General features: G+C 63.8%; 9 protein-coding genes across 16 annotated transcripts; 6 read left to right on the top strand and 3 right to left on the bottom strand.

Annotated features, from left to right (window-relative positions):
• Positions 1-2,388: 2,388 nt before the first annotated feature.
• Positions 2,389-12,033, bottom strand: FKBP8 (FKBP prolyl isomerase 8). 3 transcript variants are annotated; one of them, XM_004595539.2, is made up of 9 exons: positions 12,019-12,033; positions 8,203-8,566; positions 6,398-6,567; positions 6,209-6,297; positions 5,685-5,905; positions 5,094-5,266; positions 3,380-3,457; positions 3,017-3,148; positions 2,389-2,909 (listed from the first exon to the last, which is right to left on the bottom strand). In XM_004595539.2, exons 2-9 carry the CDS (start codon positions 8,504-8,506, stop codon positions 2,823-2,825), a joined length of 1,254 nt encoding a protein of 417 aa, XP_004595596.2. In that variant the 5' UTR covers positions 8,507-8,566; positions 12,019-12,033; the 3' UTR covers positions 2,389-2,822. The 3 variants fall into 3 exon arrangements, with proteins under 3 accessions (XP_004595596.2, XP_058513870.1, XP_004595597.2); XM_058657887.1 differs by lacking the exon at positions 12,019-12,033 and adding an exon at positions 9,319-9,452; XM_004595540.2 differs by lacking the exon at positions 12,019-12,033 and having other exon boundaries at positions 5,685-5,902; positions 8,203-8,560.
• Positions 12,034-15,496: 3,463 nt separating this feature from the next.
• Positions 15,497-17,780, top strand: KXD1 (KxDL motif containing 1). The gene is made up of 4 exons (XM_004595780.2): positions 15,497-15,603; positions 16,798-16,950; positions 17,101-17,147; positions 17,466-17,780. Exons 1-4 carry the CDS (start codon positions 15,503-15,505, stop codon positions 17,699-17,701), a joined length of 537 nt encoding a protein of 178 aa, XP_004595837.2. The 5' UTR covers positions 15,497-15,502; the 3' UTR covers positions 17,702-17,780.
• Positions 17,781-19,375: 1,595 nt separating this feature from the next.
• On the top strand, positions 19,376-21,256 carry UBA52 (ubiquitin A-52 residue ribosomal protein fusion product 1). The gene is made up of 5 exons (XM_058657892.1): positions 19,376-19,521; positions 19,858-19,976; positions 20,354-20,440; positions 20,993-21,095; positions 21,162-21,256. The coding sequence occupies exons 2-5, from the start codon at positions 19,874-19,876 to the stop codon at positions 21,253-21,255; spliced, it is 387 nt and encodes a 128-aa protein (XP_058513875.1). The 5' UTR covers positions 19,376-19,521; positions 19,858-19,873; the 3' UTR covers position 21,256.
• Positions 21,257-22,800: 1,544 nt separating this feature from the next.
• REX1BD (required for excision 1-B domain containing) lies at positions 22,801-24,484 on the top strand. Its single transcript, XM_004595778.2, has 5 exons — positions 22,801-22,883; positions 22,978-23,060; positions 23,170-23,374; positions 23,652-23,731; positions 24,264-24,484. The coding sequence occupies exons 1-5, from the start codon at positions 22,824-22,826 to the stop codon at positions 24,334-24,336; spliced, it is 501 nt and encodes a 166-aa protein (XP_004595835.2). The 5' UTR covers positions 22,801-22,823; the 3' UTR covers positions 24,337-24,484.
• A 292-nt stretch (positions 24,485-24,776) lies between these two features.
• Positions 24,777-34,022, bottom strand: CRLF1 (cytokine receptor like factor 1). 2 transcript variants are annotated; one of them, XM_058657888.1, is made up of 9 exons: positions 33,688-34,022; positions 28,907-29,188; positions 28,619-28,748; positions 28,338-28,507; positions 27,117-27,274; positions 26,859-27,027; positions 25,437-25,624; positions 25,298-25,345; positions 24,777-25,076 (listed from the first exon to the last, which is right to left on the bottom strand). In XM_058657888.1, the coding sequence occupies exons 1-9, from the start codon at positions 33,806-33,808 to the stop codon at positions 25,056-25,058; spliced, it is 1,287 nt and encodes a 428-aa protein (XP_058513871.1). In that variant the 5' UTR covers positions 33,809-34,022; the 3' UTR covers positions 24,777-25,055. The 2 variants fall into 2 exon arrangements, with proteins under 2 accessions (XP_058513871.1, XP_058513872.1); XM_058657889.1 differs by having other exon boundaries at positions 25,298-25,340; positions 33,688-34,020.
• A 4,641-nt stretch (positions 34,023-38,663) lies between these two features.
• On the top strand, positions 38,664-43,243 carry TMEM59L (transmembrane protein 59 like). Of its 2 annotated transcripts, none has more exons than XM_004595776.2 (9): positions 38,664-38,770; positions 39,320-39,579; positions 40,138-40,276; positions 40,385-40,488; positions 41,365-41,517; positions 41,888-41,990; positions 42,365-42,482; positions 42,576-42,693; positions 42,871-43,243. In XM_004595776.2, exons 2-9 carry the CDS (start codon positions 39,436-39,438, stop codon positions 42,997-42,999), a joined length of 1,008 nt encoding a protein of 335 aa, XP_004595833.2. In that variant the 5' UTR covers positions 38,664-38,770; positions 39,320-39,435; the 3' UTR covers positions 43,000-43,243. The 2 variants fall into 2 exon arrangements, with proteins under 2 accessions (XP_004595833.2, XP_058513874.1); XM_058657891.1 differs by having other exon boundaries at positions 39,183-39,579.
• Positions 43,244-49,718: 6,475 nt separating this feature from the next.
• Positions 49,719-65,076, top strand: KLHL26 (kelch like family member 26). Of its 2 annotated transcripts, none has more exons than XM_058657886.1 (3): positions 49,719-49,808; positions 61,896-62,078; positions 63,484-65,076. In XM_058657886.1, the coding sequence occupies exons 1-3, from the start codon at positions 49,765-49,767 to the stop codon at positions 65,063-65,065; spliced, it is 1,809 nt and encodes a 602-aa protein (XP_058513869.1). In that variant the 5' UTR covers positions 49,719-49,764; the 3' UTR covers positions 65,066-65,076. The 2 variants fall into 2 exon arrangements, with proteins under 2 accessions (XP_058513869.1, XP_058513868.1); XM_058657885.1 differs by lacking the exon at positions 49,719-49,808 and adding an exon at positions 53,378-53,473.
• Positions 65,077-71,516: 6,440 nt separating this feature from the next.
• Positions 71,517-109,122, top strand: CRTC1 (CREB regulated transcription coactivator 1). 3 transcript variants are annotated; one of them, XM_058658066.1, is made up of 15 exons: positions 71,517-71,672; positions 93,666-93,782; positions 96,180-96,317; positions 97,233-97,294; positions 99,152-99,246; positions 100,234-100,319; positions 101,635-101,675; positions 101,808-102,028; positions 104,226-104,335; positions 105,148-105,300; positions 105,409-105,459; positions 106,715-106,819; positions 107,871-107,957; positions 108,193-108,364; positions 108,750-109,122. In XM_058658066.1, the coding sequence occupies exons 1-15, from the start codon at positions 71,547-71,549 to the stop codon at positions 108,959-108,961; spliced, it is 1,776 nt and encodes a 591-aa protein (XP_058514049.1). In that variant the 5' UTR covers positions 71,517-71,546; the 3' UTR covers positions 108,962-109,122. The 3 variants fall into 3 exon arrangements, with proteins under 3 accessions (XP_058514049.1, XP_004595594.2, XP_004595595.2); XM_004595537.2 differs by adding an exon at positions 94,692-94,739 and having other exon boundaries at positions 105,148-105,459; XM_004595538.2 differs by having other exon boundaries at positions 105,148-105,459.
• Positions 109,123-111,996: 2,874 nt separating this feature from the next.
• Positions 111,997-118,163, bottom strand: COMP (cartilage oligomeric matrix protein). The gene is made up of 19 exons (XM_004595774.2): positions 118,064-118,163; positions 117,792-117,877; positions 117,616-117,667; positions 117,190-117,359; positions 116,592-116,729; positions 116,382-116,456; positions 116,120-116,278; positions 115,866-115,970; positions 115,678-115,785; positions 115,374-115,533; positions 115,026-115,144; positions 114,854-114,906; positions 114,573-114,754; positions 114,200-114,378; positions 114,054-114,102; positions 113,490-113,686; positions 112,819-112,991; positions 112,392-112,531; positions 111,997-112,152 (listed from the first exon to the last, which is right to left on the bottom strand). Exons 1-19 carry the CDS (start codon positions 118,143-118,145, stop codon positions 112,100-112,102), a joined length of 2,280 nt encoding a protein of 759 aa, XP_004595831.2. The 5' UTR covers positions 118,146-118,163; the 3' UTR covers positions 111,997-112,099.
• Positions 118,164-130,033: the final 11,870 nt, after the last annotated feature.

Here is a 130,033-nt window from a genome sequence, read left to right as displayed (position 1 = left end):
GCCCCGCGGCCGGTGGGCGTGGTTATGTAAACGAGACGCGCGTTGGGCGCTGGGGCGGTGGGATTCCCTGGCCCCCTGGCCGCTGCTGCAGCAGGAAGTGTCCCGGGTGCGGGCTGTGCCGAATTCCTAGAAGCCGGATCCGGCGGCTCCACGCGACCCGGGGCCGTGCTGCATTCTGGCTGGGCTTCAGAGCCCACTGCATGCCAACATTGACCCCTGGCAGGTGCCAACCCAGGCGCGCAGCATTGCACCACCAGTTGCTTCCATCGGGTTCCAGAATATTTGCAACTTCCTCCCCCCCCACACACACACATCCTCCCATCAGCAACCACGCCCTCCGCAAGCCACCCACCCCACTCCCCAAGGCCCTGGCACCCACGCTGCTGCCCGCCAGCTCTGGAAATTTCCCGTCCAGGGGTCTGAGCCCTGTCTTGCAGTACCCCGCTTTCGGGGTCCCTCCGTATCCGGGCAGCCTTGCTCCTTAGCACGGCTGCATACCAGCTCACTGCACGCAGTCTGTGAGACCCTCGAGTGGTTCTGATGGCTGTGGGGGCATCGCGGGCCACTGACGTCAGCCCGCTGTGCCATGCAGCCTGGCCCCTCATCCCTTTCCAAAACATGGATTCTCTTTGATCCACATTGCGGTTCAGGGGGCCAGCCTGACCCAGTCTGACGTCCTGGCTCAGCTGTTCTGTCTCCACGGCCAGCAGCTCGACATGGCGGTGGTGAACCTGCCCATTTGGGTCGCCAGTGGGTGCGTCTGAGTCCACACTCGCAGCTCCCGGCTCGTGTGGACACGCTGGGGAGGAGCAGCAGGGCACGGCCAAGCGCTTGGGAGACGCGGACAGGGGCCCGGCTGCAGTCTGGCCCGGCCTGTTGGGGGCCGGGGATGGATCAGGCCATGGATCGGGGGCAACGACAGGGATTTTGAGCTGAAAGAAACCCATCCCCGCCTTTTCTCAGAACAGCTCCAGAGGCTCATTTTGGTCAGGGCTGTGCTGCAGGTCCCCTCCCACCACTCCAGGGGGCTTCTGTAACTCCCCACCCTGGCCCTGGCCAGCCCAGGGTGCTGCCCCCGGCCCACTCCACAGCTACACAGGGACAGGCATTGGGCGCACCATGCGGGGTGCCAGCGCACATCCCAGCGTCTCCCCACTTCCCATCAGCTCCCTGCCTGTGGCCTGGGACAACAGTGGAGGACGGCCCAAATTTGGCCTTGGGACCCTGCACCCGCGTGGGAGACCCGGAAGAGGCTCCTGGTTTCTGGCTTCAGATTGGCTTAGCTCTGGCCATTGAGGCTGCTTGGGGAGTGAATCAGAGGAAGATTTTCTTCTCTGTCTCTCCTCCTCTCTGTATAGCTGACTTCGCAATAAAAAAAAATAAATAAATCTTAAAAAAAGAATGAAGTTGTACTATTTGCAACTAGATGGTCCCAAATGGAGACCACTCTACTCAGTGAAATAACTCAGTCCCCAAAACACCAATGTCACAGGCTCTCTCTGATGTAAGGCACCCATCATGCAGATGGCCATGTGCAGCGTGGAGTGCCGGCGACCACCACACCCCGAGGACACACTGCAGCAGGCGTCCCTGCTTCCAAACAGAAGCTCGGCTCCCAGGGAGCGTGTTGGACAGATCCAGACGACGGGCTGCTGGGCCGGCTGACCTCGTCTGTACCAGCAATGTCGGGGCACACTTAAACAACAGACTGACGGCATGGTAACTTCTGATGGAGGGTTGGGACAGGATGGGAAACATCAGTAGGGGGTCGGAATCGGGGGGAGGGGTCCCAGACTATACAGAATTTTACCATAAATTTCAGATAAAAAAAACACACACACCCCCCACCCGGTGTGAGCAGCACGGAAGGGCTTGGCCTGCCACACAGCCGTGGCATGGGCTGTGGTCCGTGTGCCTCCGCACCCCTCCGCGGGTGTCCAGAAGTCTCCTGAGGCCAAGCCTCCCCCAGCCCCCGCCCCACAGCTGTGCCAGGTCTGAGGAGGGCAGAGACCCCTCGGAGCCCCCGCCCCACGGCTGTGCCAGGTCTGAGGAGGGCAGAGACCCCACGGAGCCCCCGCCCCACAGCTGTGCCAGGTCTGAGGAGGGCAGAGACCCCACAGAGCCCCCGCCCCAGGGCTGTGCCAGGTCTGAGGAGGGCAGAGACCCCACGGAGCCCCCGCCCCACAGCTGTGCCAGGTCTGAGGAGGGCAGAGACCCCACGGAGCCCCCGCCCCAGGGCTGTGCCAGGTCTGAGGAGGGCAGAGACCCCACGGAGCCCCCGCCCCACGGCTGTGCCAGGTCTGAGGAAGGCAGAGACCCCACGAAGCCCCCCACCTCTGCAGCGGAGGTCACAGGTGCATGAGGCGGGTTCAGCCCGGGACGAGCCAAGAAGTTTCTGGAGCCAGTCAAGTGCAGGACTGGCGGTTTTATTTCACGGTGTTGGGGTGGGAGGGGCAGCTGGCAGGGCTGGCGGGGCTGGTAGGGCCCAGGAAGGGAAAGGCCACCTCCCCACACCAGGCCCAGGCCTCAAGGCTGGAGGGAGACCCCCGTAACCCAGGGGTCCGAGCGGTTGGTGCAGGGAGGGGACTGGAGGGACAAGGGCCCCTCCCTCCGAGTGCCCTCCCGTGGGGCCTCAGCGTGACCCCACCGCCACCTGCAACCCTTGCCGTGCCCCCCCACCCGGAAGAGAGGGACGGGGCCGGGAGGAGCCACGGAGAGATGGGAGGCCTGGGCAGAGGGGGCGTGAAGGAGCGTGGGCTGCGGGGCGGGCGTTGGGGTGTGTCCACGGTGCGCGGAGAGCTGGCAGCCCACAGCCCTGATGTTCAGTTTCTGGCAGCGATGACCACGGAGAGAGCCACGCCGCCCAGAGCCACTGCTGTCGCCCCAAAGAGCCACTTCCACGGGATGGACTGCGAGGGAGGCATGGGAGCAGGAGTTGGGGAGAGGCGGCTGCAGGCGCAGCGGCTGTGGGGCTCCTACACAAGTGACGACGCCCGCCCCGCCGCGCCCAGCTCACCCAGGCCCCCTTGCCAGGGCACTTGGCGGGCAGCCGGCTGGGGTTGCCCAGCATCTTCCGGTAGAGCGCGGTCTCCGTGCTTCGCTGAGCTGCATGCTTCTTCACCAGCTTCGAGAGCTCCGCGTGGATCGTCTGTGGGTGCGGGCGGCGGGTGTGAGCAGGGCGCGGGAGGGGCCCCACTCCCTGCCCGCGTGGGGGCAGTCACTGGGGGTCTCAACCTACCCGCTTGCCACCACAAAGGCTATGACCACCACAGAAAGACCTGAGACCAACCACAGGGGGGACTTCCCAAGGGAGCCAGAGGGCAAGCCCCACCCACACCTGCCCCCGCCCCAGCTACCCAGGGTGCGTCCCGCAGCGCACCTTGTTGGAAGGTTCCAGCTTCAGGGCCGCCCTTAGAATCGGGATCGCCTCACTGTACTCGCCTTGCTGGGCCAGGACCTGCGGGAAGCGGTGGGGAGGACGCTGGACCCATCGGGGGTCTCACTTGCCTTCCGGAGCCCAGTCCACCCTCTGAGTCCGGGTTCTAGGGCCGCACCCGCTCGGGCAGCAAACCTCCCTGCCACCGACCACAGTAGACGCTTTTCTGTCTCTCACAGGACACAGGCGAGTGACAAAGCCACGCCACACTCCCCAGGAAGCCACGGGGGCCTGGATCCACAGAGAGATTTATCCTCCATCTGCTGGCTCAGTTCCCCAAATGACCACAAAAGCCAGAGCTGGGCAAGCTGCAGCCAGGAGCCGGGAGCTCCGTTTGGGTCACCCACATAGGTGGCAGGGTCCCAAGAACCTGGACCAACCCTCTGCTGCATGAGCAGGGAGCTGGATGGGAGTCGGAGCCGGGACTCGAACCAGCGCCATAAGGAATGCTGGCGCTGCGGGCAGAAGCCTCAAGCAGCAGACACACATGTGCGGGTGGCCACACGGAGGCCATCCCCACTGTCTCTAGAAACATCAGCTCAGGAGACAGGAAGGGCTGCTGTCATGGCGCAGCACACTAGGCTGTCTGTTGTGACATCAGCTTCTCCCACCGGTTCGAGTCCTGGCAGCTCCACTTCCCACCCAGCTCCCCGCCTGTGGCCTGGGAAAGCAGTGGAGGACGGCCCAAAGTCTTGGCACCCTGCACCCGCGTGGGAGACCCGGAGGAGGCTCCTGGCTCCTGGCTTCAGATCGGCTCAGCTCCGACTGTTGCGGTCATTTGGAGAGAGAACCAGTGGATGCAAATCTTTGTCTCTCCTCCTCTCTACGGCTCTGACTGCCCAGTAAAAATAGATAAATACTAAAAATAAGATAGAAATCGCTTAGAAACCAAAGAAGGAAAGTGCAGCGGCCCCCCTCCCCCACCTTCAGGGCCCACATGGCATGCGTGGGACAGACGCCAACCTCAGGCAAGCCCTGTTCGGGCCTCTCACCAACAGGCCGAGCGACCAGGGTGCTGCCTCAGTTTCCCCGCTTTACCGCTGCTACAGGGTGCCAAGGGCCTTACCATCGGCCCTGGGGGGGTCCCCGAGACACCAGAGGTGGGGGACACAGCAAAACCATGCCTAACCTAGCGACGATGGCCCTGCCCCAGGCACCCTCTGGCCACACGGGAGCCCCCACCCTGACTGTACCTTCCTGCCAACGCAGACCCCGCGGGGAGCGGGCATGAGAGGGCCTGGACCCACATGGGAGACAGGCCCGGGGCTCCCAGCCCTGCCTTCGAGCCTGTCCCCCTCTCAGCCTAGGGCCTGCAGTGCAGCAGACTAAGCCAGCAGTGTAAACACCAAGTGGGTACGGGCCGGGCTCGGCCCTGCGTATCCACCAGGATCTGAACACCACCCACGTGCCTGCCCCCCTCCCCGAGGGCAGGGCTGCATTGGGGAGCAAGGAGCGGGACGGGCTGAACCCCCCCAGCACCCAGCAGGTCACCTCCAGGTGCTACCCGCCAGGACGTGACACCGGGGCCACGAAGATGGGGCGGGAGATGTGGCACAGGCAGTGATGCAGACAGTGCCCTGCGCCCAGGCCAGCGGGCTGCCGCGGGGCGTGTGGCTGGAGGGCACGGCCTGCCCGCCCGCCCGCGGGCCCCGCCCACCTTGCCCTTGCGGAAGAGCGCCTTGATGTTGTCGGGCTGGTGCTCCAGGACCAGGCTGCAGGAGCGCAGCGCCGCGCCGTAGTGGTCCAACTTCAGCTGCGAGGCTGCCAGGTTGTTCAGACACTTGACCTTCAGCTGCAGCAGCTGCTCCTCCTCCTCGAACGTCATGTCCACTGCGGGAGGCGGGGGCAGCCACGGCGCCGCGCCTCAGTTTCCCCATCTGTAACCCCCCCCCCCCGGTTTCCCAGCATTCTCCTCCCCCACCCTGCCTCTCAGCCTGTGGTGCACCCCCCCACACCCGGACAGAGCCCAGAGGGTGCAGGTAGGTGCAGGTGGGGGCAGCTGGCCGCACTGCAGATTGTTCTAGAACGTGGACATACGGAATGTCTGACTGGTGTGCACACGGAGGGCCCTGGCACTGTCTGTAACCACCTGTCCCAGGCTCAGGGTATGGGGCCTATGGCTGACATCATCAATAACCCAAAGGGACCCTGGATGCCCCTGTTCTGGAACATTCTGAGTCTGAGGCCCTCCCACGCCCACCACGAGGGAGGTGGCAAGGCCCAGCTGCCTCCCTGCCCCCACGGTCACCTTTGGCGCTGGAGGTGATGGCCTTGATGGCCAGGTCGTAAGAGTTGGCGGCCAGCACAAAGTCCGCCCGCTGGTAGTGGGCGTTGCCACACTCGCGCTTCCGGTTGGCCAGGGCCACGCGCTCCTGGCCGGTGAGCGTCTCCAGGTCGGGCCCGTCCACGGCCGTCTTCAGGGTCACCTCCAGGCACAGGGCCGCGTGCGGGGGGATGTACGGGCTCCTGCTGGGGTGGGGGGTGAGGAGGGGGCAGGCAGGGGTGACACTCAGACCTGGGAGGATGTGGAGGGATTGGGGCATGGAGGGAGAGCCCCTGACCCAGGCCCCCTGGCATGCTGGGCTGGTTCAGGAGCAGGCAGCCGGGGGGCTGGCTTTTGGCTAAGAAGCCCGGGGTCCCCACTGGGGTGGCTTCTGCCTGCCAGCAAGCAAGCAAGCAAGCAGGAGGTAGGAAAATTCTCCTTCTCTCCCAGCAGGCCAGGAGCAGGCGGCATCCTTGCCACTCCTCAGCCCACACCCCGTGGGCACTAACCTGCCCTGGGGGCCGTAGCAGTACTTGGAGTCAGCAGTGACCATGGCCGTCTCGCCCACGTCCATGAGTGGGACGCTGAGGTCCAGCGCCTGCGGGGGGCGGGGGCAGGTGGGGTCAGGCCCGGGGAGGCCTCCCCCGGCCCCCACATCCTCCATCACCACCGGGCCTTGCGCGCAGTGGCGCCCACACCTGGATGACATCACAGTCTCCCAGCGTGAACACCAGCTCCGGGTCCTCCTGCACGCGCGTGCCGTTTTCCAGTGACGTGTGCAGGTGCACCGTGACCACCTGGCCCTTGGAAGGCCGGCTGGAGCCGGGCGGCCCCGGGACCAGCGTCTTCTTCCTCAGCAGACCGTTGCCTGCCAGCGGGTGGGGACACAGGGGCACACACACAGCCTGTCACCAGCACTGAGGGCTGGGAGCAGGGTTCACTCCCTGTCCACTTCCTGTCCCGGGGACACAGGAGCTCCTTCAGAGGAGGAAGCTGGCCCCTGGGGACAGGTTTAGTGTATGTCAACCATGGGAAGCACCATATCACAAGATGGCAGCTCAGGGCCAGCACGGTGGCGCAACAGGCTAATCCTTGCCTTAAAACACGGCACCCCAAGCCTGGCGTGGTGGCCTAGCGGCTAAAGTCCTTGCCTTGCATGCGCCAGCATCCCATATGGGCGCCGATTCTAATTCCATCCAGCTCCCTGCCTGTGGCCTGGGAAAGCAGTGGAGGACGGCCCAAAGCCTTGGGACCCTGTACCCATGTGGGAGACCCAGAAGAGACTCCTGGCTCCAGATAGCTTGCATCAAAGGATGGAAGATTTTTCTGTCTCTTTTTCTCTCTGTAAATCTGATGTACCTTTCCAATAAATTTTTAAATCTTAAAAAAGATAGATAAATAAACACAGAGACGCCCACGCAGTCAGTAGCAGTGGTTCCTAGCAAGGGGTGGACTCACAGGTGACCTTGAACCTGGCCCCGGCTGGTACCTCCCTGTTCAAGCGTCCCAAGGCGGACGGGCCTGGCACCCACGCCGCGCTCCCAGCCCCACCGCTGCGGGCATTCAGGGGAGGAAACCCTCACTCTAGACACTCTCTCTCGCAGTCTCTCAAACGAGTTGATCCCACTGCCAAGAGGGTTTGAAACGCACGCATCGCGTCCTCGTGGCTTTTTGTAGGCATCACACCATTTTCCACAAACTGTAGCTCCTGGTAGCCCTAGATTTCCAAATTCCGTGGTTTCCAAAATAAGACTGTCTTTTATATCTATTTTTACAATTTTTAAAAAATTATCTACATGAAGGGCAAAGTTAGAGAGAGAGATGCCGCATCGGCTGGCTCGCTCCCCAGGCAGCCGAAATGGACAACACTGGATCAGGCCAAAGCCAGGAGCCAGGAGCCTCTTCCAGGTCTCCCACGCAGGTGCAGGGTCCCAAGGCTTTGGGCCATCCTCCACTGCTTTCCCAGGCCACAGGCAGGGAGCTGGATGGGAAGTGGAGGAGCCAGGATTAGAACCGGCGTCCCTATGGGATGCCAATGCTCTCAAGGTGGAGGATTAGCTAACTAAGCCATTGTGTTGACGTGCTCAGATGCAAAACCTTTAAGACTTAAAGGAGGAAAGGGGTGTCGGGGTCAGCGCTAGCTGACGCCACGAGTGACGTGAGCCAGGGCAGTTACTGACAGGGTGTGTGGGCACGAGCACTGGGGAGCCAGGGTGTGCATACTAATGAGCCAGTGGGGGCAGGGTGGGTGCAGGGGCGTAGCAGGGCTGAGCCTCCTGGCCAGACGCTGGACGCAAACATGACCTCCAGTAAGCCCAGAGGGTGCTGGGGCGGCAGAGACGGGAGCTGCAGACAGACGCTGGGCTGTGGCCAGGTGACCAAGCCTGCTGCTCCTGCCACCGGCTTGGGCACAGGGCCAGCGTGCAGCGCGTGTGTGTCCCCTCTGGACCCCTCACCTCCCACCCCAGTCACCCATGGCCAGCTCGGCTCCCTGGCTGCTTACCTAAAATGTCCAGCCACTCCTCGGGGGCCGGGGCCGGCGCGGGTGCAGGCTCCATGGCGGCCAGGAACTCTCGGGCCAGGGCCCCGGGCTGCTGCTGCTGCTGCTGCCCCTCGGCCTCCTCCGGAGGGGCCTGGGTCATGTCCTCGAGGGGCGGCAGCTCGCTCAGGTCTTCGTCCTCCCCCTCCTCCTCCTCCTCCTCGGCCTCAGCGTCCTCCACTCCGTCCAGCACCTCGAAGTCCTCCAGCCGGGGGACCCCGGCAGGGGGCGGGGCCCTGGGCTGGGCAGGTTCAGCGCAGGAGGCCATGCCCGCCGTGGCCGTGGCCACCACCACCGCTGCTGCTGCTGGGGGGAACGGCAACTGGCCCTGGGGAGTCGGGGAGGACACGGGGAAACAGATGAGCCCCCCTGGCCGCTCAGGAGTGACCAGCAAGTGGGATGCAAACTCAGGATGAATTCAACACCCCAAACAGAAACCCATGGCCACTGGCACCCCTCCACCCCACAAACACACACACAACACCCCAAGATTCTAGAAGAAAGAAAACACTCCCCGAGTCACGGCCCTGGGGTGGGGGACCCCAGGCCTACAGAGAGAGAATCCCTTGGTTCCTGCCAAGGGGCATCCCTGCCCCGTCCTCACCAAGGACCCCAGTACTGGGACCCTCTCCTCACAGGGACCCCCTTGCGTACTTTCACCCCCACACCGGGTCTGTTGGGGACACTCTGTGCCCCCCCACATGCACACACCACCATCTTTCCCATCAACGGACCCCCACCCCATCCACACACAGCCTCATGCAGGCCTCGGCCCCCTACAACTGCAACAGGGCCTTGCTAACCTTCACCTGCCCGCAGCTCTCCGGGGCGTGGGGGGCACGGGGCCCCCCGACTTCCCGAGCCCGTCTCCCAGGCCCCCACGCCCCCGGTGGGGCTCCCCCCCATACACACACCACACCCCGGTGTCCCCAAACGGTTCCCCCTCAACCCCCAAGCCTGACGCCGACCCCGTCGCCCCGGGGCCCGACCTCCCCCACCCCCGACAACGCCGACACCGACCACCCCAGCCACCCCGCGCCGCCCGGCCCCCGAGACGGCGCCCACCCCGGGGACACGTGCCTCGGCCGCCCGGAGACCCCCTGCCTGGGGTCGAGAGCCCCCCTCCCCGCCCCCCAGCCGCCGCCGCCGCGCTCGGGGAAACCAAGGTCCGGGCGGGCGCGGCCCCACCCCCGCGCCGCTCATTGGCCGACGCCGCTGCTGCGCGCGCGCGCATTGGCTGGGGACGCGCGTCCGTCACGCTCCCGCGAGGAACCGCCCCCTTCCTGCTTGGGCTCGGCGGGGCGTTCTTAAAGGGGCCGCTTTGGGGGTGGCGGGAGTTGTTTGGGGTCGGGGTCGGGTTCCCTGAGCTAGAACTGCCCCACGCGGGTCGGTAGAGCCGGATCTGGGGGTGACTCTCTAGGCTTGGAGTCGCGAGTTTTTCTGCAAGGTTCAGCCGCACCCCGCAGCTGCTCCACCGCACCCTGAGGATTTTGGGGGTCGGTGGGTGGATGGGTGGAGAGGGGTCCGGGTGCTGGGAAGGGTCGTGGTGTTCAGTGGTGTTTCCCTGAGGCTCCACGCCTCTGCTCGCTGGGACTGCGGCCCCAGCTCTGAGGGTGCACCGGAGGCGGCCTCGGGGATGGGGTGCGGATGGGGTGCCGGTGGGGAGCAGTGACCCCCGGGCCACAGCCTACTCCCCACCCTGGGGTCTCTTCTCCTCCTTCCCCAGTGCCTTGCTGGTGCTTGCACTAGGGGCCGACGGGGGACGCGGGCCGGGGGTGAAGGGGATGCCCCTCCTCAGGCAAGCCATGGTGATAAAATGCCCCGTGGCCCCTGCAGAAGGGGGGGGGCACCCGCCATCACATGGGGTTTTGTTTTGAAACCAAGGGACCACTGCTTGTTTGACATCCATCTCAGCTTGAGGTCCCCTTTCTGGAAAGTTCTCAGTGTTGCTTGTGGGCTTTGAGGGGGAGAACTCGCACACTCCCCCCCACCCACACACACACCCTCCGTCTCCCATAGCCTGGGGACTCCTGGCACCTACAGGAATAGGAGTAATTCATAGACGAGCAAAAATAAATGAAGTCAAGGCCCGGCGGCGTGGCCTAGTGGCTAAAGTCCTCTCCTTGAACGTGGCGGATCCCATATGGGCGCCGGTTCTAACCCAGCTCCCTGCCTGTGGCCTGAAAAAGCAGTGGAGGACGGCCCAAAGCCTTGGGACCCTGCACCCGCGTGGGAGACCTGGAGGAAGCTCCTGGCTCCTGGCTTCAGATCTGCTCAGCTCTGGCTGTTGCAGCCACTTGGGGAGTGAACCAGCGGACAGAAGATCTTTCTGTCTGTCTCCTCTGTAGATATGCCTTTCCAAGGAAAATAATCTTTTTAAGAATCCCACCATCAACTGGAATCAACACCCTGCCATCCCATTGGGGGTCCTCCTAAGTGTCTCCCATGGGCACAGGGAGAAGGCGGAGGTGCGTTCACAGCCCCGTCCTAGGCCATGCACTCCAGGCCAGCGGTCAGCCCTGCCCGCGGCACGGAACCGTCCCAAGGGATCCCATGGCCCTCCAGCTCCCTGAACTTGTGGCCTTGGCATGGACTTGAAACAGGATATCACATACCTGCTCCGGTTTGACTTAATGAACAGGAACTCTATCATCTGCTGGTTCACTCCCCACACGCCAGGCCAGCCTGAAGCCAGAAGCCAGGGGCTCCGTCCAGGTGTCCCCCCGCCCGTTGGTGACAGGAGCTATGGTCCTCAGGGCCATTGGCTGCTGCCTTTGCAGGTGCTGTTAGCAGGAAGCTGTGTCCCCTGCCCCTGGGGACAGCCGCCCCTTCCTGTGAGGACAACGCTAGGTCTCCGATCCCCCAGCCACACGCCCCTGGCGCCTTGATCCACAGCCCGCACCCCTTCACGGACCTTCCAGAAATACATCCTGGCTTTCGGCAGACCCTCCCCAGGGCCTGGTTCCCACAGCTTGCACACAGCCATCAGGGACCCACAGGCTGTTCCGAGATTTCCCCGTCCCAGCCCCCATGCTAGCTCTCTTTCCAACGCCGACCCTCTTCACACCTGGAAAACTCCCAAACCCCATCCATGCACACCTGCCTTCTAGCTGTCCCCCCATGAACCCCTTATTCCTCAGGTTCCTCTATACACTCTGCAAACGTGGGAACCCCACACGGCAGGGGGTGTGCACGTTTTTACAGGGCAATTTTTAAATCTGGGACCGGCACCACGGAGTAGCAGGCTAAGCCCCCGCCTGTGGCACCTGCATCCCCCAGGGGCACAGGTTCGGGTCCTGGCTGCTGCTGCTGCTTCAACGTCTCATCCAGCTCCCTGCTGCCGGTGGTCTGGGTAAGTTAATGGGTCACTCCCCAAAATGGCCACAGTGGCCAGGGCTGGGCTGGGCTAGCCTGGGCAGAAGCCAGGAGCCAGGAATTCCATTCTGCAGCGCCGACACACACACGCCCAGCGTGTTAACTGTTTCCATTCTGGGTTTGTTGTTGTTTGGCTCCGTTCTGGAGCTGGGCCAGGCCAGAGGCAGGAGCCTCCCTGTGGAGGTGGCTGGCACCCTGGCACCCGTGCAATGGGGTGTGCATTGTTGCAGCTCTGGTTGTATATGCGGGTCCAGGGAGCAGGGACACCCCTGGAGCAGGAACACCCACCCCACCCACCCAGCCCCGGAACCAAAAATCCCATGACCCAGGCAGCACAGGGTTCTGGCGGGTGGGCTCCAGGGAGTGTCCCCAGGGAGACCCTCCTAAATGGACCCGGAAACTGACTAAAGAAATTCTAGTTGGCGTGCCGTTTGCGACGCCCGCATCCCACAGGGAGGCCGCCCCGGGTTCGAGTCCCGGCTGCTCCACTTCCCATCCAACTCCCTATTGAAGGCGCCCGGGGAGGCAGCAGGGAGCTGGTGGACAGACCTCAGTCTTACGGGCTATGAAATGGGACATACCTTGCGGCCCTAACCCCCTTCCGGGCTGCCTTAGATGCGCACGGACCTGGCCGGCTGCGCAGGCGCGGGCGCGCGAGGGGCTCTTGGATTGGACGCCCGTGCTGCCACACACGCGGACAGTCCCTTCCCCGGCTGCCACGTCCCGCCTCTTCCGGTCCGGTCGCCCCGAGGGCGCCGTAGGGGTCGCGCGCGACTGACGCCACGGCGTGCGCGGTGACGTCGCGGCGGCGCGGGCGCCATCCCGGAAGCGCGAGCCAGGCTGGCCGAGGTGTAGGTGCAGCCGCCGCCGCGGGGCGTTCAATGTCGGGGTGCGGGTGTTGTGGGGGGACGACGTCGGGGCCGGGGAAGCCGGACCGGGCCGGGCCGGGCGCTGGCATGGCGGTGTGGGATGGGCGCGCCGCTGGCTGCACCTGGGGGTGCACCTTCCGGGGTGCACGCACGGGGGTGCGGGATGTGGGGGACCCCCCTGGGACCCGAGGGAGCCGAGTCACCCTCCGTGCTTCAGGACTGCACCGCCCCAACCCGACCGGGGTGCTGCCCTCCCCCTAAGGCGTCACACTCCTTTAGGGGGGTGCACGTGCTGGGTGCACACATGGGGATGCGGGGCGCGGGATGTGGGGGACCCCCTGCCATCCGGGAGCCGAGTCACCCAGCTGGGGTGCTCCCTCCCCTTAAGGTGTCACTGCTTTAGGGGGACGAACCTGCTGCCCCCTTCATGCTCGCTGTCAGCCCCCCGTTCTGCACTGTGACGTTTTTTTTTTAAAGATGTATTTATTTTTAGTGGAAAGGCAAATATACAGAGAGGAAGATCTTCCTTCTGATGGTTCACACCCCAAATGATCACAGAACGGATGGAGCTGAGCCCATCCGAAGCCAGGAGCCTGGAGCTTCTTCCGGGTCTCCCACCTCCACTGCTTTCTCAGGCCACAAGCAGGGAGCTGGATGGGACGTGGGGCTGCCGGGATTAGAACTAATGCTCCTATGAGATCCCAGTGGTTGCAAGGCGAGGCCTTTAGTAGCTATGCTGTTGCACCAGTCCGTGCACTGTGACATCTTGAGTCTTCCTTATGCCCATTTCCTGGATGAGAAAACTGAGGCAAGGGTGCCATTACCTTCTGCGGGTCCCCCAGCCTCCCTGTTCCTCTAATGGGACCCTTGGGCAGGCAAGGCAGGCTAGCAGTCAGCAGGCAGGCCGTGCAAGCCCCGGGCGCAGTTGGCACATTCCCTGGGGATTTTTGTTGTTTTCTTTCTTTTTTTTTAACGGAAAGCCTGAACGGCGTCATGTTTTGCAGTTCCTGACTTCCCTTCTGTCCGGGGGCAGCGCACGCCACACTCATGCAGTCAGGACACAGCACGTCATCCTGGCTCCTCTGTTTTTGGTTTTGTTTTGTTTTGGAAAACACGAAGAATTGCTTGGTAACATTTGCCAAGAAGGCAATTTCACGGATGGAGCAGCAAAACAAAACAAATCTCTTACCATGACCTTTTTCTTTTTAAGCCCCTCTGCCAAACACTTGGGAATCAGCTGTGGGAAGCGAGGCAGCTGGTCGTCACGGTGGGCCACAACGCCAGCTGAGAGCAACCCCTTTATGCCCAGCCGTGGGGCGTGGGCATTGGAACCAGGGACTCTGGGCTCGCCGGCCTGTGTGCGTCTGTCCCCCATTCCTCGGTCAAGGTTTATTTTTATTGGAAAGAAAGATTTACAAAGAAAAGGACAGACAGAAAGATCTTCCATCTGCTGGTTCACTCCTCAAGCGGCCGCAATGGCCAGCATGCACCGATCAGGAGCCAGGAGCCTCTTCCAGGTCTCCCATGCGGGTGCAGGGTCCCAAGGCTTTGGGCCGTCCTCCAGTGCTTTTCCAGGCCACAAGCAGGGAGCTGGATGGGAAGTGGAGCAGCCGGGATACGAACCGGTGCCCCTATAGGATCCCAGTGCTTGGAGGTGGAGGATTAACCCGCTGAGCCATTGTGCTGGGCCTCCTTCGTGTTACGTCCTAACCAGTTGCACAAGGGCCTTTCTGGTTGTCAAGAACCAAGCCAGATCAACCATGCAGATTTTGTCCTGAATGCCCCCCCACACACTCTGGTCTGTCTCCTCCCCCAGCCACCAGGGTGGTCCTCTGATGCCTGCCTTGCATGCCAGGAGCCTGAGGGCACACAGCCTGGGATTCTCGCTAGCCAAAGTCCTACCATGTCAGAGGCGCGTTTGTAAAGCTCTGCCGCCTGGCAGTGCCTGGATGCTTGCTGGGAGCCGCAGGCTGCGTCAGGCGGAGTGGGCACGGGAGGCCAGGGGCAGGCGCAGTCCCTGGGACTGCGAGCTCCTGAGAGTCAGTTTTGTGTTTAGGCTGCTCGTCTCTTTGTTTGTTTGTTTGTTTGAGTAAGAACAAGTGGTTACTGTCAAAGACTGAAGGACATGTTCCATCTGCTGCCCCCCCAGATGCCCACAGCAGCCAGGGCTGGGCCAGGCTGAAACCTGGTGGCCAGGAGCTCGGTCCAGGTCTCCCACGGGGGGTGCAGGGACCCCAAGGCCGTGGGCCATTTTCCACTGCTTTCCCAGGCAACAAGCTAGGAGCTGGTTGGGAAGCTGCGCTGCCACAGGGGCTCAAACGGGCACTGATGTGGGATGCCACGGGCCCAGGCAGTGGCTTAAGATGCTGAGCTGTTGGAACCGGCGCAGTTGCCTGGCGGCTAAAGTCCTCACCTTGAACACGCCAGGATCCCATGTGGGCGCCGGTTCTAATCCCAGCAGCCCCGCTTCCCATCCAGCTCCCTGCCTGTGGCCTGGGAAAGCAGTGGAGGACGGCCCAAAGCCTTGGGACCCTGCACCTGCGTTGGGAGACCCGAGGAAGCTCCTAGCTTCAGACTGGCTCAGCTCCAGCCGTTGTGGTCACTTGGGGAGTGAATCAGAGGACGGAAGCTCTTCCTCTGTCTCTCCTCCTCTCTGTATATCTGACTTTGCAATAAAAATAAATCTTTAAAAAAAAAAAGAAGCTGAGCTGCAATGCAGGCCCCATGACCATGCCTTGAGAAGACAATTGCGCATGCTCTGTTGTGGGGCGCAGAATGAAGGCAACAGGTGGCGAAGCGGGGAAGGGTGGTGTCGAGGGAGCTATCCGGAACACCCACAGACCCCGTGCAGATGCCCTGGGCTGGTGTCGCCCCCCCCACACACACACCACAGCCCCAGAGCATTCTGGGCCAGGGGGCAGCAGGGTGGGCCTGGGAAAATATGGGGGAAGTCCCATTGCAAAGCCCAAGCCCATTTACAGTCCTCTCCGTGCGTGCCTCAGGCCGTGGGGGACGAGGACATGGAGCAGCCCGACTTGGCCTCGAGGCTCTTCTGCGGCCGCATCCTGAGCATGGTCAACGCGGAGGACGTGAGCGCCATCATCCTTGCCCAGAAGAACATGTGAGCAGGGCGTGGGAAGGAAGCCTGGTGCTGCTGGGGCCGGAGCCAAGTCGGAAGGCGAGGCCGAGGGAGGGTTTGCAGCTGTGCCCGGCTCTGCAGGGGCTCCTGTCGCCAGGCCTGGAGTGCTTCTCCCAGCCCAGGCTGTGTCCCCGTGGCACCTGGCAGGGGTGGGTGGCCAGGCCACCAGGGGCAGACACATCTTCATGTATTTAAAATCCAGCCAGGAGGGGAGGGAGTTTGTCTTCCATCGGCCGGTGGGCCTATCCACATGGCCACAGCAGCCAGGAGCTCCATCCGGGTCTCCCACGCAGGTGGCAATGCCCCCCACAGCACTTGGGCCGTCTTCTGCTGCTTTCCCAGGTGTATGAGCAGGGAGCTAGATGGGAGCTGCAGCAGCCGGCTCTCGAACCCGTGGTCGATGATGGGAAGCCGGCATTACGGGGGGCAGCCACGCAGCAAGGCCCCTGGAGATACGAAGCTCCTCTCATGTTCCGTTGGCCATGCAGTGGGGCCCACACCGCCCGCGCTCCCTTCCCTCGGCCCCAGCCAAGGGGTCCGGGGTCTCTGCCTCGCATCCTGGCCCCTAGGTCTTTTTTTCCCCCCAAAACTCTTCAATGCCTCTAGAAGGCAAAGAGAAAGCTCCTGCTTGGTCACCATCCCCCTAGCCCCAGAAGCATGCCAAAAAGAAAAACCGTCCAGCTGTCCCATAGGGGCGGCTAGGACCCAGCCCTCGGGCCCGCTCCCGCCGTCTCCCCTGGGCGCCTTAGCAGAGAGTCAGGGCTCAGGGAACCCAGGGCAGGAACTAACCCGCAAGGCTTCCCACCAGCCACCACCGCCCGGTGCCCCCTGTGGTTCTGGAGTTCACACTAAGCCTGCAGACCAGCCTGCCCCCGCCCCCCAAGTCGGGGTGGGTACATGAAGCCAGACACAGAACAACCCCCCCAACCAGCATGGCGTGATGGTGCCAGCTTGGGGCTGAGAACAGGCTGCCAGAGCCCAGGGCGATGGGCTGGGGAGATAAGTCAGGCAGCGTGAGGGGCGCTGGAGGCTGAATGAACAGCACCTGGTCGGGCCAGGCGCCCGCAGGCTGCAAAGGCAGGAAGCCGCGTTGGCAGGGCCCTGCAGGCCAGGCTCGGGGCACCTCTCTCTCTCTTCCTCTCCCGACCTCTCTCTGTCTCTCTCTCCCGGCCCCAGGCTGGACCGCTTTGAGAAGACCAACGAGATGCTGCTCAACTTCAACCAGCTGTCGAGCGCTCGGCTGCAGCACATGAACGAGCGCTTCCTGCACCACACGCGCACGCTGCTGGAGATGAAACGCGACCTGGACAGCGTCTTCCGGCGCATCAGGTGGGGGTGACCCCGCCGGCCCCCGCGTCCTGGCTGGCTCTTCCCCAGGGGGCCGGCTGGCGGGCACCCTCCCTGCTGTGCCAGGGAGCAACACCAGCACCCCATACGGGGTGGATGGTCCCAGCTTCTCTCTCCCTCCCTCCCCGGCAGGACCCTGAAGGGGAAGCTGGCCCGGCAGCATCCGGAAGCCTTCAGCTGTAAGTGGCACCCCCTTGGGGTTGGGGGCTGGCTGACCCTGTCGGTGGGGGGGACACACGGTGTCCCCAGGACCAACAGGGAGGGGAAGGGGCGTCTGTGAGTCTCCCCATGGGGAGAGCCATTGTGTCAGGAGCAGCAGAAGTGGGAGTCGCCCCAAAGCTGAGACACCCCACCAGGGCCTGCCTCCTTCCCCACCTTACCAGTCCAAGGTCGCTGCCTCAGGCATCACTCCCTGCTGGCATCCACCCCATGCCAGCCCCAGGGCCCCGGGGACGGGCAGGCTGCTGAGCCCACCGGCCCGGCCTCCCTGACCCCAGACATCCCGGAGGCATCGCTGCTGGAGGACGAGGAGGACGACCCCATCCCACCCAGCACCACCACCACCATCGCCACCTCGGAGCAGAGCACCGGGTCCTACGGGGACAACAGCAGCCCGGACACCGCGTCGCCCTCCCTCAGCCCGGGCTTCGAGGACCTGTCCCCTGCCGCCCTCAACGGCCGCCGCAGCCCCACGGAGGACGGGGAGACGCCCCCGCCGCGGCCGGGCCAGTAGCCCCACCCTTACCCCACCGACTGGGCTCCCCCAGAGCTGGGGGCACGGGGCGGCCCGGGCACAGCAGAGCGACCGGAATATTTTTGTAACCCATTGTTGACGGGACGCTGTTGGGGAGTTCCCAATAAAAGAGGGCAGGAACGGAAGGGGAATGCCTGTGTCCGGCTGCGTGTGTGTGCGCGTGCGGGGCCCCTGCAGGTGGACCAGCTGGCTGCCCCGGGGGCTGGGAGAAAGTGGGGAGGTTCTGCTGGCACCTCATCCGGGCGGCACCTCAGAGCCACATCACAGGAGGCCCTGGGAAACACGCAGGCAAATGGGCCGGGCTGCTCCTGCCACGTGCCCAGTGGACGGGGAGCACTGGCAAACCAGCCACAAGTCCAGGTCACGTGCAAGGCGGACCAGCATCCCCCACCAACCCTTCCTGGGCGGACGCACCAGTCCCACCTGCCCTCCTGTTGTGCCCGGGGCTGCTGCGAGAGCCACAGCTCAGGCCGAATGAATCACCAGGAATCCCACGTCAATGCAAACACACAAGGGCGGTTGTTGGAGCTGGAGCCTGGGTCCCAACCAGCACTGTCACAGCGGCCCCGGATTCAGGCCCCGAGGCTGCACGGCACAGGGTTTTTATTCATTCATTTTTTAAAGATTTATTTATTTTTATTGGCGGATATACAGAGAGGAGGAGAGACAGAGAGGAAGATCTTCCGTCCACTGGTTCACTCCCCAAGCGGCCGCAACGGCCGGTGCTGAGCCGATCTGAAGCCGGGAGCCAGGAGCTCTCCTGGGTCTCCCACGCGGGCGCAGGGTCCCAAGGCTTTGGGCCGTCCTCCACTGCTTTCCCAGGCCACAGGCAGGGAGCTGGATGGGAAGCAGGACCGCCGGCACGCATATGGGATCTTGGTGCATCCAAGGTGAGGACTTTAGCTGCTAGGCTACCACACCAGGCCCCCATTTCTTTTATCACATTAGGGCACAAAGGTTCAAGGGCTACAGGAAGGGTAACGCTATTATTTCCACATTTTTTTTTCCTGTATCTGGGGGAGGGGGAGATAAAGGGAGAAGCCCACCCAGCCTCCGCCCACCCCAGGTCCCCGACGTGGGCCATGCTCCGCGGGCACCGCCCAAGTGGTTTCCATACAACTGTCCTGAAACGCTGCCAACCTGGCCATGCCACGCACGATGAAGTCTGTCCCTCATCCCCTGGCTGGCACAGTCCACCTTGGCGTCTCAGCTTGCCAACACACGGCTGGGGCAGATGATGGGTTTGTTCTGCCCTCTGTGGGGGCACCAGGTGTCCCCCGCAGGCTGCGACGGGCCGCCGCCTCCTCCGGTGCACCGGGACATGCTGGCCACTGCTCGGGCCGAGCCCCTGGGGAGGCCCAGCTCACACGTGCACGCCGCGGTCAGACCCTGGCACCTGCACTCCCCGCCACGGTTGGGGTTCTGAGGTCAGCAGCTCAGCTGGAGGGGCCTCATGGACTCTAAGCGCATCCCCCGCCGGCCAGGGAACATTCCACAGCACGTACCAAGCGCGGGTTTGGGTCCAGGCCCCCCGAGCCCCCTACCTGCCCCCGATCCCACAGCCAAGAGCCAAGACGCCAGGGAGCCGGAAAAGCCGGCCACGCCCCCGGAAGCGAGGGGGGTGGGCGGGCGCTCGCCCATCCGCGCCCATCCGCGCCGCGGCTTCGTTTGCCAGCACGGGACATGGTGGAGGAGGGGCGGGGCCGCGGATTGTGACGCAGCGCGCAGGTGCGGCGGGCGGCGACGCGGCCTTTTCCGCTTCCGTCGTCCTCTTTCTCTCCAGCCGGGCGGCCGAGCGGGTCGGTGGCGGCGGGCGCGGGTGGGAAGGCCGTGCGGGCCGGGCAGGCGGGGCAGGCGGGGCAGGCCGGGCTGGCGGGCACCGTGCGGGCTCGTGCGGGGCTGGCGGGGCTGGCGGGGCGGCTCCCCGCGCGCCCCTAAGGCGCAGGCTCCGCTTTGGGGGTTCGGCAGCCACGAGGCGGCGGGCGGGCGGGCGGCCTGGGCAGGGGGCTGGGGAAGGGGCCGCGGGCACCGGCCACGTGCTGGGCCGCCATGGCCTCCCGGTGCGGCGTGGGAGCGAGGATCGGGGTGCGGGAGCCTCACCCGCCCGTGTCCCCCTCGCCCACGGACACCCCTAGTCCCTCAGACGCCACCATGCAGATCTTCGTGAAGACCCTGACGGGCAAGACCATCACCCTCGAGGTGGAGCCCAGCGACACCATCGAAAACGTCAAGGCCAAGATTCAGGACAAGGAGGGTGAGTTTGGGGACCCCGAGCCGGGCGATGTGGGAATACGGGGGACCCCGAGCCGAGGGCTCTGGGAATATGGGGGACCCCGAGTTTAGGACCTTTGGAATATGGGGGACCCTGAGTCGGGGGGTTGTGAGGCTATGGGGGGACCCCGAGCCGAGAGCCATGGGAATATGGGGGACCTCGAGCTGAGGGCTCTGGGGAGGGACCCTGAGCCCGGGGCTTTGGGTTTTGGGGGTGACCCCAAGCTTGGTGCCATTGGGTAGACATTTGGGGGCCTTAGCCTGGTGTGGGAGCTGCGCTGGGAGACGATTCCCCTTGGCACCCACTGTTGGCAGTAGGAGCTCATGGGCTTTTCTGGGGAACGCCCCCCCACCTTGCAGGCATCCCCCCGGACCAGCAGCGTCTCATCTTTGCCGGCAAGCAGCTGGAGGATGGCCGCACTCTGTCCGACTACAACATCCAGAAAGGTGCCCGGGCTGGGTGATCGGGGCCTGGGAGGGGGCAGCCCTGGTCCGGCGGGTTCACGGACCTGGTTGGGAAGATCAGCGCCCACCATCCCTGCAGGCAGTTGGGGACCTGCACTTGTTAAAGAGGCAGAGAGGTCTTCTGTCCGCTGGTTCACTTTCCAAGTGGCCACAATGGCCAGAGCTGCGCCAAACAGGAGCCAGGAGCCTCCCCCGGGTCTCCCACTCAGGTGCAGGGTCCCAAGGCTTTGGGCCGTCCTCCACTGCTTTCCCAGGCCCCAGGCAGGGAGCTGGATGGGAAGTGGGGCAGCCGAGACACAAACTGGCACTCCTGTGGGATGCCAGTGCTGGTAGTGGGAGGATAGCCACACAGCCACCACAGTACTTACTCTGGCTTGTCTGGAGGGCACACGAGCTCGGGGGCTGCCAGCTGTCGGCTCACTCGTGAGGAGCTGCAGGTAGAAGGGTAGCTGGCATGCACGCTGCAGGGCTGGAACTGCCCACCCTGCTCCTTTGAGGGGTCAGGGTGCTGACGGGCGCCCCCTTGCCCTGCAGAGTCCACGCTGCACCTGGTGCTCCGCCTGCGGGGTGGCATCATAGAGCCGTCCCTGCGCCAGCTGGCCCAGAAGTACAACTGTGACAAGATGATCTGCCGCAAGTAGGTGCGGGCTTCGGGGGAGGGCGGGTCGCCCCTGCGCTCCCCACTGACCGCCTTCCCGCACAGGTGCTACGCCCGCCTGCACCCCCGCGCGGTCAACTGCCGCAAAAAGAAGTGCGGCCACACCAACAACCTGCGCCCCAAGAAGAAGGTGAAATAAGGCCCACCTCCCGGGGTGCCCACCCACACCACGGCCACCTCCCGGGGTGCCTGCCCACACCACGGCCACCTCCCGGGGTGCCCGCCCACACCATGGCCTCAATAAAGTTTCCTTTGGTTGACTTGAGCAGCAACAAGCGTGTCCCCTCGGCTGGTCTGTCCAGGAGCACGGCTCGTGTGGCGTAGTGTGTCCTTGAGGGTCCCTCCCTTCCGCACAGAGCACTGGGTGGGCTGGGCGGGAAGGCAGACACACATCCAGGTTGCCACCAGCTGGTTCAGGACCCTCCTTGGGGGTCTCCACGGGGCCGCAGGGTCCTGAGACTTGGGGCAGCCTGGACAGGAACATGGGGTGCTGGTGGTTGCAATGGGAGGATTAGCCAGTTGAGCCATCACATGGGGCCCCCGACCCCAAGTCTTTAGAGAGCTTGGGGTTCAGGGTGGCTGTCATAGGGCACTTGCTGAGCTGACGGCCTCACGCAGCTTGCTCCTACAGGGACTTAGGGGTGCCTGTGTTGGCGTCAGAACTGCAGATGGTAGCTTCACCCACCACGCCACAGCACAGGCCCTTGGCACTGGCAGTTGGGGTGAAGCCGCCACAGGACCCAGGTGGGGTTCCGGGCTTGTTTACACACACGCTGGCAGGTGGGAGCTCTCGTTCTAACTGGATATGCTATCTCACCAAGTGCTTCCAGAAATGCCCTCAATGGGAGTCCATGAACAGGCCAGGCGGCCTTCTGGCTGGGGCCCCTAGACAAATTCCAGTTCAGCTTGGTTGAAATTAGTATTGGAAAGTCGGAGAGGAACATCTTCCGTCCACTGATTGACTCCCCGTGTGGCCACAACAGCTGGGGCTGAGCAGATCAGGAGCTTCTTCAGGTCTCCCATGCTGGTGCAGGATCCCAAGTACTGGCCCCAAGCAGGAGCTGGACGGGAAGTGGAGCAGTCAGGACATGAACTGGTGTCCATGTGGGATTCTAGTGCGTGCAAGGTGAGGACTTTCGCCACTAGGCATCTGGCCCAGTGACCTAGTAGCTAATGTCCTTGTCTTAAAGGTGCTGGGATCCTATGGGACTCTGGTTCTAATCCCAGCAGCTCCACTTCCCATCCAGCTCCCTGCCTATGGCCTGGGAAAGCAGTGGAGGACGGCCTAAAGCCTGGGGACCCTGCACCTGTGTGGGAGACCCGAGGGAAGCTCCTGGTTCCAGATGTGCTCAGCTCTGGCCATTGTGATCACTTGGGGACTGAATCATCGGATGGAAGATTTTCTGTGTATCTAACTTTGAGACAAAAGTAAATAGTTTTTTTTTTAATTATTTTTATTGGGACATGAGATTTGGGAGAAGGGGAGCTTGTGGGCTGTGAGATAAGAGCCAGTGCGTGCAAGGGAGTGCTTTAACCAATAGACCCGTTGAGTAAAGACAGCATGTGAGAATGAGATGAAGTCGGTGTCGCGGCGGGGCGTCTCCCCTCCAGGCCCCGCGCGTCCCGGCCGGTGTGCGCAGGCCTCCGCGCCTGCAGAGGGCGCCGCACGCGGCCTGCTCCCCGAGCCGCGCGCCGGGCTGCGCAGTCATGATCACCGCCGGGGCCGGAGCCGGAGCCCCGGAGCGCCAGGACCCCGCGTGGCCTTGGGTGAGCGCGGGCCCCGAGCTGGGGGTGCGGGGCGCCCCGGACCCGAGGCTGCGGCCCTGGCCTCCCCTTACCACCGCCTACGCCCGCCCCGCAGAAGGAAGCCCCGATCAGCACGCTGGTGCAGCGCATCCACCAGCTGCAGGCTGAGCGCGCACAGGCCTTCCGCCGCCTGGAGGAGTGAGTGGGGTCGGGGGCCGGGGGGCGCGCCCCAGCTGGCCGGCTAGAGCCTGGAGGTGGGCAGGCCGGGGACGTGCGGCCTCAGGCTCCCTCCCCCTCGCCGCCGCAGAGCCCACCGCCAGTACCTGCGCAGCGGGCCGCCCCCCGACTTCGCCAGCTACCGGAGCGCAGTGCACGAGGTGACCCAGGCCTTCGCCGCCGCCTCCAGGGAGGTGCTGGCCGTGGAAGCAGAGCTGGCGGGGCCCCGCGCGCAGCCGCTGCTCGCCGGCCACGTGCGCAGCCTGCAGCAGCTGGAGCAGACGCGCCTGACCTCGGTGAGGCCGCGACCAGACAGGGGGGTGGGGTGGGGGTCCCCACTGCGCGGCGGCCTGGGGGGGGGGATCGTGGTCGACGCCCACCCCATTCTAGCCCACAGTGCGCCATCCGCCTCCCCCTAGCACCCTCCATCTGCGGCATGTCACTGCCCCCGCATACCCACCTGAGGTCGGACACTCAGACCACGTCCACGCAAAGCACCGGCCCCCCGTAGCTGCACCCCCTCAGGGTCACCTCTATCCCCCTCCCTCTCCCGCTCGCCCTTGACCCCACCAGGTGGCCTTGCTGCAGCTGATGGGGACACCCGAGCTGTCCGGGCCAGACGACGCAGGCCAGATGGAGCAGCTGAAAATGAAGTGAGCCTTTTGTGATTCACACCTGCAACTCACTCCCCACCCCCACCTCAGGCACCTGCCCCAGCCCTGTGCACCCCAGGAATGGGAGGCGGGGCGAGCTGGCATCCCCGGGGATGCACTGGTCAGCGGTGCGCCCGCCAGGTGGCCCCAGCGCGCCTGCTGGGGGACCCCTTGGACAAGCGCTAATTGTACCCAAGTGAAGACAAGTTCCCCCAGGCTCCCACACACACGCCTGCTACTTCCTGTCCTCAAACCCAGCCACCCCTCCCACACACACTCAGCATTTTCCAGTCGCATTTGCTTCCTTCGCCCCCCTACACCAGCCACCTACCACACCCCACCCAGCAACCTGAGGAGGAGGGGGAGCCGCCTGCTGCCCGCCCAGGGGCACCCCTCTTTGCAACACCCAGTTACAGCTCCTCAGCACCGGGCAGGAAAGGCCCTGGGGCCCGGCACAGCCCCCCTCCTCGGCTGCTGCGCAGCTAATTCGCCCCATCTGGCTTGCATTTATAGCTCCCATCCGCTCTTGTAGGGTAATTAAAACCATGGAAGCCATCAGCGAGGTCCTCCAAGACCTCAGGTTTGATGCCGAAGCAGCCGAGTGAAGGTGGCTCCCCGGGGACGCGCCGAGGGACAGCTGGGAAATGAGGAGGCCCTTGACCGCCAGCCAGCTGGCTGGGGTCATGTCCGGCTGGACGGCTGACCTTGCTCCAGCCCCGTCCACCTCCGTTAGTAAAGGACTCTGCAGCCGTGGTACCCTGTCTGTCTGCCAGTGCTGGGGCAAGAGGGAGGGGTCCTGTGTGCCTGGCCGGGGGGGGGGGGGAGCGGGCTGCCACAAGACTCAGCCCTGCCCATCCATCCCACTTCCCTCCCCCACACAGAGGCAGGTCCCAAGAAGTGTGAAATTCTGAGAAGTACAAGTTCGAATCCCGGAAAGCCTTCGCCATGTCCACGCCTGCCCCCCACCCCCAGGTTCCGGCTGGCCCCCAACGCAGGCACCTCCACAGACAGGACTCCCACAGAGCTTATTTATTTACAGTCTTCTGGAGAAGGGGCCCTGGGGGGACCTGCTTTTCAGCTTCCCACCCCCCCCCAAACCCCTGCAGGCTATTCCAGGCCACACACACACACCCCAACTTCACACTGGGGGTGCACTCAAGGCTGTGGGCTCTCATGGCGGGGGACACGACTCAGAGCACCTGGCCCAGCTTTTGCTTCTTTCGGCGGCCTGAAGTGGGGGTGCAGAGGTGGCCCCCCACCAGGCTTGGGGTGCAGAGGGGGTGTCTCCTCTGCAAAGCAGGAGACATGGCTCTCTCTTTGGCCCCTAGAGCTTATCTGGCAAGACCTGTGGGCACATCAAGGAAGCCACACTCAGCCCGGCGGGGTGGGTGCCCCAGCCTTGCTCCCTCACCCCTCCCCTCCCCTGATCAGTGGCCTCGCCCAGGGGTGTCCTCTGGCCGGTATGCAGTAGGCGCTCACTGGTAGCTAAAAAGGCACCGTGAATCGGGCAGCATGTCTGGTTCCAAATACACCCCCGACCCCAGCCGGGAGGGGTCCCCTCCTTACCTCTCGGCGCGCCCCGTCGGCCCGAGGACAGGACGCCCTCGTCCTGTGCTTGGAAAAAGAAGGTCGCGATGTCGTGGGGAGGAGGGGCTGCCTCCCGCAGCACCCCGCACGCTCCGCAGGGGTCCCCCCTCCTTCCTACCTGGTTGCGGGTCTTGTGTGATTTCTGCATCCAAGCCCGCCACTGGTCGTACAGTCGGAAGCTGAGGTTGGAACAGTATGCATGCTTCTTCAGCCAGCCCAGGAACTGCTTCAGCTCGCGCCGTACCGGGCCCGAGCTCGGCTCGCCTCCCCGGGGCTCGCACGCGCCGCCGCCCGGGCCCGGCCGCTCTGCTCCGGGGTTGCAGAGAGGAGGAGGAGGAGGAAGAAGAAGCGGCAGCGTCACGGCGCGTCCGGCAGAGGGCGCGCGCAGGCAGGCGAGGGAAGCAGGGCTTTTGGGGGGCCCCCACCCCACCCCAATTCCCCCTGGACGCATCCTATCCCGTCCTGCGGGCCCTGCACCACAGCCCAGCTGCGCCGTTCCTGGCTCCGCTGCGCCCCTGGGGAGGCGGGAAGGAGGAAAGGGGGCCCCCCTTCCTCTTCCACATCCCCCAAGTGCTGTGGTTTGAGCCAGGTACAAGTGGAAATGCGTGGGGCGGGGTGGGGGTGGAGGGGAAGGAGGCCCTGGGGGACCAAGCCAAAGTGACCACGGAAGGCAGGGACCCAGGAGAGAGGGCCAGAGAAACACAGGCCAGGACTGGCTCCTCTGGGGACAGTCCCTCCCCACCGCCCCCCTACACACACACCCCCACAACGACCCCCAAGCAGCTCGGAGAGCCTGCCCGGAGCACACAAGGGGAAGGACCAGGTGGGAGGCCGCTTGGCCCCGCCAGCCCCCAAACAGGCCGGCGGATAAGGACATCGACCTCACGTCATAAATAAAGCTGGAGACCCGCTGACAGGCCCTGGCACGGCCCCCAGCCCCCGGCTGTCCCTGCCGGCCTCAGCGGCCCCCCTCCCCAGCTGCTCCCCCCACACCCCCGGCGGACGCCTGCCTGCTGGCTCTTGTGCAAGAATCGCAGGTGCTGGGCACGAGTCGGGGCCAAGGCTCGGGGCCCCTCCCGACCCCGCGTGCGCGCTCCCCGCCGGCCCAGAACCTTGCAAGGGGCCTAGCCTGGGGGCTGTGGAGCGGGCCTGGAAGCTGGGGTTCACGCCCTTCCCTGCAGGGCTGGGGGGCCTGAGCTCCTGCACCCCACAAACACCCAGGGGACAGGGGAGGGGACGCGCGCCACACACACACGCACACACACACCTGCCTGGAGCAGGTCCATCACCATGGGGGTTAACCCCTCCCACCCCAAGGGTGCTGCCCGGGCTGGGGTCAGCCCAGGGCCCGTGGGTGGGGACCCCAAGACCTCGCGCTTTGCTAACTTTCCTGGAGGTATAGGGTTTGCTGGGGTGCACACTCGCTGTTCAACGTCTCTGCAAGGGGATGGAAGCGGTACCCTCGTGGCCACTGACCCTTCCCCAAGCCCACACCACCCCACCTGCCCCGGGGGCCGCTGGGAGGCGCGGGGGTGCTGACCCGTGCGCGGGGTGGAGGCGGCCGTGGGGTGACTCCACTCGCTCCAGATCCCCGCCTTCTTGGAGCCATAGATGCCAAACGGGTTGCAGCGGACTTGCACGAAGTACACCGTGCCGGGTTTCAGGCCGGCCAGGCGACAGGAGGTCTGGTTACTGACGTCATCAACCACCTGGTGGGGGCGAGGGGCGAGGGGTCAAGGTCACGGTGGGGTGGCGGGGGCCGGAGTCCAGCAGGGCAGATCGGGGGCGCCCCCCGCACCTTCCAGTCCACGCTATCTTCCACGCGGTAGCGGATCTGGTACTTGGCTTGGAAGAGGAAATCCTTTAGGGCGGGCGGCGAGACCCAGCGCACGCTCAGCTGGTCTTCCAGCCCCCCCACGCGGCTCACGTGCACGTCGGCCGGGGGGTCTGTGGTCACTGCGGGGGTGGGACGGGGGTCGCCGTCACCTCTCCCCCACCTGCGGCAGCCTGGGCCTGCCCGGGTTCAAGGTTTCCCCCACTCCACCGTCCCTGCGCGCGCGCGCGCACACACACACACACACACACACACACGGTGGAGGTGGGGTTCCTAGGGCGCGTGGCTGGCCGCCCGCACCTCCCTGGCCCCCCGGGATTGGCGCCGCACGCACATGGATTACACTGCTGGAATGTTCCGGAAGCACCCAATTAATGTGAGCTGTTATCAACATTATTATCTGTGACACTCAGACGCTGGGAGAGAAGCAGATACTGCCTGGCTAATGGAATTAGCGGGGGCTCCTGCCCCGCCCACAGCTGCCGACCCCTGGGACACCCCAGCCTTCCTCCAGCGCCCCTCCTCTTCCTCCTGCAACGCCCCCAGAGGGGGGTCGGGGGCCACAGGGCAGAGGAAGCAGACGCTGGGTTGGGGATTTGGGGAGGTGGTGGTGGTGGTGGGGAGAGCTGGGAGCCCAGGGCAGCACAGCTGGGCCGGCCTCTTACCCCCTGAGGCCTGCGGGAGGTGCTGAAAGGGTTAAGGCCCAGGCCTGCTTGGGGCTAAGAAACGCCCTAATTAGATTAAGCCCAATTCTGCCGTACTTAGTCTATTTCCTGCCTGCTGCTCTGCGTGCATACACACACACACACACACACACACACACACACACACACACACACACAGAGCAGTTCTAGGCCCAGGTTTCCTGGGGCGCCTCCTCGCCCTCCCCCTCCCGCCACCTAGCACCCCTGGAAGACCCAGAGGAGGAGGAGAAAGATGGGCGGCTGGGGGCTGGAGCAGGCGCCTTCTGCAGAGGGACCCTAACCCCCATCCCGGACGGGGTAGCGGTGTGGGGGAACAGCCCATGCACCAAGGGGGCTACTGGGGGGGGGGACAGGCATCGTTTGCAGGGTGAGAGGCACTCCTGAGGGCAGACGGGGACCCTACCCCCCATGTGGGGCAGTGTGGGGGGCGAGGAACAGCCGACGTGCCAAGGCCACGAGCAGGGGTGGGGGCGGCTCTCACCCACATCCAGAATGTCTAAAGTGAGCACGTCAGATCGGGCCGAGCCCAGGCGGTTGGTGGCTTCCACCCAGATCTCGTAGGGCGTAAACAGGGCCAGGTCCTTGGGGATGTAACAGGAGTGGGGCCCCACCGAGTGGTAGTCCTCACAAGTGTTGTCCTGCCCGTACCACCTGTGGGGGACCGGCGGAGAGGCGGGCGGGGGTGGGATGATGGCAGGGCTCCTGGGGCCGGGGCCGGTCACCCTGCCCCCACGGCCGCCCGCCGGCTCCGTCACCGCCCACCTCAGCTTGTACTTGAGGGAGTAGTTTGTGTGCAAGAACGTTTCGCCGTGGGCGCCGGGCGTCCAGCGGCATGTCAAGTCTTTCATGTTCTTGGACCAGCAGCTGATGTTGAATGGTTTCTCGGGAGGCACTGGGGGAAGGAGAGGACGGAGGACACGGGGTGCAGGAGGCTGAGATGGCAGGAGCAGCCGCCGGAGGAAGCTAAGGGCACAAGGGCACACTCTCCTACCCGCCATGGCCCTGCCCCTGTGCCGCGGCAGGCACGCCCGGCTGCCCAGCCTCACTTACGGCCCACGTAGAGGCAGGAGCCAGCCAGGATGCTACCGTCGCGGGCGTGACACACCAGGTTGTCCCCCGACTGCTGCCTGGAGCCGTTGAGGTTGGCCAAGGCCAGGGCTAGGGTGGAGATGTTCAGGACCCGTGAGAGCTCGGGCGGCAGGCGGCGTCCGTTGAGCGTCCAGTAAAGGCCTTCGGCCGTGGCCCCCGGGGAGTCCCCGTGCACGGAGCACGTGGCCTGCAGGGAGGAGCCGATGAGCAGGGTGGGGTCCTGGGGGCTGATCACAGCTGTGTCTGGGGTCAAAAATGGAGACCCCCAATCAGGCTTTGAGGGCAAGAGGAGGGGGCTGCCCTTCTGAGCCACGCACCGCCCCAGAACACACACACACACACACACCCCAGCAGGCCGGGCCCTGCAAGGGCCCACGGCAGCCCTGAGCAGCCCTGTGTGCCACTGTCCCCATTTACACACAGGTGACAAGAAAGCCACAGGGAGGTGGCATGTCAGCACAGCCATCACCTCACAACACCGCAACACTGCAAGCCCATCTGAGCACAGGTTCTAATCCCGGCTGCTCCACTTCCCATCCAGCTCCCTGCCTGTGGCCTGGGAAAGCAGTCGAGGACGGCCCAAAGCCTTGGGACCCTGCACCGCCTGGGAGACCTGGAAGAAGCTCCTGGCTCCTGGTTGCGGATCGGCTCAGCAATGGCCGCTGTAGCCACTTGGGGAGTGAACCAGTCGATGGAAGATTTTTGTCTCTTGCCTTTCCATGAACATAAATAAATCTTCCAAAGAACCACCAGGCTAAGCCTCAGCCTGCAACATTGGCTTTGACCAATCAAAGGACAGCAGGTGGAGTGGGCGGGGCAGAGGCCTGGCTATTTATGGGTTTCTGATGTCCCACTCCATGAGGTGGGGAGGCAGCCGGTTCTGGTTCCGAAGGACTCAATTTTCCCCCTCTGTGAAATGCATACAAAAAATTCTCTGTATTTTGAGGCCCCTGTACTGGGCAGGCATTTTCTCAGCTGGGTTGTGTGGTGGACAGAGTGACCACCTGCGGCTAGTGGCTGTTCCCCGGCTCTTGGCCAATGGGGCAGCAGCCCTGGGCTTCCCTGATTACAGGAGACCCGAACCTAAAAAGGAGCCCACTCCATGAGGTGGGGCGGCAGACATACAAGGTTGAATCACCTCAGTTTTCCAACCTGGGAAGTGGGTGTGGTGGTGGCAGCCCCAAGGTGTGTGTGTGGGGGGGGGTACATGTGAGGGAACCTGAAGGTTGGTAGTGTGGGACCTGCCAACCCAGGTAGCCCCAGATTCAGACGTCCCCACCCCCTCTTTTTCTGCTCATAGGGGAACCCCAAGCTTCCAGGCCCTCCCACCTAAGATAGTTATTCACTCACTGGTTCATTCAGGCAGATGGGGTGTGTGTGTGTGTGTGTAAGTGCAAAGATCCTGGGGCAGAAGAGGTGAAACGGGGGAGGGGGAGGCGAGATTGCAGAGCCACCCCTGGGAGGGGGTCAGGGTCGTGGTTAGATGTGCTTTGCAAAAGGACTCCCCAGGCGGTCGCCAGAGGGGCCTTCAGGGACGTCAGCCAAGGACAGGGTGATCCAAGCCGTCCCCCTCCCTCCCCGGGAAGGGGGGAGCCTGCTTTCCTCTCCCCCGTCCCCCCCCCCCCGCCAGTGCCAGCGGCCGGGCCAGCCGCCCTCCTCTGACCCTCCCTGCCCCGGACTGGGGAGGCTGGGGGTGGGGCGGGGCAGGACAGGGCGGGGTGGACACGGGTTTTTCGGGCCGGCCCTTGACGATTTTCCGGGGCAAGTTTGGCCGGAGGGCTGGTGTCGTCTTGGAGCCTGGGAGCGGAGCTGCATTTGGGGATTGGCCCGGGGCTGGCTGGAGGTCTCGGCCTCCGTGCGAAGAAGCCGGAGGGGCGGGCAGAGGAGCCAGAGCCCCGGAGGGCGGGGGCAGCCCGGGAGCAGGGTGGGGTGGGGTGGGAGGGTGCAGGGGGTGGGGAGACGAGGCCAGGGGGGCCGCCCTGGAGGTCTCAGGCAGCCAGCCGCCCGCTCATTTGGAATTCCTTTGGCATGAACCGGGGCGTGCCAGTCTTTGCCCTGGCCCACCCACTGCTGTTTCCTGCCTGGGCGTCCCCCCCACACACACACCCTCACCAGGCCTGCCCAGACCCCAGGTCCATATTCTCTCAACTCTCCCAGGAAGGGTCACGCCCCTCCAGCTGCCAAGGAGGTTTCAGGCAGAGGTTGGGGGGTGGAAGGTGTCCCTCCTCCTCCACGCAGAATGCTGGAGATACAACACAACACTGCCCCGCAACTTCTGCCACACCCGGCCCGGCCCAGCCCGGCCCAGCCGGGCCTGGGCTGGCATGGTCCCACTTTGCCGGCAGCTGCAGCTGCCCTGGCAGGGCTGAGCAGGGGCCGGGGGTGGTGGAGGGGAGGGGTGGGTGGGTGGGTGGGAGGAGCGGCAAGGCCAGGCGGGCCTGGACAGGCCAGCCGCCCCCCCACACCCCCCACGCCCCTGTCAGCTCCAGAGGGGGTCAGGTATGCCTCCTTTTCCTGCTGGTACAATCCCAATAGCTGAGTCCTCCCCAAAGCAGGGACCACCTTTGTACCTGCTGGAGGGGGCGGGTGCAGGAAGTGACATGAATAAGTTCAAGGGTGGGGGAAGGCGGTAGGACTGTGCAGTTTCTCCCAAGTCTGGGGTTCTCCCCCCCCTCACCTCACCACCCCAGGGGAAACAATAGGCCCAGCACAGTGGGGTGTGTGTGTGTGTGTGTGTGTGTGTGTGTGTTGGGGGTAGGAGATAGGGCCCCAGACTCTCCCTCAGGGCCAGGTGCAGCAGCAGCCGCTGGGAAGCCTTGGGGTTCAGAGGGTACCCCCCATACTCTCTGACTTTCAATTTACTTCCCCACCACCACCCAGCTTTTCTTCCCACGGAGCCCAGGCCTTTAAAACTTTATTTCTTTCGCTTCTTTGCCAATCCCCAGCCACAGCCTTTATGAAAAAAAAAAAAAAAAAAAGGCAACACCATGTGTTTTAAAAGGGAAAAGTGTGAGATTCCCTGTGGGCCCGGCGGGGGGGGGGGGTAGGGTGGGGGAGGGGAACCTGGATCCCGGGGTCTCCACGGGGGTCCCCCACTCTCCTGCCAGACCCGCCTGCTTTTTCTGCCCGCTGTACCTGCAGACACCTTACAAAGCCACTCAGGTGCTAAGACACATGTAAGTGGAAACATATTGCCTAAGTGTGAGAATCTTTTATTTGATTTCACTTTCCTTAAAGGAAAACAGCCCGGCTTTGCCCACTTTCACCCCGGGGGCTGCCCTAACCCAGGTTATTGGAACAAAGGTTACAAGCTAAGGGGGGGCGCTTGGGATGTGCCAGGGATCCCCTCCTTCCCTCAGAGAAAACCCCCCATAAATCAAGAGCTTAGCCTGTCCCCAGCCCAAGGGTCTCAGGCCAGCTGGACTTCCCCAGCGATGGGGGTCCCCGCCCCCTCCCCAGTATTTTGACCTTCCTGGGCCAAGTTGGCTGTGCACAGCCGCTGCCTGCCCGCGGGTCCAGGCTAAGGCTGCGTGTGTGTGTGTGTGTGCGCGCGTGTGCGCCCCCGCCGCGGGTCGCCTCCCTTTGCAGAATGAGCGTGTGACCACGGATGTGTGTGTGTCTGTGTGTGTGTCTGTTGGGGCTGGAATGTGTGTGCGCGCCCGCCATGGTGTGCGAACGCTCATCTGGGCCGCAGTGCGCGCGCGTCGGAGGGCGAGGGTGATGGGCCACAAGCCAGTGTGTGCCTTTGTGTGAGTGTGTGTGTGTGTGTCCCTGGTTGGAGAGACCAAATCTCCAGGCCGGGGAGGGGGCTGTGTGTGTCTGTTTGTATGCTGCGGGCAGGGGGCCCAAGAGGGCTGGAGGCCCAGGAGTTTCCCTGAAAAGCCAAGGGCTTCCCTCCCAGTTCCCCCCCCAGCCCCCTGCCAGGAGCCTCCGCACAAAACGTCCCGGGTCCGTGGTGCCCCCGCGAACACGCGGGCTGCGGCTCGTTCTCACTCACTCGCTCACAAAGATTTCTCTCTCGCTCAGGACTCTCTTAGCGCGGGCGCACCGTGGCCCAGGGACGGTTCTGAGAGGCGCCGATGATGGCGGGGACTCCCCGTGCGCGGGGGTCCCGCAGTAGGGAGAAGGGGAGGGCGGCGGCGGCGGCGCCGGCCCGCGGAGAGGCACGTCCCCGGGGACCCCGGGCCGCGCGCCAGACGGCCAGAGAGGGCCCCCAGCCGCTCCGCCCTCCCCGCGGGGCTCATCCCTCCGCCCGGCAGGAGGAGGTGGGGGAGCCCCACTCGGGGCCCGCACCCTGCGCGCCACCAACCGCGTGCGTCCCCCGCCAGGGAGCAGTGGCCCGCGCGGCCCCGTGGCTCCGCGGACGCGAACCCGTGCGCCTGCTGCGTCCCGGCGTGCAGAGGGGTTCCCCGGCCGCGGTGCCTAGAGCCCCCCGCCCCTCCCTGAGGGCCTGGCCGGGAGCCCTAAGCCGGAACGGCCCAGGTGGAAAGGGTATGGGGGGTGGAAGCTGGAGACCTCACTCCCCGAGAGTGGGGAAACTGTGGCACAGCGCGTCCCGCAGGTGAGGGCGCCCCGGGCGCGGCCCTCGGGGCGCCTTCCTTTGTTCCCGGGGCCGTCCAGGTGGCGCCTACGCCCCCTCTCTATCCCCCCCTCCGCCCCGCGGCTGTCCCCCAGGGCGCCCGCCCTTGGTTCGGGTGGGAGCCGAAGCGGGATGGGTGGGAGCGGGGCGCAGGGTTACTCACGGGCTCCGGATCCGGCTCGCGGCGCCCCGAGGACGCAAAGTAACAGTAGGGGCAGCAGCAGCAGCGGCGGCGGCGGCCGCCGCGCGGATTGGGCGGCGGGGCCCGGGCGGCCGGCGGGCATGGGGCCGGCGCTGCCGGGAATGGGGGCGCGCGGCGGGCGGCAAGGGCGAGAGGCCACGGAGGGCGGCCACGCGGGGCGCGGGAGGGTGCGGGAGGGCGCGGGGCCGGGTCGCCCCGCACGTCGCTGGGCGCGGACGCGGAGGCCGCAGCAAGTCTGAGCAGCCGAATTGACAAGGCGCTAATGCGCCGCTGGCCCCGCCCGGCCCCGCCCCCGGCCCGGCCCGGCCCGGCCCCGGGGTGGGGGGGACGACGGGCCCCCGCACCGGCCTCCCCACCGCCCGCGGGCACCGCGCGCCCCGCCCGTCCGGCCTCCGCCCCGCGCGCCAACTGCGCGCGCCCTGAGCCCCTTACCCGGCTCGGGGACGTCTCTCCCCAACTCTGCCAGCTCCAGGCACCCCACCCCCAATCCAGGACCGGGCGCCCCCCATCCCGTGAGCCACCCTCTTCCCTAGCAGCCAGTCTCAGCCAGCACCCCTTCCGTGTCCCTTGCGGGCCCCCAACCCTGCCGGGCTCCTCCCTGTCCCCACCCCACTCCCTATACCCCCGCAACCCTCCATCTGGGCCCCCCACCCCAGCGGTGGCTCCGCCCCCGCTACCCCCACCGAGCGGTCCCTGAACCCCGCCTCCCCCACCCCCTCTACCTCCAGCCCCGCTTCCTCCCCCAGGGGCCTGAAAAGTCGCTCCCAGCCGCACAGCCGGCGCGCGGGTCCCACCGGTCTCGGCCCTCCTACTTCATCCCGCCTCTGGCTCGGGGTGCCGCACGCAGCCTCGCCGGCCCGGCGCTCCTCCGCCGCAAGGAAAGGAGAAAGAGAGGCTGGAGAAAGTACCGACTCGGCGCTCGCCCCGGGCCCAGCCGCCGTGCCCTCGCGCGCAATGGTTTGGGGGTTGCGCCAACGAGCGCCGCCGAGTCTAGGTTTGGGGAGAGCTGGGTGGGTGGGTGGGGGTGCGCTTCGCGGAGAAGCGGGGAAGGCTTCCCATCCGAGGAAGGGAAGGCATCCCGGGAGGATTGCCCTGTCCCCCCACAACCCGTCCCCGGGAGTGGGAGACGGCTCCTGCACGCCCCTCCCCACGGAAAAATCCACTCAGCGGCCCCGCGGGTGGGGTGCGCCACGCGCTGAGTAATCGCTCGGGCGGCCGCCGCCCGCAAGCTCCAGGTAGAAGCGCCTGCTCGGAGCGACGCTGCATTTGGTCTTTTTTTTTTTTTTCCTTTTGCGCAAAGATCTTTTTCCGTGTTATTAATTTTGGCCTCTGCTCGGGGCTTCGGGACCCCTACCGGTCCGGGGGCTTCCCGATGGAGTTCCCCCCCGCCTTCTGCTCTCTGCCCCTACCCAATTTGGGCGCCTAGGAAGTGAAAAAAAAAAAGTGGGGTTCTTTTTTGGGGGTTGGGAGGTCACCACGCACGATGCGAGCAGCGTCGGTTCTGCGGGAAGCCGGCGGCGCGGGGCGACCCCCGCATCGCCTGTACCTTGGCTGGGGTTGACTTAAAGACCCAGGGAGAGACTGTGGGGGAGATAGGGCGGTCAGTTAGGGACCCAGGGAGGCTTGGGCGGCGTCTGCACCGAGTCTCCTCCCATCTGCCCTCTCTCTCCCGCTTAGATCCGATGCTCAAATTCCAGGGGGAGAAAATGCACTAGAATTGGGGGTGGAGTGAGCACTACACCTGGTGGGGGTGGGGTGGGATTTAAGCCAAAGACGCCCTAGGGTTTAGGGGACATCTGGGGGGCTCAGTCTCCCCCTGTAATGCATTACTTGGTTCCCAGGCAGCTGAAAGGTGGCGAGCCTGTCACCCAAGGGCGCCACCCAGCACAGCGTTCCTGGCCTGGAGTGTGTGGGGGGGGGATGGAGGTATTAGAGAACGGTGCCACCTGCCAGGCTTGGAATTGGGTTTTTTTGGGGGGGGGATGTTCCTTGTCTCTCCACCCCACCCACCCACCCACACCCTGCCCTGAAGGGTAGAGAGGTGGAGAGCTGTCTGCCCCCACCCCCAGCTCTCCTGCTGCCCCACTCAGCTCCTCACCCAGACCCCCGGATGTCCCTGGAGGAAGGGGACGCCCTCCCCTCCCCCCGCACTTCATCCATCCAGGTGCGCGCTCGGGCCAACGACCTGGAAACAGGCGGGTGGGCCAACTCTTTCCCTCTTTCTCCCTCTTCCCCCCCGCCTCCAATCCATCAGAGGAGCTTGCTGGCTGGTGTTCCAAAAGGCAGCTAGCTCCATGCTGATCCCTCCTCCTCACCTCATCCGGGTCCAGGCCCCACCAGTCCCCCCCAAGGATGCTGCCTGGGCCTCCCTTCCTCCTCAGCCCCTCCGCCCCACCAAGAACCCCTTTGTCCCAGTAGTAGCTTCTGGAAGAAGCCAAGTAGATCTTTCCTGCACACTCCCTCCACCACCCTCCCCTCTTACTCCACCTGGAACACACCAAAAAGGCTCCAGACAGAAACACCAGCAGGGAGCCATTGGCTGCTTCCCCCCCCCCCTCCTGCATGCCTGGAGGTCCCACCCGTCCCCCTCTTCCTCTTTCCACCCCGCCCCAGCTCACCCTGCCCAGGTAGACACTGGCCACCAAGCCTCCCATCCTGGGAATGGCCTTTTACTGTCCCGGTCACACATAGCTCTGGGCTCACTTCCTGTTTAGGGACGCCATGCCCCAGCCAACAGATATTTGCAAAACCAAAAAGAATAGAGGATTATCCACTGCCTGCAAATACCAGCAAAAGATGAGCCACTGCTGGCTCTGGGTAGCCAAAGGCTGGCCCAGTGTCCCTGTCTGCCGCCCAACCCCAAACTACCACACACCCTAGTTTGCTGGGGGACCCAGGCCCACCCTCTCCTGTCCTCGCCTGCTAAGAAACTTTGTGGACCAGTAATCCCTGCTGGTCATTCCCTTGGGATATGACCTCTGCCCTCCGTGTAACTATCACTCCCATCCTTTGACCTTAAGTTTGGGGAGCAGGCGCCCACGCACACCTCTAGAGGTGCACCTGAGGTCGCTTAGCAGCTTAACCCGTTCCTCCCCAGGCCCTCCTGGCACCAGCTCAGGCGTCCCTAGAACTTTGGCAAATATTGACAGAAGTGCTTCATGCCAGATGCGAATGTCTAAAGGGGCGGCAGGCGGAGAGAAGAGGGGGCAGCGCTTAAAGAGGTCAGGATTAGGTTGGGGTGCTCTCCAGCTCCCTGGGAACAGCACCTCTGTAGGGTGCTATGGGGTGGGGACCCGGAGCCAGGGAGGGGTTGTCTTATTGGGGTACCCCGAGGGAGTCCCTGCCAAGCTGGCGGTCTCGGGCTAAAGGGGTTCTGTGGTTAGTACTCGCCGGCTTGGAGGCTGAACGGGCAAATGGGGGGTCCTTCAGGTAGCTGGCAGTAACAGGCACTCAAGGCAGGACTGGGCGGGGTGGGCAGGGCGGCCCATGGGTGCACCCGGGCCTGCATCCTGAAGCCTGGGCGGGGTGGCCAGCCATCAGGCTGCCTCCGTCCAGCCCAGTTGCCCGCACTGGCGCCAGGCATCCTAGCCTCCTCGCCGGCCTGAACCCAGCTTGGGAGTTGGGGGGTCAGCAGGGTCGCGGTGAGGGCGGCCGGGCACAAAGGGCATTTGTCCGTGGCCCGCCGCTTCCCGGACGCCACCCGCCAGCCGCGCCATTGATTCACGCCCAGGGCCCCACCCCACTCCCCCACCCCCGGCCCCGCCGGGCCGCCCCGGGGGGTAGGAAGTGGAGATGGTGGGGTGGGGAGACCGAGACGAGGGGCGGCGCCGAGTCAACTTTCCCTCTTAAGCCCCGGAGGAATGTCGGCGGATTTCCTGAAACCCGACCCCTGCCGCCCGCCGGCCCGCCCGCCCTTCACCTGGACCGACTCCCTCGGGAGCAGCCCAGGAGGGGCGCGGGGGGCTCACCTGGGGGGCCGGGGTCAAGTCCTCCTTCCGCTGCCCCCTCCCCCTTCCCCAGTGGCCTCGGGAAGCGGAAAGGAGGAGGGTGGATGGAGATCGCTTCTCTTGGAGCGACCCGGGGCCCAACTCCTGCAGCCAGTTCCCCTTTGGTGTAAAAGGACGGGGCGGGACTGTTGCGCTCTCCCTAGAGACCCCGGGCGCACGTCCTCGGCCCCCAAGTCCTTGCCTAGGGACAGGGCGGTGACCCCCGCCCAGTGCCCATGCTAGAAGTTTGTGGCACTCACATTCCCCGTGTCGCTGAAGCATTTGGCACGCCTGGAGGACAGTTAGTGGCTGGGGCAGGGGGTGAGTGAGCGCGGGTCCTGGAAGAGGGTACCGCTGCATGTGGGCTTGCGTCCGGGGCTCTGGGTAGGAGTCCCCAAGCCTGCGCCCTCTCCCTCGCCACACACACACACATACGTGGGTCCCCACGTGCGGGGATGCTTCCTAGGCCACGTGGCCTGTTGCTCGCGCATGGCTGACTGACGGACGCGCGGCGGGCCGGGGCTTGTGGGGTGTCCCTCCCCGCACCCCCCAGGCTGGCTGGATTCTCCCCGCAAACTTCGCGCCGCCGCTGGATCTCCGCGCAGCTTCCAGGCCGGCCTGGGAGGGGCGGGAGGGGCGGAGGAGGGGGCCGCGCCGGGATCCAGATGTTCAGGGTCCGCCAGGCACAGCCGCGCCTGATTAAGCCACGTGGGGGCCGGCCCTGGGCCGCGGAGATGAAAGCGCGGCGGCCGGCCAGGGGGGAAGGGGGCGCGCCGGACCCCCCCCTCCGCGCCCGGCGACCCCCTCCTCCTCCCCGGCCGGAACCTGCGGCGCCCTCTGACCTGCCGACCCCTCCAGGTTGACGTTCGTCTGCGGGGGAGGAGCGCCGCGAGGGCGGCGGCGGTAACGGCCTCTCAGGCACCTGCGCTAGCCACGCAGGCGACCTCCGATTGCGTCCTAAACTGACCCAGGAGACGCTGGGAAGGAGTGGGGGACACCCCCTTAGCCAGAGATACGGCTCTCTCGGGGCTCCAAGCTGTGCCCCTGGGGCGTGGCAGGTAACGGGAACTTGGTCCTCGGTCGCTTTCAATATTCCCACGATAATACTCGACGTCTCTGCAGCCTCCTTGTGCGCCCCGGGTCCTCTCTCTGCTCTGAGCCCCGGGGATCCCAGATCTGCGGTGTTGAGGTGGCGGGGGTTGGGGTGAGACAACGCCAGAACCTCAGGTATGCGCACGAGAGAGAAGTGGGGTGACAGGTGGCGGGGTGGGGTGGAGGGTAAGGTCCCCCGAGGGCTTTCCGTAAGAGGCCGGCTGTGCGCAAGCGACGGCCACTTCTGACCCAAGGGAGATGCCGTGCCTTGGCCAACATCTCTTTTCCCCTCGCACCTGGCTAGAGGGAGGGGTGCCTGGTCATCCCTGCAGAACACACCTCACTTTATCCTTTTCCTCCGCACCTCCCCACCCCCAGGCAGTCCTGGCATTCTGTTGGATTTCCTTGGCACCCCAGCGTGGGTGGCAGGGAGGCGCCCCGCGGACCCCCGAGCTCCACGCGCCCCGCCCCACGGCGTCCGTGCTGCAGCGCCGCCCCCCGCACCCCCTTCCCAGTCTGCCTCGCTCAGGTGACGTCAGCGCCCCGTCCCCTCCTCGCCATCAGCGCCGCCGCAGCATCCTCACCGCCGGCCGGCCCCCGGAGCTGTCCGAGTCGCGGCCCGGCCCCGGGGATGGCGGTGGCCGTGCTGCTGCTGCTGCTGGCAGCTCTGCTCCTGCCATGGCCGCCCGCAGCCTCGGCCGCGCAGCCCGGCGACGCGCAGAGCTGCCAGCAGCGCTGTCGCCTGCACGACCACCCCGGCCCGCGGCCTTCGCAGGTGAGGGGGCTCGAGGGGCAGGCTGCGGGGGAAGGACACGGACGGGGTGACCCCTCGGGAGGGAAGCAGGGAGAGGGCCGCCGGCGGGGGAGGGGCGGATGGTCCGCGCCTTGGGGAGGGCTATTCATGTATAGTGTATGTGTGTGTGTGTGATGGAGGGGGACCCTTGCTAGCCTGGGCTGGCATTTCAGCTCCCGATGGCATCTTCGGGGCCCCCCGCTTCCTTTCCCCGCGCTGCCCAGCCCCCGCCACTGAACTCCGCGCACCTGGCTCCCAATCTCGCCATCTTTGAGCATCGCTCACCCAGGCCTGACCCAAAGAGGGCTCAGCCCTTCTTTTAAACAGCCCTGCGTGGGGCCATTTGGCTTCCCCCCCACCCGCCTCCCCAGCGATGTCCACTCCTCCTGCCTCCTGGGGGAGCTAGGGACCCCCACCCATATACCCGAAGGGGGACCGTTCACCCCACCCATACGTGCGTGCGTAGTCCAGTGTCCCTCCTCCTCTCGTCGCCCCTTTCCCCTTTGCCTGAGCCCCATGTCCGCCCCTCCCCAACCCCAGGCGGGGCTCCCCTCCGAGTCCCCGTGTGACAAGGCCGTCCTGGTGAGCGCCTGCGAACGAGGCTGTCGGCTCTTCTCCATCTGCCGCTTCGTGGCCCGCAGCTCCAAGCCCAATGCCACCCTGCTGGAGTGTGAGGCAGGTGAGGATGCAGGCACAGATGGGCAGAGGCTGCAGAGGGGAAGGGGACCGCACCTTCTCGTCACTGCCTTCCCCGGCCCACGCCCTCGTCTCTTCCTCCCCTCCGTAGCCTGCATGGAAGCCTACGTGAAGAATGCGGAGCGGCAGGCCTGCAAGGAAGGTTGCCGGGGCCAGCCCACGGAGCCCGAGGCCAGATCCCTACTGGAGAAGAAGGTGGGTGCCTCCCTTCTGCCCCTTCTCCTGTCCGTCCTGAGTCTTGCCTTGGGGCGTGCTGGGCACCATGTCTCTCTCTACCTCTCTCGGCACCATGTCTCTCTCTCCCTCTCTCCCTCCCTCTCTCTCTCTCTCTCTCTCTCTCTCTCTCACACACACACACACACACACACACACACACCCCTACACCTGCCCCATTGCACCTGCAGCTGTCATACAGCCAGCAACTGGCCAAGAGACTGGAAGCTGTTCTCCGTTGTCTTTGAGGATGCTGGGGGGCTGCCGGCCTGAGTCCCTTGCCCTGCGGCACCTGGAGGGCCTGGGTGCTTAGGTTCAGGAAGGGCATCCAGCCAAAGGCCCCAGCAGGGAAACTGAGGCCTGGAAGGTTCCAGCCAACCATTCCCCGGCTGGAATGTCATTCTCCCCACTTCACTCTGCCTGTGGTGCCAGCATCCCATATAGGACTCTGGTTCATGTCCCGGCAGCTCCACTTCCCACCCAGCTCCCTGCCTGTGGCCTGGGAAAACAGTGGAGGACGGCCCAAAGCCTTGGGACCCTGCACCCATGCGGGAGACCCAGAAGAGACTCCTGGCTCCTGGCTTCGACTTAGGTCAACCCCAGCCATTATGGCCGTTTGGGGAATGAACCAGAAAATGGGATAGCTCTGTCTGTCTCTCCCAAGCTATAACTCTGCCTTTATAGCCGTTAATAATATTAATATTAACAGAGACAGTCCCCTAAAGACACGCAGCTAACCCAGTGCAGCCCCAAGGGTGTGTGTGTGTTGTGGGTGTGTGTGTCTTGGGAAGCCATGTTATCTCCGAGCCCTTCTGATCACTTCCAAATTCCCCAATTGTCCCCTGCTGCCCCCATCAGAGGCAGGTCCTGGAGGCCCCGAGTGGAGCCCTCTCCCTCTTCGACCTGTTCTCCACGCTCTGCAACGATTTTGTGAACTCGGCTCAAGGCTTTGTCTCTTCCACGTGGACCTACTATCTACAGACAGACCATGGCAAGGTGGTGTTGTTCCAGGTGAGACCCCCCAGAAGCTGGCTGGCTCCGGGGGTTGGAGTGAGAAAACGGCATGCGTCGGCTCTCGGCTCCTGCAAGACCAAGTGCACAGCCGTGCAAGTCTCAGGCACAGCTGGATCCAGGGCCCCTGTCAATCACCAGTGTCTGAATCTGTCGATTGGGTCTAGAACAGGAGGAGGCTCCTGTGGCTGCTGGGGGAGTAAGGATGGAAGGATGGGGCCCTCCTGCTCTGTTCCCAGGGGGAAGTGGGCGTCCGTGGGTGTGGGGCACCGTGGGCCAGCTGGGATGCAGAGAAGTTCCTGCCAGGGCTTGGGGGACTAGGGGGTAGCCCCTCAGTGATCGGCACCTTGCCATCTTGTTCCTGGCTCAGACTCAGCCTGTGGTGGACAACTTGGGCTTCCAGGGCAGCCGCTTGCAGCGAGTGGAGGTGACCTGGAGGGGGTCCCACCCTGATGCCTTGGAGGTGCACATGGGTAAGGTCCACTCGGGGCCCCACTGCCCCGAAGAGCAACTCCTCCTGGCAAGCGTGTCCTGTAGCATTGAGAGCTCCACCACCCCAGTCCTGGGTTCCTTGGTCCGTTTCCCAGGGTTCCATGGTCCATCTCCCAGGGTTCCACGGGCCATCTCCCAGGGTTCCACGGGCCATCTCCCAGGGTTCCACGGGCCATCTCCCAGGGTTCCATGGGCCATCTCCCAGGGTTCCACGGGCCATCTCCCAGGGTTCCATGGGCTATCCCCTAGCCCTGCCCCAGTCCTGGCTTCCGTTCTCTCCTCCTTGGCTGCCATGATTTTGATGACCCTCAGCTGCCGAGAAACACCCCTCCACCACCACCTCACTATCTCCCAGACCCCGTAGGCCCCTTGGACAAGGTGAGGAAGGCCAAGATTCGCGTCAAGACCAGTTCCAAGGCCAGGGTGGAGGCTGAGGAGCCACAGGACAACGACTTTCTGAGCTGCATGTCCCGGTGGGTGACAGGCCTTTGGAGGTGGGGCAGAGGACTGAGTGCGGCCTCTGTCCCTCCCTGACTGGGCCTATCTACTGGGGTGGGTTGTGGCAGGCGCTCGGGGCTGCCTCGCTGGATCCTTGCCTGCTGCCTCTCCTTGTCCGTGTTGGTCATGTTGTGGCTAAGCTGCTCCAGCCTGGTCACAGCGCCAGGCCAGCACCTCAAGTTCCAGGTAGGCGGGCAGAGGAGGGACAGGGCGGCAGAGGGCAACGTCTCCTAGTCCTGGCTTCCGTGGGCACAAGGATCTTAGAATTGCTGCATGAACCAGGAGATGGGGGAGAGAGGGGGACAGCGAGGTGGGAGGTAGGACTCAGCGGTCCTCCCTGCCCTCTTCCCTCCTTTCCTGCAGCCCCTGACCTTGGAACAGCACAAGGGCTTCGTGGTGGAACCAGACTGGCCCCTGTACCCTCCCCCAACACACGCCTATGAGACCAGCCCCCCGCCCTACAAGCTCAAGTTGGACCTGACCAAGCTGTAGCATGGCCCAGGGCAGAGCTCCTGTCCACCTGCACCTGCCATTGGGGTGGGACTACTCTTGAGCCGCCCTACCCCTACACCTTCTCTCCCCACCCACACCAGGACCCCCACCTCCCCTCCCAGCCTAGGGACAAGAGGCCCCAGTTGGGGGCAGGTGGGGAGCAGGGCTGGGTCCAACCTTGTCCCACCGACCACCGCCTCCCCCTGATCGTCCACCAGAACATGTGTGATGTTTGTTTTGTTTTGTTTTGTTGGCTGTTCTGTGGCTTTTTGAATATTTGCGCCCTAGTCCTGTGTTGCTGTTTCTTCACTCTGCCCTCTGGGAGGGAGATGAGTTTGCTGGGAGTGGGGCGCACCTCCACCTGGGGCTTGCCTCTTCATCCCTTCCCGTCTCTTTCTCAACTCCCCAAAGAGGGGAGAGGTGGGCGGCCAGGGCTGGAGGTGTCACACGGGGGGGCGGGAGTGGGAAAGAAATAAACCATGCATAGAAATGACGTTGTGCGCTGAGTGGTGCTTCTGTCTGCCCTCCGTCTCTTTCTACAATGTATCGGAAACGCAGAGCTGGGAGCTTCATCTGGATTTTCTGAGTGTCTGCCAGAGACCCAGGCACTTGGGCCATCTTCTGCTGTCTTCCCAGGCACCTCAGCAGGGAGCTGGATTGGAAATAGAGCACCTGGAATTTGAGCTGGCGCTGTTTTGGGGCCGGCATCTCAGTCGATGGTTTAACTAACTAAGCTACAACTTCCGTCCCAGCATGAGCTATTGTAAATAATCTAGAAATTATTTAAAGATAGGAGAGAGACAGGTAGCTGTTCCCTTCCTCTCAAAGAAAAATAGATTCAGGTAAAATGGCTGAGACGCCTGCCACCACTCTTGGAGTACCCTGGTCGCCCAGGTGCCCCTGTGTCCGGATGCTGTGTGTCCTGGGAGTAGCAGGTGGCCCACACGACCCAGGACAGCGGGATTGAGCTCCCGACCGACTCCAGGGTCTGTCGCTGGCTCTAGCTCAGGCCTGGTCATGGCAGTTTACCTGCTGCTTAGCGGATTCTGTGTTTTGCATAGCTTCTGCCCACCCCCCACCTCACATACACACACCCTTGCCGGAAGGCGTTGGGAGGAGGCGCGTGGGCGCCAGGCAAATGCGACACTGTTTGGTACAAGAGGCTGGCGCTCCTAGAACCAAGTGCCCTTTGGATGAAGTTCAAGATACGCCCACAGGCTTCGCAGAGAACCTGCAGTCCTCGCTGGTTTCCAAGGGGGCCTGGCTCTGTCCCCGCCTCCCTGCACGGCTCCCCATGGTCTCCGTTCTCATCCCTCTCTCTCTCCATCCGCATCCCTGCACCGCCCGCGCACATCGCCATGGCAACAGCCGAAGGACCAAGCTGCCCCTGCTTCCTCGCACACCTCCTCTCAGCCCCCCACCCCGCGTTTCCCCTCCAACTTCCCTCTGGGTTCCAAATCCCGCTCTTTCTAGATATCACCCTCTCTGGGGGGTTCCAGAACTACCATTAAGCCCCGCCCCCCGCGCACCTGCCCCGCCGAGGCTCCGCCCACAGTGGCACCTGTTGGATTTCCTTCAACCTCAGGGCTTTGGGGCTTGGAGGAGTCTCAGGCGGCAGCGCCCACTCTGCCCTGCTCTGCCCAAATCCTCCAAGGAGTTCCCAGCCTGGCTAACGGTCCCAAACCCCGGGCTCTTACCACGTTGGTTGGAATGGGTGATGTGTGTTTCGTCACTGCCTTCATTTACATGAGGATCTTGGCTTATTTTGTTGATTTGAGAGGCAAAAAAAAAAAAAAAAAGGATATGCATTTTTTAAAGATTTATTTATTTTTAATGGGAAGGCAGATATACAAAGACAAGGAGAGACAGAGAGGAAGATCTTCCATCTGATGATTCACCCCTCAAGCGGCCGCAATGGCCGGAGCTGAGCCGACCCGAAGCCAGGAGCCCAGAGCCTCCTCCAGGTCTCCCACATGGGTGCAGGGTCCCAAGGCTTTGGGCCGTCCTCCACTGCTTTCCCAGGCCACAGGCAGGGAGCTGGATGGGAAGTGGAGCAGCCAGGATTAGAACCGGCGCCCATATGGGATCCTGGTGTGTGCAAGGCCAGGACTTTAGCTGCTAGGCTAACGCACCGGGCCCAAGGATATGCATTTTAACGATTGTATGTATTTATTTAAAAGGCAGCGTTACAGAGGAGGGAAAGAGGTCTTCCATGCACCACTTCAGTTCCCCAGTGACCTGCAGTAGCGGAAGACAAGTGGATTCAAAGTGGCATCAGTAGCCCACCTGCTCCCCGCCCGTCCCGCCTCCTGGCTGCACCTGGCCACACACCTCAAGGTGTTTGCACGGCTGTGCACTCAGCCAGGGACACGACTTCCTGGGCCTGTCTGCTCTGCTCCCTGATTCCTTTGCCACCTGGGCACGGGCCAAGTCGCCGCCTCCTCCGCTCTGCCCCTGGCGGCTGCTTGACTCTCTGATCTCTGGCAGTCCTCCCAGCCCCCCAACTCCTCCATAGCTGCCCGCCCCTTCCTGCCATGTGGCACACAAACCTGGCACTGGTGGGGATGGCTGGCTGACCGCTATCGGATCAAACAGATGTCTGGGTTGCCATAACAACCAGTTGCCCAGGTTCCACGGGTCCCTACCCCACCCACCCTTCACGGGGTCCAGCAGGGGCAGCATTCCAAGGCCAGAGACTGTTAACATATACACTTGCCGGGGTGAGTGGTGGCTGCCTGTTGGCAGGCCAGGGTGCCCCAGGGCAGGCTGGCGGGCTGCCCCCCTGGGGATTAGGGTGAGTGAGACTTCCTGTTGCCCTGCTTGGGGTGCCCCCTCCCCTCCACCACCTGTCCCCCCACAGCTAGGCAGGCTGAGCTCTCCACGGCCTTTCACTCCCACCCCCACCAGCTCTGCTTCCTCGGGAGCGCCCCTCCCCCGGTGTCCCCAACTCAAGCCTTTATCATGTTGACAGTGAAGTGATTACTTGTGCGCTTGTGTGATGATTGGTTTAATAAATGTTCCCCATGCCACATGCGATGCGCTAGGCGTCCCGGTCACAGCTGTGTCCCACACACTGAAAGGGCTGCTGGCAATACATCTTTGTCGACACTCTGGCTCCTTGCTCCGCCTCGCCTGCTCCCGCTCCTGGAGGCCAAGGCGGGGCGGCTGCCTTTTCCTCCTCAGTTCCTTGAGGATGTCTTCCCAAACTCTGGGCTTGGGACCCTTGGCATTATGCTTGTCCAGAATGTTCTGGAACGGTCCAGAACCTTTCAGAATGACCCAGAACATTCTAGGACATTCTGTCTCCTGGTCTTTAAATTGTTTTTTTTCCCTTTTAATTTAGAAAGCACAGGCCCTTTATCTTCGGGATCACTTCCCAAATGCCCACCTTCACACCAGCCAGGATGCTATGGGGCTGAAGCCAGGAGACTGAAGCACAACCCAGGATGGCAGGGACCCAAGCAGCCGAGCCATCATCTGGTTGCCTTCCTCCTGGGTGCCTGTGAGCAGGAAGCCGGATGGGAAGAGGAACGCAGGTGGACCCAGTGATGGTTCCGGTGACCGGGTCCCTGGGAGACCCTCATGGATCTACCAGCTGCTGTGGGCATCTGAGGAGTCAATCTATATTTATCTATTTTTATTGGAAAGGCAGATTGACAGAGAGAAGTGAGACAAAGATCTTCCATATGCTGGCTCACTCCCCAAGTGGCCACAATAGCCAGAACTAAACCGATCCGATGCCAGGAGCCAGGAGCCTCTTCCAGGTCTCCCACGCGGTGTAGGGTCCCAAGGCTTTGGGCCGTCCTCCACTGCTTTCCCAGGCCACAGGCAGGGAGCTGGGTGGGAAGCGGAGCAGCCGGGACAGGAACCGGCACCCAAATGGGATGTCAGTGCTTGCAAGGGGAGGGTTAGTCAGTTGAGCCATCGTGCCAGCTCCAAGAAGTGAATTTTCTCATTTTCTCTCTCACACACAATGCGGGTTTGTAGGTCTAGATTCTCTTAGCGCTCTGTATTCAAGTGCAGAGCCATCCCTGCTGTGGCAGGTGCCAGGGCCTCATGTGTCTTGGAGCTGAGTGATACTCCATGGAATGAGTCGTCACAATGTATTTATCCAGCCACCCGCTGGATTGCGCTGGGGCTGCTGGCAACACTCCTTGCTGTTGTTAATAGCGTTGCTATGTGCGTGCATTTTGTTCAACACCCGTTTTTAATTCTCCCTGGTAAGTACAGGGTTGTTGTTATTTTTTTTAAATGATTTATTTCTTTATTCCAAAGACAGAGAGAGAGGCCAGGACCAGCGTTGTGATGCAAGCTGCCATCTGAAGTGTCACCATAGAGGCACTGGTGTGGCTTCCAGCTGCTCCACTTCTGATCCAGCTCCCTGCTAATGCGCCTGCAAAAACAGTAGTGAAAGGCCCAAATGCTTGGATGCTGTCATGCACTGGTCCCACTCCCCGCATGGCTCGTCATAGCTGGAGCTGAGCTCATCTGAAGTCAGGAGCCAGGAGCTTCTGTCAAGTCTCCCAGGAGGGTGCATGGGCCCCAGGACTTGAACTATGAATTGCTTGAACTTGGACTCAACTTGAACTACTAATGCTTTCCCAGGGAGCTGGATCGGAAGTGGAGCAGTTAGGACTGGAACCGGCATCAACAGGGGATGGGGGAGCAGCCCATTGAGCCACCCTGCTGGGCCCGCCAGCGAATCCTTGTATTCAAATGTCACGACATCCAAAAGGTGGAGTCCACCCTGACTTCTGTGGCCAGCACAGTTCACAAATGCTGTGTGCCAAGCACACAGTGGAGTTACTACTGTCATGAAAAGGAGTCCCTTGAAGATACAGAGACGGGAAGCAGGGGGAGGGAGGGAGGCAGGGAGGGAGGGGCTGCGGGGGGAGGGGAGGGAGGAATAGGATGCGGTTAACATTGGCAGAGATGGAAGAACCACTTAGAGAGGCACAAGGCCACGGCGAAATGGTGACTGACTTCGCTGAGATGAGAAGGAGGCCACAGGCCACAGGCAGGGAGCTGGATGGGAAGTGGAGCAGCCGGGACATGAACTGACGCCTGTACGCAATGCCGGCACTTACAGGTGGAGGCCGTGTGTTGACCCTTCGTGCCAGCAAAGCTCCAAAGTCTGTGTACATTCTATCATTCTCTCTGACTTCACCCAGAGCCACGTTTCCATGGTGACCACTAGATTGCTTCTCGCTTCTCTTCCTTTTTTTTTTTTTGTGCCAAAGCCAGGCAGAAGGCACTCTCTGCTTCAGGCTGCCGGGAGTGACATGATGTCCCTAAAGTCGCTCCCTGAGCGTGCAGAGGCATGCATCCAAGGCCACCTCTGGGCTGGGTGTCTGTGTGTCTGACATGTGCGGCAAATCTGGATGCTTCCAAAGCCTGCGTGCATCTGGTGCCCATGGCGTTGGGTTGGTTGTGTGGCGGTGGCCATGGGAGTTGAAGGTCTTGGCTGACGGGCGTTTTTGAAGCTTGCATATGGCTCGGCACCCGTGCAGGGAGGGCTGGTGAGGGCGGGTGCCGGCTCTAGGTAGGCCTGGGGTGTGAGAGTTCCCCAGGCCCCCAGCCCCTTGGCTCTGAGTGTGTTTAACACACATTGAGTGCCAGCTGCGTGCAGGGCTGGCCCTTCAGGAGCTGGGATCTGCCAGCTTGCTGGGCATTCTGCACAGTAACAGAACACCTACTGTGGGCCGTGGTGGAGACGGATCCACTGGGTCTGGTCTTTGACCGGCCAGAGGCCCCTGAATTCACTCCTCAGAGGGAACCAGCCCCAGGGCCGCCACCTGCTCCTCTTGGTGCTGGCTCTGCACCCCTGGTCTCTCCACCTGACGTCCAGGTCCCAGGGTGTAATCACTGGGTGTCTGGGTTTAGTTTTGGAAACTTCGACACACTGGGACTCTATGAGTTAAGGCAGCCAAAAGGATCAAAAGAGAAAACCCTTCCCTCACTCCTCGCACCCCCTTCCCAGGGCCTGAAATTACCTTCAGGATTGGGAGGCGGAAGCCTGGGGGTTCCACAGGGTGGGGTCTTCTAATATGAGCATGGGGGAAGGTTCTGGAAGGCTTGTGGGCAGAGGGTGGGGGCCCCAGGGCTGAAAGACGGCAGGATGATGGGGGCGAGTGGGCGCTTAGAGTGCAAGGGCTGGTCTCCCACACCCACCTGCAGCTCCCACCGTCTTTAGCTACCCCTCACCCCCTTCCTTGTCCCACCTCATCCTCACAGCTGATACCTTGGGGTCCCCAGGTCTCACCCCTCCCAGCACCCTGCCTGCACCCCCATCAGCTGCCCGTCTGCACGCCTGGCGCCCCTGCTTCAGTCCCACGCAAACCCTGTTCACTGAACACGATCCACCCACCCCTTACCTTGCATGCCCCACCTGGAGGGCAGACCACGCCCACCCAGGGCCACACCCCTCCCAGGGCCACCTGTCCCTAGACCCAGCTTTGCCACGTTCTCGCCTGGCCACGCCCCTTGTCTGCACCCGACTCCGCCCCTTCGCTGAATCCGCCCCCTCCTTAGCATTGGCCCCACCTCGAGGCCAGCCCCGCCCCTTCGAGAGACTCAGCAGCTCCTCCCCGCACACCGAGAGTCCCGCCTCTCCCACTAGGCCCCGCCCTTTATGCAGATCTCAGCCCAGTGTGTGCACGCTTTCCTGTAAGCCCCGCCCCTCCGCAGGTCAGCCCCGCCCTCGTCCAGGCCCCGCCCCTCCGGCGCGCGCGGCCCCGTCACTCAAAGCGCGGCGGCGGCGGGAAGATGGCGGAGTCCGGCGGCGGCGGCGGCCCCGAGCGCCCGAGCAGGTAAGGCCGGACCCCGCCAGTCGGGTGTGGGCCTGGGTTTGCAACCGCCCCGGGTCCCCCGAGCCGGGTGTGCAGCTGCCCCGGGCCCCCTGAGCCGGGTGTGCAGCTGCCCCGGGCCCCCCAAGCTGGGTGTGCAGCTGCCCTGGGCCCCCCAAGCTGGGTGTGCAGCTGCCCCGGGTCCCTGAGCTGGGTGTGCAGCTGCCACCGGGCCCCCCGAGCTGGGTGTGCAACGGCCCTGGGCCCCCGAGCCGGGTGTGCAGCTGCCCCGGGTCCCTGAGCCGGGTGTGCAACCGCCCCGGGCCCCCCGAGCTTGGTGTGCAACCGCCCCGGGCCCCCCGAGCCGGGTGTGCAGCTGCCACCGGGCCCCCCAAGCTGGGTGTGCAGCTGCCCGGGTCTCTGAGCTGGGTGTGCAACCGCCCCGGGCCCCCCGAGCTGGGTGTGCAGCTGCCACCGGGCCCCCCGAGCCGGGTGTGCAGCTGCCCCGGGCCCCCCGAGCTTGGTGTGCAACCGCCCCGGGCCCCCCGAGCTTGGTGTGCAACCGCCCCGGGCCCCCCGAGCCGGGTGTGCAGCTGCCACCGGGCCCCCCGAGCTGGGTGTTCAGCTGCCCCGGGTCCCTGAGCCGGGTGTGCAGCTGCCTTGGATGTGGGGTGCTCCTGGAGGAGGCCCGGCCCGGCTGGAGCAGGGGTGGGAGGTGAGATGGGGCTGGACGCTCTGCCTCTGCGTCCCCGGGTTGTGCTGTGGTGTTGTTACTGGGGTTGTGCCCCTCAGGTAAAGGCTTGCCCCTTGTGCAGGTGGAGGCTTGTGTGACCCCAAAGGCCCCGTCCTCACCTTCCCAAGGCTGCAGGGGGCGGGCAGAACCAGCCTGCTGGCCTGGGCGCATGAGGGCACACAGGTGGTACCCTGCAAAGGGCCCGAGCTTCCTGGGCGCACTGGTGTGGGCGCAGTCAGGCAAGTGTGTGCACCGCCCCTCTGGGAGTGGGCGTAGGGCAGGGTGCATGGTGTGCCTCAGGGAGTGAGGGAGGCGTGGGCATGGTGACTGACAGCAATCATGCTGGACGCAAGTGGAGACTTTTAGCAGGACTCCTAATGAGCCACACCTGGCAACACAGCAACCAGCACCCCGCATGGCTGAGGGCCCAGTGCGGCAGCCTAGCAGCTGAAGTTCTCGCCTTGAATACACCGGGATCCCTTATGGGCGCCGGTTCAAGTCCCTGCAGCCCCAATTCCCATCCAGCTCCCTGCTTGTGTCCTGGGAAAGCAGTGGAGGACGGCCCAAAGCCTTGGCACCCTGCACCCGCGTGGGAGACCCGGCAGAAGCTCCTGGCTCTTGGCTTTGAATCAGCTCAGCTCTGGCAGGTGTTCTGGCCGCCTGGGCAGTGAACCAGCAGATGGAAGATCTTTGTCTCTCCTCCTCTTTGTATATCTGAGTTTCCAATAAAAATAAAGTAAATCTTTAAAAGTAAATAAATAAAGTCTTTTAAAAAAAACACACAAAAAACCTGTTTTTCATTTGGAAGGCAGAGAGAGAACATTCCTCCATGTGTTGCTTCACGTCCCTAAATGGGCTCCAGAGCCAGGGCCGGGCCAGAGGCCTGCGTTCCATCCGGGTCCACCGGGGCCCGTCATGCAGTGCTTTCTCTGCACACTCCTGTGTGGGTGCCAGCCACGCAACGGAGGCCCCCTGAGGCTCATTCATAAAGAACCTGGTTAAGGTGCCATTAATTAAAACAAATTAACAAATTAAAATAACTCATTCATCTTGGCTCAGTGAAGCTTTTTTTTAGTATTAATTTTTTTTAAAAGGCAGTGGAGAGACAGAGGAAGATGTTCCGTCCACTGGTTCACTCCCCCAGTGGCCACAATGACCAGAGTTGTACCGATCTGAAGCCAGGAGCCAGGAGCTTCTTCTGGGTTCCCCACGCGGGTGCAGGGTCCCAAGGCTCTGGGCCGTCCTCCACTGCTTTCCCAGGCCACAGGCAGGGAGCTGGATGGGAAGTGGAGCAGCCGGGATACAAACAGGGGCCCATATGGGATGTTGGCACTTGTGGGCAGAGGATTAGCTTGTTGAGCCATTGTGCCTGACCTCTCCTTTTTCTGTTCTTCTTTTTGTTTTTTTTTGTTTTTTTTTTTTTTTAAGATTTGCTTATTGGAAAGGCAGGGGGAGAAACAGGTAGGGATGTTTCATCTGATTCACTCTGCAGGTGGGGGCGGTCACACGGGGTTGGCGTGTCTCCTGCAGGTGGCGGTCATGGTCACGTGGGGTTGGGCTGTCCCCCGCAGGGGCGGTGGTCATGCAGGGCTGGCTGTCCCCCGCAGGGGCGGTGGTCACGCGGGGCTGGCTGTCCCCCTCAGGTGGCTGGAGGACTAGGATTCCTGCTGTTCCCCTGCGCCCCCGCTTGGTGAGGCTGAGGTGTTCTTACAGGTGTGTGCAGCATCTTCTGTCCATAATGACCTCAGGGAGATGCTCCCCCTCCCCCATGGGCTGCCTTCAGCTGCTGAATGATACAATGTGTTGTTTCAATCTGCTGCCTGTTTTTACGGAAGCAGGTGTCTAACCTGGTGGTTAAGATCTCCTATCCTGGGCCCAGCGGTGTGGCCTAGTGGCTAAAGTCCTCGCCTTGAATGCGCCGGGATCCCATATGGGCGCCGGTTCTAATCCCTGCAGCCCCACTTCCCATCCAGCTCCCTGCTTGTGTCCTGGGAAAACAGTGGAGGACGGCCCAAAGCCTTGGGACCCTACACCTGCGTGGGAGACCTGGAAGAGGTTCCTGGCTTCAGATCAGCTCAGCTCCAGCTGTTCTGGCCACGTGGAGTACACAAGCAGACAGCCGATCCGAGGGCCTGGGTTCTGGGCTCTGGTCTTCAGATTCCAGCATCCCTGCTGGAATTCCAGCAGAGCCTGGAGCGGGGCAGGTGGCTGCCCACATAGCAGGGTGTCTTTACCTACCCCGGAGGTGTGGCTGGAATTTCTCTGGCTCAGCTGCTGGTGGTGTAGGTCTCTGGGGGCAGGAGCTTGAGCCAGCTCACATCTGAGATGCCTTTGATGCTATGAGGTGGGATGGTGCCCACACCTTCCCGCTGCCTGCCTGCACTGTGAGGGTGCTGGCCTCTGCTGAGGGTGCAGGGTCCCAAGGCTGTTTTCCCACAGGCAGGGAGGGAGGTGGAGCAGCAGGACTTGAAGCCGCACCCACACGTGGTGCTTGGAGGTGAGGGCTTACTAGTGGAGCCAACGTGCCAGCCCCTGTTGAGGCCTCTTGTATCAGTTGGGAGCACTGCACTTCGTATATAGGCGTGGCACTCAGCCCAGCAGGCACAGCGGAATCACCTTCCGTTTAGGACTTGTCAGAGAGGCACGGGCTCCATCTGCTCCCTCACTGCCCCAAGTGTCTGCGATGGCCAGGACACATCCTGAAACTGGGGAGAATTCAACCCGTCTGACCCCAACCCCAACCCCTGAGCTCCTTCCCATCTCTCTGAATCTGCATTACCGACTGGAGGGGGATGTGGGACTCTGACCCTGGCCATCCTGAACAGGTTCAGCCGTTAGGCATCTCTGAGGAACACACCTGCTGGCGTCCAGTTGCCAGGAGCTGTCTCGGGCACAGAATGATGGCCGGGGTGCAGGGTCCTCGTGGCCTGCTCGCAACGCCTATGGACACGGAGGAGTGAGTGTCCCATGAGAAATACGGCTGGGGTGGGGGTTGGCAAGAGGGAGGTGTCTGTGTGCTAGGTGGGAGGTACCTTTTTGTTATCTGTGGGCACCAGGGGAGTGGCTTGGGCGGCTGCTGTTGGCTAGAGGGGCTGGCCTGGCTTGTTCCAGAAGGTTCTCCTTTTGGCCAGGGCTAGGGGTGGTTCCGGTGTTCCCTTCAGCTCTGCCTGAAAGCTGCCCTCCCCCAGCCCGCCCCCACCCTTACGTAAGTTGTTTGCTCCAACTTCTCTCCTGAAACCAGCCAGGTTGTGGTAGTAGTGTGTTGGGGAGGCGGGGGTCGGAGCTCACTTTTCTTCCCCATCTCAAGGGATGCTCAAAACCCGGATTGCCTGGCGCAGTCGCTTGTGACCCAGCCGAACCTCGAGCCTCGGCGGGGTGGGGTGGGGTGGGGTGGCGGCCGCAGGCTGAGGCGCACAAAAGACACTTGTTCCCTACGTGTGGCCTGCTCCTCCTCCAACTCTCCCGCCAGACATCCTTGCAGCTGCCCAGAGGGGTGTCTGGCTCCCCCCCACCATGTCCCACGGCTGCAAGGGACCCCCCCCCTTTCTCCTCCCTCCCGCCACACACACACTCCCCACTGGCTGCGGCAGGCGGAGTTCCCGGTGACCATTCTGGCCACGAACCTCTGACACCTGGGGTCTTTTGGTGGTCTTGTCGCCCGTCCTCCCCCAAGGTGCCGGGGCGGACCCTGGTTCTGGCTGAGTCACTCGGCTGCCTGGCCAGCCAGGGCCCGGGCGGGGGTATCGTGTGACGGATGCAGAAGCGGCGGCCACCTCGCGTTTCCCAACAGGCACTCGCTGGCTGCCTGCTGCATGGTCTCCTCCAGGACCCCCTTTGCTCCCCCCACTCCCCACCTCCTGGCCGGCCTCAGAGTCCGGTCCAGCCTGGGCCCTGCCAGATGCTGGGATGGGTGTGGCCTTCCAGAAGGTTCTCCTTTTTGGCCCTCATCTGCCTGATTCCTAGAGAAAGGGAAGAGGGAGGTTGGTCCTTCTGGGGTTGGTCCCTCTCTCCTTCCAGCCTGTTGAATGGGCTGAAGTGTCAACCCACCAGGCAGGGTAGCTGGGGTGGAACCCCAGCAGGGGACAACTTGCAGGTACCTGCTGCTCCTCTGCACCTGCTGGGCACTGCCAAGAACCCACAGTGCTCGGGCTCATGCTCCTGTGGCAGCGTCCGTGACCTTGGTGTGCAAGGCTGGTGCCCACATGAGGGGCACAGACTCCAGCCAGTCATGGCTCTGCCAGGCCCTGGGGCAGGGCTCAGGGGAGCCTTGTGTCTGGTCCCCCACCGCCCACCTGGAGGGAGGAAGCTGCCCTGCCCACTTCCTCCCCAGTGGGGGGTCCTCGCTATGAAACTGTTGCATACTTGGCCTTGAACCCTACAGTGGAGGCTTGAACCCTAAGCCCCCATTCTCCCTGGGACCCTGCCACAGTTGCTGTGAGGAGCAAGGGCCGGTGGGCAGCTGGCGTGGGTGGCGCTTAGCGGGTTGGGGACAGGTGTCCTGGTCTTGCAGCTCTCTTGGACACCCACACACTCTCCCCGTGGCTGCCGCCCGCTGCCATCCCGTAAAGAAAGCTGTTGTCTCTTGCGTGGTTTCCATGACCGCATCCCAAGGCCGGGCAGGCTAGCCAGAGGTCCTCGCTGCCCCTGGAAGGTTCCAGAGCCTGTGGGTTGCATGAGGGAGGACCCAGAAGGGGACGAACCAGGGCAGGTTGGTGACAGATAAGGGAGCCCCCCACCCCCCTGCCCTCCAGTCAGAGCCTGGGTGACACTGAACAGATTGGACTAGCTCCAGGACACTGCTGCTGGCTGACCATGCGGGCTTTCAGGTAGGCCAGGCGGCCCCGGGCTGAGGGCTGGGCAGGTGCTGGGGTGGGCAGATGCTGAGGCCGGGGACCCCTGCTCCCCCTGCCCCAGCAGCTACACCGTGCAGGAGCTCCTGTGGACACGGAGGTGGCCACCTCCCACCCCTCTTCCAGAACAGTCTGTCTGCTCCTTGCTCGGGGGTTCCAACCCTGGCTCTGCCGGGCAAATACCCCGCACGTGCCCCCCTCCCCCTGCACTGTTATCTGGGAGCTCCTAGATGACTAGGTGTCGCACCCCAACCCCCATGATAAGAAGCCAGCGAGTGGTGCTGCCGTGGCGAGATGCATCTTGCACAGCTAAGGAGAGGCTGTCCCAGCGCTGCGTGCGCACAAGAGCTGGAGCTGAAGCCGGCCCAGCCAGCCTCCCTGGCTCTCGCACTTGCAGCTGTCTGAAGTGGGAAGCAGGGCCGGGCCCTCTGGGTCCCCACTGCCGGCTGACCCAGCCTCAGCCCTCTGGTAGCCGCCCGCAGCTGACGGACGAGCTCTCTTAACACTTGTTAACCCCGGGCCTCGGGGCCCTTCCTGCTCCCAGGCAGCCCCCCTCCACCCCGCCCCGCCAGCAAGCACTTCCCTAGCGAGCCAGTGAGCTATTGAGCTAAACGGACGCGTTCTGGTGCGCGGCCAGCCAGCCGGACTTGAGGTCCCTCGCTGAGAACAGCAGTGAGCAGAGCTGTGCTGGGCCAGGCCACAGCGTGAGCCGGAGGAAGCGGCACCTTGTGGGTTGGGGAGGGGGCGTCTAGTGGATTACCAGGGCAGAGGCGGGGTGGGGCTCAGGGATTGCCCCCATTCCGCTCACATTAAGGGCCCTGGTGGACGGCTGGGGGTGGGGATGGTGGCAGCCGGGGTTGGAGACTTGAAGATGTTTTCTGACGCCACAACTGTGAAATTCCACAGAGGTCAAAGCCGGGCTTCGGGATGGGCGGGCGGGCGGGGAAGAGTGAGGCTGGGCTGGAGAGCCCGAGGGTCTGGCCTCTCCTCCTTTCCCACACAAGTGAGCCAGCGTCTAGAATCTTTCTGGGATGGTGGGGTGGGAGTGGGGATGGGGTCGGCTAAGAAATCCATCAGAGAGAATCCCCCCGCAGGCTCCAGCCGCCCGGCTGCTGCTCCATCCATGTTGAGTGAGTCTGGGACGGGCACGTCTGTGTACTTGCGCTCTGCCACCCCTCCCCACTTCCAGTCAGCTCGTTCTTGAAGATCTCGTCCCAGTGGCCTGGGGAGGCACACACGTGTGCACGCTCCGTGAATTGCTCGTACGAACAACTGGAGTGGCATGGGCCTTTGTCACGCCCGCGGCATGTTAACATTTAGGGTCGCCAAACGTGGCATCCCTCGGCCCTGGGTGCAGACAGCTCCCCACCCCGCTGTGGCCCCTGGCAGGCACGGGGCTTCCTCTCCTTCCCCCGGCCCTGCAGGAAGGCCACGTGCAGGACAGGGAGAGCTGGGAAGTCCTCGGCTGTTTCCAGAAGTTTCTTGAGATATCAAGGATTCCCTTGGGTCGCGAGAGTCAGAAAGACGACTCAATATCTTGTGTAACAGATTCACAGTCCTTGGCACAGCTGTCAGCCATGCCGGGCATCCACAGGAGCACAGGTTCAAGTCCCTGCTGCTCCACTTCCTATCCAGCTCCCTGCTAATGGACCTGCTGGGCTGGGGCGGGGCCTGCAGGGCGTAGTCAGGAGGGGCTTGGGGCAGGCCTGCCAGATGTGGTGGGGGCGCGGCTGACCCTCCCCCCAGGACCCACAGGAGTGGACATGTGAAGGGTCAGAACTTTGGGTTGGCTCTGTGACTTCCTGGTTGACTGTATTCCAAAGCTAACGTCCCAGCATTCAGGCTGGTACCCGAGGTCACCTGGACGGGCTGGGCAGCCGGCGGAGCGGGGGTTGACTCCAGCTGCTGCCTCACTCGCCCATCTCCCTGTGCGTCCACGCATGCCTGCCTCCACCGCCCACCTGCCCGTCCACCCACTGTCAGCCCACTCATTTACCCTCTCACTCACTGGTCTCGGTCGGAGCCATCCTGTCCCGTCCCAGGAGATTGTAGCCCAGCCCGTGCACACCGGGCTCGCGGTGACTTCTGGGGAAAGGGACTGTTCCTGGCCAGTGGGGTTTCTGGGACCTTCCCCACCCCCACCCCTCACCTGCTGTGGTGTAATCTCCCTGGCTGTCACTTGGAGATGGTCTGAAGGTGCCAGTCCCACGTGTGGGCAAGTCCCATGCTTTCCTCTAGTTGCTGTCCCCACGTGGCGGTCACGGCCAGGTTGAAGTCCAGGTGCCGGGGAGGGTGGCCCCCTAGGAGGGCAAGACCTGGGAACTATGGGGCTCGTGAGCTTGGCAGGTCCTGCCCGCACCCACAGCCCCTGAGCCCCTGAGCCCTCGTTGCCCGCACCTGCAGCCCCTGAGCCCTTGCACTGTATTTTATTTATTAGCAAGGCAGAATGGCAGAAAGGGCTTTTCCAGCTGCTAGTTCCCCTCCGCATGTGGCCACACACAGCAGCCAGGGCTGGGCCAGGCTGAAGTCACAGGCTTCCTCTGGGTCTCCCCACGGGGAGAAGGGGCCCAAGCTCTTGACCCGTCCTCCACTGCTCTCCCATAAACAAGGAGCTGGATTGCAGGTGGAGCAGCTGGGACTTGAACTGGCGCCTATGTGGGAGGCTGGTGCTCCTGCCTGCCTGGGCTCTCCCAGGTGGCCCTGCCTTGAACATTGGTGAAAACTCAGTCTCCAGAGAGACAAGGGGATGGGGGTGGGGACGTCAGAGAACACCTCTGGACCCCACACAAACACTGATGTATCTTCCCCTCTGTCCCCTGAGGAGCCAGGGACCTGGGGCCTGTAGCCCTGGTAGGAAGGAACTGCCCCTTCTATGGAGGGCTGATGACCAGCCCCCTGCACCTCTGGCTGTGCCCCAGAGAGCCACGGCCTTGGAGGGGGGCGGTCCCAGGAGACCACTGGCTTACGTGAGCGCTGCCTGCCAATGGCAGATTCCAGCAGCGACAGCCCTGGCCAGTGCGGGCGCCTGGAGCTGGGGGAAAATGTGTGGTTGTCAGGGCAACAGGGCGGGGTGTGTCACCCTCTCTGCCCTGGAGGCGCGTGCTGGGAGCCAGCAGGGGTGGGAGTGGCCGGGCCGGGAGGCAGAGCCAGGAGCTAGCTGCCCGCAGCCCCGGGCGACCATGTGTACTTGCTGGGTCTGTTTGCTTTGTGCCTTGGAAAGCACCCCCACCCCCTCCCCGCCTGGTGAGGGCTCCCTCAGGGGTCCTGTGTGGGACAGGGTGGGCAAGGGGGTCAGGGTGGGTGGGCAGGGGACCCAAGAAATGTCCACTGGGTCATTCTCTTCCCTTGCCGTGGTTTTCTGCCGCCTGCCTCTTAGGTCTGAGCCCAGGTCTTGTTGCAACCCCGTCCCCCAGGGGTCTCTGTTCTTCCCGCTTGCACCTGCAAGTATTTGTCCCGACCCCGCCCTGCCACCAAGTCTCTTTCCTCCACCCCCACAGGCCTCTGTTCTTCCCCCATCCCGTGTGGCTGTGTCCCAGGCTGGCCTAAAGCGACGCTGTCTGGTTTCCCATTGTCTGTCTTGGGGAGGTGGCAGAGCCCCCCCTAGCTTCCCCAGGCTGGCTGCTGACCCCTCACATGCCTCCCCCCACCGGGGGACCCCTGGGCGGGGTGCAGATGCTCCAGGTCCAGGGACACAGGCCAACCAGCTGCGCTGCTGGGCGAGCCCCCTTGCAGCACACGGGCCATAAAACCGACCTTGGCTTTGGACGTGGCCGCGCTCGGCATGTGAGGGGCCGCGGGGTCCCTGGGCCGCAGCGCCAGCTGCATACGCGGGGCAGCACTGCAGACTCCATCCTGGCCTTGGCCCTGGAGTGGGAGAACAGCAGTATGAAGCCCCAGAGAGCCCTTCCATGGAATTCTTTGTGTTCTTGGCTTTTGGCGGAGGGCCTTCCTGTCTGTGGCACTGGGGACCAGGCCAGCAGCCATCGCCAGTGGGATGGGAGGTGGGGGGCCGTCCACCCCGGCAGGTGCTTCCCCTTGCCCTGCCAGGGCTCCCCTCACCAGCTATCCCGGGACTGCCTGAACTTGGGCTGGCCTCAGCCTGAGTCCTCCCAACCCACCTAGGGCAAGACCCCATGAAGGGTGCGAGGGAAGAGGACAGGGCATGCTAGAGGCTTCACCAACAAGCAGGTGGTGCAGCCCCCCCCACAGTGCTGGCAAGTCCCCACCAAGGGGCCCTCTGTCCCGAGGGTGGGCCTGGGTGTCAGGCTGCAGCGGCTCCCCAACCAGGCGCTGTCTGATGCTGACATACTGGGGGCGGTGGAACAGCAGTCGGGTGGGGGCGTGGCGGTGGTCAGTACGGCCCCGGGTGGGGGCGGGGGCCGCCCAGAGGCCAGACGTAGGCCAAGGGTGCAGCCGGGGCGGGCAGCGAGGGGCCTCCAGAGACCGCCCGGACGGCGGCTGCTGACGCAAGGGCTGCAGTGACTCACGGACGGGTGACGGTGAGTCGAGTGGCCACGGCCGCCGCCTTCCCCGGGGCGCCCGTGGCCCCGCCACGCCAGCCGCCCCCTGTCTGGGGCAGGCCTGAGTAACGGGGCTCCTCCCAGAGGCCCTTAGTCATCCTCGGCCCCTCCCACGCCTGCCCACCTCCGCCTGGGGCCGGCCTCCTGGCTGCTCTGGGCAGGCGTGCCTGGGGCAGGGGATGGGGGCGGCAGCGCGGCCTGGTGTGTGACTGGGGGTGTTGGGGTGGCACGCTGGGGAGGCCAGCAGGGTTGACCAGAACAGACCTGATCCAGGAAGGCCAGCTGCGGGGATTCCAGCCCGCCACAGCATCCACAGGGCTGTCCCTTCCTGGGGGTCCCGCTAGGCCCCGTTTTTACCTTCCCGGCCTTCCCACCCTTCGGTAAAGATGACCACAGGGGGTAGGGAAACGAGGTAGCCTCATTCCCACCCCATCACACCCTGCCCACGGAGGCCACGCTTCACCAGCCCCTCAGTCTGCGCTGCACGCACACCAGCGGCCACGTGTGGACAACGAGCTCCCTGGTCATCGCCACGTGGGCCTGGGGCTGCTGCCTTTCTCTGGCCTGAGAGGTCATTCCCAGCTCCCAGGCAGCTGCCCCGTCTGTGCGGAACTTCATACCCCCCCAAGGGCACACCAGTGCCCAGGAAGCAGCAGCAGGTGGGCCCAGCATGTGGGCCCCCGCCACCCACATGGGAGACCCTGAAGGTGCTCCCGGCTCCCATGTTGGGCCTGGGCCAGCAGGTGGGAGCTGTCTCTCAGCCTGTCTTCCTACGTCCTGCCGTTCACAGGCGTGCGGTCCTCCTGGGTTGCTGCTGGACTTGGGAAGCTGGCTCTGGGACCTCAGGGGTGGCGCTGGCCACCCAGCGTCACAGAACACGTTGCGGGACAGGGGCCTGTGTGTCCTGGGGTGCTCCGCGGCCCCTGTCGCTCCTGTCCCAGGCATGCACAGGTATGCCCCATTAAGGCCAGCAGCCAGGGCTAAGGAGCTCCTGCCCAGCCTCTGGCGTGGGTAGCAGGGGCCCGGGCCTTGAGCTGCGGTCACCCCCAGGATGTGCAGGGCGGTGTCGGGGAGACATCCGTGAGATGTCCCCGGGGGGTGTCCAGCAGGTGTCGGGGCCCCATCAGAACTGTCGTGGGGAAAGAAGCCTTGGCCTGAGAGGAGTGGACGTGTCTCATGGACCAATGAGACCCTCGTCATGACCTTATGGATGGACCTTCTCACAGCTGGGGGTCCACCTTCCCAGGCCAGCCTGAGCCCAGCTACCACAGGGCACATTTGTCACCCCAGCCCAGGCTGTGTCCCTGCCCCGTTCTGGGACACTCTCCCCTCCCATCATGAGCACCTGCCTGACAGCTCCACAGATTGCTCTTTTGCTGTGGCCTCCACAGAGATTGTGGGATGAGGGGCGGTGGCTGAGCTGTGTATTCTGTGAGGCGCCTGGGCAGTCCCCAGCCCGTCTCCTCCTGCTTGCTCGGCACCCACATTCCTGGACCTGACTGAGGTGGTGGGCGAGCAGGTACCAGGGTGGGTGGGGCGATCAGCGAGGGGCCAGGATGCCAGCTGGGGCCCCTTCCCTTGCCTTCTGAGAGCTGGACCGTATCTTTAGTTCGGTTTGTTTAACACAAGTTTATGGAGATGAAATGGTGACTTGGTGGGGTATGTGCAAGGGCCTGGAGCCAAGCCCCAGGGGGCTTCTTGTGTCTGGGGCCTGGGGCGGTGGGGGGGGGGGGCTGGAAAAGCTCCCCTTGCCCGTATTTAGTTTTGTTTTGAACTGAAACTCACATAACATCAGACTGATGACGTTAAAGCGGGCGGCTGAGAGCCGTCCCATGGCGTCGGCGGCTATCAACTCCATCTGGTGGTTCTAGAACGTCGTGTGTGTGTGTCTGTGTGTGTGTGTGTGTGTGTGCGCGTGCATGTCAGGTTCTGGAATGTGCCAGGTCCCAGGCCTCTGGGCTACATGTCCCTTCCCACCCTCACTCCCTCCCTCCACTCTCCCTCGCAGCATGGCAGATAAGAACGGCTCCCTGAAGAGCACCTTCTCGGCGCCCGGCCACAGCACCAGCCTCCTGCAGGGCCTGGCCACCCTCCGCGCGCAGGGCCAGCTCCTGGACGTTGTCCTGACCATCAACACAGAGGCCTTCCACGCGCACAAGGTGGTCCTGGCAGCCTGCAGCGACTACTTCAGGTGAGACCGGCCCCCGGGTGGGGGTGGGGCGCCCCAGCGCTGGCCTTGGCAGAGGGAGGGGCCGGCCAGGAGCGCCTGGCAGGGGCAGTGGCGGCAGTGACCCTGCCAGAGGAAGAACCGGGGTGCCCAAGGGGTGGGAGGATAGCTCCCAGGTGTACCCCAGCCCAGGTGTGCGCCACCCCTCCCTCCCTGTCTTCTCCCAGGCCTGGAGGTCGGGCACCGTGCCCTCCCCCCACACTGCCCCGTGGGTTATAGCCGTCGTGGGCAGAGGAGGCAGCCAGGGTGCTGTGGCTATTTTTGTTCTGGGTTTGGGGCCGGGTGGGCCCAGCCTGGCAGCACTGCCCTTTAAAGGGTTCCCCCGCACCACCCTGCAGCCAGGGAAACCTTAAAAGGAAAAGCTGCCTCCTGTCGCCGCAGCCCCCAGTGGGGACAGGCAGCTGGCAGCGCACGGCCCCCAACCCTCTGAGCCCGGCTGCCAGCCGTGGGTATGGGAGGGGGGCTCACCTCACCCGCCAGCCCTCATGACAGTAGGTCTCAGACAGCTAGAAGTGGCTGGGCTGTTCCCCCGTAGACCTACAGAATCCCCTCCCGGAGCGGGACAGCACTGGGCTGGCTCTCGCCTGGGACTCAGCAGTGCTAAACCCCGAGGGAGTGGTTCCCTGACCTCTGGGGTTCTCTCTGGACAGGACACAGGGCAGTGACCCCTAGCACAGCCCGCTAAGCAACGCTCCATTCCTGGCGGAGCCCTGACCCCTGGGTCATGGCTGCCCAGACCCGGGACTGGGGAAGCTGGGCGGGGGGTGGCTGTGGGGCGGGCAGCCGTGGGGTAGACCCTTCCCTGCTGGGGGACAGTGTGTGTGCTGAGCTCTGGGGCTCGGCTTCAACAGCCGCGTCTGCCACCTGCCAGCCTGGTCTGGGCCCGCCGCTCTCAAGCCAGCAGCTGGCCAGGAATTGGTTGGCATGGGCAAGGCCCCACACAGCTCTAATACATAAAGGTTTATTTTATTTGAAAGGCATATTTACAGAGAGGAGAGAGGCGAGATCTTCCATCTGCTGGTTCACTCCCCAAATGGCCACGATGGCCCGAGCTGAGCCGATCCGAAGCCAGGAGCCTCTTCTGGGTCTCCCACGCAGATGCAGGGTCCCAAGGCTTTGGGCCGTCCTCCACTGCTTTCCCAGGCCACAGGCAGGGAGCTGGATGGGAAGTGGAGCAGCGGGACTCGAACTGGTGCCCCTCTGGGATGCTGCAGCTAGCAGGTGGAGGATTAGCCAGTTGAGCCGTTGGCAGCGCTTTGAAAACCTGCCTTATCTCTTGGGCGCTGTCCTTCCCACGAGTTCCCTCCTCCCCCATCCCCACCAGACCCACGGTGCTGTGTTCCTGTCCCTTCCCCGCCCCGTCCCCCAGGGCCATGTTCACCGGCGGCATGCGGGAGGCGAGCCAGGACGTGATTGAGCTGAAGGGCGTGTCGGCGCGCGGCCTGCGGCACATCATCGACTTCGCGTACAGCGCCGAGGTGACACTGGACCTGGGCTGCGTGCAGGACGTGCTGGGCGCCGCCGTGTTCCTGCAGATGCTGCCCGTGGTGGAGCTGTGCGAGGAGTTCCTGAAGGCGGCCATGAGCGTGGAGACGTGCCTGCACATCGGCCAGATGGCCACCACCTTCAGCCTGGCCTCGCTGCGCGAGTCGGTGGACGCCTTCACCTTCCGCCACTTCTTGCAGATCGCGCAGGAGGACGACTTCCTGCGGCTGCCCCTGGAGCGCCTCGTCTTCTTCCTGCAGAGCAACCAGCTGCAGAGCTGCCCGGAGATCGAGCTGTTCCGCGCCGCCGTGCGCTGGCTGCAGCACGACCCCGCGCGCCGGCCGCGCGCCAGCCATGTGCTCTGCCACATCCGCTTCCCGCTCATGCAGGCCTCGGAGCTGGTGGACAGCGTGCAAACCCTGGACCTCATGGTGGAGGACGTGCTGTGCCGCCAGTACCTGCTGGAGGCCTTCAACTACCAGGTGCTGCCCTTCCGCCAGCACGAGCTGCAGTCGCCGCGCACCGCCGTGCGCTCCGATGTGCCCTCGCTCGTCACCTTCGGCGGCACCCCCTACACCGACAGCGACCGCTCGGTCAGCAGCAAGGTGTATCAGCTGCCCGAGCCGGGCGCCCGCCACTTCCGTGAGCTCACCGAGATGGAGGTGGGCTGCAGCCACACGTGCGTGGCCGTGCTGGATAACTTCGTGTACGTGGCCGGGGGCCAGCACCTGCAGTACCGCAGCGGCGAGGGCGCGGTGGACGCCTGCTATCGCTACGACCCCTACCTCAACCGCTGGCTGCGCCTGCAGGCCATGCAGGAGAGCCGCATCCAGTTCCAGCTGAACGTGCTGGGCGGCCTGGTGTACGCCACGGGCGGCCGCAACCGCGCGGGGAGCCTGGCCTCGGTGGAGCGCTACTGCCCGCGCCGCAACGAGTGGGGCTACGCGTGCTCGCTCAAGCGGCGCACCTGGGGCCACGCGGGCGCCACGGCCGGCGGCCGCCTCTACATCTCGGGGGGCTACGGCGTTTCGGTGGAGGACAAGAAGGCCCTGCACTGCTACGACCCCGCCGCTGACCAGTGGGAGTTCAAGGCGCCCATGAGCGAACCGCGCGTGCTGCACGCCATGGTGGGGACCGGCGGCCGCATCTACGCGCTGGGCGGCCGCATGGACCACGTGGATCGCTGCTTCGACGTGCTGGCCGTCGAGTACTACGTGCCAGAGACGGACCAGTGGACCAGCGTGAGCCCCATGCGGGCCGGCCAGTCGGAGGCCGGCTGCTGCCTGCTGGAACACAAGATCTACGTCGTGGGCGGTTACAACTGGCGCCTCAACAATGTCACGGGCATTGTGCAGGTGTACAACACGGAGACGGACGAGTGGGAGCGGGACCTGCACTTCCCCGAGTCCTTCGCGGGCGTCGCCTGCGCCCCTGTCCTGCTGCCCCGGGCTGGGACCAGGAGGTAGCTTCCAGAAGCACCAGCCGCACCGCCCTCTCCACGGCTGCTGCTCCCTGCCCCACCTGCCCCACCTCCTTCCCGGAGCAGAATTCAAGCCAAGGCCGGGGCAGGCGAGGCAGGGCTGCGAGGGTCAGCCACCTCCCTCCTCTCCTGCCCTATTTCCTTAGGGGTCCTCTCGGCCTTAGGCGGGTGTGGGGTGCCTCGCGGTGGTATTTGCGTGGCTTGGCCCATGTCTCTCTCTCTCTCCCAGCCCTGCAGTTTCAAGCACTCAGAGTTGAACCCCACCCAGTTCCCTGGCGGGCAGGACAACCCCGGTCCACATCCCCTATCCTGTGCTCGGTGGGCGCTGCATCCCCCACCCCCCCAAGCCTCTCCCCTGCCCGTGGGTTTTTGAAGCTGAAACCTCCAAACCTGCCGGCTACTGGTTGCTGCTGCACCTGCACCCACTCCTCCCACCCCGCCACAGCTGGGGGGTGCACCTCCGGGGTCCTGGGCTGGCCACCTGCAGGGTAGCGGCCATCCCCGGCTCCCAGAGGCGGCCTGCAGGTGGGGGAACACTCCTCCTGCGCCTGCAGGGAGTGCAGGGCAGGATGGGGCCCGAGTGGCCCAGCTGTGCCTAGGTGGGGGACCCGGCCACCCTCCTCCCTCCTGTACTTGAAGAATGCCACCGTGTGGCCTAGCCCTGTCCCCGAGGCTGGCTGGCTGCACATGGCCTGCCCCCGCCCGGCGCCCTTGGCCGCCCTGGCTGCCGATCAAGCCACTGGCCCTGGGAGGACAGCGGAGTGGGGACACTTGTCTTTAGATGATGTCTAAATTTCTCAAACCTGTTGCTGCTTTTTTTCTTCTTCTTCTTCTTTTTCTTTGGTGTGTGTGTGTGTGTTTTTTTTTTTTTTCATTTAGGAAGCCGGCAAACACCGGTCTTCCAAACGGGTTCTGGCGGGCCCTGGGGGCAACTTAAATTGTCTCCTTGGCTTCTGGCGGACGATTGATGCCGTGTCCCGTGACCCCCCGGCCGTGTAAAGAATTAACCTCATACCTCCTCAGTCGTCCTCTCCTAATATTTCCCTTTATTTAATAAAAACGTTATGGTGGGGAGGTGCAGCGCGGGCTGGCGCGGCTGCGGCCTGCTCGGCCACACGTTTCTCGTGTGTGTGTGTGTGTGTGTGTGTGTGTGTGAGAGATATGGGGAGGGAGGCGGGGGGCAGCTCCTCCTCAGCCTCTGTAACAGCAGTGTGCCCCTGTGCCATCCTGGGCAGCCGGCAGATCTGGGGCCACCATGCCCTCTCCTTCCATTGGGGTCCGGGGGTGCCTGGCCGACTTCCTCCGGCCGCCAGCCTCCCCCCGTGGCTTGCAGGCTTGCCTGTGGGTGGGAGTTACCTGACAGCCTGATGGCTGCAGCACCCCCACAGACACACACACACACACACACACACACACACACACACACACACGGGATCCCTCCAACCCCTCCCCCTTCAGAGGCAGGGTCGGCCCCTTCCGGGGGGGAGAGGGACGCAGCGGGAAGCTTCTGCCAGCTCCAAGTCCCCCAGATCACCTCACACCTCCTCACATCTTGTCCCCAATGAGCTGGCAGGGGCGGGCGCCCCCCGGATCTCCCCGGATCGATTCAGCGTGAGGGGCCTGTGCCTGCATGGGTTCCTGGAATGTTCTCCTGTGCCTGGTGCGCGCACCCCTCCCTCAGCCTCCTGCTTAATCCCCTACACACACACACACACACACACACACACACTCCCCCGCCCCGGGGAAGAAAGGAAAATTATTTTTCGTATTGTAAACTTTAAACACGAAAAAGCTGTTTTTAATTTAGCATTAACTGGCTAGTTTCTTCACTTTGTGAACGTTCGCGTCTCTCCGAGGGAGGCGGGGTGGGGGTGGAGGGGGAGCCATGCCTGCGCCACCCCGCACAGGGCTCCCGCACGCACCTGCACGCACGCACACTCATGCATTTCGGCACGGTTGGACGGCGAACCCCACTCCACCAACAACCCCAAAGCCTCGCCCAGCCGGCCCCTACACCTCGCCTCTGCCGCCAGACGCTGCTGCGTCCTGGTCCCGGGGCTGGACACGGGCCACGCCGCCGCCCTGCAGGAGCCTGCCTGCCTGCCTGCCTCCCCTCCCTCCGCACCTGGACTCCGGTTGTGGGAAAACGCCTGCTTCTGGGACGCGCGCCGAAGCCAAGTGTGACTTGTTGGGGGCCTCGCAGCCAGCGGGGGGCCGGAGCCGCGGGGGTGGGGAAGCCCCCGGGGACCCACATGAGGTGGGAATCCGGCCCCCGGACCTGGCCAATTTGGAAACCTGCCCCTGGCTCCGGCTCGCAGCCCGGGTGTTCTCACGGGCCTCAGCGTGCCGCAGCCTCCTCTGCACCCCACTTTTATGGAGCTGGGGCATAGGGAAAGGACAGACACCTGGCTGATTTCGCGGTGCACATCCACCCACAGTGGGGCTCCCTTGGGTCACCCTGGCCGCCCTCTGCTGCTCTCCGCCTGGCAGAACCCTGACTTGGTGCCAGAGCGGCGTACCCAGCATCAGGGGTTTGAGTTAACATCCAGCCGAGCCATTCTTGGCAGTGCCTTTGGCCGGGGGTGATTTGCAATCTGGGCAGGCTGCCCAGCTTGGGCCAGCGTGTGTTTCCAGGGGGTCGGGCATTACTGGACAAGGGAGTGGCCTCCTCCTGGGAGTCTCCCCCCCCCCCAGCCACGCCCTTCATTCCCTTCCTGCGAGGACTAGATGCCGGGAGCTTCTGCAGCCATCTTGTGGCTGCAGAGAGCAGCTTGCAGGATGGTTGCCCTCGGGGTCCAGCTTGGCACCCTGTGCTTGGGCGTGCCCACATTTATAAAGGTGACAGGAATCTGTCCCCCATCTTGGGGGAAGTTGGGTTCTCCTGCTGGAAAACGGGGTGCTTGGGCAGGGTTGCCTCCGCAACCACCACTGCTGAGTACACATCCCCCTGTGGGCTCCTGGGTCGTCCCATGCCTACCCCCTTTCTTTCTTTTTTTTTTTTTTTTTTTTTTAAGATTTATTTTATTTTTATTACAAAGTCAGATATACTGAAAGGAGGAGAGATAGAGAGGAAGTGGAGCTGCCGGGATTAGAACCAGCAGCCATATGGGATAAAGGCGAGGACCTTAGCCACTAGGCCACGCCGCCAAGCCCCCCCCTTTCTTTCTTAAATATTTATTTCCATTGGAAAGGTAGATTTCACAGAGAGGAGACAAAGATCTTCCGTCTGTTGGTTCACTACTCAAGTAGCCAAAACCGCTGGAGCTGAGTCGATCCAAAGCCAGGAGCCAGGAGCTTCCTTCAGGTGCAGGGTCCCAAGGCTTTGGGCCGTCCTCCACTGCTTTCCCAGGCCACAGGCAGGGAGCTGGATGGGAAGTGGAGCAGCCGGGACTAGAACCGGTGTCCGTAACGCTGCAGGTTGCCGCTCAGCATACACACTACTGGGCATTGGAGATAGCTGGTTTTGTCCATACAGCGTTGACCAGGATGCTCACACAGCCGAGCCCCGGGCAAGGTTGGGGAGACAGGGAAGGGTCCCCTGTTAGTTGCATGGGCCACCATGGGCTTGGGGACCCCATTGGGGTGTGGGGTGAGCTGGTCACATCGGCTCTTCCTCTTGTGCAGCCACTGCCCCCTAGAGGTCAGTGTGTGTAGTATCTTCCCCGGTGCCTGGTGCGCGTAACCGGGTCCAGGGCTGGCAGGGCTGCGGGCATCCTACGGTGCGGGCGCTCCCTCAGGTCCAGGAGCTAGGCTGTGGCCCACCCGAGCCCCCTATAAGCCCAGATGTAGCCTCCGTCACCTTCTAGCCTCACACCTCCAACCTACAGGAGAAAATCAGGGGAACCCATATCCGCTCCCAGCGGGTCCTCGCCTCTTGCTTTGCAAACAAATTCAGCCCTTGCAACTAAGCAACTAAGGTGTTGGTTTTTTTTAAGGATTTATTTATTTTTTTTATTGGAAAGTCAGATATACAGAGAGGAGGAGAGACAGAGAGAGAGAGAGATCTGACCAACGATTCATTCCCCTAGTGGCCACAAGAGCCAGAGCTGAGCTGATCCAAAGCCAGGAGCCAGGAGCCTCTCCCAGGTCCCCCACGCAGGTGCAGGGTCCCAAGGCTTTGGGTCGTCCTCCACTGCTTTCCCAAGTAGCTGGCTGGGAAGTGGAGCAGCTGGGACACGAACTGGCACCCATATGGGATCCTGGTGCATGCAAGGCAAGGACTTTAGCCACTAGGTTACTGTGCCAGGACCTCTTGCTTAGTTTTTTTTTTTTTTTTTAAGATTTTATTATTATTGGAAAGCCGGATATACAGAGAGGAGGAGAGACAGAGAGGAAGATCTTCCATCCGATGTTTCACTCCCCAAGTGAGCCGCAACGGGCTGGTACGCGCCAATCCGATGCCGGGACCAGGAACCTCTTCCAGGTCTCCCATGCGGGTGCAGGGTCCCAATGCATTGGGCCGTCCTCCACTGCTTTCCCAAGCCACAAGCAGGGAGCTGGATGGGAAGTGGAGCTGCCGGGATTAGAACCGGCGCCCATATGGGATCCCGGCGCGTTCAAGGCAAGGACTTTAGCCACTAGGCCACGCCGCCGGGCCCTCTTGCTTAGTTTTTAAAACAAACCAAAAAACCCTGTGGCACAGCAAGTGAAGCTGTTGTCTGCGGCACCAGCATCTCATAGAGGCACCAATTCGTATCCCAGCTGCTCCACTTCCCATTCCTGCTTGTGGCCTGGGAAAGCCTTGGGATCCTGCACCCATGTGGGAGAGCCGGAAGAGGCTCCTGGCTCCTGGCTTCCCCCTGACCCAGTTGTGGTTGTTGGGAGATGTTTAGGGAGTGACCCAGCAGAGGGAAGATCTCTCTCCATCTCTTTGCTTTTCAAAGAGTTAAAGTTTTAGAAGGAAACACACACACAAACCCCCCAACTCCAAGCCCCTCTAAACCAGGGCCTGGTTTGGAAGTGAAATGGATAGGCACCAATGGATTTTTCTTCTCTTTCTCATTGCCCGCAGCCCCAGTTCCCCTCCACAGGATGAAGCCACCCCCGAATCGGTCAAGGATCCCATATAAGGAAGAACAAGAAAGCCTGGCTGGGACTGCACCCGACGAAAGCGCGCTCCGCCTGGGCACTGTGTGAGCGAGGCGGGCGCTACTTAAGTGCTCTCGAACCCTTGTCTGTTGAACATGCTCAAGGGCCTGGGTCAGGCCAGTCCCGCGCCCGTGAGAGCGGGCAGGCCAGGGATGCCCTCCGACGGCTGGGCAACCGTGAGGGCTGAAATCGTGGGGGCTGGATTACATATATATACATATATTATTTGTATTGGAAAAGCAGGTTTTACAGAAAAAAACAAAGACAGAGAAAGATCTTCCATCCGCTGGCTCACACTCCAAGTGGCAGCAGTGGCCCGAGTTGAGCCAATCCAAAGCCAGGAGCCAGGAGCCTCTTCTGGGTCTCCCACACGGGTGCAGGGTCCCAAGGCTTTGGGCCGTCCTCCACTGCTTTCCCAGGCCACAGGCAGGGAGCTGGATGGGAAATGGAGCAGCCGGGACTCGAACTGGCATCCCTGTGAGATGCCAGTGCTGTAGGGAGTGGCTTAGCCTGCTCAGTCACAATACCAGCTCCTGGGACCTTTCATATTGGTGGGAGAATTTTTCTCCATCTCTGTCACTGCCCACCAAGGTGCGATTTCTGGACATTAGCACGCCCCTGGGCAAAGCTGCAGCCTTGGACAAGGTCCGGGTGCAGGAACACACACACACACACACACGCCCCATGGTATTTCTATTCTTCAGGCTTCTGTATGGGGAGCAGGGTCCTCAGCCCGCCAGCCCCCAGGTCCCTCCCCTAACGCCCGAGACAGCCCAAACAGGGCCAGGCAAAGCCAGGAGACAGGAACTGTCCATGCTGACCTCCTTGGCAAGGCGGCAGCGGCTCTTCAATACCTTGAGGCCATCACGCACATGGCGAAGGGACTCAAACCAGGGATCCTGACGGGGTGAGTCCCGAGTGGCTGCTGCACCCGGACCGTGGTCCACCTCCCGTACATCCTGGTGTGGACCGTGCAGGGTCCTGGGTGAGTTGCCTGCGTCTTCCCTGCGCTGTCCCCTCCTCCTGCCCTGGCCGTGCACCGCACAGCGTGCGTGCCCCATTCGCCTTCTTTGCACACAAGCAGGTGCGTGCAATGCATGCGTGCAAGGGTCCCACCCAGCCACCCAGGGGTGTGTGTGTGGGGGGGGGGGGTCCAGCAGCGGGGCACACTGCGCCTGCGCGGCGCGTCCTGCTCGCCCCCTCCCCGCCGCGGCCGGCCGCGCCTGCGCCCTGCGCCCTGCCCGCAGCCGCGCCTGCGCCCTGCGCGCTCCCCGCGGGGCCCTGGCGGCGCGTGCGCGGTGGCGCCGGCGGGTGTGGGGGGGCGAGGAGGCGGAGGAGGAGGAGGAGGAGGAGGAGGAGGAGGCGGCGGTGAGGAGAAGATGGCGACTTCGAACAATCCGCGGAAATTCAGCGAGAAGATCGCCCTGCATAACCAGAAGCAGGCGGAGGAGACGGCGGCTTTCGAGGAGGTCATGAAGGACCTGAGCCTGACGCGGGCCGCGCGGGTAAGGGGGTGACGAGGACGGGGGTGACGAGGACGGGGGTGACGAGGGGGTACTCCTCGGGCAGGGGGGCGGCTGCTGCTGCCGGACACCCCCTCATCCTGGGGGATGAGGGGAAACAGGGGGAGAGAGCCAGGAGGAGAGGAGCAGGGGGCGCGGGGCCGGCGCGCGCTCACGCGGCGGGGGCGCGCGCGGCGGGGGCGGGGCTGGCCGGGGTGCAGGGGTGCGGGGGTGCGGGGTGTGGGGGTGCAGGACAGGTGCCCCCGGACACCCCTTCCCGGGACCCTGAGGGGTGTTCCGGCTGGAGATGACAGCTGGCTCCTTCTCCATCCTTGTTTATGGAGCTCAGAAGGGGACGGGGGTGGGTGCAAGGGGTGTGGGGTGTAGAGAGCAAACGGGGGGCTTCCTGCTCCCCCTGGCCCTCCTCCTCCTCGTCCTCCTCCTCCTCGTCCTCCTCGGCGCCTGGTTACCTGAGCCGGGGGCGTGGGGGTGCTCGGGGTAGGGGTGCGGTGGGGGACAGGTGGCTCTCCATGGCGGCGGCGTGGCGAGGACGCAGAGCTGCCTGTTGGCTTGCACGCCGCGGGGCTGGGGAGTTGGGGCGTCCTCACTGCTGCGGTGTTTGTATGTGTGTGTGGGGGTGCGGTGGGGGCGGGAACAGGTGTTCCTGTGGGGACCTTGTCCCAGCAGAGTGGGGGCCGATGTGTCCCAGCGGGGACCGTGGGGGGACAACAGCCCACGCTGGCTCTGGATCTGGGCGTGCTGGGTGAACCTCAGGCATTATTGAGGGGTTTTATTGGGCGGGGGACACTCCAGACAGGTGTGTTGCAAACCCCACTTCTACAAGCCGCTGTGTGCCCACCTGCCCCAGGTGGGGACTTGCTTGGGCCTGGGGAGGTGGGACTTGGTTTCTTGTTTTCCTCGTCTGGCCCTGTGACACCCCAGGGTCTTGGAGGCCTTCTGGGTGCGTGCGCTAGGGGAGCCCAGGGGCCTGGGTCGCGGAGGCTGTGGGTGGGTGCTGCAGACGCCCCCACACACGTCTGGACCTGAGCAAAGCGCCCTTCCAACCAACCCGGCCGTTGCGACGTGTCGGGTGGAACTTGGGGAGGGGGTGATGGAATTGTTTGTTTGATTGACCTTAAGGCGGAAAAGCTCCCTGTCTTTTGGGAGACTGTGGAATGAGTGAGTGAGTGAGCCAGGACATTACTGCAGGGTGCTGGCACGCAGTTGATGTTAACTGGGTGCAGTCGGACGAGGGACAGAGGGGTTGCCCCGGGCTGGCGACTGTCCTGGGGCAGCTGTCGGGGGTAGGCGTGTGTGTCTGAGTGACTTGTGGTGGGACTTTGCGTGTCTGTTACTTTTTGGGGATACCCTGCCCGTATCACAGCCTCCCCTTCCTGGAAGTGGGGTCTCTGCTCTCTGCTTCTGCTCCGGATTCCTGCGGTGTGAGGGAGTAGCTGCCGTTCCTGTGGGCTACCCCAGATGGTGCGCCAGGCTCCCGACTCCAGCCCGGCCCAGCCCCAGCTGTCGCCGGGCACGTGGGAAATGAACTAGCATGTGGTCACGTGCCTTCTGCTTATCGCTGTGCCTTGCAAATAAAAAAATAATAATAAATACTTAGAACCATCAAATAGCAAATTTATTAAGATGCCGTCCACCTGCCCACTTAAAGCAAGCGTGCAGTTCCCTGACTTCTTGAAAAGGATTTCTTTACTGGAAGACGGAGTTCCAGAGAGGTCTTCATTTGGTGTTTGCTCCCCAAATGGCTGGAACAGCCAGGAGCCAGGAGCTTCTCCAGGGTCGGCCCTGCAGGTCCCGAGGTTTTTCACGCTCCTCCACTGCTTTCCCAGGCCGTAGACAGGTGCTGGATGGGAAGTGGAGCACCCAGGATTTGAACCAGCGTCTGTATGGGTGCTGGTGCCCGCAGGAGGCAGCTTCACCCGCTATGCTACTGTGCAGACTTTTCTTGCTGCCTTGTTCTTCCAGAACATTCCGGAACATCCCCGTGTCCCTAGGAGGAGACCCTGTTCCACTGAGACACTCACTCCCTTAACCCCTGCCCCAGCCCTGGCAGCCACACCTGCACTTCCTGTGCCCGTAGATGTGCCTGCCCTGGGCACTTGCTGTTGGGACTCACACACCAGGTGGCGTGTCCTGTCTGGTCTCTGACGGTCAATGTCCGGCTTTCTCCGTCCGTCCAGCCGGCCCTGGTGTGGGAGGTATTGGTGCCTCTTCTCTTTTTCTGACCGGGTGACAGTTCATTGGATGGCTTTGTCATGTCTGAATTACCTAATGGATTCTGGGGGAAAAATATGTATATATATGTATAAAAGATGTATTTTATTTTTCTTGGAAAGTCAGATATACCGAAGTGAGGAGAGACAGACAGAAAGATCTTCCATCTGCTGGTTCACTCCCCCAAGTGGCCACAATATCTAGAGCTGAGCTGAGCTGATCTGAAGCCAGGAGCCAGGAGCCTCTTCCAGGTCTCCCACGCTCGGGTGCAGGGTCCCAAGGCTTTGGGCCGTCATCCACTGCTTTCCCAGGCCACAAGCAGAGAGCTGGGTGGGAAGTAGAGCAGCCGGGATTAGAACCGGTGCTCCAGTGGGCTGCCGACACACAGTTGGAGAATTTTCCTTGTGAGCCACAGCACGGGCGCTTAGAGAAGGCTTTTAGGGTGCACGGGCCGCGCTGGACAGATGCTGTCTTGTCAGCTGGGCAGCGGCTGTGCCCACCCCTCAGCCCTGGACCTTCAGCCACGCTGCCCTGACAAGATGGTACTGCCAGCATCCTCTGAGAGATGCCACTTGCATTTTTGAGCGGGAGGCAGAGTGTACCCATGTACTTGCTGCTCGCCTTCCTAAGTACCTGGACCTGTCTGGGCTGAGCCTTGCTGAAGCCGGGAGCCGGAAGCTGGGAACCTGGCTCGGGTCTCCTACACGGGTGGGTGGACAGGTGACCCAAACCCTGGAGCCACCTGCTGCCCGCCCCTGCTCCACTGGGGCTGCACCTGGGGTCTGAACCCGTGCACTCTCCCCCGTGAGATGTGGCCAGCCCCAGTGGCGGCCTGGCTGCGGCTGTTGGCTGGCATCTTCTGAGAGCCGGTCAGGGGCACTGGCCTGACCATGTGCATTGGCCAAGAGGCCTGGACCGCTAAGTTCCCTGCCCACCACCTCTCCCAGCCCTGGCTGTCCCGAAAGCCTCAGGGGCAAGGGGCAGTATGGGGGAGGGCCGCAGTGGGCACCTTGCCCGTGAGCAGTGTCCTGTCTTCGCTGGTAGGCGTGGGTCGCACTGGGCCTGCTCCCTTCCTGTCCTCTCTCTCTCTCTCTCTCTCTCTCTCTCTCTGTCACTATAGCTCACTGCTTAGCCCCTGCCCTCGCACCAGGCCAGTACTAGGTACTGGAAGTTTGCATACACCTGCCCATAGGTGAGAGCTGACCCAGTGTGGCCCAGGGCTCTCCCAGAAATGCCAGGGAATAGCAACTGCCTGCTTGGCTTGTGTGTGTGTGTCCCCATTGCTCTGGCACATCCCCTTCAGGGACGGGCCACGGTGTTGGGAGGGGCCGGGCGTGACCTGTGGAGATTCCACACCTGAGTGGGTGTGGGAGAGTCGTGATGGTCCATGCTGTGTGACTCGGGACGAGTGTTTCTGAACCTCCCTGGGTGTGGATCTGTAAAGTCGGGGCGGGGTGGGGGGGCAGCTTGTTCATACTGCCCAGTGGGTCGTGTTTGTCGCCTAGCGTGTCACACGGGGACCCTGTCAGGTGTGACTGAGGACCCAGGGCTGTGTACTGGGGGAACCAGGATGGATTTAGGAGGCATGAGGGGGCAGGGGTGGCCTGTAAGCGAACAAAGTGGGAGCTCTCGGAGGTTGGCGGGGAGGGAAGAAAAGCTGAGTCCTGGGGCTTAAGCTCAGGCACAGGCAGGGACTGGGGACCCCCCTTGCCTGCTGTGAGAGTTGGGGAGCAGGGCTTTGGAGCTGGGCTGGGCAGGTGTAGAGGAGGGAACTTGGCGCGTGTAGGAGGAGCGGCCGGGAGGAGGGCGCGCTGGGGTGCAGTGAGAGTTGAGGTTAGATGTGGAGGAAGAGGGTGTCAGCTGCTGGTCCGGTTGGAGGCTCGCTGGGCTGCGTGTACCCGGCGGCCCCGCCCACCTGCTCAGAGGAGCAGATTGGGGGACCGCGGTGCCCCTCTCTGCCCGGCACTGAGGAGCCCCTGGGGGTGGCACTGCCGGTGTCCTGGGCCCTGTTGTCTTCCAGCGGGGCGGGAAGGGGAGGCAGGGCTGCACCTGTGCCGCTGGCTCCTTGCTGTCCACCGCAGGACGTCTGCAGCCCCTCTAGACAAGGCCCCCTGCGTCCCTGCCCCCCGTCGCCACCCCCAGCAGTGGCCCCCGGCAGCTGTGGGCTCCGTTCTGGATGCCTCCTCGACCTCTCATCTCTGGCTCCTCTCGCTTGGCACTGGCTGTGCCACCCTCGTCATCACAGGGCCATGCAGGGCTCTGGGACACTCCCCAGGCCAGCAGCGGGTGCCCAGAGCTGTCCCCTGGCTGAGTGACCCCCCTCTATGTTGCTTGGGGGGCACTGAGTGGTGGGGGTGACTGCATTCTCTGGTGACTTTGTGCGTGGGCTGAATGGCCATCCAGGTGGGACAGCAGGGAGGAAGTGGACAGCAGGGTCACCGACTGGCCTGGGACTCTGGATTCCGTGGTGGGGAGGCTGCAGTGTGTGGGGCTGGTTCCACCTGCGCTGGAAAAAGTTTCCAAGTCAGGCAGCCCACAGGGGCCCCATCCCAGGCAGAGGCAGGTGGAAGGGGGTGCCCTGGGGGCTGCAGGCGGGGCACAAGGACAGCTCTGGTGAGCTGGGCACTGGGCGCTGAGCCCGCCCCCAGTCCTGGCCCTCTGTGTGGCTTTGGCACCGACAGCCTGTGTGCCGGCTGCTTCTGCAACCTGGACCAGCCGGCAGGGGCCTTGAGGTGCCCAGCATGGCTGCTTGGAGCCGCTTCAACCCTTGGTGGGGATCTACCTCCCCTTGACCCCCTTGGCTCCCACCTGCCCCTTGCCCAGAACAGCTTTGCCAATGCCGTGACTGTACCCTTTTCCCTTGCGCAGGGCCCGTGTCTGGTGTCCTTAGGACGACATGGGGGTGGAAGGCGGACACTGCTTGGACACAGCCAGCCCCGGAGCGCTGGGCGGGAGTGCGGTTCTGTGCGCACCCACCGTGGCTTTGGGTCTCCGGCCCCAGAGCTGGGAGGGAGCACAATGCTGCTGTTGATGCTGCCCAGTGTGTGGTCCACAGCCACAAGGCACCCCCCACACCACCCCTAGCCCTCACCCTGCACAGTGCCCGGAGGCATTTGTGGGGCGGAATCTGAGGATGGGAGGTGGCCCTGTCTCTGCTTTTCAAGTCAAATCATGAAGAAAGGCCTAGACTGGACCCTGCCTTTTTTTTTTTTTTAATTTGAACGGTCAGCAGAATTTGAGATCTGTCCCCCTGTTGATTTATTCCCCAAATGGCCGCAGTGCCTGGGGCAGGGCCAGGAGGAGAAGCCACGCGCTTGGGACGGCGTCCCGGTCGCCCGCCTGGGCCGTAGGACCTCAGCCACTCGGCTCCGTCTTGTGCAGCCTTTCCAGGCGTATTGGCAGGGAGCCGCATGGGAGGTGGAGCAGCCGGGACTCGAGCTTGTGTCAGGAGGAGTTTGCTGGCCCCTGGACCCTCAAGTGTGAGACCTGCTGACCTCGGGCAGTGAGGTGGGCACGCTGCTGGACTGTGGGCAGTCTGCAGGGAGCGTGGGCTCCGTGGCGGCTGTCCACTTCCGGGGCTGTTTGTATCTAGGGTGAGGGTTGGGGGACCCTGCCACACAGGCTTCACTTGGACACCTGGCTCCTGGGCAGTGTTGGAGCCGGCTTGGGCTTTGGGTCTGGCAGGCTGCCTCAGGTCAGCTGGTACCTACTATGCCCCTTGGGAACCGGGCTGGGCCAGGCCGGGTTAATTTGGTCATGCGGCGTGCGTTGCTGGAGTCCGGGAGATGGAAGGGTGGGAGAGGCTGTCTCAGGCACTGCCCTGTGTCCGTCGGGGGGTGTGTGCCCTGAGCCCATTGCCGAGCAAGTCTCAGAAAGCCCGAGTTGGGTGAACGGGGTGCATGGTGCTCAGGTCACTGCCTGGGACCCCCACATTGCATCTGGCACCCGAGCATCCCGGCTCCGCGTCTCGGCTCCGCGTCCCGGCTCCGCGTCCCAGCTCTGTTCTTTTTTCTTTGAAAGAGAAGAAATGACAGACAGGGATTTTCTCCTTTTTTTTTTTTTAAGATTTATTTTTATTTATTTATTTTTATTGGAAAGTCAGATACAGAGGAGGAGAGACAGAGAGGAAGATCTTCCATCTGCTTGTTCACTCCCCAAGTGGCCACAACAGCTGGTGCTGTGCCAATCCAAAGCCAGGAGCCTGGAGCCTCTTCTGGGTCTCCCACACAGGTGCAGGGTCCCGAGGCTTTGGGCCATCCTCCAGTGCTTTCCCAGGCCACAGGCAGGGAGCTGGGTGGGAAAGCGGGGCAGCCGGGATTAGAACCTGTGCCCATATGGGATCCCGGCTCCATCCTTGACACTAGCACCTTGTGTATGCGCTCACCCTGGAAGCCAGCAGGGAATGGCCCTAGTCTTCAGGCCCCCACGTGGGAGCCTGGCTTCAGCCCGGTCCAGGCCTGGCTGGTGTAGGTACTTAGGGGACTGAGCCAGCAGGTGGAAGCTCTGGGCGCAGAATGTGTCTGTGTTGGAGGGATTCGGCAGTGCTTGTCACGCGTGGGGTCATAGGGCGTCCTGGCACCCGCCGAGTGGCCGTAGCTTGGCCCTCCCGTGTCACACGGCAGTTTGAGTTTGCCAGCTGGGCTGGACGAGGTGGGACCCTGTGTGTGCATGGGAGGGGGTGCCAGGACCTGTTTGTGAGCCATGGGAAGCCATGGAGGGCTCTGTCAGGAGGACCACGAGAGTGACGGTGCAGGAGAGCACCCTGGGGAGGGGTCCCTGGCTGGCCCCCCTTATTCTGGGGTCACCTGGTGTCCTTTGGGCAGGGCCTGATACTGGGGGACCTGCATTGCCCAGGGTTCCTGGTATTGTTCACCCTGCCCCCCAAGCTGCAGGATCCGGGGACCCCCCACTGTTTGTTCTGGAGCCCCCCCCACCCTATCCCACTGCAAGGGGAGGTGTACAGCAGCTTGTGGGGAGGGACTTTGGGGCTGGGGATGGGAGGGTCTCAGGCTGCCGGGGGCACCCAGAGGTGAGGGGTGCAGGGTGGGGTGCCGGCTCCTTCCTGCCTGGGAACAGTTCCCCATCGCCCCACTACCACCTTGGGCCCCTTCCTCTGTCAGGCGTGGCCATAGTGTTGGCCGGATGGGGGTCCAGGTGCGCAAACAAGGAAGTCACCGCGTGCCTACAGGGCCAAGGACGCGAGAGAGTCAATATTTATTGTTTGCCCAGTGGAAACAAAGCAAGGCCCTCCTCCTCCTCCTCGGGGTTTTCCAGTGGGCACAGGATAGGGGTCCCCTGTAGCTGGCTTACCCCAGGCCATGCTGCCAGCCAGTCCCCTGCCTGGTGCTTGCGTCTGCCCTCTGGGTCCTGCTTCCTACTGGGTGGACGGGTGGCAGGAGGTCTCGCTTAGCCGCTGGCCTACCAGGCGGAGGGAAGACTTGGATGAGTTGGGCGTGGGGCTAGGAGGAGCTGCACCTTGGGCACACACTGCCTGGTTGGTACCAGGAAGCCTGAAGGCACTCCCTGGGCACTGAGGGGGCATTCAGTGTGGGCACCATTGGCAGGGCCAACCTGCAGGGGGACGGGGCAGGGGGCGCCATTGGGCCAGCGTGCAGGATGGGGCAGGTGGCGCCGTTGGGCCAGCATGCAGGGGGAAGGGGCAGGTGGCGCCATTGGGCCAGCGTGCAGTACGGGGCAGGGGGCGCCATTGGGCCAGCGTGCAGGGGGACGGGGCAGGGGGCGTCATTGGCGGGGCCAGCACACGGGAGGGCTCCCAGGCCTACCAGGGTCACTCAGGGCTCTGACCTCCTTGAAGGTGGGCCTACCCCTGTTCATTCTGGAACCTTCTTGTTGCAGAGGCCCTCCCTCTCCTCTTACCCCCTCCCTTTTCTTTCCTTTTTTCCATTTTAAACGTTGATTTTCATCCTGATGAAAAAGAGAGACGCAAAAGGGAGACCTCTCACCCGCGGGTTCGTTCCCTCCCCAGAGAACTTCCAGCTGGGTTTCCGGACCAAAGCCAGGGCCGGGAGCCAGGAACTCCACCCCGGGGGTCTCGAACACGGATGCCAGGGACCCTCAGGACTTGAGCTGATACCTGATACCTTCCCCTGCGCCCCCCAGGGTCCATGTGGGCAGGAAGCTGGGCCTGGAAGCAGGGTAGCTTGGACTGGACCTAAGTGATGCCAAACACCTGCCCATTCACTCCCCCCGCCCCCTTTGGAGCTGTTGCTTAAACTGGCATTTCCCGCCTGGTCAGTCGGGCTTCTTCTTCCCTCAAATCCCAGGGGACTTGTTGCCAATTGGGAACCCAGCCTGGAGCCCATAAGCCCCGGGGCCCAGAGGTACAAGGGTCCCTGATGGCCTTTTGCTGGCCCCGTGGTGTTGGGTTTGGGGTCAGAAGGGCCATTCCTTTGGTGAGTACCTACTGTATGCCAGATTCCTCTCCGCTCCCCCAGGGTTGCCTTGCCGAGCAGCCAGGGGGACCCTGCCCCCATGGGCTCCCTCTTGAGCTGGGGTGGAGGGAGGGACGGTGGGCAGAGCCTGGCCCAGCCCCGCTTGGCCCCGACAATGCCGGTCTTGGGGAGGTGTTTGAGCTCCATGTTCTCCGTGGCTGCTTGGAGGCGGGGGGCGGGGAGCAGGTGTCCCCTGAGACAAGGTGGACACCCCGGGGCTTGGCCGTGGGGACAGCAGGGCTGTGGAAAGGCAGCCTCCAGGGAGCCTGGGGCACCAGACCACGCAGCCAGCCGCCTGGCTTGTGGACTGACCGTTAGATATTCCCGTCACCCCTTGCTGCCCAGGGCACGGCCCATTCTGGAGACCACCATGGACCTTGGGGGAGAGGGCAGGGGGGAGGGCTGAGGTCTCTCCATCCCCACCCCCCTTCCCAACAAGTCTTCCCCTTCCGGCTGGAGAGGAGCACCCTGGGCCACGCCCCCTTTTTTTTTTTTTTCTTAATAAAAAAATATGAACGCTTTTTTTTTTTTTTTAAGAGGGAAGGAAATGATTTCCGTTTCAAATCTTCCACGGAAATGGAAAACAGCAAGAGCGATGCCCTCGCCTCCCCCTGGCACGGCTCACCTGGGTGCAGAGGGGAAGCGGGCAGGCGGGCAGGTGCTGCCAGCTGGTCCCCAGCCCACCAGCCTGCCAGCAGATCTGAGGGCGGAAGTGTGCGTGGGGCCAGGCAGGCCGCCCGGGGCTGGCTCCACAGAGCCAGGCCGGCCTTCTGGCTGGGGCCACGGAGGAGCAGAGGAGGTGTGCCCACGAAGCCAGCCATCCTGACCACCTTCTCTGCTGGGGGAGCAGGGGAGGCTTGGGGTGGGGGGCAACTCTCTTTTCCCTCCGCCCACCCCCAAAAAGCCTGTCTTGTGTTGAGGTCAAATTCAGTGTTCCCAGCGGCGTTTTTCCTGGGTCCCTTTGCTCCTGTGGGCCCGTGCGTGGTCCTGTGTATTAAGTGTGAGGCAGAGAAGAGACACTGGCCCTGGGGGTGACGTGTGGCCCCCCCAGAGCGTGGAGGTCTGTACCCTGGGCTCCGTGCCCGAGGGCCAGTGGGGAGAGCACCGCTGGCTTGCAGGGAGCTCAGCCCAGGCTCACCGTCCCCCCATTGCTGCTTCGTGCTGTTCTTGCCCCATGCCTCCTGCGTTGGGGACCTCAGCTCCTCCCTGCGGAATTGCCCGTGGCGGGCGTGCTGACGCCCGCGGGACCTGTGGACCCTGTCCGGAGATCACTTACTGTTTTTAAGTGTTATTTATTTTAAAGGTGGAGTTACAGAGTGAGAGAGAGAGAAAGAGATCTTCCCTCCTCAGGCTCACCCCCCAAATGGCCACTAGCCCGCCTGGCCCCATGCCAGCAGCTCCATCCAGGGTGGTAGCCGCCACCTGCTGCCTCCCAGGCTAGGCGCCAGCAGGAAGTCTGGTGGGAAGTGGGACTGGAACCCCGGACTCTGCGATGTAGGATGTGGGTGCCCCCCCCCGCCCCGCACACCTCAGCAGCTGTGTCAGGCGTGCCCGCCAAGCTGAGCGGCCCCGGGACCAGCGTGCCAGGCGTTCAACACCGTTCCGCTAGCCCGGGCGCTCAGGGGATGTTTTGGTGGTTTGTGACTTGGTCGCCCCGCCACCTCCCTTTGTCCCTGCTGGCTCCTCTGTGGCCCTCATCATCCGGGACCCTTGCCTGCTTGCCACCCTCTGGCCAGGTGCCCTGGAAGAAGCTCCTGCCGGTGGCTTTGTGGCTGTTTGCCAGCCGTGGAACTGAGGATGGCAGCCTGTGCTGGGAAGCCCACACAAATGAAGTGCTCACTCGTTTTGGTTTTATGTATATATTTCTGGGCCCGGCGGCGTGGCCTAGCGGCTAAAGTCCTCGCCTTGAACGCGCCGGGATCCAATATGGGCGCCGATTCTAATCCTGGCAGCTCCGCTTCCCATCCAGCTCCCTGCTTGTGGCCTGGGAAAGCAGTCGAGGACAGCCCAATGCCTTGGGACTCTGCACCCGCGTGGGAGACCCGGAAGAGGTTCCTGGTTCCCGGCTTTGGATCGGCGCAGCACTGGCCGTTGCGCTCACCTGGGGAGTGAATCATCAGATGGAAGATCTTCCTCTCTGTCTCTCCTCCTCTCTGTCAGACTTTGTAGTAAAATAAATAAATCTTTTTTAAAAAATGTATATATTTCTCTGTTGAACAAGAATCCTGCTACAATATAGGCAATATGACTAGTCACTGGTTAGCTGTGGCTAGCTCAGGCGGTGAGTGCCGTGGGCAGTGGTGTCCATGCCCAGAACTCGCTGTCCTCCTCCACTGCCCCTGCCAGCTCCCAGAATCCCCCATTTGCAATGGGACAACTCCAGGGGCCTCCTTAAGGTGCTGGCATTCCTTGGGAGTCACCGTGGCCTCCAGGTGCCCACAGGGGGAGTCGAGCACTTGACCATGGGGGCACACGTGAGTCTGCCATCCTAGCAACCTCGTGTTGAGTCCTCTCAGGCACATAGACCCAGAAGTGGGACTGCTGGGTTGCACGGCGATTGTTCTGTGTGTTAAAGATGGGTTCATGTGTTGGAGAGAGTTGGCGGAGAGAGAGGGGGAGAGAGAGAGAGACAGAGAGGGCTTACGCCTGCTGCTTCAGTCCCCAGATGCCAACCTCGGCTGGCACCAGGACGGGTGGAAGCCGGACGTTCCACCAGGGTCTCCCTGCGTGGCTGGCAGGGGCCCAGGCGCCTGAGCTGTCCCCTGCCGCCTCCCAGCGACACCAGCAGGCGCTGGATTAGAAGTGTGGCATACCCAGCTGCGAGTTGGACCAAGGAGAGGGAGAGACAGATCAACACGTTCCATCTGCTGGTTCACTCTGCAGATGGCTGCAATGAGTAAGGGCTGGTCTGAAGCCAGGAGCTTCTTCCAGGTCTCCCACATGGGTGCAGGGGTCCAAAGGCCTCACGCCGTCCTCTGCTAGTCTCCCAGGCGCATGAGCAGGGAGCTGGGTGGGAAGTGGATCAGCCGGGACTTGAACCGGTGCCCATGTGGGATGTTGGTGCTGCAGGTGGAGGCTTAGGGTGTTGTGCCACGGGGCTGGCACATGTGTTATTTAGAGGACCTTGGAGGACCTGCCCTACTGTTCTCCACAGACCTCCCTGGCCAACATTTGCTACATTCTGTTCCATAAAAAATGTTACAGTAAGAGAGAGAGAGAGAGAGAGAGAGAGAGAGAGTGTTCGGGGGCGGGGGAGTTTTCATTTGCTCACTTACTCACCTCCCCCTTGCCTGCTGGGAGCTCCAGCCAGGTCCCTCCCGTGGGCGGCAGGGACCCGAACCCTGGAGCCACCATCCCCTGCCGCCTAGCAGGCTGTGCGTGTGCACAGGGCGCTGTGATGTTGGAGGTGGGTGTCCCCGGCGGGGGCTTCAGCAGTGGGCCCAGCCTCGTTGGCTGTGAGAGCTTCTCTCTCTCTCTGCATTCCTGGCCCACGGCCCCTCTCACTGCGCAGTTTGCACACGGCTTCTCCCCTCCGTGGGAAAAGAAGGCCTTTGCACTCCAGCCCTCATGTTCTTTGATACACAAATGTTTCTAATTTCGACAAAGTCCAATATAGAGATTTTTTCCCTCTGCTTGCTGGTGTCGGAGCCAAGAGATTGCTGCCAGACAGCGTTCTGCCACGTTTGCTGTTTTCTCCTGAGTTTACACGTTCGGTTATATATAGTTGTCATTTTATAGTCTTGTGGGCTTTTTTTTTTGAATAGCTTTAGTTATCTGTTTTATTTATCTTTTTAAGACATTTTCACTGTATTTGAAAGACAGAGGGCTGGTGCTCTGACGCAGTGGGTGAAACCACCACTTGCCAAATCGGCATCCCACAGGGGCGCAGGTTCAAGTCCTGCCTGAGAAGGCAGCAGAGGGCGGCCCAGGCACTTGAGCCATCCTCCACTGCTTCCCCAGGAGCATGTGCAGGGAGCCTGGATGGGAAGTGAAGAAGCCGGGACTTGAACCAGGCACCCCTCTGGGATCCCAGCACCTGCAGGGGGAGAATTAGCCAACTGCATGCAGGTGCCGGGCCCTTCCAGTTGCTTGTTCACTTCCAGAATTGCTGCAGTGGCTGGAGCTGGGCCAGGCTGAAGCCAGGAGCCAGGCACTCCATCCGGGTCTCCCACGTGGGTGGCAGGGGCCCAGATCTTGGGGATGTGACCTGCCTGCGAGGCACTGGATACATGTGCAGGGAGCGGGAGGGGAAGTGTGGGGCTGCCAGGACTCCGACCCGTGCTCGCCTGCGGCATGAAGCCTGCCTTGCCCCGTTGCACTGCATGCCTGCCCGTCTGCCAGCCATGCAGGGAGGCCAGGCCGCTGTTGTTAACTGTGCCCACCCCTCTACTGTGGCACGGGACAGGCTGGCCACCACCTCCAGGTGGTGCTCCCAGGAGGGCTGCCTGGAGGAGGAAGGAAGGAGCAGGGAGGGGAGGGGCAGGTGCGGGGAGCCAGGTTAAGATTCTGAACTCGGAGGTGAGTGACCAGGGACTGGGAGACCTCAGGAACTGCCCAGCCTGGACCCCACAGGGTGCCCGGGGGGGGGGCGGGGAAGGGGCGTCAGGTGGTCGTCTGCGGGCCTGGGGCAAAGGGAACAAGGATGTGAACAGGCCTGGGCGGTCCCCGCCTGGCAGGGCGGGTGACCACGAGTGACAGGTGAGCAGGCACAGCGGCCCGTCTGAAGGGGTGGGTGGCTCGGGCTGAGCCTGGGAGGATGGCAGGGTGAGGCCAGGGCCCTGGGCCGAGCGCATGGGCCGGCCTTCTCCTTTCCTGCTGGCGTCCAGGCTCCTCCGTGGGCACCTGGCCCTTGTCCTCTGCCTGGTGGCACACTGCCACGCCCCCAGCACCAGGACTTACCTCTGCAGGCGCTGCTCCCCCTGCACCCCCACCCCCTTGGCCCCGTATCTCCGTCGAAGGAGCTGTGAGGAGCCCAGCCGTGCCCCTGAGCTGGACTTGACCTTGAAGCAGGGGGCGACGTGCCCGTGCCAGTGAAGGAAGCAGTGGCCCGGAGTGTAACCCTGGGGCAGCTGGAAGCCCGCCAGGTGGGGAGTGTGGCCAGCGGCCCAGGGAACACCTAGTGTGACGAGGCTGTAGTCGCTTTAATGCCTTCTTAGGTGTCATCTGTCTACAGGTGCCAGAGGACACAGAGGGGGTCCCCAGGCACACCTGACCACAGCCCTCCCGGGTCCAGCCAGCGTGGTTCCACTCACGAGTTAGCCTTCCGGTCCCGAATGTGCAGGTGCCCGGCTCAGCTGTCCATCCCCATGCCACCGGGCCCCTCAGCCCAGAATGGGGACCCTGCCGAGGGGAGAGTGGCTCGGGTCCTTCTGGGGGCTTTGCAGTACCACACTCAGAATGGCATAGCATGGCTGCTGGGGGCTCCAGGCTCCCTCGTGGGCGGCTGCTCCCCTGTACCCCTTCTCCATGCCTCCAGCTGCCTTGGCCAGGGCACTGCCTGCCAGCCCGCGGGCCGGGCCAGGCCAGGCCAGGCCTGCTAGACTTTCTGGGCGCTGCTGCGGTGTGGGAGTGCCAGGATTCTGTGCCTGCCAGTCCTTCTCACATGAGCGGGCCGGGGCCGGGGCTCAGGGGCCGTCCACACTGCCCCTCTTCTCCCCAGGCCTGGGCAGCACTGGCTGGCTTCCCTGTGTGGGGTGGCAGCAGGCAGCAGCGTGTGCTTTGGGGTCTGGGGCCAGGGGGAGGCTTAGGCCCACACACTCCATGGGCTCCCCGCACTGTCCAGCTCTGTGCCTAATGGCCTGCTGCTGGGGGGTGGGGTCCCCAGGGTGGGAGGTTGGGGGAGGCTTCGGGTCAGGGATGTAGCTGCCAACCTGGAACGAGGGGCAGGCAGGGAGCCAGGTCCCGGGGCCTGTAGCCCACCGGGTGTCCTTGGAGGGGTGAGGGTGGGAGCAGGGTGTGAAGAGCTGGGGGGGCGTGGAGGAGCAGCTGGTACACCTGGAGTCCAGACCGGCACTCTCCACATTTCTGGGAAAGCCAGGAATTCCGATGTTGTAGTTCATTTCCAAAAAAACGAAAAGCTTTCTGGGCTGGCCCGGGACCCCAGGTCACGGAACGCCTTTGTGCGAGATTACGTAACTACCACTGCCACACTCGGTCTTAAAAAAAAAAAAATGGAGCATGCCTGCTATATCGGGACCTTGGTAATGAGGGCACGGCGCTTTTGTTTTTATCTTCCCACGGCCCCTGCCGTCCCGGGGCGGGCAGGTGGGCAGGCGGCAACACCACTGCAAACACCACCGTTGCTGCAGGCAGGTGGGTGGGCGGCTGACCCCAGGCGCAGAGGACGGCTCACCCTCCCCACCCCTTCCTCCTCCTCTTCATCCTCAGTGCCGCCACATTTGGGATCTGCCTTCTTTCCTGGAGTCCAGGTCAGACACCTGTCAAAAACCAGGTCTCACATTTTCAAGACGGGCACGGGGAGGCCCCGCCGGCTGCGTCAGTGCGGGCGGCACCCGGCCTGCGGCTCCCTGCCCGGGCCGAGGGGCCGCTGGTGGGGAGGGGGGACTTGGCCGGAGGGAGGGAGGCAGCCCCCTCCCCGCCCCCGCCCCCACCCCGTTGGGCTGGTGGGTTGGGGCTGTGTAGTCGTGTAGTTCATTGTGGTCTTGCCCCTGCAGAGGCAGGCTTGCTTGCTGAGTGTGCCCCGAGGCTGGGTCAGGAGCCTAGAGGGAGCAGGGAGTGTCAGCGAGTCCACACACACACCCCGGACATCAGGCCTGCCCGTCCCAAGTACCCTACATGCTGGGGTGGCCATGCATGACCACCCAGGTGCTGGCAGGCTGGACCCCTTCTCGGGGCTCCTTGGACAGCAGCCACCTCCCCTTCCCTCCCTGCTGCCTCCAAGGTCATGTTCACACAGAGAACCCAGGACTCCCCCACCCTCCAGCAAGCACACTGTTCCTGGCCCTTCCTGTGCCTCACAAGCAGTCCCTTCCTGGGTCAGGGTCCCTGTGCACTCCGCAGTCGCTTGGTTAAATGGACCATGGTGTCTGTGTATGCGTGACTTCTTTTTTTTTAAGATTTATTTATTTTTTTATTGCAAAGTCAGATATATACAGAGTGGAGGAGAGACAGAGAGGAAGATCTTCCGTCTGATGATTCACTCCCCAAGCAGCCACAATGGCCGGAGTTGAGCTGATCCAAAGCCAGGAGCCAAGAGCTTTTCCTGGGTCTCTCACGCAGGTGCAGGGTCCCAAGGCTTTGGGCCGTCCTCCACTACTTTCTCAGGCCAGGGAGCTGGATTGGAAGTGGGGCTGCCAGGATTAGAACCGGCGCCCATATGGGATCCCGGGGCTTTCAAGGCGAGGACTTTAGCCGCTAGGCCACGCCGCCGGGCCCAAACACATCTTTAAACAACAGCAGCAAGAGTGGATTCCCTCTGCACCCACCCTCCGGCTGCAGGAGGGCCCCAACACTCAGAGCAGGCCCAGGCTGCAGTTCGGACCCAGGACAGCCCCATCCAGGTCTCCCCCGGGGTACTCCCCGAAGCTGGAAGGGCCTTTGGATGCTGTGCTTGAAGCCCCCCATCCCCAGCTGGTGGCTGCATCCCCAGGATCCTGGACACATGGCCTCGCGGGTCCAGGGCGGGTTCAGCTGGCCCCACAGCCCGGGGCTGGCTCAGGATCCCAGCCACAGCCACCGCCGGCACATCATGGAATCCCCACCACGCTCAGCCTCCCCTTCCCCCTCCTTAGATTTTTTTTTTTTAAAGTCTGGAGGAAAAAAACAAAAAAGAACCTCCCAGTGAACAGAGAGAAGGAGGCTCCCACGCAATGCAGCCTGGAAACTGAAGAGCCGCTGCCTTCGGGCTCCGTGAGGGCTGGGGTACAGAGGGAGAGCCCTGCGGTGCCCCAGCTCCCCTTCCCCTGACCCCCATTCCCGGCTCCAGCCAATCCTTACCCCAGAGGCCGTGGGCAGGGAGTCTTGTCTGGCTGTGCGACCAGGTATAAGGGTAGGGTAGGAAGTTTCTAGGCCCATGCAGGGGGCCAGTGTTTGGCCTGGTGGGGCCCGCGCCCCCTGTCAGAGGGCCTGGGGTCCAGCTCCGGCTGTTCCATTTAGCTCCCTGCGCATGCATACAGCCTGCGAGGTAGCAGGTGTTGGTTCAAGTCCTCGGGTCCCGGCCACCCACAAAGGGGGAGACCCAGATGGAGCTCCTGGCTCCCACCTTGGGCCAGCAGATGGAAGATCTCTCTGTCCCTCGTAAATACAAACACATCTTTTTTTTTTTTAAGATTATTATTATTGGAAAGCTGGATATACAGAGAGGAGGAGAGACAGAGAGGAAGATCTTCCGTCCGATGATTCACTCCCCAAGTGAGGCGCAATGGGCCGATGCGCGCCGATCCAATGCTGGGAACCAGGAACCTCTTCCAGGTCTCCCACGCGGGTGCAGGGTCCCAAGGCTCTGGGCCGTCCTCGACTGCTTTCCCAGGCCACAGGCAGGGAGCTGGGTGGGAAGTGGAGCAGCTGGGACTCGAACTCAGATGGAGTTGGCCTCAGCCTGTCTCCTGGCTCTGCCTAGCGTGGCTTCGTCCTGGTATGTGGCCCCTGAGGAGGGTTCCGGTCATTGGGTTTAGGACCTTGGCCAGTGCAGCACAAGCTGATTTCAAGCTTCTGGTGCCTGAACTCGCCGTCTTCCGGCCGACAGTGTCTGTGGAGTCCTGAGCAGAGTGGCGTGGCCCGCATGGATCCCCCGGGTCCCTGCCAGCTCGCCCTGTCTCCCCGCACCTGTGGGAGCCCGCCTCCTGCCCCACGGCCACGGTCACTGCCGCCTGCCCGTGGCCCAGCTCCGGGACCCCTCGCCACACCAACTGCCTGGACCTCACGGGCCAGGAACCGTGTTGGCCGGCCCCCGTCCGTTGGGAAGAAGTTCCAGGTTTGTGATCCATCGCCGTCTCGCCCCCAAGACACACACAGGGAGGGGGTCTCCAAAAACGACCGTGGAAAACACGGATTCGGGGGGAGGGGACTTGGATTTCAGTTTTGTTGGTACCCAAATCCGCTTCTCTCTGAAATCCTTGTTTTTCCCGCGAAGTTCTGGAGGAAGGTTTCCTTGCGGTTTGCTGTCTCCCCCTCCCACCCAGCAGGCTAAGGTACAGAGACGGGAGCTGGGCTGGCAGGAACCCCCCATGGAAGGTTCCAGATGAGAAGGCAGCAGATTCAGGGGTCCTGTTTGGCCCGTGAGGTTGGAAAGCCCCAGGACTTTGAAAGCGGAGTGGGGGCGGGGGAGGTCCCTTTTTGGAACATTCCAGAAGGAGCACAGGAGCCAGCCCTACCGGCCAGCCGCAGCGGGATGTGGGCTGAGGCCAGGCAGCCTCAGGCAGGGACCCTCAGCAGTCCCTCAGTGCCTTGATTTCCTCACTTGGAAAATGGGGGTGGGGTGCAGCTGTGGCTCCCCCTGCCTCGGGCGCCCTGCCAGCCGCGGGGCCGGGGTGCCTCCTCGGAGACCCCCAGGAGCCCAGCTGCATGGCGGTGGCCCGAGGGCCCATGGTGCTTGGCGGCCCCTCTGATTCAGCCGGTGCTGGGAACTTGGCAGCGGCCCGAGAGCGTGATTAAAGGCATTCCGAGGGAGGCGCGGTGGCGGCGGGCTCTGTGTTTGTGTACTCAGCTCTGTATTTACGCTTCGCAGGCCCGGGAGGCCGGGACGGGGTGAGTCAGGCAAACTTTCATTCATTCGCTTGCCACGCTGGCTCGCAGTGCCCTCCCGTGTGCACAAGGCGGACACGCGTGTAAGGGGACGTTCCCGAGGGCAGGGCTGGACCAGGGCCCCGTGCCGGGGGAGGGCCACCGATCTGATGGCCCAGCCCTGGCCAGTGGGGGTGTCTGGGCGTCTGGTACTTAGGATGCCGGGCCAAGGCCATGGCCATCTCCGGAGGGAGTCAGGAAGCAGCCAGCAGCTGTGTGGAGGTGGAGAACCCCACGGGCCGTCCTCCGAAGTGTCCTCTCGTCTCACATAAGTAGCTGTCCCAGGGCCACTATTCCAGTCCCCTCGCCTTCTCCCCACCCTCACCCCCACCCTGGGAGATGCTGCCAGGATGTGAGCAGATGGGCTCAGTGGGCACCAGGATGGGGGGTGTCTGTGAGCAGGGAAGGCCGTGGCATCCTGGGGTAAGGGATTCTACAGGGGCTGTGGTCATGGAGAGGGGCCGCCTGGTGTGCAAGGGGCTCAGGGCAGAGCCGGGGGTCTTGCGATGAGGTGCTTCCTGCGTGTTGCTGCTGTGGGGTCTCCTTGCTTCGTACCTCCATGGCGTGGCAGGAGGGGGCTGTCCTTTAGGGTGAGGGGCCACACCACAGCTGGCCACTTCCTCTTTGGGGGGCTTGGGGCCAGTTGGTGGTGCACAGACCGCCCCCGCCCTCCCATCCCCTCCTGGGACCCCACAAGGGTTATACCGTCAAGGGTCCCAGCTTAGGTTGGGCTCTGAGTCCAGTGACAGCTGCCCCCACACCTGCATGTCCCCCAGGCACTCCTGCCGCTGGTGTAGCGTGCCGTGGGGTGCTGTACCCCGCCTCCTGTGGATGCTGAGTGACCCTCGAGGTACAGCGGGTGGGGGTAACAGAGCAGCACGCACTGTGGTCACACCGCATCGGCAAGCGGGCAGCGACAAGACAAGGAGTCTGCCCTTGGTCGGTGCAGCCAGTTCTTGTTTTGTTTTGTTTTCAGCTTTTTGTTGTCCTTAAGATGTCTTGACCTGACATGCAGAAAGGGAAAGACGTGGCTTCCTCTCCTGGTTCACTCCCCGAAGAGGCCACAGTGGCCGCTGCTGGGCCAACCAGGAGCCAGGAGCCTCTCCCGGGTCTCCCACGCGGGTGCAGGGCCCCAAGGCTTTGGGCCATCCTCCACGGCCGTCTCCATCGGCTTTCCCAGGCCACAGGCAGGGAGCTGGGTGGGAAGTGGAACAGCCAGGACTCAAGCCGATGCCTCTTATGGGATGCTGGGTGGCCAAGGCACCGGGGGTTTGGGCTTGAGCCTCAGAATCCCACGACATCTAGATGTGCCCAGACCTGGGGTTAGCTCCACGGCCCATAGCTGGGGACTTGAGAGACCAGGCCAGTGCTGCCCGCAGGCTGTCTGCTGGACACGTTGGGGGCCCAGCCCCTGGCCTCAGACCTAGGAGGTCGGGGAAGCGGTCCTTGACCCCGGACCTCCACTCTCACCCCCAAAACCACTACCCTCACAGCCAACCAGCTGAGGGTAATGGGAGAGGACCTAGGCACGGGTCAGGTGGGGGGGGGAAGACCCGGGGGCCCGTGGGCAGCAGCGGGCATAGGGAACAATTGCCCAGTGTTGGCATGGCTTCTGTTGGGGTGGGCAAGTGCAGCAGTCAGCCCCCTCCCGTGGCCTGAGGTCCTCACCCCCCAGTCCCCCTGTTCCGCGCCAGGCAGGCAGTGTCACCCAGGACTGGCCAGGCACCCCGAGGGGTCCCAGAGGCTGAGGGGGACAAAGGCAGCCAAATGAAGAACTCTGCAAAGTTCCTGGAAAACAGGCTTTAAAAGCTCTCTCGTTTCGGCGTGTGGTGTGGGAAGTTCTGTGCAAATGCTGGAAGCCGTCAGAAGGCGGATGGGGGCGGGAGGGCCAGGAGCGCAGCGGTTGAGCAGGAGGCCTGGGTTCCCTGCCCGGGGTCTCCCTGCGCAGGCGCACGCCCCAGGAGGCAGCAGGTGACGGCTGCCAGGCATGGGGCCCCTGCCACCCATGTGGGAGGCCCCGGGCGCTGGGGAGTGAACCAGTGGGTGGGAGCTCCCTATGTCTTGGGCTGTCAGATAAATAATAGAAAATGTGTATTATGAAAAAAAAAACAAACTAGGTCTGGGTTTCAAAATAAACTGCACCAGAATAAACTTTTTTTTTTTGAAGCTTATTTATTTATTTGAAAGTCAGGGTTATACAAAGAGGGGAAGATGGGGCTTGAGATATTCCAGCCACTCAGCTGCCTCGCAGACGGCCGCCAGCACCAGGCTGGGCCAGGCCGAGGGCAGGACCCTGGAGCTTCCTCCACGTCTCCCCCAGGGGTGCGGGGACCCAGGCACTGCCAGAGAGCTCAGTGGGAAGTGGAGCGGCTGGGACTTGAACCAGCGCCGCAGGCAGCGAGGGGTTCACCCGCTACATTACAGTGCTGGGCCCAAAAACCTCTTTCAATTCCATTTATTTTCTCCCCACAAAGCTTTGGGAGTCTCCTCGTAGGCATGGAGGGGGCCCGGGTGCCACCAGCGTCCTGCTGACCAGGGTCACCCCCTGATTTGGACCAGGCAGCAGCCTCAGGGAGTCTTGTCCTCATGTCCCGGGTCGTCTCCTGGGAACTTGGTGGGGGGGCACTTCCAGTGTCCTACACACAGCAGCGTTTGGGACTTCCTCCGGGGAAGGAGACAACAGGGTACAGTGGGCATCATGGCCTCTGTGGCCCCTTGAGGCGTGGACGAGACAGCAGCCCCTGTCACAGCTCCCACAGAAGGAGGGTGTGTGGGGGGGGCATAGGTCGCCTGGTGACAGCCTGTTAACTGTCCCCTGCACCCACCACTGGTGGTGGTCCCAGCTGGGAGGGTGGCACTAGGGTCCCTCCGGGATGAGCTGGGCACTCCTCGCAGCTGACAGCTGTTTTCTGGGCGAGGTGCTGTGCGCCGGGTGGTTCTCCAGTTCCCCGTGGTGTCCACGCCCCCTGCTCCCCCTCACCACCACCCCCCGACACCCCCCAGGAAACCGGGGACAGTGTGGGTGAGCCAGGCAGCCAGCCTGCACAGCGCTGCCAGGAGCCGTGTGTGAAGGGGAATGCGAGCCGGCCCCGGCGAGCACACACAGCGTCTGACCCCAGCAGTCACCCCCGCCGGGTGCACATCCAGCTTGGCCACGTCACCCTCACGCCCACCGCCTCCCCCGGCTGGCAGCAGGATGGGCGTCCCCGAGGGTCAGAGGTCTCGAGCCGGGTGGGGACATCTGTCAGTGCCAGCCCATCCCGGCAGACACATGAAGCAGCAGGTGCATGCCCTGGCCAGGGAGCTGGGGCCCCTGGGGGATTCCGGCGTGGCATGGGCGCCCCCTCATCTGGTACCCCGAGGAGGAATAACCCTGCCTGGCTCCCCACTTCCCTCGGAGGCCCTGGGATTGCCCAATGCCCGCTCACTCATTCATACAGACCCAGCAGCAGCCGGGTGCCCGAGTTCACGGTCACCGGCTTTCTCCTGGGCCAGGCTGCGCCTGCCCCGCCACCCCCAGCTGTGTGTGTTGCTGTTCAGACAGCGCCCCCCGCACCCCCTCTCTCGGCAGCTTCAGCTCCAGAAGTCTCAGTACCTGCAGCTGGGTCCCAACCGCGGCCAGTTCTATGGGGGCTCCCTGCCCAACGTGAACCAGATCGGCAGCGGCTCCATGGACCTGTCCTTCCAGGTGAGCCCCTGCCCTCCCCGGTGCCCCCGGGACACACCACCCACCCCTCCAGGCCCTGCGTGTGCGTGCGTGTGCGTGTGTGTGTGTGTGCCCGATGCAGGCGGTGGACAGTTGCTGGAGCCCTCCCTGTCCTCCCTACCACCCGTGCTGTCACTGTGCGTCACCTGTTCCCTTTTCTATCCTGGGGGATGGGAGGAGGAGGCAGCACGGGCCCCCAACCCCCCACCCGCCCCCACTCAGCCTGTCTCCCCTGGCGGGGTCTGACCGCCCACTGTCGTGCTCAGCAGCCACTGCTGTGCGGCCGGCCGCAGGATCCGCTCGGGGCCCCGGGGGCTTGGCTCCGGCCTGCCTCGCTAATCCACGAGGCCAGCGATCCTCAGAAGGAGGCCCGGCCGCCTGACCCCACTTGTCTACAAATGTTTCTTGGCAGGCGCCCACACAGCGCGGCTCCCGCAGGCGCACAGCCCACTGCGCACATCCTTATCGCAAATAAGTGCTGAGAGATAAAGACCCTGGGTCCCCTCTGGCCCTCCCCGTCTGCAGGTGGAAGGCGCGGGGTGGGCATGCCAGCCTGGGGCGGGGCACCAGCCCCAGCAGGGAAAAACGACCCGGGTCACCCTAGCAGCACCCCACCACACTTGGACGGGGCAGGGTCCCCACTCCGGGCTGGCTCTTGGAGGCGGCCACCCTGCTGGGCGCCCCCCAGGCTCCACATGGCATGTGCCCAGCCATTGGCAAACCAGCTGTGCCATGGCCACAGCCCTCCGTAGGCACGCTTGTCCCTACTTGTCCTGGTCCCCTCTGAGCCACCTCCCTAGTTCAGCCCCACGGCGGGGGTCCCCTGGAGCCCCCCTCTGGCCAAGGGCCCCCAGCCACACCGCTCAGTGTCTTGATTGTTTGCATTTTCAGCCCAGCGGATTTCTGGGGGAGGCCCTGGCAGCGGCTCCTGTGTCTATGGTAAATGAGCCCCCCAGGCTTGGGGCAACAGCATCCCAGCGCCAGCCTCCCCCTCCAGACCCCGCCATGTGTGCAGGCCCTGGGCTGCTCTGGGTGGGGGAGACGGAGCCGCCCCCATACCTCCCCTAGGGTCCAGCATATATCACATTGATCGGCGCCTCTGTCCGCCCCCCCAGCCCACCCTGGAACTTGGGGTCCAGCCGGGGGGGGCAGCCATCATTGCTGCACCTCCTAGGCCTGGGTCCCCCCAGCATGTGCCCCTCTATGCTGCATGGGCCAGCCCTTGGAACACGCGCACTGCACCAGCGCGGCAGGCAGCCCCCTCAGCTTCCTTCTGCCTCTGGCTGTTGCTTCGGCCACCTCGGGTCCTGCCCTGGGCCCCAGGGCCATCTTTGGGAGGAAATAGAGGCATAAAAGCCCCCTGTCCCGGTCCCGTGCCTGTGCCCCAGACGGATGGACTGCTCGGTACCCGAGTCGCGACTCGGAAGTCCCCCGTCGGGGCGCGTGGGCAAGTGTAGCCCTTCCCGCCGTTCATTCGTCCTTTGGGATCGGGGAATTGTAGTTTCATGCCAGGAGCTCTTGTGCCCGGCTGCCCAAGGGGAAGGAAGAGGGACTGCAGGGCCAGATGGCCAGGGAGGGAGGGTGGCTGCTCCCGCCCCAGTCGAGTGATGGACAGGCAGCATGGAGCCTGGGTGAGCAGAGCGCAGGCTCCCAGCAACCCCCGGGGCACAGAGCCCAGTTGAGAGCAGGACCTGTGCCAGCCAACCCACAGAAGGTGCTGGAAAGAGGTCCAATCCAGCCAAGCTGTGGGCTGGGCTTCCTAGGGCGTCTGTCGGGGTGGGCACGGGGGGCCAGGGTAGGGGGGCATTGTCCATCAGGAGCAGCTCTGGGCTTGGCAGGGAGTAGGGGGCCGAAGGCTCGGCCAGGTGGGCCCTGCAGCCGGGCTGGGCGCACCCTCCGCCTCCCCCAGCTGGCTCTTGGCAGGCCCCTCCCAGGAATGACGTAGGTGGGGATAGCAGACCGGCCAGGCCCCAGCAGGGCGGGCAGAGGCCTGTCCACCTGGCGAGGCTGCGGAGGAAGGCTTTTCGGCCGTCTGCGACCCCTGGCACCCCGGCCGGCGCTAGGCCCCAAGCTTGTGCCGCCCTGCCTGGCCCCTGCATGTCAACAGCAGAGTACGTCACCACCCCGGCTCCTGGGCACTGACACCTCGCCGCCGCCCCCCCTCCATCCCGGCTCATGCAACCCCCCCCCCCCCCCCCCCGTGCTCAGAGGCTGGGGAGCTGGAACCGCAGGAGGAGAGCCTGTCCCGGCTCACAGGGTGACGGCCTGGGGCATGTGGCCTAGGGCACTTGTGGTGATGTTGCAGGGCCACAGCTGGTAACTGGTGTCTGGCTGCCCACCTGTCTCTCTCTCTCTCTCTCTCTCTCTCCCCCCACCCAGACACCCTTCCAGTCTTCGGGCCTGGACACAAGCCGGACCACCCGGCACCATGGGCTAGTGGATAGAGTGTACCGGGAACGCGGCCGGCTTGGCTCCCCGCACCGCCGGCCCCTGTCGGTGGACAAACACGGACGTCAGATATCCTTCAGGCCGCAGGACATGGTGTGGGTGGGGTCTTGGCAGCTGCCTTGGACCCCCCAACCCAACACTCACCCAATGGGAGCTTTGGTAGAGATTGAAGTTGGTGGGGCGGAGCCAAGCTAAACCCAAAGGGAACCTGGGACAGTCCATGGAGACAGCCTGGAGGAGGTGGCATTATAAGCTGAGGACCCTCGGGCCAGGCTTGGGGGCTAGGAGGGCATAGGAAGCAACTCCCCTGAGTGGGGGGGGCCCAGGAGGTGGCGGACAGGGAGAGAACTTGGCTGAGGTGGGGGTAGGGGTGGGGTGGTGATCACAGCTGCATCTGAGGGTCGTTCCGTCTCGTCCCCTTCCGCCTCCCCACCGCCCTAGCCCCTCCGTGGTGTTCAGCCCTGGTCCCAAGTCCCAGCGCCTGCAAGTTCTGCTGGGAGCTCCCCCCACCCCCCCACACACTGCTGCCGCTCTACCGAGACGAGCCGTTCTCATTTCCGCAGGCCTGAGCAGCTCAGCCAGCTGGGCCCGGCTGAGCCCAGCCCAGGATTTTGCAGGGGGAGGGGAGGGGTCACCAGGAGCCGCTTCCCTCTCCGTTGGGCCAGCTGAACTCAGCCCTCTGTCCCCACCGCACTCCCCCGAGCTAGCCCCCTCTTGGAAGGGGCGCCAGCCACACGTGCCCTTGCAGGAGGAGTGGCCCTGGGAGCCCCTGCCTTTCCTGAGGTCGGCAGGAAACCGCCTGTGCCCCAGCTGTGCGCAGGCTTGGGTGGCGGGCCAGGAGGGGTTTCTCCAGGACTGCAGGAGCTGAGGCAGCCCCCACCTCGGCTCCCAGCAGCCAGGGGCTTCCTGCCCCCCTGCTCCACTCCCCAGAGGCGCAGGTGGGGTCTGAGCCTGTCCCACGGTCCCCTTGACTCCCGCGCGCACGCCGACAGCTGCCCCTATGGCACGGTGTACCTGTCGCCGCCTGCGGACACCAGCTGGAGAAGGTCAGTGTCCCCTTGCAAGGAAACACAGAGCAGCTTTCCTCGTGGTTACACACGGTCGCTTAGAAATGACACAGCCCGGAAGCTTCCGGAAGCTTCTGGAAGCTGGCTCGCTCCCCACCCTGCCGGGGAACCCCAGCTTTGGCGGGCTTCAGAAGTTTCAAGACTCACTCCTTCTTCTTTAACCAGAATCCGACTCTTGCCTGCCCGGCAGGGTAACTTGGCTTTGTGGTTTCTCAAGCTCTATCCGTTAGAAAGATGAGAGCAGGGTAACAGGAAGACAGAGCGTTCCCTGGGAGAGTCCACTCGCCCAGGAGCCCACCGCAGCCCAGGCTGGGCCGGGCCAAAGCCATGAGAAGCCCTCGCTCCATCGGGGCCTCCCAGGTGGGTGGCTGGGACCCCAGCAGTACCCCTGCTGCTCCCGGGGTGAGTTACTGAGGAGCTGGAGGAGAAGTGTGGCGGCAGGGAACGGCGTGGCGCAGTGGGCCAAACCACCCTGCGTCGGAGTGCTGCTTCAAGTCCCAGCTGCTGAATTTAAGCCCACCTGCAGCCTAGCCTCGCCAGGCCCCGCCCCGCCCTGGCTGTCCAGCTCGCCTGGGATTAGTGCCGTGAACAAGCGGAAGACACTCATGAATTCATTCATATGCTCTCTGCACTTTGAATGAGTAAATGAATCTTTAGGTTTATTTTTATTGGAAAGGTAGATTTACAGAGAAGAAGGAGAGACAGAGAGGAAGATCTTTCATCTGCTTGTTCACTCCCCAAGTGGCCGCAATGGCCAGAGCTGAGCGCATCCGAAGCCAGAGTCAGGAGCCTCTTCCGGGTCTCCCACATGGGTGCAGGGTCCCCAGGCTTTGGGCTGTCCTCCACTGCTTTCCCAGGCCACAGGCAGGGAGCTGGCTGGGTAGTGGAGCAGCCGGGATTAGAACTGGCATCCATATGGGATCCTGGAGTTAGCAGAGCTATCAACTGGGTCCACCTGGAACCAACTTTCTTCCAAGGACACTCGGTGGCTGGGATACCCCCCACTGGGTGCACATGGTCCTGGCTGCGGCTAGCTGGCAGCTGGGGACGAACTTGGCCAGCCTGTCCTACCCCCGTTTGTCGATTACCGATGCTGTAGTCCCCGGGGCAGAAGGCGGAGCCCCCGCATGTGCCTGGCTGACAGCCCGGCTGGCGCAGCTGGCTTTGGGTTGTTGGTTTCCTGTCCTGGAGGCCCCCCAAGATTTCTCCCCCTCTGCAGACTCCCTACCTGCCTGTGGGCGTGCCCTCCAGCAGGGAGCGGGGTGGTACAGGCCATGTCCACACTGGAGCCCCGTGAGGGGCTGGGGCTCCCAGGGTCGGGCCCCCGTAGCTTTAGGGGTGATTGAGGGAGACAGCAGCAGTGTGGCCCATGCAGAGGCGGGTATGGGCAGAGCGGGAACTGGCACCCAGGCCCTCTGATGGGGCATCCGAGCCCTGTGCCCTGCTCCTGACACGGGTGGGTAGGGGCTTGGTGGAGGGGCTGGCTAGGTCCGTAGCTGGGCAGCACTGCCCACCCAGTGCTGCCAGCAGGTCCCGGCGGGCGTGTCCTGGGTCCCGTAGCTGGGCAGCACTGCCCACCCAGCGCTGCCAGCAGGTCCCGGCGGGCGTGTCCTGGGTCCCGTAGCTGGGCAGCACTGCCCACCCAGCGCTGCCAGCAGGTCCCGGCGGGCGTGTCCTGGGTCCCGTAGCTGGGCAGCACTGCCCACCCAGCGCTGCCAGCAGGTCCCGGCGGGCGTGTCCTGGGTCCCGTAGCTGGGCAGCACTGCCCACCCAGCATTGCCGGCAAGTCCCAGCGGGCATGTCCTGGGTCTCTGTCTCCCTCCCGCACCAACACAGGACCAATTCAGATTCCGCCCTGCACCAGAGCACCATAACGCCCACCCAGCCCGACTCTTTCACAGGGGGCTCCCAGGATGCACACCAGAAGAGAGGTGAGTAACAGGGTCCTGGGCGGGATGGGGGGGGAGGTGGGTCCAGGAGCCCTCCCCTCACCCCCCGCCACCAGGCCCTGCTCGCCCGCTGTGGCCAGGACGGAGCTGTCCCTGGCTCTAGTCAATAACATGGTCAAGCCCCCGCCCTCTAGGAGACACGGAAGGGGGTAGCTCGGTCATGGTCATGAAGCCTCTAACTGCCCCCCACCCCCAGCCCAGGGCAGACGAGGCCGGGCAGGGGCTCAGAGCTCCCCGCCTGGGCAGACAGCAGGCAGGCAGTGTCCCCGGACCTCTGCAGCTGTGGAACAGAGCCTGGATCCCGGACCACTGGCAGCTCAGAGTCCAGCCGGTCTGGGAGGGAGGTGGAGGAAGGGGCTGCGCCACCTGTGCCCACACCCCTCCGAGCGGCCCTGGGGAGGGCAGGGTCGGGGGTTGGCCTGGCCACACCGCCTCTCCCCCCCCTCCACCCCCAGCCTGGTTTCATGGAAGAATCTGAAAGTACTTTGGGGGTTGCTCACCTTCAAGTGAGAACACATGCTCTGCCGGCCCCAGCAGGTGGGAGACGGGCCCGCACGCCTGCTCTGCTGTGCTGCCTGGGCCAATGCTGAGCAGCGGCCCCTGCTCGCCCCCAACCCCATGCCCTGTGCCAGGGCGGGGAGCGGGTGCAGAGCAGCCCTGTGGGAGGCCTGGTACCCCATCTCCAGACTCCCAGCTCTTCTCAGCAGCCCACTGGATGGGCCTGGCTCAGGGCTCAAGTCACAAAGTCCCTGACTTGTTTGAAAACAGTGGCTTTTTCATGGGGGGTGGTGCCTGTTTTGAAACTTCAGTACAACCCCTGAAAGTCACTGTTAGGACCAGGGTCCTGATTCTGGGGGTGGGGTCAGGACAGCGTTCCCCACCCCTCCCCCACCGTCACCCCTGCGACCACGTCGGGCTCTCTGCATCCTCACCCCTTCCTCCTCCCTGCCCCTCTCCCCGCACCCCCAGTCCTGCTGTTAACAGTCCCAGGCATGGAGGAGAACACCTCAGAATCGGACAAAAACCTCTCCAAGCAAGGGTGGGACACCAGGAAGGTAAGGACCCCTGCCCGGGCTGTCGGAAAGCGCCTCTGGTCCTTCCGGCTGCTCCTCTTCCCGGGAAAGACAGGTGAACTGGCTCAACGGGCAGCGCCAACACCTCCCCTCACCCCGCCACCATCTCGTGCCTCCACCACGCAGCCCGTGGTCGCCAGGCACCGCTGGGAGCTGGGAGAGCTTCCAGAATGGATCAGAAGCGCCCCTCCCGCTCCGTCCTGCCCACCCAGTGTTTGCAGGAGAGGGTCCTTAGGGGCTTGTGTTTGGGGGCCCTGGTGGAGTTACTGCGTGGCAAGGGAAGGCATGAGAGGCACCCGTGGTAACGGACAGTTGGCGTCCCCGCCTTGCCTGCCTCACGCAGTCACTACAGCGCCACCGCACGTGGCTGTGGCCTCCACCCCACCACAGGAGAGGGATCCAAAAGTCTGCGGACAATGGAAGAGAAAGAGGAGCTGAGGGGCCGCCACCCCCTGTGGGTGCCAGTCTGTGCCCTGGCTGTTCCACTTCCCATCCCACGCGGGTGCAGGGTCCCCAGGCTCTGGGCCGTCCTCCACTGCTCTCCCAGGCCACAGGCAGGGAGCTGGATGGGAAGTGGAGCCGCTGGGATTAGAACAGGCGTCCCTATGGGATTCTGGCACATGCAAGGTGAGGACTCTAGCCACTAGGCTAGTGCGCTAGGCCCATGAGTTCATTTTCTTGGGAAAATGTTGAGGTCCTAACATCGGTCCTTGGTCACACACACCTCCCCTGACCTTGGGGAAGTCCTTGATGGCCGTCGATTGTGAAATGTTCCGCGTCGGCTTAAGCTTGGCTTCTGGCTCCGTCGTCCACTCGCACGTCCCCTTGGGGTCCCAGCTCGGCAGGAAAGGTGCCTCCTTCTGACTTCCATATCCAGGTGGCCTGACGCAAGCGGGGATATGCCACAGGAACAGGATTCTGACATACCCATCCCACGAGAGCGTCCAGCAGCCGGGGGGGGTCACACTGCGTCCCCCGAGCTCAGCTGGGTGTGGCTCAAGAAAGGGGAGACCCCAAGCATGTCGGGGGAAGGCACCGCCCCTGGCTGGCCACCAGCGCTGTGTGGGCACTCCATGCATGTCAGCGAGAGAGTCCGTGCAGTCACTGCTCCAAGCCACGACCCCAGCGTGGCCATGTCCATGAAGGAGGCGGGCCTGCACCCCTGGGCAGGAAGGTGGCTCTGGCCTAGTGGGAACCTGGTGGGCTGGCATTCCCCGGGGGAGGCGGAGGTGCGCAACGCCCCCGGGTCACTGCCAGGCGGAGGCCCCAGCTCAGCCTCTGACATGCTCTGTTGCAGACGGGGTCCAGGCCCAAGTCTTGTGACGTCCCCGGTATCAGGTAAGTCTCCCCGAACACCCAGGGCTCCCCACAGCAACCCCAGGGGTTGTGTGTTACCCACCCCGGGCGGGGACGCCTAGCCGCCCGGCAGCCCCGTTGCTTACCCACCCCATCTGTCCTCCCCACTCCCAGCATCTTCCCATCCACCGACCAGGAGAACACCACCACGCTGATCCCCGCCACGCACAACACGGGGGGCTCCCTGCCCGACCTCACCAACATCCACTTCCCTTCCCCGCTGCCGACCCCCCTGGACCCCGAGGAGCCCACCTTCCCCGCGCTCAACAGCTCCGGCAGCACTGGCAACCTAGCAGCCAACCTGACGCACCTGGGCATCGGTGGCGCCGGCCAGGGTGAGGTGGCAGGTGCACACGCATGCGTGGGAACCGTGCCAGGAGCATCCTTTCCCAGCCCCACACCCCAGCCTGCAGGGCTGACCTGCACTGAGCACAGCCTGGGCTGTGGCTTGGGGGGGGCAGGGGACGTGAGAGGCAGGGGCACCCCCACTTCCTCCCTCCCTCAGGGGCCAGGCCTGACTGCTTTCCCTGATTGGCTGTCTGCCTGAACCCCAGCTCCGCCCTCCATCCCTCCCTCGGCCAAGTCCCCAGGCCTTCAGCCGGGCACCGCCTTCTGTGTTGCCAAGCCCCTCTGGTCAGCCTCTGCGGGGAGCGGGCCGGGAGCAGGGCTGGTGGCCCTTGGAAGACCCAGAGGTTGCTGGCCTGGGGGCAGAAGGAACGCAAGGTGCCCGGAGACGCCCTTGGCTTTGGTGCCAGCATGGCCAGGCTGCAGAGGGTCGTATGGGTGTTCGCCGGTTTACAGACAAGGCCAGAACAGCAGTGAAGGAGCAGGACCCCTGGCCTAGAGCCACCGGGTCTCCACAGCCAGGCAGAGGACCCGAAAGCCACAGACTGAGGGGAGCCTCAGATGGGTGGGGCCCTCCGCCAGGGACGACTCCGTCCCCCCCCCAACCTCCCTGCAGTCAGCAAACCACCAGCCCCTCTGCCTGGGGACTCCTTGGCAGCCCCCCAGCGCCAGCCCACGGAGGGAGCCACACACCTCCCACTGGCGCCCAGTCTAAACAAACAGGGAAACGCACAACTCGCACAGACGCGCTCCCGCGCTGGCCAGGCGGCTGCTGGCACGTGATGCTGGGGAGTCGGAGCGTGGCCCCCATGGCACGCACTGGCACTCATCAGGCCCCGCTTCAGTCGGGGTGGAGCCACCAGCCCCCAGCCTAGGGAGGGTGGTGGACGTCTGCCCAGCCCTCTGCACTTCCCCCATGCTCCCCAGAGCGTGGCCCTGGCAGCACGCAGGGTGGGCCTCTTCCTCTCCTGGCACAGGCTCCTGGCACAGGATCCCGGCCCGTCCGTCCATCCATCTGTCCTGGGCGCTCGCCTGCCCCAGGCCCCCTCCCTGCTGGCCCCACTCCTGTGCCCGCAGGTGAGCCAGTCGGCTGAAAGGAATTCTCCGGCGAGGCACCTCCCATGGGGTGACCTCGGCGCACCCCGAGGAGGAGTCAAAAGCCTCTTGTTTGGAAGCACCCAACACCAGCCCAGGGGCACGTCTCCTGTGGCCTGTGGTTCTCTCAATTACTGCCTCGAGAGCAGGAGACCTGGGTAGAACCTTCTGGAAGGATTAGAGGGCCCAGCGGCAGCAGGGTGACCTCCTGCCCTTGGGGGCAGGCCAGAGCCCAGCATTTTGCCTCAAGACCTCCAACACTCCTCACCTGACCGCCTGGGTTTCTCTCAGTGTCACTGTTGCAGGGGTCACGCTGGTGCTTGTGCCCTAGAAACTGCACCGGACCAGCACCCCCCCCACACACACCCCAAATGGCGCCACCAGGGCATCTGAGGGGAGCTACAGGCATGACCCAGCTCGCCCCTGCAGCGGCCATCCTGGGCACACTGGCCGCCGGTCGTTGCCCTGTGCACGCGCGCTCTGGGTGTGTCCCTGTGGGTCCCATGTATTTGCCAAGCCATCTGCCAGAACCAGGTTGCCCCGGGGCCCCTGGCGGGAGGGGCCGGATCTCCCCGAGTGAGTCAGACGGCTTCTCCCGGCCTTGACTGCAGCCCGGAACCTGCCCGTGACCTCCCAGGGCCGCGCCGTGATCCCGCCAGGGGAAACTGTGGGGGAGGAGAGGAAGGCGGGCTGCCGCCCTGGGGGCACCACACAGAGCCCATGTTGCTCCCTGGTGCACCCAGTAGGGCTGCAGCCGAAGCAGGCACTGCAAGAAGGTAGAAGAAGCCAGAACTGGGCTCAGGCCAGTGTGGGGGCTGCAAGCAGGGGAGAGGGAGTGGGTGGGCTGGCGTGGCCATCGGCCCCGGGCCTGTGTTCCTGGCTGCCCCCGCTGCAGACAGTCCTTCCCGCCCAGCTCTCCGGGCAGGCTCTCACTGGACTGGCCCGGTCACATGCCCTGTCCAGGAGCACCAGGCACCTGTACGCTGCAGCGATGGGGGGAGTGTTGATCGGCCGGGTGCACAGGACACACCCCACTCCTGGAGCAGGACTGGGGGGACACTCACACCGCCTCCCGTTCCCCGCTCCCTGCAGGCCTGGGCACCCCCGGCTCCTCCCCGCAGCACAGGCCAGGCGTCAGCTCGCTGTCCCTGAGCTCCGACACCAGGCGGCCACAGCCCCAGCAGATGTCACCACTCTCTCAGGTGTGTGGGTGGGGAAGGGCGCAGGGTGTGGGGGAGCCCCTTTGGTCCTTTCAGGGCCCCCCACAATCCTTTCACCCACACGCCCTTGGGAGCACGGGGAGGCAGATCTGACCCCCTCTGGCTCCCATCCCCACCGACTCGCTTATGTCTGCGCCTCGCGCCACAGGCACCCCTCTCTTGTTCACCTCAGGGCACTTCACGCTTGCTAGTGCAGTACTTGAAGAACCATTGCTTTATTTGCAAGGCAGGGAGAGTGCGTGAGACTGTTACACTGCTGGCTCACTCCCCAAAGGGCTGCAGCCAGGGTCTCCCACGTGGTTGCAGAGACCCAACCACTTGGGCCGTCCTCCACTGCTTTCCCAGGCCACAAGCAGGGAGCTAGATGGGAAGTAGAGCAGCCGGGACTCGAACTGGTGCCCATGTGGGATGCCTGCATCGCAGGCAGCATCTTAACCCACTGTGCCGCCATGCTGCTGCCTTCCCATGTCATTGGAAGTCCGTTATTGTTATTCTTGCTGATGGAAAAGTGTTCTTGCCATTTGCCGTTACCATAGCAACATGGCATTGCCAACCTGGACACCATGCACAGCCCACCCTGCCTCTGCCTCCCTCCCGAGGTGTATACCTGCAGGCTGTTTCCCACCTGCCGCCCACACCCCCATCTGCTCATCAGATCGGGGGTCTCAGGGTACAGCCAGCCGGCTTGGCTGTCCAGACGCCCCTGTCCCCTCTCTGGTCCTCTCCCCTGCAGGGTCAGACCTTGAGGGGCTTCACCCACCCTCTGACGCCCCTCCTCCCTCTCCACCCCCCAGGCCGTGGCCATGGATGCCCTGGCCCTGGAGCAGCAGCTACCGTACGCCTTCTTCACCCAGGGTGGCTCCCAGCCACCACCACCCGCGTCCCAGCCACCGCCACCGCCACCGCCCGCGTCCCAGCCGCAGCAGCCGTCCGCACCACCCCCACAGGTGCCCGTCGGCCTCCCCCCGGGCGGCCCCCTGGTGCCCAGCGCCAGCCTAACCAGGGGGCCGCAGCTTCCCCCGCTCGCGGTCACTGTGCCGTCCTCTCTTCCCCAGTCCCCCCCAGAGAACCCCGGCCAGCCGTCCATGGGGAGTGATATCGCCTCGGTAAGCCCAAGCTGGGGCAGGGCTGGGGTGGTGGGGGCGGGAGCCTGGGGTCTGCCTGCACGAGGGCAGCGGGAATCCGAGTCTGCAGTCACGGGGTGCGGACCCCACAGGGCAGGGGCAGCCCGGGGTCTGCAGGTACAGGGTCAGGAGAGTGGGAGTCCTCAGGCCACAACATTCCCCGTGGAGAGATGGGGAAACAGGCATGGGCTGCACCCAAGCCGGGGTTCACCTCAGTGGGTCTGGTCAGCCTTGTCCAGGGCAGGTGACCACCCCAGGGGTCCCCTCGAAAGGGAGTACCCAGCACCCAGGTGCAGAGAAGAGGGATCTCAGCCACCCCGGAGTGTCTGAGCCAGCTGAGAAAGGGCTCTGTGACCCTCCTAACGGGCAGGCCCGACAGCCCGGGTGGCCAGTCGGCAGGCACGCAGCGCAGGGAGGGCGCCGGGCCCGGAGAGCAGGCCATGACACGTTCTCCTCAGGGTGCCCCTGCTAGGAGTGAGCAGGACCCCGGGAGCCAGGCACGTATCCAGAACACACGGCCAGAACCACCACCCTCCCAGCCGACGGGCTCGGGGCTGTGGCTGCGGGCAGGCGTGTGTGGCGCTGGCTGCATCCGAAATCACCTGAATCCAGAGAGCCTGCCCTCCTGTTTTTGTTTTTTAAAAAACATGTTAGAAAGGCAGGTTTACAGAGAGGAAGATCCTCTGTCCACTGGTTCACTCCCCAAGTGGCCGCAACGGTCGGAGCTGAACCGATTTGAAGCCAGGAGCCAGGAGCCTCTTCTAGGTCTCCCACGCGGGTGCAGGGTCCTAAGGCTTTGGGCCGTCCTCCACTGCTTTCCCAGGCCACAGGCAGGGAGCTGGGTGGGAAGTGGAGCAGCCGGGATTAGAACTGGTGCTCCTGTGGGATGCTGGTTCTTGCAGGTGGGTGATTAGCCAATTGAGCCATCACGCCAACCCAGGCTGCCCCCACTTGATGATGGATTAGAATGAACGTGAACAAGGACACTCGCTGCCTCTAATTGTCCCCCCCCCGCCACACACACACGCACCACCACCACCACCAAATGCAACAAGGACTTGAGGCCGAGAGCCAGGAACTTGAACAGTGGACACCCACGTGCTGGAGCCACCACCTGCTGGCCGCCCCCGGGAGCGCAGGAGCCAGGAGCTAGAGCTGAGACGGGCTCCGCTTGCCGTAGACCTGGGGGGACAGGCGCTGCAGGGTTCGGGGTCCGACCCGTCTGTCTGTCCCGCAGGCGCCGGCTCTGCAGCAGTACCGCACGAGTGCCGGCTCCCCGGCCAATCAGTCCCCCACCTCGCCTGTTTCCAATCAAGGCTTCTCCCCTGGGAGCTCCCCACAAGTAAGTGAGGGCCCCCTACCTTCCCCCGTCCCCTGGCCGTCCCCCACAGCCTCCCCATGGTGCTGGAGCTGGGCCCCAGGCTGCACCAGCGTAGGCAGGGGAGGGGCACCTCCGTCAGGACACCCTGGAGCCACCCAGCCGCGAAGCCAGCCCCTTGGCCTATCCCATCTTCCCCCGCCCACCCAAGTGGCCCAAGCCGGGACACCTGCAACCCCGGCTCCGTGGGCCAGTGGACAGCGGTGGACAGCGGTGGCCGGGAGGCAGGTCGGAGCACCTCGGGCAGCCCTTGCTTGCTCCCTGTTCTCCAACCACGGCTGCAAGCCCTGGTTTTGTCACGTGGCCACGCTGAGTTCCAGCCAGGGAGCCCCCGTGCAAGGCAGGTCCCTGCTTGATACCCACTCTGGCCTCGTGTCCATCCGAGCAGGGCCCTGGCCCAGGGACAGAGCCCTCCTTCCTTCTGAGCCAAGCAGGTGTGTGCTGGGCCCTGGCCCAAGGCCACAGGGACAAGGAGCCCCGCCCTGCGGCCAGCCTCGCCCGCCTCCTCCTCTCCGCCAGGGAAGGAGCTGAAAGTTATTGGATTTTAGGGCCAAAGCAGAGCGTTGACAATTGTGTTTATTGGAAAGGCAGAGTTAGAGACAAAAGGGAGAGGCAGAGATGTTCTGTCTGCTGATTCACTCCGTCCAACAGCCAGGGTGTCAGAAAGTGGACCGAGCTAAAGCCGGGAGCCAGGCACGCCACCCGGCGTGGGTGCAGGGCTGGTGCGGGGTGCTGGTGCGGGATGTCGTGGGTGGCCGCGAACACGCGGTGCCGGGATGCCAGGGGACACCGCTCCGCTCTCAGCTCAGCGGCGCCATCTGGCGGTCCGTGGTCAGCCCCGCTCTGTGAGGTTGAGAACACGGACCAGCCTCCAAGCCAGCGCGCGGGGTCCCCCCATCCCCCATATACACACACAGGAGCAGGCCATGGGCAGGAATTGTTATCCCAGGGTTTTTTGGGGGGAAGACCGCGCTAGGAGCCGCGGGAGCCCAGCAGCCCTGTTTCCCGTCCGCAGCACTCCTCCACGTTGGGCAGCGTGTTTGGGGATGCCTTCTACGAGCAGCAGCTGGCGGCCAGGCAGGCTAACGCACTGTCCCACCAGGTGAGCAGGTGCCCCTTACTCCGCGCCCGCCCCCCAGTCCCCTGGCAGACACCTGTCGGAGCCACACGCACCCCAGGGACACCCCTCCTCCTCTCCCTGTCTTCCCACCCCCCACCCGTGTGGACCGCACATCTCCTTGGCCGTGGACATGGCAGCAGCGAGCGCCAGCGGGGGGCTGGGCCGTGGGGGCCTGGGGAGAGTTCCAAGGCGTGGGCCGCCCTGTGTCCCCCTGCAGCTGGAGCAGTTCAACATGCTGGAGACCAGAAGCGGCCTCTACAGCCCGGGCTCCACGCTCAACTACTCACAGGCCGCCATGATGGGCCTCACGGGCAGCCACGGGAGCCTGCCGGACCCCCAGCAGCTCGGCTACTCCAGCCACAGCGGCATCCCCAACATCATCCTCACAGGTGAGGCCAGGGCCTGCGGGGGTCGCACCTGCCGGGGGGCCCTGACACGGGCACCTCCCCGGCCACCTCCATCGCCGCCACGGCCCAGTCGATGCTGCCGGCCAGCCGTAGCCACACCCGAGCCAGGGTGCCCAGCCGGCTGCTAGCACGAGAGCACCCAGCCGTTCTGGACCTAGTGCCCAGCACCCAGGAAACCTGGAGCCTGCACTGGGTGCGGTTGACCCCGGCTCGGTTCCTCTCCCCACCCAGAAGGGAGCCAGGTCCTAAGAGCCAGGCTGTTCGGCCCCGCCACCAGGGGGTGCTGTGCAGACTCTGGGCTTGTCCAGGGTCAGCAGCCGGGAGGGGTTCATGCCCCACCATCAGCTCGGCCTTTGTCCCCCCCCAGTGACGGGAGAGTCCCCCCCCAGCCTCTCTAAAGAACTGACCAGCTCCCTGGCCGGAGTGGGCGACGTGAGCTTCGACTCCGACAACCAGTTCCCCTTGGAAGAACTCAAGATCGACCCCCTGACCCTGGACGGACTGCACATGCTCAATGACCCGGACATGGTCCTGGCCGACCCGGCCACAGAGGACACCTTCCGGATGGACCGCCTGTGAGCGGGCACCGCTGTCGCCAGTGCCACCACCGCCGGTCAGTGGGCTTCCCCACCCCAGGACGGCTGCGCTCCGTCCCCACCCCTCGCCAACGGCCAAGCTTACAGTGCCACCAAGCGCGCCTCCCCGGCCCCCCGCCTGCCCCCCGTCCCTACCCACGGGTCGTGCCGAGCCATCCGTGCGGGCGTGCGTCTGCGCACCAACGCAGGGGGACCCACGCGTGATGGCACCGAGGGCGTGGGCTCCGGGCGGGGGGCGCTCGCGGGCCGAGGTGCGTCTTCGACTGTTTCTGCTCAGCTCACACTGCCTTCTTCGTCTGCCGCCGGCCGTGTCCCCCACGCGTGGTCGCCGGGAGAGCCAGGGAGCGGGCCGGGCGGGCGCCGTGGCAAACACTATTTTGATGGCTGTCTTATATATATATATATCTATACACACACATCTCTGTGCCCCGCCTCCCCACCACCCCCAGGCGCCGGGACCGCAGGTGCACGCATCCCGGGCGGCACACGCACTGCGCCTGCACCCGGCCAGGGGCCAGGGAAGGAACGGTGGGTTTTTGGCCTTTTCCTCCCACGATCCCGGTCCGTAGACACGTGACTGAGGGTGCAGGAGCCTGGCCGGTGGCCGGGGAGGGAGGTGACGGCCCTTCGTTCCCCCCAGCCCAGCTCCTCCTCCTGTTGCCTTGGGTTCTGTTTCTCCCACCTGGGGTTCCCATGCACGCGCGTGTGCGTGCCCGCTGAGCCCTCTCATGCCAGCGCTTGCCCGGAGCATGTTTGGTTTTTTCTAATCCAGAAACCCCACGTTCCCCTCAACTGGAAGTGTGGACAGGTAGACCCCCTCGTGGCTGCGGGCACCCAGCTCCCCTCCACCCCCTCCCAAGCTGTCCCCCAAAATGAAGGGGTCACGGGGTGCAGGTGGCCCTGGTTTCATCCCTCCCAAATTGCCCTCTCCCCCGTGGCCTGTCCAGCCGAGCCGTTCACTCACCAGCCTCGGTCAGCGGGGCCGTGACCATCAGTGCAGGGCCCGTTAGCATGAGAAGGGACAAACTTGTTTTTTTATTAATTATTATTATTGTTGTTATTTAAAGAGAAGCCTGTGTACATAGAAGAGTCTGGCTACCATTAGGCTTGTGTAGAAGTCTTCAGATGCCACCTGCCCACACGTGGGCTGGGGAACCCTGCCCCTGCTTCCTGCCCGTCCCTGGGGGGAGGGTGTGACAGGTGCCTGTGTGCACCAGGGGCCCTCGGAGAAGGCGACGGCGGCAGGGGGAGGGAGGACCCTGTGAGGCCAGGTGTTCCCTCCCCAGCTGGAAGGGGTCCCGCCGCTCCCGGCCCCGGGCAGGCCTCCGGGCTGTTCCCACACAGGCTTCCGATGTGTTTGTTTTATCCGTCTGTCCTTATTTTGTCCAATTTTGGTTTTGTTTTTGTTGTGATTGTTGTTGTTTTTAAACATCTGCTGAATATTCTTGAATTTGCCAAGACATTTCTAGCTGAAGGGCACGGGGATGCTGTGACCTTCCCCACCCCACCCCGGCTCTGCCCGTGGGCTCCCAGCTGCCGCAAAGCCCCGCTCCACTGCCCCCACCTGTCCCCAGGCCCCGCCTGCCTGCCCTGCCTCAGTTTACCCCCTAGCGAGGACGGCCCGCTTCCTGGCTGTGGATAGCAGGCCAGCCATGAGGTGGACGCCCACCCACTCGCCCCCAACCCCTGCCCCATCTCATGGGGTCTCATCCTTCCTCCCTTTCAGGGATCTTGGGGGTCAGAGTGGGGGGCTGTGTGTGCCGGGCAGGTGGGAGCAGAGCAGGCGCAGGCCCCGTGTCACTTCCCTGCGCCCCCGAGGTCTCCATGCCAGCGGCAGGCAGGACGCAGCTTGAATTGTTCCGTCCCCAAGTGCCCACGCGGGCCAGCTCCCACCCCGAGCTACCCTTTCCAGGGATAGACTAAGTTAGGGGGACTGGCAGTATTAGGGGTCCCTCTGCAGCACCCCCTTCCCCAGAGCAGAAACCCCTTTCATTGGTTTTTGATGGGAGCTGCTGCTGAGCCTGGGGTGGGCAGATGGAGGGGTCCCATTTCCTGGAGGGCACGTGCCGGCACTTGACTCCCCCACCCCACCCCCACAGGCCCCGTCTTGTCCTCTGTCTTCTAAGCGCACAACCTCTGGGGTCCCTGCAGAGTGAGGAGCGAGGGGGCCGTAACATGCCTGGCTCAGCCCCTGCTATGGCTACCTGCCCACTCCATCCCTGCCAGTCGCCACGCAAGGACTGCATGCGGGGGGGGGGGGTGCTCCTCGGGACGTGGCAGGGGAGGGGCGCCTACTCCCCCCACCCCAGCCTTCAGGGCTCCCCCTGGCGTTGGGGGGAGGCAGGGCAGCGGCCAGACTTGGGGTGGCCCGAGGCTTCTGGCGCCCCTGCCTTGGGGTCTCTGCTCATCCCCTCCCCAGGAGCCAAGGGGGGCAGGGGGCACAAGCATGTGCCGGGGCTGCCAGGCGTCCGGGGAGCCCACTGAGCCCACTGGGTCCAGCACTTCTGACCTTCTTGTCCACAGCAGGGGTAGGGGGCTTCAGCAGCCCGGGCCCCCCACCCCACCCTCCCCAGGAGACTGCCCCCACCACGGGGCTGGATTGCCCCACTGATATATGCAAATCTGCCAGCCCGTCCCTGCTGTCCCAGGCCGGCTCTGCCCGCCGCCCCCACCTCCCCCAGCATGCTAGGTCTGCTGCGGACATTGTGGGGAGGGGGCAGGGGAGCGGGGGGCTCCGGGCCGCCCTCGGGCGGGGACGCTTTTGTCTTTGTACTTTGCACTCTTTGTAATGAAACATACAAATAAAAATCCGAGGTTTTCGTCTCTGCCTCTCCCTCTGTGCCCCCCAGCAGGCCTCAAATGAAGGGGGTGGGGTCAGGCCACGCTTCCCCCACTCCATACAACCGATGGGGGTGGGGGCACCGCTGGACAGGGCAGCCCCAGCAGCTGGCCTGGCCTGGCCCGGGGGTCTCCTGGCCGCTTCCCACCCTCTCCCTACAGCACAGCCCACAGCCAGCCTTCCCCAACCACGCACACACTTTATTTTGTCCACTCCGAGCCCCCCCTTTCTCTCCCGCCCCACACCAGCCCAGGTCAGGACGTGCAGGGTCCCGCCCCCCACCTAGGCCAGCCGCAGCCGCTGAGCCTGGACCTCGTAGTCTTCGGGAATGGTGTCTGTGGGAGAGATGGGGGAGGGGGAGGCGGGATGGGTGGGGCCGGTGAGGCCACGCCCACCCATCCCAGTGGCCACGCCCCTGCATGAGCATTGCCTATCTGTAAGATCAGAGCCACGCCTACATCCTTGGGCCTGCCCACCCGGTGACCACGCCCCTACGTAAGCACCACCTGTCCACACGGCTCTGGCCCCGCCCACCGCGGTGGCCCCGCCCACCGAGGCCCCGCCCCGCGCTCACCGTTGCAGCGGTAACGCAGGTTGGCCCAGATGATGTTTTCCTGGGAGAAGCAGAAGACGCCCAGCCGGCCTCCGCGCATGGTCGTGTCCAGCACCACGTTGCTGTCGGCCACCAGCTCGGGGCCCTCGTAGAAGCGCACCCTGCGGGCGGGAGGCGGGAGGCGGTCAGCGGGGGACGGCGGGCGCCTGTCCAGAGCCCCCATGTCGGGGTGTGCCACCCAGCTCGCTGCTGCTGTGCCCAGGATGGAGGACGGGAGACCCTCGTGCGGTTCCTGGCCCCTGGCCCTGCAGGGTCTCTCCCTCTGCTGCTGTGCCCAGGATGGAGGATGGAGACCCCGGTGCAGCTCCTGGCCCTGCAGGGTCTCTCCCTCTCCTGTGACCCCGCACCCAGGGGTGCTGGCGGGACACAGCACAGCAGGGCCCCCCACCTGATGTAGCCAACTTGGGGCCGGTGTTGCAGGAACCAGCGGTAGGAGGTCTTGTCCTTCCAGCCCACGTTGCGGGGGTCTTTCCACAGCAGCCGCACCTGCGACGCCGTGTCCCCGGTGTGCCACAGCGCGTTTCGGAGCTGCTCCCCGGGGCCCGTGGAGGACTTCACCGCCTGCAGTCACCCAGGGAAGGGGGCCGGAAGGGGCATCAGAGACCCAGCAGGTCCCCCTCCCGCCCAGGGTACTCCAGAGGGGCACTTCCAAGAGTTTCCAGGAAGTGGGGCTGAGCACAGAATGTGGGAGGACCATGTAGGCTGGGGCGCAGCAGGTTAGACCATGGCTTGCAACGCCAGTGTTCCCTCTGGGGCGGCTGCTGCATTCCTGCTGCTGCTTCCTGGCTGGGGATCCTGCGGGTGATGGCGCGAACCCTTGGGGCCCGGTTACCCCTCAAGGGGGAGACCCACATGGAGTCACAGGGCTCCTGGTTCAGCCACGGTGGCCATCTGGGGAGTGGACCAGTGGACACACCCTCCTAGTCCAAACCATTTGTTTTGTATCCATGTCATCTCCACTTCCATGCCTGGCTGGGCCACGGCCCAGAAGGGGTTGGCCTGCCCGACTCTGCCCCCCTCGCCCCAGGAACGCTGCCCCCGGCTGGGGTGTCCCTGAACCTTGAGCTGGATGCCCGGCTGGGCCACGGCCCGGAAAGGGTTGGCCTGCCAGTACGTCTGCTCCATCTGCTTCCACATGACCACGTAGAAGCTCGAACTGTCCTGGTAGCCGAAGATGAAGCCGGCGTAGTCGTCATCCGTGACTGTGTTCACGTGAAACGTGCCCTCAAAGTCCACGCCGTTGAAGGCCGTGTAACCTGGGCAGTTGGGGGGACAGAGGTGGGAACCCACCCAGCTATGGCCACACCCCGCCAACGGCCCTGAGCCCCCTGCCCGCTCGCCCAGTGGACCAGATCCCTGAGACACATCCACCCCCAATGAGCCCAGTCCTACTCCTGACTCAGCCCTGCCCATGACAGGTGGAGCCTCTTCCCAACGATGGCCTCACGTCAGGCCACACCACAGTCCAGCCACATCCCCCATCAGGCCACACCCCTGTCTGGCCACACCTTGTCTGGCCACACCCTGTCCAGCCACCCCAGCATGCCACGCCCTCTCTGGCCACACCCTGGCAGGACACGCCCTATCTGGCCACACCCATCAGGCCACGCCCACGGGTCTCACCCACAGCCAGTCCAGGGTCACTGTTCATGGTCTGCACAATCTCCATGCCCTGTGGGGTCGCACGGAGAGGGGCTTTAGCAGGGTGAGGTCCTGCCGCGGGGTTCCTGGGCTGACCTTGTCCTGCTCGGCCCGGGGCCCACTCGCACCTGGTTGAGCACCACCCAGTTGGGGTCTATCTGGGCGTCGCCCTCGGGGTCCAGGACGACCGTCTGGAAGGCTCGGAAGTCGGTGAGCGTGACCTCGGCGTTCTCAGGGCACACGTCGATCTTGTCCACCACCTTGTCGGCGTCGAAGTCATCCTGGCACGCATCGCCCACGCCGTCCCCTGAGAGCAGGGGAGAGATGACCACCCCAGCCAGGCTGGGTGGGCCAAGCCAGGCCGCGTCCACTGCAGACAGCGCCCAGCTATGACCACTCCCACCAGGGTCCCATCCCTGCCAGTCCAGGGCCCTGCCACTCAAGCTGCTGCCACGCCCAGGCCAGCCGCCAGCCCCGCCTGCAGTGGCCATGCCCTCTTACTGTCCGAGTCCTCCTGGCCCGGGTTGGCCACCAGCCTGCAGTTGTCCCGGCTGTCGGGGACCCCGTCATTGTCATCGTCCTCGTCACAGGCGTCGCCCTGGCCGTCGCGGTCCGAGTCCTGCTGCGCGCTGTTGGGCACCGCGGGGCAGTTGTCCCGTGAATCCTGGTGGCCGTCCCCATCCCTGTAGTGGTGGACAGAGGGGGCGGCCAATGAAATGGGGTCCCACGGGGGGAGGTGGCCGCCCAGACGTCTCCCCGCGCCCACCCGGCAGCCTCCTTACTGGTCTTGGTCACTGTCACAGGCGTCGCCCACGAAGTCATGATCTATGTCCCTCTGGGGGTGGGGACAGAGGGCAAGGGGGTTCACCACCTCTGGGGGCCCCCAAGAGCACCCCATTCATGCCAGGAGCTGGGCAGGGGTGAGGTGGGGTCTCAGCCGGCGGGTTGCCTCACCTGGTCCGAGTTGCTCTTCTGTGGGCAATTGTCACAAGCGTCCCCTACGCCATCCCCGTCGCTGTCCTTCTGGTCCGAGTTGGGCACCTTGGGGCAGTTGTCGGCCGTGTTGCGGATTCCTGCAAGGTGGGGGTGTCAGCAGGTCAGCCTGTGAGCTCCAGGGCTGGGGTCCCGGCCGTCCACGTGGGACACGGGCAGATGTCCCACCCCGTCGGGGGACGGGACTGAAGCAGCGCGTGCAGGAAGGTCTCCATCTCCTTTTAAAATGGGAAGCATGCATGGTGGCCAGCCCTGCGTGCCCGTCCCCCTGGCCGGCCGCACCCCTGCCCCTCCACGGCCCGCACGCACGGTCGCCGTCCATGTCGTCATCACAGGCGTCCCCCCGACCGTCCCGGTCCGTGTCCTTTTGGTCATCATTCTTCTGGGACTTGCAGTTGTCACACGCGTCGCCCCACTTGTCACTGTCGGTGTTACGCTGGTCCACGTTCCGCACCAGCGGGCAGTTGTCCTGGGTGGGTGGAGGGGTGGGCGAAGGCCACTCCAGGAGCTGTCCGTCATGGGGTCAACACTCCCGCCCAGGCCCCTCACCCCCTCGTTGGGGACCCCATTGAAGGGTCATCACCCTGCTGGCCCTCCCGCCCAGGCCCCTCACCCCCTCGTTCAGGACCCCGTCGCCGTCTGCATCTGGGTCGCAGGCGTCCCCGATGCCATCCCGGTCCACGTCCTCCTGGCCTGAGTTGGGCACGGTCACGCAGTTATCCTGCAGGTGGACACGAGGGGCGTGGTCACCAGGACGCCCCTCCCCTCTCCTCCCCTCCCCTCCCCCCAAGTCCCGCCCACCTTGCGGCACTGGCGCTCCGGGCAGCGAAGTTTCTCGTCGGGGAAGCCGTCCAGGTCGGTGTCGCGGCCGCACAGGAGCCCGTTGCCCGCCCAGCCGACGGCGCACTTCGGGGGGACGCAGGGTGAGTGGGGGGACCCTCCCCGCGGCCGACCCCGACCCCCGACCCGGCCAGGCAGTGTGGCCTTCCCTGACCCCGACCCTTGACCCCTGACCCGACCCGCTTCTCAGACCTCGGCGTCCCCGCCCCGCTCACCACGCACGAGTGGGAGCCGTCGCGCTCCCGCACGCAGTCGGCCTTCTCGTGGCACGGACTGGGCGACCCGTCGGGGCAGAAGCGCTGGGCGCGGGGTCGGCAGCCGGACGCCTGGTCGCCCACGAAGCCGGGCAGGCACGCCCCGCACTGGAAGGAGCCCTGGGTGCCGGCCATGCGGTGGTCAGCGCCGGGGCTCACCTGGCCGCACTCCCGGCCCCCGGCCCCCGCCCCCGGCCCCCGACCCCCGGCCCCCAGGCCTTACCCGGGTGTTGATGCACAGGGAGTTGGGGACACAGTTGTGTTCCCCTGTCTCACATTCGTTAATGTCGGTGCACACCTAGGGCGGGCGAGGCCAACACTGGTCAGCGCTGGTGAGCAGGGCAGCCAGTCCCAGCACAGCTGCACCTGCGCCCTCCCGCGTCCCGGCCCCCCCAGTCCATCCTTTCTGGGCATTCGGGGTGGCGGCCCTCACCTGCTTGTTGGTCTTGGCGAAGGCCAGCCCCACGCCTTCGTGGCGGGGGCCGCTGTAGCCGGACGGGCAGGCCTCGCAGCGGAAGCCGGGGCTGGTGTTGATGCAGCGCACGCGGGGGAAGCAGGGGTGGGCGTTACACTGCGGGGGAAGGGGCCGCCGTGGCGGGTCAGGAAGCTTCCGGGCCACCATGGGGTGCAGGTCGAGAGAGAAGGGGCCGGCCCCCTCAAGGGTGAGGGAGGCGATTTAGGGCGCGGGCGTCCCCGGAGGAAGGGGGCAGTGGCCGGCGAGGCGGCCGTGCCCGGCGGTGGGAGGGTCTTTGGGGCGGGCGCCCCCCAGCCGCCCCAGGGTCCTGAGCGGGGGTGGCCACTGCCGCTGGCGGCGCCAGGGACTCGTCGGGGTCGACGGCGCCAGCAAGAGGCAGGGTCCTAGGGGCGGGCGTCCCCAGCGGGGTCGGGGCTGTTCCAGGGCCGTGCGCCCCGGCGTGTGCTGGCGGGCGAGCACCCGCGGGGTTGGACGGAGTCGTGGGGACGGTGGAGGAGGTAGGGCCGGGGAGGTCGGGGTTCCGGGTGGAGGTGGGGTGGGGGAGCGGCCGGCTCACCTCGTTGACGTCGGTGCAGTGCGAGCCGTTGCCGGTGAAGCCCGCGGGGCAGGGCCCGCAGCGCGCGCCTCCGGGCGTCTCGGTGCACTCCACGCCGGGGAAGCAGAAGCCGGGCGCGCACTGAGGCAGGGGGCGCACGACGAGACCGGGGGTGTGGACGGGCTGCATCCCTGTGGGGGCGACCCCGGGGGTCGGAGCGGGGTCACACACACACGGCGGGGAGGTGCCACAGTGGGTGCGCGCGCTCTGCGCCCGGGCTGGACTGGACACGCCGCCTGCCAGGGGCGCGCGGGGCCACCTTTCCCGCATCATCTCTCCACGGCCTCTCCGCCTCTCCGCTCCCCCCGGAGCCCGTTCCGTCCCCCGACCCTCCCGCCCACACCTGCCGTGTCCTGCCACCCTCGGGACCCCAGGGCGCACGCTCACCGCACGCGTCACACTCCATCACCGTGTTCTTCAGGAACGTGATTTCTTTGACCTGGTGTGTGCATGTGCGGGTAGGGGGGTGGGGGGCGTTAGGGTAGAGCGGTGGCAGGTTCTGGGGAGCCCCCAGGTTTCTCCCCCTCCCTGCAGCCCCTGCCTGGCTCGCTTCAGCCCCGCACCTGCAGCCGCAGGAGCTCCCGCACTTCTTGCAGCGCCGCGTTCGTCTCTTGCAACTCGCGCAGCATTTGCGGAGCCAGATCTCCGCCTACGGCCACAGGGGACCCTGATGGGGCGGCAGGGCTGGGGGCGCCCCCTCTCCCCTCAACCACAGCCACCCACGTCCCTTCCCCTCGTGGCTGCCTCCAGGGCAGCGCGCCCTCAACGCCCATCGGGCTTGCTGGAGCTGGGTCCCGCCGCTGGCCTCCTGTGCGCTCGGCCACCCGGGTCTTACCCAGCGGCATCTGGCCCTGGCCGGACGCTCGCAGGGCGGCCAGGGTGAGCAGGAGAAGGCAGGCGGCGGAGCTGGGGGCCATGGCAGAGGCGGGGGGCGGGCTGGACGGAGTTGGTTCCCCTCCTCTGCCGCCCACGAGGCCCCGGCGCTATTTATCCCGGTTGGCGGGGCCGGCGGGCGGGGATGGGGCGGGAGTGCGGGGAGAACCGGGCCGGCCCACCCCACCGGGGCCCTGCCCAGCGTCCAGCCACAAGTAAACAGACGGCGCTGGGTTCGGCGTGCAAGGTCCCACCCAGAGGGGCTGAACCAGGAGGCGGTGGGGGGACTGAGGGGCAGGGGATCAGGGGGCAAGCGGAGCGCGCCCCCCACAAAACGCCACATTCCCACCTCCCCGCTTGGACTGAGAAATCCCGGGATGGGGTGGGGGACCTCCAGAGTACCTATTCAGGTGCAAGGAGACCCCGCTGTGGTCCCCCTACCAGGTTCCCTAATCAGAAAATGGGTGTGGCAGTCTGGGGGGGTAGACTCAGCATCCCCTCCATCAGGGGAGACAGAGAGACCCCAGGTGTCCGTGTGCAGGGCTGACCTGTCCTGTCATGCCCGGCCACTGCCCAGTCAGCTGCCAATCACAGAAGATCCCTCCCAGCCCAGGTCCTGTCACTAGACAGGGAAACTGAGGCACAGCTGGCCGAGGGTCACTACCTACCCGGGACTTATAATAGGAGGGTGTTCCTCCGAGGGCTTCCTGGAGGCGGTGGCAAGGGGGGAGGGGCCATGAAGCAAAGGAAGAAAAAAAATCAGAGTGCTGGTGGGGCCCTGTGGGGGGTCTGTGGGGTCCCCGTGCCAGGCAGGGGGGCAGGGATCAGGTGGACTTTGGGCGAACGAGGGGACAGCCAACCCCGGAGGGCCAGGGCTCTGTCCAGGGATCGAGTCCCCAAGGGGCTCAGGTAGAAGTGGGGGGTGTGGGGGGAGGCTGGGGCAAGGGGGGCAGTCCCAGCCACGGAGCTGGCCAGGTCTGCCCGAGGGCACTAGGGAGCCACGGTGGGCGGGGCGAGGAGTAAGAAAAGCGGCTGGCCGGGCCCAGCCATTTCCAGCAAAGCTGGGCGGGCGGGCACCCTCCCTGCCTGGGCGTCTGGGGGCCCATGAGCTCACCTCCTGTTTGCCTTGGCCTCTGGCACACACCTGTGGGTCATCCTCTCCTCCCACTCCCCCTAAAAAAAAAATCCCGGGCTGCAATTCTCAGGAAATCCATGAGTCCCCGGCAGGCAAGGCCTGTGTGTGGGGCTTGCATGTATGCTTCTGCAACAGGGCCGCGCACACATGGCCGCCAGGTCCCCGAGCCACAGGCCAGGCACGGGGCTGGGGCTGGGGCGCACGTGGCGGGGCGCCTGGGCACATGTCGGGAACCGCACAGGCAGGAGGAGCTAGCGTGTGTCCCCGTTTTGAGTCCCTGAGGGCCTGGAGAGAGGCGGGAGGGGGGTGTGTGGAGTGAGGAGGGTCGCCTGGGGTCATCCCGGGCCCAGCCTCCTGGATCCCCCCTCCTCCCGCCCTGGGAGACCCCAGGGGACCTTGCAGAGGGGTGCAATTAACGGCACGTGATTCCTGCACCATAGAATTGCTGTGACGCTGCTGCTGTGAGCCCCTGGCCCTGCTGGGAAGTCAGCCTTCTGGGGAGTAGCAGGGGAGGGATTGGGGGGCACGGAGTCCCAGAGCTGACCAGGACCCCACTGTGTTAGCCAAGCCCCTCTGAGCCCTGGTGCAGCGTTGTCGTCCAAGGGAGACATGAAATGCTGCCCCCTCGGATCCTTCCACTCAGAGAGGGCAATGAGACAGTCTGAGGTCACACAGCCTGCCAGGATCGGCTGCACCCCTGCTGCCTCCGCCCCCAGGTCCAGACTTTGCCATGAGCCCAGGCGAAGCCTGCTGCTGCTGGCCCGAGACCCTCCTGTCCTGGGATGGGGGTCCCTTGCCCGGCATCTCCTGGCCCCACTCTCTGGCTAGTGCCCCAGCCAGCACCGCCACCCGCCCCCCTCCTTCCCGCCGTGCCAGGCCCAGTGGTTCCAGGAGCTCGGCCAAGGCCAGAGCAGGGCCTGGAGAAGAGGAGGAGGAGGTGGTGGTGGTATGCTGGAGCCTGCGTGATGCGGCCCCTGGGACCCTTCCTGGCAGACGCCTGCTGGGCCAGGAGACATGTGGGCGCCCCCGGCTTGCTGCCTCCCCCCACCTCCCGCCCCCTCCTCCCCAACCCCCCGCTGAATCCAGAAGGGAAAAACTCCAGCCGCAGCCGCTGCCTGCCACCGCCCCAGGGAGTCTGGGCAGCGCCCAGCTGCAGGCCACGGGCTGGGGAATTCATCAGGGCCTGCCCGAGCAGGGCTGCCTGGCAACGTGTGTACACGCTCCACGGGCGGGCAGGCGGGCAGCAGAGTGGTACACTGCCTGTCTCTCGCAGCCGTGGGGGAGGCTTGTCAACCAGCTTGAGCTGTCTTCTCTCCCTAGGGGGACCCCTGGCCTCTGCTCTGCTACCCTCCCCTCCGGGCACTGCACCTGCATGTCCCACCTGGGGGACGGGGACCCCACGTGAAGATCAAACAAGAATTGTAGTGGCTACAATTTAACCGAGCAAGCACCCTAGGCTCTGGACGTGGCCCTCTGACCTCGGGATGCAGGGATGTGCCACCATGCGAGGCCACGGTCAGATCTCTATGCCCAGTCCGTGGAGAGGAGGTGGTCCTGTGTGTCCTGAGACCCTAACCTCCCTGGACCATGGCTTCTTTTGTCTCATCTTTTCAACAGTTGGTTTATTTGAAAGGCAAAGAGTTACAGAGGTTTTTTTTTTTTTTTTTTCCTTCTGCTTGGTTCACTTCCCAAATGGCCCCCAAAGCCAGGACTGGGTCAGGCTGAAGCCTGGAGCCAGGAGCACCATCTGAGTGCCCTGGGTGGGCGGGAGAAGCCGACACAGCCGGGCCCTCCTCCGCTGGTCCCCCAGATGTGTTAGCACGGAGCTGGATCCAAAGCTGAGACTCAAACCGGCGTCTCAGATGGAGGCTTAACCCGCCGAGCCCCCGGCCAGCTCCGTCCCCAGCACCAGTGCCATGAAAGGCACAGGAGAACACACTCATGTCTGGGTGACGCAGACTGGAGGCCGTCTCCGGGATTAGCTCCGATTTTTCGGTTTTATTTGCAATAAAATAATTTTTTTTACAAGCAAGAGCAGCACCCTCCCCCAGTGTTAGCCACGAAAATCCCCACTTTACAGGTGGCCAGACTGAGGCCTGGCCAGGTCCATCGCTTCTCCTCGGGTTGAAGCCTTAGTGCTCCAGGAGGACTCACCCCCCTCCCTTCGAGAGCACACGGCCCAGCCACAAGGGCAGGTGCCTCCATGGGTCCCCAGACTCCCTGGGGGGAGGTGGTAAGCTCAGAAGGGAGCTGGGATGGCCCGGGGCCCTGGCTGCCCCATCCCAGCCCGACTCCCTCACAGGAGGCCCTTGTTCGTGCGTGATGGATGGTGTGAGGAAGGCAGAGGGTGGCTGTGTTTACCCGGCCGGCTGCGGGCAGGCAGGGATCCAGGCCCCGACACGGGCCAGCGCAGAGGCGAAGGCTGCGGGGGGCCAGCACGGCTGTCCAGGGAGGCAGAGACAAAAAAACGAGCCTTGACCGGGAGGGTGAGGCGAGACATCGGAGTCCACTTGACCGAGCCCACGGCCTCCAGCCCTGCTGTGGACGGCCTCCGAGTGGGGAGACGGGGGCAGCTGAGCTGCAGGGAAGGGGTTGGGCCAGGGCCGTTGAGCGTGGGCACAGAACGAGCAGGTGGAGGCTGCTGCCGGCCAAAGCCTCGGGGGAGGGCCAGGGAGGGGCAGGTGAGGCCGGAGCCGAGGGGACGCAGGACAGTCATGGGCAGAGCAGGGACGGGGCCTGGAGCTGGGGTGCTCTGCTCTCTCACTGGCTGGCGTGTTCTCTCTCTCTCTGTCATTGCAGCTGAGCCACGGTGCCCTGAGCGTGCTGACTGAATACGGCTGGGTTACATGGGTTCGGTGGTGGCCTCCTCCACCACCCTGAGCCCCAGTCGCGCACACCTGAGTGGCAGTGGACGGATGCATCCCAAGGCTTTGGGCTGTCCACTACTGCTTTCCTAGCCATCCGCTCCCGCCCCTTGCCTGATGGCACGCAGCAATCCTTGCCCACTCTGGTATCAGTACACCCTCAGAACTGGCCTTCTGAGAGCCCGGCATGGTAGCGTAGTGACTAAAGTCCTTGCCTTGCGCACACAGGGATCCCATATGGACTCTGGTTCTAATCCCGGCTGCTCCACTTCCCATCTGGCTCCCTGCCTGTGGCCTGGGAAAGCAGTGGAGGACGGCCCAAAGCCTTGGGACCCTGCACCGGCATGGCAGACCCAGAAGAAGCTCCTGGCTCCTGGCTTCGGATTGGCTCAGCTTTGGCCATTGGGGCCACCTGGGGAATGAGCCATCTTCCTCTCTGTCTCTCCTCTCTCTCTATATATATATATGTGAGTTTCCAATAAAAATACATAAATCTTTAAAAACAGAATTGGCCTACTGTGCTTAACCAGTTTCACTTTGGTGGGTCCCCACCAGGGCCCAACTCCTACGCAGCCTCGCCCACACCTGCTGGCTCTGTCCAGCGGGGGCCAGGTGGCCGCTCACAGGTGTGACAAGTCCGCCCGTCTCATCTCCACTTCAAAAGAAAAAGAACAGGCTCCTAATCTCAGGGCTCATTCTCATTGGCCCAGCTCGGGTCCCATCATCTTCCCAAGCCAATCACAGAGCCCGCCTCCGGGCAGGGCTGGGGCTGGAGCCAAGCCTGCCGGTCACTGACCGGCTGAACCTGGAGTGGTGGAGGGGTGCAGGTCGCGTAGCCCTCCAGGCCGCCCCCAGCCCCGCCAGCCCCTTTCTCCTACAGCCATTGCCACCGTCAGGGTCCCCTCTTCCCACAGCGGCGGCTCAGACTTCCGAGCAAGTGGCCCGTAGCTGGCCTCCTGGCGTGCAGGGCAAGAGGCTGGGCAGGGGGCAGGCCGCCGCCAGCCTGTTCTTTCCAAGCCCGCTGGCAGGAGCGGTTTCCTCTCTCCGTCACTGCCGCCGCCGGCCTGGAGGCCAGTGCGATGACCAAATGACGTCCACTGTGTCTTGCCCCCTGGCCACCACGGGGCAGCCAGCCGTTTTGGTCCAATGGAGCCTGAGAGGCAGCCAAAACCCGGTGTGGGGAAGCCCCTCTGCGGGGCCACAGTCCGCAGGAAGCAACAGCAGCCCCATCTGCTTGCTTGGGAATTCTTCACGGAGTTTATTTGCAAGAGAGCTTCCATCTGCTGGCTCAGCAGCCCACGCCAGGAGTCAGGAGCTTCACCTAGGTCTCCCACATGGGTGGCAGGGTCCCAGGCTCTTGGGCCATCCGCTCATGCAAGCGCAGGGAACTGGATGGGCAGTGGAGATAAGCCAGTATACGAACTGTGCCCATATGAGGTCCTAGTGTGGGCCAGGTGAGCCATCGCACTGAGCCCAGCAATTAGAATTTAAAAAGTGTCTGGTCTGCATACCTCTGAGCCAATGGTGAGTTGTGTCAGACACAGGGTGAGGTGAGAGGGTTGTCATGACAGCCACAGGGACGCCCTGGGGTGGGCTCCATAGCCCCGGCCCTGCCAACAGCCAACGCCCCGGGACCACCGTTAGCCTGGAGCTTTGGTCTGACCCAGCCCGGCTGCTCTGGAGATAGTGAGGGAATTAGACAAGTGGCAGGGGTTCCCCACCCGCCCACTTGCACCCTTCCGGAAGGGAAGTGACGCCCCCACCTCTGTGGCAGTTATGGGGTCCCAGCATTTTCTGTCCTGGATTCGCAGTCCCGTTTGTCCCTGCCTGGCCCAGGGGCTGGCGGCTTGGTGGGGCTGGTGGCTTGGTGGGGCTGGCGGCTTGTTATGCTAACCTTTCCAACCATCCTGCCGCAGCCCTCCACCGGGGCCACAGCCAGGGCGGCCACGCGGGCCCCCCCGGGCCTCCGCACGCCTCGCACGCTCCCAGGACTGCGGCCAGTGGCACATCTGGGTTTCTGTATTTGGTTCAGCTTTTTGGCCCAATCCCGGGGATCTGGGGTGGGGCCGTCGCGGGACCCCCTGCCTGCTCACCCCCACCCCATCTCTTTGCCCAAAGCTTAGCAAGGATGGGGGTGGGGAGGAGGCAGTGGCTTGGCCCCACCCCTGCCTTGGCGGCGGCCCCTTCCCCTCCAACCTCTCCCCCTTCCCCACCGCTCCAGAGCCCTTAAACCTCCCAACCCTCCCCACCTGAGCCCCCAGCAGCTTTGGGGACCGCGCTGCTCCGTCCTGCGGCCCACTCCGCCCGGCCCTGCCTTGGTCTGGGGCCCTGCTGGGCCTCCACCTCCCCCTGCTGCAAAACCTGGGCTCATTCCCCTCTAAACGTTGTCACTTTAAGAGGTCTCCCCTGGGCCCCGGCTCAAAGGCTCAATGGGCTAATCCTCTACCCCCAAACACCAGCATCCCAAGTCACGCTTCTGGTCCCAGCTGCTCCACTTCCCACCCAGCCTGTGCCCTGGGAAAGCAGTGGAGGACGGCCCAAAGCCTTGGGACCCTGCACCCGCGTGGGAGACCCGGGAGAGGCTCCTGGCTCCTGGCTTCGGATTGGCTCAGCTCTGGCTGTTGTGGTCACTTGGGGAGTGAACCATCGGATGGAAAATCTTCTCTACTTCCTTTTTTCTGTGTATCTGACTTTCCAAACTAAATAAATCTTAAAAAAGAAAAAAAAAGGAATGGATCAGAATGGGCGCTGGTGCCCTAGTTAAGCCACCGCCTGGGACGCCCACCTCGAGGGCCCAGGTTCAGGTCCCCATTCTGGCTCCTGGCCCCAGCTCCCTGTTGACTCCAGTCCCTGGGTCGCCCCCATCCCGGGCTGGGGGAGGTGTGAGAGATGGGACGCCATCGCGTGACTCCCACGTCCTGGGGAGTGGGGAGCCACAGCAGGTGTGTGACGCTGCTGGTGGGGGCGGCGACCGGCCAGCTTGCTCCTGGGGGTGAGGGGGAGCGCCTGCCACGGCGTGACGCTCTGTGGCCCTGCGCTGGGCTGTGGCTCTGCGCTGGGTGACAGAGCACAGTTTCACATGCATTCCTGGGTGGGGCCAGGCCACCCGCCGTCATGACCACCGCAGGCTTTGGGACGGCGCGGGCTGGGGGACCGTCCCCCTGCCTGCGGCGGCCTCCCACACTCCTGCACAGTGCACCCACGGTGGCAGGCCCCCCTTCCCTCCCACCCTCAGCCAGCCGGGTTGCCCCCTGACTCCCCAAGCCTGCCTCATCTACACCCCTCCTGCCCACCCCCCACCCCATGGGTGCCGGAGTCGCCTGCCCTACCCCCCTGAGATTTCCCTGTTGTCCCTGCCAACGCCTTCAGGAATGTATTAAAGGGGGAGAGAGGAAAAAAAAAAGTTTCCAACGCAAGCAGGCCTGTTTTATGGCGTTTCGGCCCGGGAATCCGACCACAGAGTGGAAAGGCCACCTCATTGTTGCCGAGCGGCCCGGACGGACGTGGCCCGCCCTCCTGTGTCCTCCACACAGGCGCAGGGTCGACAGGATTTTTCCAGCCAAGCCCTCCATCACCACCACTGTGGCTAAGGAGCTGCAATCCGCTGGAAAAAACACATTCAGACTCAAGCTCGGAGCTCGTGCGTTTTCAGCGGGTTATTCACTCAACAAACGTCTGCTTAGGGGCCATTTGCGTGTCCACTCGGGGGCCGCAGGGTGGAAGGGGACACAGCATGTGCCCTGGTCCTGCGAGGGTCTGTCTGGTTCACGGGATACGAGGCAGAAGCCTGGGGTTGGAAGCCACTGGCCAGCCTGGGCCGGAGCGGGGACACTGACCCCCATACACAGAATCCCCGGGGAGACTGAGCTGGCATGCGGGAACTGTGGACGCATCTGCGCAGGCCCCATCCCACATCACCGCTGGTTCGAGTCCCGGCTGCTCCACTTCCCAGCCTGCTCTCTGCGCACGCGCCCATTCCGAGAGCAACGGGAGGGCTCAGGTGCCTGGGGTGCCCGCCCCCCACGGTGGGCGCTGACGTCACGTGAGGCTGCTGGCTTCCGCTTGGCCCAGCCCTGCTCGCTTGCCGTGACTATTTGGGAATCAGTGGGTAGAAGTTCTCTTTGTCTCTGGGTCACTCTGCCTTTCCAATAAACTTACAAAGAGACCCCAAAACAAACAAACAAATAAATAAATAAACATGAAAACTATGCGTGTACCTCAGTATTTTGTTTAGATTTATTTTATTTATTTTTTTTATTGGAAAGGCAGATCTATAGAGAGAAGGAGAGACAGAGAGATCTTCCATCCACTGGGTCACTCCCCAAGTGGCCACAGTGGCCAGAGCTGAGCCAATCCACAGCCAGGAGCCAGGAGCCTCTTCCAGGTCTCCCACGTGGGTGCAGGGTCCCAAGGCTTTGGGCCGTCCTCCGCTGCTTTCCCAGGCCACAGGCAGGGAGCTGGGTGGGAAGTGGAACAGCCAGGATTAGAACGGGTACCAACATGATAAGCCCGAGTTTGCAAGGGGTGAATTAACCAATCGAGACACCGGTCCAGGTCTGTCACATTTTTTTTTAAATCAAAATAAATTTATCTTTGAGAGCATTTTCTTGTTTTCAGAAATAGGCACACAGAGAAACAGAGAGGTGCCACTTGTCTAATTCCCTCACTATCTCCAGAGCAGCTGGGCTGGGTCAGACCAAAGCTCCATCCGGGTCTCCCACGTGGGTGCAGGGTGCCACACACTTGCGCCATCCTAAGTGCCTGGGCAGAGAGCTGGGTCAGAACTGGGAGCAGCCGGGACTTGAACCAGCACCGGGAGACAGAATGCTGCTTCCCCATCTGTGGCTCAACCCACTGCACCGCCAGCAGCAGCCCCTTGCTCACCTCTGCTGACTTTGTCCATGTGCCACAGGGCCAGCTGTGAGTGGGGGGACACCCACACGTGGCTGGGGTGTGCACCCAGGGGAGGTGACCCCACACTCCCCAACACACACACCTTCGAAAACAAGCCACAGTGAGGTACCAGCTTGGGGGTCGCACCGTGTCCCCCTCTTTTCTCCCGGCAGGGGAGAGCAGATCAGACATTCCTCGCCACCCCACCTCCTCCAGTCCCGAGGGGAGCAGCCGAGCCTGCAAGTCCCACCTCCCTCACACACACACACACACACACACACACCCCTCCCGCCACCGCAGCCACCAGGACATCCCGAAAAAGCAACCTGTGATTCTAAGAATCTAGGTGGCCGCCGCCTGGCGCCCCGCCCTGCGACGCCCCGAGGCCCCAAGGGCAGCATCAATGGCCCGTTCAGCGCTCAGGGCACGCACACACACGCGCACACACACCTCGCCCTGTTCCCTTTAGCCACTGGCGAGCCCAGGTGGGTGCGCCCGAGAACTTGGCCGGACATCCAGCTTCCACAAGGGGCTGCTTTGAAGAGACGGTGTCCACCGGGAATTCCACAAACACCCACTGTTCCTGCTGATCGCGGAGGCGGTTGGAGGGAGGGTCCTCCAGGGCTTCCCGGGGCTGACCGCCGCTGCGGGTGCTTTTAGAAGAAATGGGGCCCAAGGCAGGGAGATACAACTTCTAACTGTTGAATGTCTCTTTTTTTTTTTTCCCTTGGAAGTCATGCAGATATCCCGGGACAGCCAGGCGGCTGCCTACCCTCTGGGCATGAGAGAAAAAGTCCATTTTCTTGGTCTCCTCCCTTCTTGGCCCGTAACTCTCCGGAGGACTTGTGCAAGGGCCAGCCACAGCATAGATGAGCGGACTGGGGTGATGTGACCAGGAGGGTTAGGTCGCCTCACTGGGGACAGGCGTTGGTTGACTTCATTCTCCCAAGAACCCAGCCCGGGGCCAGGAGGCTAAAGCTTGAACTGTGTCAGGAGTACGCTCTGTGGGGTCTGGAAGGTTCTTTGGGGTAGGGGCATACAGTGACATGGTGAAGGCATCTCCTGGGACCTACACGCATCCCACGGCCCGGTGCCTGGGGTGTAAGTCCTGGATGCACCGGTGAGCCCAGCGACCTGCTGAGTGTCGGCCGGGAGGCAGCAGGGAAGGCTGGGGTCCCCGGGTCCCTGCCGCCCACGTGGGAGACCCAGATGGAGCGCCTGGCTCCTGGCTGGGGCCCTTGCCCAGGTCTAGGCAGGAGCAGGGTGTGTGTGAGCCAGCAGGTGGAACACCCTCCGTTTTACCAGAGCGCCTTTCACATCAATAAACAAACCTTTTAAAAAAATTGTGGGCCCGGTGCAATGGCTCAGTGCCTAAAGTCCTTGCCTTGCATGTGCTGGGATCCCATATGGCCGCCAGTTCTAATCCCGGTGGCCCTACTTCCCACCCAGCTCCCTGCCTGTGGCCTGGGAAAGCAGTGGAGGACGGCCCAGAGCCTTGGGACCCTGCACCCGTGTGGGAGACCCGGGAGAGGTTCCTGGCTCGGATCGGCTCAGCTTCAGCCATTGCAGCTGCTTAAGGAGTGAACCAGTGGACAGAAGATCTTCCTCTCTGTCTCTCCTCCTCTCTGTGAATCTGGCTTTCAAATAAAAATAAAGAAATCTTTAAAAAAAGAAAATTGTAACTCTCATTCTCAAATATTAAATACTGTAATTGCCTTTGCCCGGGGGAGTGTTCTGTAGCACTGCCCATCTCCACCCACAAGATGGCGGTATAGAGTCGCTCCGGGATTCACCGTTGGGATCACCAACCAGGGGCCTGTTGAGTGGCAGCCGGGGACATCACTGCCCCCTATCCGAGTCCTCCTTTATTAATTTTTATTGGAAAGTCAGACACAGAGAGGAGGAGAGACTGAGAGGAAGATTTTCCGTCCACTAGTTCACTCCCCAAATAGCCCGCAATGGCCGGAGCTGAGCCAATCTGAACCTAGGAGCCAGGAGCCTCTCCTGGGTCTCCCACGCGGGTGCAGGGTCCCAGGCTTTGGGCCGTCCTCCACTGCTTTCCCAGGCCACAGGCAGGGAGCTGGAGGGGAAGTGGAGCAGCCGGGATGAGAACCGGCACCCATTACGATCCTGGTGTGTGCAAGGTGAGGACTTTAGCCACTAGGCTACTGTGCTGGACCCACCTTTATCTTTTTATTCCTTGTTCCCACACACTCTCTGGAGTGTCCTTCAATAAAAAGAACCAATAATAGACACAGAACTTCCAGCAGCCACCGGCTTCTGGGAGCACCCTGGTCGGGTTGAACTCCACGCTTGGGGCCCTGACTCCAGCCACTGTGACCACGCGGTGAGCTGGGCCCAGTGGCCAGTGTGCCATTGGGTGCCAAGCTCTGCCTGCTGGCTGCCTGGCGGCAAGCTCTGGGGTGTTTGGGGTGTGGAATTCCTGCCCAGGTACGTCCATGTCGAGGTCACTGTGTGGATGTGGGAATCAATCTGCAATGACTCCCAAGGACAGGGTAACTTTTCCCTGAAGGTCAGCGAGGTGCTGAGACCTGGTGGTTTGGACATACAGACCAGGTGACCTGTACGGGTCAGACGGATGCACCAGCCCACTGGCGAGTCCTGTGTGGAACTTGCTGCCATCGAACAATACTGACCAGCACACACCAGTCCATGCGGAAGCTACGGCTGGGGGCCCGTCCAGCAGGACCAGATCCTAGTACCTGGCAGAATGATGGATCAGGGCACAGGTCACGTTAGGCAGGGACATGACGCTAACCAGCACACGAGAGAACCACACCCAGGGGTAGTTTCTGTGGGGCATGAGTGGGCCAAACCCTGTGGAAATACTAGTCCTGCTGACCAGTTCAAGCGTTGGGGCGGTGATGGGCTGAGCTAGGTGTGACCAAGGAGCCTGCCATCACTCACGGGTAAAGGAACCAACAGTCTGGGCAGGTCAAGGCAGCAGCACCCACGTGTGCATCCTAAAACAGGGGGTGGGGGGAGCTGGGCTGCACCGTTCCCCAGCTCATACAAGGCC

Source organism: Ochotona princeps, chromosome 33 (assembly GCF_030435755.1).
Source record: "Ochotona princeps isolate mOchPri1 chromosome 33, mOchPri1.hap1, whole genome shotgun sequence".
Taxonomy (NCBI): Eukaryota; Metazoa; Chordata; class Mammalia; order Lagomorpha; family Ochotonidae; genus Ochotona; species Ochotona princeps.
Note: the sequence above shows the minus strand (reverse complement) of the source record. Positions and strands in the feature narration are given on the sequence as shown.

Excerpts from the sequence above, each read along its gene's own strand:
- FKBP8 (XM_058657887.1), bottom strand. The coding sequence starts at position 9,441 with ATGAGCGGCGCGGGGGTGGGGCCGCGCCCGCCCGGACCTTGGTTTCCC. Across the intron at positions 6,568-8,202 it reads GGAGTGGCTGGACATTTTAG|GCAACGGTCTGCTGAGGAAG; the intron begins GTAAGCAGCCAG and ends ACCCGCTGGCAG. Across the intron at positions 3,149-3,379 it reads AGCTGGAACCTTCCAACAAG|ACGATCCACGCGGAGCTCTC; the intron begins GTGCGCTGCGGG and ends CCGCACCCACAG.
- KXD1 (XM_004595780.2), top strand. The coding sequence starts at position 15,503 with ATGGAGCAGCCCGACTTGGCCTCGAGGCTCTTCTGCGGCCGCATCCTG. Across the intron at positions 15,604-16,797 it reads ATCCTTGCCCAGAAGAACAT|GCTGGACCGCTTTGAGAAGA; the intron begins GTGAGCAGGGCG and ends TCCCGGCCCCAG. Across the intron at positions 16,951-17,100 it reads AGCGTCTTCCGGCGCATCAG|GACCCTGAAGGGGAAGCTGG; the intron begins GTGGGGGTGACC and ends CCTCCCCGGCAG.
- UBA52 (XM_058657892.1), top strand. The coding sequence starts at position 19,874 with ATGCAGATCTTCGTGAAGACCCTGACGGGCAAGACCATCACCCTCGAG. Across the intron at positions 19,977-20,353 it reads CAAGATTCAGGACAAGGAGG|GCATCCCCCCGGACCAGCAG; the intron begins GTGAGTTTGGGG and ends CCCACCTTGCAG. Across the intron at positions 20,441-20,992 it reads CGACTACAACATCCAGAAAG|AGTCCACGCTGCACCTGGTG; the intron begins GTGCCCGGGCTG and ends CTTGCCCTGCAG.
- REX1BD (XM_004595778.2), top strand. The coding sequence starts at position 22,824 with ATGATCACCGCCGGGGCCGGAGCCGGAGCCCCGGAGCGCCAGGACCCC. Across the intron at positions 22,884-22,977 it reads AGGACCCCGCGTGGCCTTGG|AAGGAAGCCCCGATCAGCAC; the intron begins GTGAGCGCGGGC and ends CCCGCCCCGCAG. Across the intron at positions 23,732-24,263 it reads ATGGAGCAGCTGAAAATGAA|GGTAATTAAAACCATGGAAG; the intron begins GTGAGCCTTTTG and ends CCGCTCTTGTAG.
- CRLF1 (XM_058657888.1), bottom strand. The coding sequence starts at position 33,808 with ATGCCCGCCGGCCGCCCGGGCCCCGCCGCCCAATCCGCGCGGCGGCCG. Across the intron at positions 29,189-33,687 it reads GCGAGCCGGATCCGGAGCCC|ACACAGCTGTGATCAGCCCC; the intron begins GTGAGTAACCCT and ends TTTTGACCCCAG. Across the intron at positions 25,077-25,297 it reads CCGACGGGGCGCGCCGAGAG|GTCTTGCCAGATAAGCTCTA; the intron begins GTAAGGAGGGGA and ends ATGTGCCCACAG.
- TMEM59L (XM_004595776.2), top strand. The coding sequence starts at position 39,436 with ATGGCGGTGGCCGTGCTGCTGCTGCTGCTGGCAGCTCTGCTCCTGCCA. Across the intron at positions 42,483-42,575 it reads TTTCTGAGCTGCATGTCCCG|GCGCTCGGGGCTGCCTCGCT; the intron begins GTGGGTGACAGG and ends GGGTTGTGGCAG. Across the intron at positions 42,694-42,870 it reads GCCAGCACCTCAAGTTCCAG|CCCCTGACCTTGGAACAGCA; the intron begins GTAGGCGGGCAG and ends CCTTTCCTGCAG.
- KLHL26 (XM_058657885.1), top strand. The coding sequence starts at position 53,415 with ATGATGGCCGGGGTGCAGGGTCCTCGTGGCCTGCTCGCAACGCCTATG. Across the intron at positions 53,474-61,895 it reads ACGCCTATGGACACGGAGGA|CATGGCAGATAAGAACGGCT; the intron begins GTGAGTGTCCCA and ends TCTCCCTCGCAG. Across the intron at positions 62,079-63,483 it reads GCCTGCAGCGACTACTTCAG|GGCCATGTTCACCGGCGGCA; the intron begins GTGAGACCGGCC and ends CCCGTCCCCCAG.
- CRTC1 (XM_004595537.2), top strand. The coding sequence starts at position 71,547 with ATGGCGACTTCGAACAATCCGCGGAAATTCAGCGAGAAGATCGCCCTG. Across the intron at positions 93,783-94,691 it reads CCATGGACCTGTCCTTCCAG|CCCAGCGGATTTCTGGGGGA; the intron begins GTGAGCCCCTGC and ends TTGCATTTTCAG. Across the intron at positions 97,295-99,151 it reads GCGGACACCAGCTGGAGAAG|GACCAATTCAGATTCCGCCC; the intron begins GTCAGTGTCCCC and ends GCACCAACACAG.
- COMP (XM_004595774.2), bottom strand. The coding sequence starts at position 118,145 with ATGGCCCCCAGCTCCGCCGCCTGCCTTCTCCTGCTCACCCTGGCCGCC. Across the intron at positions 117,878-118,063 it reads CCAGGGCCAGATGCCGCTGG|GCGGAGATCTGGCTCCGCAA; the intron begins GTAAGACCCGGG and ends CTGTGGCCGTAG. Across the intron at positions 114,907-115,025 it reads AGAAGAGCAACTCGGACCAG|AGGGACATAGATCATGACTT; the intron begins GTGAGGCAACCC and ends CCCCACCCCCAG.